Source organism: Eurosta solidaginis, chromosome 5 (assembly GCF_040869045.1).
Source record: "Eurosta solidaginis isolate ZX-2024a chromosome 5, ASM4086904v1, whole genome shotgun sequence".
NCBI lineage: Eukaryota > Metazoa > Arthropoda > Insecta > Diptera > Tephritidae > Eurosta > Eurosta solidaginis.
Window position 1 is genome coordinate 258,313,504 of NC_090323.1, and position 144,179 is coordinate 258,457,682.

The following is a 144,179-nucleotide window of genomic DNA, read 5'->3' on the forward strand; positions in this document are numbered from 1 at the left end:
CAACCCCTTGTGAGGGTTGCGCCACACAACCACTTAAATCCCAGTAGCCTCTTATATTATTCTTATAGGTAAGCGGAAAGTTTTTGAGGGAATATCGAGGAAAGGACTGATTCCCAACGTCCAAACAATTACCCAAGCTAACCCCCATCAAGTTTGATTATAATTATACTTCCCTTTTTCTTACGGGCTTCGTGCTCAAATCCGAGCAGACTAAAAAGGGTTATCATCCTTATTGGCGTCGTCTAAATACTGCTACCGGTGATACATTTAAACATATACAAATCTTTCTTCCACCTACATTTAATTTGGCACATTTACCTACCTATTCTCCCTTCAAACATTCAACAAGAACGGTTACTAAATCCTACCAACAATTAATTGTGGACAACAAACACAAATTGCAGTTAAACTCACTCAGTCATGCAGGACACGCAACAATGACACTTAGTCACTAATGTGTTAGTAGTGGCACGCGCAAACCAAGTAAATACGACGTATGTCCACAAAAAAAAAACAAAAAAACCGTTAAAATCACAAATACATTGCGGCAGGTGTGTAAGGTAAGTTAAAAAAAGCAACAAAAAAAGTACAGTGCCAACTAACACTTAAGTGCAATAAATAAGTAATAAGGTAGTTGACGGCTTTTTGACTCATTCACACTTTGTGCAGCAACCGATTTTGTTGGCAGATGTCAAACTAGTCCATGGCATGCGCTTAAGTTCTAGCGAACAATTAAAATGTTTGTCTCGATAACGGTAGAAATAAGGATATGACAGGAGAGTAGTGGGAATTGAAGGATATCTGCGGGCCTATTACAAGTAAATCAACACAGTTGCATGTTGAACAAAAATTATATTTTGCAAATAGAAGCGAAAACTTGTCTTTATAGAACACAAAAAAGAGATGAAAAATACAAAAAAAAAGATATAAAAAATTGTGCCACATTTGGTTGCAACTGTTGCGGTACAAGCGACAATGGTGCGGCAGGATATTGTTCGCTAATTTTTGTAGGACAATGCAATGTTGGTATTCGTGGTGTGCAAAAACCGAATAAGAGACAATGCAGGCAACATTTTTGGTGGAAATAAGAGAAAATCTAAAGATCTAAGTAGGGGGATTAAATCGTTTTTTGTGAACAAAGTGCATTTTTTATGTGTCTGTGAATTAGTTTTTACGAACATTATTTGGTAAATTTTTTCAGCAATCGTTATTTTCATATATTTTTATACCCGTTAGTGCTAGCACTTAAGCATTCTTTCATTGTTGTATGCCGTTATTGCCCTCAATCAATTGTATATAAGGTTAAAAACACTTCGTTAATATGGTTTTTGAGATTGTTTAGTGTGATTTATTGAATAAAGGTGTTTTTATAACTGTTATTTTTTGGCCAAAAAGGTTTCAAGAAACCTAAATTTCTCGTTAGAACTAACATAATGTAAACTTAACAATGTTTTTATTAGGGTGAGCAAATAATTTTTGTGGCGGCCACCGTGGCGTGATGGTAGCGTGCTCCGCCTAGCACACCGTATGCCCTAGGTTCGCACCCCGGGCAAAGCAACATCAAAATTTTAGAAATAAGGTTTTTAAATTAGAAGAAAATTTTTCTAAGCGGGGTCGCCCCTCGGCAGTGTTTGGCAAGCGCTCCGGGTGTACTTCTGCCATGAAAAGCTCTCAGTGAAAACTCATCTGCCTTGCAGATGCCGTTCGGAGTCGGCATAAAACATGTAGGTTCCGTCCGGCCAATTTTTAGGGAAAATCAAGAGGAGCACGACGCAAATTGGAAGAGAAGCTCGGCCTTAGATATCTTCGGAGATTATCGCGCCTTTCGTTTTTTTTTATTTATAAATAATTGTTATTCTTCAAAACTTAAACCAGAAAAATCTTACTACATTTCGATAGATGATGATACCTGCTTCCGGATCATTTCGGCAGTATTTTGGAATCATTTAGTAGGGCTCGGAAAAATTCATTTTTAAATATTTTAAATTATCGAGCTGTTATTATTATCGGATTGTTATCGGCATGTTATTGGTTTGTTAACGACAAAAGCTGTTATCGAAGAGTTATTGTTATATTTATGATGAATTATCGACGATTGTTGTCGAAAAGTTATCGAGTGGTTATCTAAAAAAATATCGAATTTTCATGGGTGTGTTATCGAAATTATATAGATTTCTTATTTTAAAATTATCGATTTGCTATCGAAAATTCCTCGATATGTTATAAAAATGTTATCGATTTTGTATCGAAAGAATACCGACTAGTTATCGAAAAGTTGTGACTTTTTTATCGAAAAAATATTCTCTTGTTATCGAAATTGTATCGGTTGGATCGAGCTCACCATTGCATATCGTCATCGGCATCACGGAAAGGACCATAAAACTTTCGTAGAACTCTTCAAAGGTCATCGCATCGATAACAAATCGGCAACACTCTGATAATAGCAAATAGAGCGTTCTTTGATAACAAATCTATATTTTTTGATAGCAAATCGAAAACTTTTCGATAAAAAATCGATATTCCTTCGATATAAAATCGATAGCATTTCGATAAGAAGTCAATAAAGTTTGCTTTTGATAGCGAATTTATAAACCTTCGATAACAATGTAATGTTTTTAAGAAGAGGCTCTTTCGTTGATATATGAGTTCACTCAGGATCAACTGAACTTCTTTTGGATTAATTGACTCATTGTGATTACATTGATCACAGTTTGCTTTTGGGATTATTAGGTACATTCAGTATTAAAAAGCGTAAAGAAAATATGTAGAGAGGGAGAGCTGAACAATGCCTAAGCATGAAGACTAGGGTCTAATGTCTGTTTCTTTCACCGGGTCGTAAAGATAAATGGATAATTTTGGCATCTTAAACTTTATTTTGAGTAAATATATGGGCTTTATGGCAAGCTTCTACTTCAATTTGTAAAGTATTTTCTAACTGTATTTTCATTGTCCAAATGACTACAGACGACAGCCGGAAGGCTGTTACTGCTGAAAACAACGTATTCAAATATTTTAATGGTGATAGGTTCCATTAAGCCCAACATCTTCGTAGTGTATGGCCAGCTTTCTACTGGGTATAGAGTACGTGGACTTACGTAAACCTAATCTGTCTTAATTGTTTTTTATCCCATTCCTTTTTCTCTGTTTCATTTAATGTCTCTGCTACTGGTGTGATAATCCTAGTTAAGCTTCCTTTTATTATAGCATCTAAATATGACAACTTGATTGCCATCGATTTTAGTTCAAAAAATATTAGTAAATGAAAAGTACTCAGAATATACGTTACTTTTTGGATTCAAACAAACTTTTCGAACACTCAATAACAATAATTCATTCATTACCAGATGCTTACAGCAAGTTTTTCATCATTTGCATTTGAATTTGCATTTTTATGCGACAAATCATAAAATCACAAACGCCACTAACAAGCCAACACCCCTTGAGGAGCGTGATACCCCAGAAATAAAAAATGTTAACTATTTACAGTAACAACTACACTACGAGATATCTAAATTGTTTACATTCGCCCTAACAAGGCATGAAACCGTTTGTTGGTTAAAAACAAGTTTGGCATTACAACAACATATCAAATATTCATCTCATCAGCTTCGTTCTCCCTGTGGAGGTTAAACTTATCCTTCAAACTAATTTGCAAGAATCAACCATAAATTAAGAATGTCACATTAATTATGTATTCACTCATAAGCAGCACCAATGAAAAAACAACAAAACGCATCTAAGCACATCTTCCACATTCTTTCGGTTTGCTCTCCAAGTGTTGATTATGCTCACGAGTTGGTAGGTATTGCAGTTTAATTAAAAATCATCAGGGTAATTTTGGTAGATAGATAACTCTGGTAGACATACATGGTTGCTCCCCCAGTTACTCATTGAAATGAAGTGCCGTGAATGTAAGGTTTCCGTCTGTGCCCACTCAATGCACCATGAAAAATTAAAATTTAAATATTTTTCTAACATTTTATTGTATGCAAAATAGTAATGCACTGGTGGCTCATATATCATTTGCAATAAAGGGGTCACAAGGACAGTGGGTGACTTTTAGGAAAAAAGTTGCGAGAAATCTTCTACAAACTCATGCTGTAGCCATTTCAGGGAACGCTCAAATGAGAGGAGCTCACGAAGGTACAAAATTAAGAGAGAGGAAGAAGGTAGGGTGAGGAAGATTCAAGGCATGGAGAGATGAAAATGAAGGACGAGAGGGAGGTGGAGAAGGAAAGGGAAACGGAAAGGGAAAGGTGAAGAAAGATGGATGGAGAGGGAGATAGAAAAAATTAGAAATTATTTTAAAATAATAAAGTAAACCAAAATTTTGGTCAAGAGATTGCCAGCCCGGCCTGTTATTCATTGTAAATATACTCACAAAGTCGCACATGCAGCCGCGAATATAATTCAAGCACTAAGTCTGAGAGACCGGTATCAAGCGTAAGAAAGGACTCACAGTCAAATGAACAAATGTGTATAATAAGGCCATGAATTCGGTGGCAGGGTTACATCTGTTGAATGTTACATACGACAGTCTCTTACACTTGAACATCTCAGAAAACACCTTTCTCCTCTCAAAAAGAGATCATCATCCTCAGAAAGTGAATGAGGCTCTGCGAATTGGCTCTGATTAAGGCATGGTTTGCGCAGAAATTATCCTGTTCATAACAAGAACCAATAGTAGGCATTAAATATGGAGCATATGCAGCCATTAAGCTGAGGAAACTGACCACATGGTCTCACTGCAAACATACCGAAATTCTCAACAGATTCTGCATACCAAAATGGAGAGATTTCTGCAAACCACATACCAACTTTAACAAGAGATACGAGATATTAATCCCTGAGAGGGAACAGTGGGTTAATGACCCTTATTGGCCCACTAACATCATTCAGATCTACACAGATGGATCTAAACTGGATAACAGGGTTGGAGGGGGTGTATATTCGGAACTATTTGAGATACATAGATCGTTTCGTCTTCCGGATCACTGTAGCGTATTTCAGACCGAGCTTGCGGCCATAAAAGACGCTCTAGACTGCCTTAGGGAGAAGGCAGTCTCTCAGAAACACATTTATAATTTCTCAGACAGTCAAGCAGCACTGAAAGCCCTTGACTCTGTCACAGCTAATTCTGTAACTGTAGTACGCTGTCGCAGATCACTTAACGTGATGGCTGAACAGTTTACTCTGCATCTGGTATGGGTTCCGGGACATAAGGGCATACCAGGTAATGAAATGGCGGATGAGCTTGCAAGAGATGGTACCCTCCTTCCACTTTCGCCATCCTGGAAGAGGTTGAGCATGCCGCTCTCCACCTGCAAGCTCAAGATAAAGGATGCTCTATTGATGAAAGCGGGAGCCAGGTGGAAGCATCATGATAGATGCCCCATGGCAAAACTCACATGGCCGGAATGGAATAAGAAGAGATCGCGAGAGCTTCTCACCCTCCGTAAGAGGGATCTTTCCTTAGTTGTACGTCTTCTCACGGGCCATGTTTGTATTGGACCGCATGCGGAAAGGATTGGCGCTCCATTTAATGATTAATGTAGAAGCTGCAGCAACGAAGAAAAGCCTGAAACTGTTAGGCATCTACTCTGTGAATGTTCGGCGCTCTGTAGAAGAAGGCAACGTTTTATGGGCAATATGTTTCTCGTAGATCTGACTGATATAGCTGAGGTCAATACACGACGCTTAGTTTGCTTCATAAACTCAACGAAGTAATTTGATTAGGAGAGTAGGAACAAATCCGTGTGGTTTCACAATGGGCCTATAAAGGCCCATGTGTGCCGCTCCGATGTGGACGGCAGCCACTTGAACCTAACCTAACCTAACCTAACGTAAAGAGAACCAAGCGATTTGGTCTCTTCGCTGAGAAAAGAAAAGTTGCATGCGTCGTCGAAGACGAATCGAGTAAACGTTGTTGTCATATAGGCACGAGGGAAAGCGATATGACAACGCTGACCTCAACGCTGCAGTGCTATAGGAAAACCGAAAGAATTTCGGAAAAAAGTAATTACTCTCAACATGCAAGGTAACACATCCGTCAACGACTATGTGTCACCAGTCGTGTTGCATTATTTTAATACTTACACGGGAAAGTTCAAAGATCCACATGTGGCACAATGTGCTACCAAATGATATCTCTAACAACGAAACGGCGTCTCAAGGGGTTATCGAGTTGAGCCTCTTTAAAGAGCACACTTAGAGGTAAGGTCGTATTCTGCTTCCTGGTAAAGACAACAAAAATGGGAGAAAATAACTCTCATGACAGTCTTCGATTCAAGCTATAGGATCTTCTTTCCTGGAAGACAGTATTGGAAAGATGGGACTTAAATCAGAAACTTGATACCATAGTTTTGACGGACCAATACAAAATGGCTCGTGGAGTGAGAATATGTGTCGATGAAATGACAACGAGCCTGGTAGTAGCGAGTGGGGCTCTAAACAAAGATGAGTGATGGCTAAGCACGACAGAGATGGGATTTTGATGTCGAAGGAGCAAACGAGGTATTTGCACAGCCAGAACTCATAAACGGCTCTATCACTTCACACTAGCTCAGCGAGAATAACGATAGTATGGAAGGGATTGCAATCCCGTGGAGTTTAAATCGTATAACCATCGTACACCGAAAAACACTCTTCAGCTTTTTTTAAGTTGAATGGGAAGGATATATTAAGATTAATTGCATAAATCCAATCACTAGAACACTGGGGGTCATGCTACACGAATATTAATAGAAAATTAGATCTGCTTTCGCAGTTACAATCTGAGTTTGAGGATAAGATATGACTTAACCAGACTTAATGTATTTAGACATCAAATATATTGTAACCAATTTTGGGAAATTCCTCTTATTTGCGACCTTCTGCTAACGTTCGAATCACTAAACTGTTGAATAAATAACTCCACTATTCAATAATGCAAAATGACCTTTATTACATCACTTCTACTTCTCGACAGATAGCGTGCTTAAATAAAACTCTAATTCGTCATGCCTTAGCTTGTGCTTTTATACTCTTTGGTTTCCCCGTTAACATATTTCTAGGCGTTTCTATTTCTAGAATTTGCTATTTGTTTACCAGCTATAAATTTCTCAGCTATAACTACAGATGTACGATTTTTATAGCTTCTCGCATAGCCCATGAGCGTGTATATGTAAGTGATACTTCCGCAGACGATTTCCTGCTTTTAGGAGTATCTCAGATAAGATATATGCATGTGTTTGTGCGTCTCTCTCAGCTGCGTGTACGTACATATGTGTAGACATAATGATTGTATTGTTTATGTAGGTACAAGTGACTGCCTGCTTTATTGTTGTTGTGGCTTCATTTACTTAGCATCAGAATGAGTATCACTTAGTGTCACTAATATTCGTCAAACTGCCCTCCACCTAAGTATGATCGTCCCGATCAGACAAATTTCTCGATCTAACCACTGCTAGCCTCTCCAAATTAACCACCCTTCTATTCCGTGGTTTCCCAATTGTTTGTATGCGGTAGATAACATCACTGATCCTCTTCACAACTCTGCACGGGCCTTCCCAATTGCACCAAGATTCGGATGGAACACCTTTCCGCCGATGAAGGTTGTATAGCAGTACCAAATCTCCCTCCCGTCCCGGAAACCTTCCGAATTATTTTTCTTGTCGTACATGTGTTTCATCTTACTACTCATTATCCTGGATCGTTCCTTCGCACTCTGTTGTTTGGCCAATGAACTACTTTGTAGAGCTTGCTCTTGACGGATTGGCTTCACATAATCAGTATCGTTCCGACGTTTCCCAACAGTAGTGCGCCCTGGCTTGAAACCACCCTTGCATTCTTTCTAGGAAATTCTTTCGTCCGTTTTAGTGCGTCCATTAAGGGGTTTCAATGTTAGTGTTTCTCTCGCAGGTACCTTCGGTTTTGATTTATTTTGGCCCATTCGTTCCATCAATCTTTGCCCAATCTACTTTCCTTGGCTTTTGTGGTCTCTGTCGAATCTCCACCACCAGCACTCGCTTACTGCTGAACCCTTTCTCCAAACTGATGTTAAGTGGAACATCCTGGTTCTCATAGCGTATAATCTTTCTCCGCATATCGATCCCGATGTCATGGTCAACTAAAAAGTCCACTCCCAATATGACTTCATCAACGATCTCCGCCTCAACGAATTTGTGTAGAACCATGACCTTCCCAATTAAGACTTCACATATCAATTCTCCCTGGACTTGGTTATACTCGCCTGTTACCGTACGCAACATTGCTCCAGGTAAAGGTTTTACTCTCCTGTTGACCAAATCAAATCGAATCAAGGAATGAGATGCGCCTGTATCTACAGTCAGTACACGTTCTTTGCCATCCACATTCCCTCTGACGGTAAGACTGCTTGATTTCCTTCCAATTTGCGACACAGATATCACAGGACATTCAATAGCTGGAGCTAGCTCTCAATCTCTATATTTTACTCGTTCTTGCTCATCCCCTCCAGCTTTGTTATTAAGACCACCCATGCTGTTGAAACCACTAGGATCAAGATCGCAATGTGACCGGGCTTCCCGTATTTGAAGCATTTGATAACTCTTGCACTCCGCTTTTGCGATCCTTTCAGCACCTCCAATATTGTGTTCACCCAGTCTGGCTTTTCTACCTCCACACGGCGTGCTTTGAACGCTGGCTTACACAGAAGCGATGCAGTTTCCTGAATCAGAGCATGTGATACCGTTTCTGTGAATGTAAGTTTTGGGTTTGCGTATGTCGCTCTCTTCGTTTCCACGTCCCGTATGCCATTTACAAAGCTCTGGATTTTTACCCTTTCGGTGTATTCCACGGGTCCGTCCGCATTCGCTATATGTGCCAGCCTTTCAACATCCGACGCAAACTCTTGCAATGTTTCACCAGGCCTCTGGAAACGGTTCAGTAACTCCATTTAGTCTCCTATGCTCTGTTCCGTATCGTCTCTCTAGAGCGCCGATCAATGCTTCATAACAGTTCCGTTCGCCCTCTGGAATGGTTTGTAAGATCTCATCTGTAGGCCCTTTCAATGCCATGAACAGTGCAGCTACTTTATCATCCGCATTCCAGTTGTTCACTGCTGACGTCTTCTCAAATTGTAGCTTAAACACCTGGAAAGGAACAGAGCCGTCAAAAGATGGAGTTTTTTTCTTCGGATTGCTTGCTGAAACAGTTGGGCGATTTAGTTGTAACTGCTCCATACGACCTTTTAAATCATCTACTTCTGCCCGAAATTGAGCCATTTTTTCATCATGCGCTTCCATTTTTGATGATACCTGTTCACAAATTTCTGCCGACATTTCAGATATACGTGCCTCTTGCGCTTCCAATTGAGATACCATATATGTCTTTTGGTCTTCCAGTTGAGATGACACTTGCGACGTCATTTCTGAAATATGTGCCTCCTGTGATGCTACATATGTCTTCTGTTATTCCAGTTGAGTTTCGATGTCGATACGGGTTTCTTGTGCTTCAATCTTCGATGTTATTTCTGACGACATTTGTGCAATATGTGTCCTCTGGTCTTCCAGTTGAGATGATATTTGCGACGACATTGATATTACTGTCGATGTTTGTGCAGATATTGCAGCCAATATTGTGTTCAAGTCTGTGCTGGTAACTGTCTGCGATGTTTCGTTTTTCTCTTCAATTTTTTTTGTTGATTCTTCCACATCAGGATAAAAGACATACTCGTCCACATTAATTCCTTCCAACTCCAATACCTCTCGTAGCAGTGCTTGAAGTTCGATCTTATTGCCGGTTGTATTCAGTCCACGGTTCTCCAACTCCTTTTTCAGTTGCTGGATCCTTAATTCACTCAACTTTGCCATGTCCAAGTTGTATTCGCAATCTTCGGAATTTATTCAACAATTCCTCTTCTGACACCAATTGTAACGAATTTTGGGAAATTCATCTTATTTACAACTTTCTGCTAACGTTCGAATCACTAAACTGTTGAATAAATAACTCCACTATTCAATAATGCAAAATGACCTTTATTACAACACTTCTACTTCTCGACAGATAGCGTGCTTAAATCAAACTCTAATTCGCATTGCCTCAGCTGCTGCTTTTATACTCTTTGGTTTCCTCGTTGACATATTTCTAGGCATTTCTATTTCAAGAATTTGCTATTTGCTTACCAGCTATAAATTTCTCAGCTATAATTACAGATGCACGATTTTTATAGCTTCTCGCATAGCCCATGCGCGTGTATATGTGAGTGATACTTCCACAGACGATTGCCTACTTTTCGGAGTATCTCAGATAAGATATATGCATGCGTTTGTGCGTCTCTCTCCACTGCGTGTACGTACATAGTGTAGACATAATGATTGATTCGTTTATGTAGATACAAGTGACTGCCTGATTTATTATTGTTGTGGCTTCATTTACTTAGCATCAGACTAGTGATGTGAGTATCACTTAGGGCCACTAATATTCGTCACAATATGTATGTACAGAATGTATAGTATTAACCGCACGATACGAACTATCTGACTGAGTACTTAACACCACACTTGATATTGATGAGTGACGTGTTAACTTAAGCTTCATTTACACGAGTTTATTTTCCGGCCGATTGTGTGACGATAAACGAAAACTGATAGTTAATAGATAGCTGCAATAAAGATCCGAGAGAAGGGAGCAGGTATTTCTCAAATATTTTATTTGCATTCCATCAGTTCAGCGCCCACTGTGCAGTACTACAATAAAAGCATGACAATAGTAACAATGTTGACTTTTTGGCTGGTCACCCAAAAAAAATTTTAGAAATGAATAGTCGGCGGAAACGAAAACATAAATGGAATAAAAATGAAATGCACCCTTTGTTTTTATTGCTACAGGACAACTACGCGCTGCATAAACACACAAGCATAAATACTTCCCCTTATGCAACTCTATGTAAGATAAACAAAGTGTCATTATAATAATTTCGCATTTTACTACGGACAAAGTCATATAACTACATTTGCATAATAATGAACTTCAACGTCAGCCGAATTTATCCTGTTGATGGTTATAAATGCGCGTTCGTTTTTGTTTTTGTGAAGGACTTATTTATATTAAAACTTTACGAGACAGATTACTAATACTAGAAGATGTACCCAAGAAAATAGAAAAATTGCGATTTTTTTGTCCCCTATTTCCAAAAAAATTTATGACTTTCGTGCCAATTTTTTGGAAAAACTTCAGAAGTAGCGTCCTCAGCTAAAATTATGAAAATTGCGTTAATTATTTTTTTATTATTAGTTTTTTTTTTTGTAAGTTTAAAGAATATACATATATGAAAATGGCTTGGATAACGAAAACTATGCAATTCGAAAATTCGATAAACACTTAAAAATTTTTTTGAAAATTTCAAAACAATTACTTAAATTTTTTTAGCGTGCTGTGCTGTTGTTCAATCAATTTAGTCTAACTTAAAATTTGCATTGTTTTTTGAAAACTACTTCGAAATATATTTTTATCAATTTTATTCTTCTTTGATTTATTTTAGTTAATAAAACAGGTAAATAATAATGAATTATAATGAAAACTATGCGATTCGAAAATTCGAGAAGGGCTCAAAAGTACTGGAAATTTAAAATGATTACTTCGATTTTTTTTTTTTGAGTACACAATTTTGGAGTACAATGAAGTTTGGTCTAACAAAAACAAATTTCAAGTCTTAGAAACTTGTATAGTTTTTGAAAAAATTGCAAATAATTTTATTTATATTTAATTAACAAATTTTATAATTTTTATTATTTTATTTATTTTTCTAAAAAAATTAAGAATAAAAATAAATTTTGTTTCGAGTTGCAACAGTTTAGAAAATTTCAAAATCAACTCGAATTTTTAGAGAAAACAGAATGTAGTAAAACCACGGTTTATGATGAGGATAATGGCCCTCCAGCGGGTTAGGGGGCTTAGAATATACCCGCGGCAGGTACCAAATTGATTCAAGGGGCTGTGTAGCGCAGCAATTTCAAGGGGTTGCCAGCGCAATATATAGCTTTTCCCACCCAATTTGTAACCTCACCTACCCGTGGCGAATCCTGTTTCTATAACAGCCGAATGTCTGTCGGCCTAAGCTCCACCTAGGGGGTAGGAGGGCGATACGGTTTAGAAAGATTCATGCGGTTATACCGAATTTTTCCCGAGAAGATGGTCGGGCTAGTAACCTAATGGCGTTTGTTACCGGAACGTATCGGATATGCATCCGACAAAGGATCATCAACATCGATAACGCTCCCCAAGGCCTTCGGGGAGTGTCATTATCGCTGCAACAACAACAAAACATGTGGATAAGGGTTCCAAGAATGCAGGATAGTACCAGTTTTATAAATTTAATAGGCAAGCCATCCACACTTTCAGTATTGGGACTTATTTTAAGAACACACCTGCCCTAATCATATATCGACACTACAGAAAACTCAAACTCCGGCCCTTATGCTTATTTGCTATTAAATTAGCTGAATTTAACTGCATAGTTTAAATTTCAAACATTTATAGACGTTTTTAAACACTTCTCGAATTTTCGAGCTTTTTCGAAAAATTCAATGAAAATTTTTGAGGAACTTCAAAACTTGTACTCTAAAATGCTAACGTTTATTGAACTACAAAACCGCTTGCTCAAAAAAATTCACAAAATTTTTAAACTTTCTTCAAGATTTTTAAACGCATTGAACTTTCGAAAATATTTATGAGATTGTTTCGCATAGTTTTTTTTTTATTAATAAAAATCTAAGCTTGGTAAACTTTACAAAATAACAAAAAAATCTTTCATATCGACAATCTTCTAACATTCAATACTAAAATAACCGCAATTAATAAAAATAACAATATTACAACAAAACCACTTTTAAAACAACATCAATGCTTCATATAAAAGCCCGTAAATATAAAATGTAGTTAAAATCATAACATGTAGTTTGTTTTAACTCCAGCATCCGTTATGAAGCGTATGTACTTAGTCTGTATGCCATAAAGGACGCAGCGGCGAGGGGATGTTAATTGCAAGATTTGAATGAAAAGGTGCAGCGTAAATCAACAGGGTTAAAACATAATGAAGCAGAATGCTAAATTAATTCAAAGGGTGCAATGAAAAGTGAATGAAGAAAAAGTTAGGAAAAATGTGAGGGGAAGTCCTTTATATAGAGCCACGAATGTATGTATAAAAGTACTTACGCATATATGAGCATTAGCCTGGGTTGATTGTCCTACGAAATAAAAAAAGCTTCAAGGAACTGCCACCAAATATGAAACTCATGCTGAGAGGGTCTCGGGATAAGAATTTTTTATTAATCCCTGTAAATTTCATCGAAATAGTTTTTAGTTTGCAACTTCGTTATTTATCAAAAAGTTTTAAAACTTACGTTTCATTATTTTGGTCTTAAGAAACTTCGTAATTCCCTTGAATGATCGTCGACGCTCTGCAGTTGCTTCATATAACTGTTTTTTTTTTTTCTTCAAAGCTTGCTAAAACAAAAAAGAAATATAGTTCTAGGGGCTACAACTAGTGTAGAAGACCAAAATTGTGGGAATTTGACCTCGAAACTCAGAAGAACATTAGAAGGTGTATAGAGCTCCTCGAGGTGAAGATAATGACTTTTTCGATATTTACAAGTTTCAAACAAGCAAACAACACTTTTTCCAAGACTTTCTTAAAGTGAGCTTCAAATTTCGTGGCAGTATTTTGCAAATTTTTTCGATCAGTCTAATTTGCATATACATAGGCAATGAAAATTATATCCTCTACCAGCAAAACAAACAATAGCAAATAGGAAGGATATTTTTGTAACTTTTTGAAAAGTAAAAATAACAAAGCAAAATTACAAAAAACACTTGCAATTGAGAATAATGAGAAATCGCACATTGTTTGCTTGCAAATACAGTGGCGTCTCTAGAAGTGGAGATACAGTCACTATCAGAGAAAATTACCCACAAATTTTTTCTCAGTTTTCATGACAATTCAAAAGTTGACTTTTATGTGTGAGTATTTCAATACCCTCGTTCTTGATAAGTGCGAAAACAGTCAATCTCAGCATTTCTTGAAAGAAAATCTTTATCAAGAAGTTTTAAAAAAACTCCTTATTTTACTATTTGCTTGAAGAATTACCTCACTGAAAATTAGTTTCTAAATCACCGTATCTCAGAATTCGGTTTAAAATTAAACTGCCTCAAATCCTATGTTGTGTTATACATGGAAATCTTAATTCAAAACGTTTTGGATTCATGATGGTGTAGGGCGTTTTTGAAACAACTGCCCAGTTGAAGTGTTGTTCAATGAAACTTTTGATATAAGGATTTTAGGCCAAAGTTCTGACATGAGACGTTTTCGAAGTAGCCACGACAACTCTTTGAAACACTACTTATAGCCATACTCAAGTAACGATTAGAATTTGTAAAACATACTTCTATTGAAATGAAAATTGGAGCCTTTTTTATTTGAAGAAAAAAAGTACAAATAAAAGCAAAAGTTTGCCATCCGATGATTCTTATAATTTTTTAAAATAAATTTACTTCATTCTGGACGGTATAAAAACAAATTTTCCGTAGTATGAATAGTCACATCTTTATCTTGACGCTGAAATTTCATATATGGTTGGTTCTCAGCTTACTTACCTGATGTTATCGCTCAAGAGGTTGCCACCTGTTAGAATTTAGCACAACAATATTGGCATGAGAGGCAACTGGGGGGCCATCAAATCGCCAATATTTCATTGAACATCACTTCGGAAGTGTTTTTTTTATTCATTTCTGGATTGTTTCCCAATTATTTCGATACAATTTTTGTATAATATCAGGATCCTTTCGATATTGTTTACACTTGGAAGCGGAACTATTTCAATACAGTTTAGAAAATGTTTTCGCCGATATTTAGGGATAGTTTTCCCGATCATCTCCGTATAATTTTCATTTTATATGTCCGCTTTTCTCCCAAAAAGTGCTAGAATTTTACAAGCTTGCCATCTTTATGCAATTGAAAATATTTACATGTCAAATAAGTTTCGATATGGAAATACCATGAAATGAAAAAAAATTCGTATTCTAATTAACCAGAAACAGGTGTAGATTTAATTAATTGCAAGACAATTTATTTTAAAAATTACCCGGTTATTTTCTTTAAAAAGCGTATGAGCTGTGCTTTTTAGACTATGCAAATCAACTTCGAAAACATTTTCGAAAAAATTTAATAACTGGAGAAGTATTAAAAATATATATGAAACTTTTTAAAATTTGCTTTAAAATTTCATGAAACTTTCTATGTTGCAGTCTCTTAGTACGATTTATGTTAGTCTGACAAACTAGAAGTTTGAATTCCCTCGAAAATCGGACCAGTTTTTAAAAATATTTTTTTTCGTTCGTTTAAGATTTTCCTCCATAAAAAGTGTGAAGATTTTCACACAGAAATACATTTTGGTGTATAACCCACGCTTCTTGGTGTTGTTCTATATTAAAAACCAAATAGTGTAAGTTTCATTCCCAATAAGCGCTGAAAAAGTTATCTTAAAGTTGAATTTAAATTATAATAATAATAATAATAATAATAATAAAAAAAAATAATAATGTGTTGTTGCTTTAGCAGAGACTTCAACTCGGTGAAAGGTGGATCACATTACCACCATATACCACACCAATGCTGTTCAGAGCTGCCATTACTCAATATAAAGAACAACAACATTGACTACTAAATTAGTAAAATTACACTTTTTCCCATTGCACTATTTTGCTGCTAAATTTGAAAGTGCACCAAAATATGTTTTCGAAAAGGATTTCGAACTTAGTGAAGAAAGTTTTCCAAATAGAATTCATACAATTTTCTTTAATTATCGAAAATAAAAAATGAACGAATAACTGAAAAAAAATTGCAAATATTTTCTGCTGCTATTTGTTACTCACAGGGTTTCTTCTAACTTCAAATTGATTTTTAAAATTTTTTTTTTAAGTTGAAATCGACTAGTTTGTGTCTAATTTAAGCGTATACCTTTTTTCCTATAAGTTTTATGATTTCTTTTCGCTGTCAGTTTTAGGACTTCTGCATTAAACACATTTTTAGTGTATGTCCCAATATTTAAGAACTTCACTGTAACCAACTCAAGTAAATATATATGCGTGGGTAGATTAAGTCCCCTGAATGCAGTGAATCAAATATAAATTAACTATTTACACTTTTATATTCATATTCATATATGTACAAACAGATTTGTATATAAAAGAATTATGAAAGTCGCATAATAGTGAAAAAGAAGAAAAGCCGATGTTCTAAAAAGCCACCCTACATCAACTTCATCAAATCAAATAACAAAATTCTGTTGCTCCAGCCTTGGAATAAGAATAATAAGCAATAATCTTATTGCAACTACAAACATACAAAATGAGGGTAAGTTATTAAAATGTATACATATATCCTTTTGCTCGTACATACATACAATCAGATACAATCCGCAAGTTTAAAATTTCTAAACCGAAAAGCCGCCATCAAGCCTCCAGGGTAAAAGGAAATATAATTGCAAAGCAAAATTTGCGGGTGGTAAATGATTACAACAAAAAAAAAATATTTAATTATAACTTTGATCAAAATTAGGTATGCAAAAAAAACGACAAAAGAAATTACTGTTACTCTCAACTGCTGCTAAAAATTAAAGAAAATGCGTACATCTATCGAAACACGGGTTATTTGGATGGCACTATTTTCACATATGTGAAGTTGCAATCTTTGCTCATCTCCCATCTTTTGTAGTTTATTTGCTTATCAAAGTGCTGCTCCTAAGTGTCCACTTTTTTTACTTATAGATTCCCCGAGCACTCGAGTTAATCCCTTTCGCTATCATAGCGTCAATAACAATCCCATATGCAGTATATTGCCGATGCATATGTGTGTGTAAGCGCATGTGACATATCCACTTTTGTCACTTGATTGATGATCGTCGCAACATCATAAATCACTTTCAAGTACCTACTCGTTTTCATATAATCATGCGCTCTCGCGCCACCACTGTAAAGTAGTGCGGTAATGCCGCTTGGCGTCCTTGCAGTTGGCGGCTAGGATTATTCGCTTGGTGCATGGATTTTCCACGCCTTAGTTGCTCTCTTTGATATATGGCGCTGTTTGCATGTGAATTAAATATACAATAAGTAAATACATACTTAGCTTTGTAAATTTAATTATTGCTCTTTTTTTACATATTTTTCAATTGATATTTAATCAGACCGTTTGACAAAAAGTGTTATTTGATATGAGGGAGTCAATAGGATATCACATGTGGCACTACGACTAGTTGGTGGGGGAAAACCTCAAATCCGAGAATGTTGCTAACGTTTTTGACTGACGGTAATCTTTTGCAGCCTTCGGGCTAAGAAAAATTATTTCCTTCGATGATCATCGCTAACCAGTTGATATGCAGGGCAGTATTGTCTATTAGCAGTTGCGTTCTGGCAAGGCTACATAGCATTAAATTGGGCGTGTCGGAGCATAGAAGGCAGCAGCCGTGGTCTAGTGGTGGTGTGCCACACCGAAAGTCCAGGGTTCGATTCCCGGGCAAAGCAACACCGAAAATGAAGAAAAAAGTTTTTTCAATTACAAAAAAGTTCTTCTATGCGCGGTCGCCCCTCGGCAGTGATTGGGGAAGCACTCCGAGTATATTTCTGCCATGAAAAGCTGTTCAGAGAAAATTTATTTGCCTACATCCTTCGAATTTGTAGGAAACATTAAAAAGAGCACGACGCAAATGGAAAGAGAAGCTCGGCATAAAATTCCTTCGGAGCGAAGTATTCATTCAGGGCGTAGTTACAATTTTGGAATTGATGCTAGTGATGAGCTAGCTTGGCTTAGATCGATTGCTGATGTCCTGGTTTAACGAAGATTATTAAAGGTGAAGCAAGAGCCTACAAAAAAAAAATTCTGTGGAATTCACTTTAAACAAATGCAAAATCGGTTTTTGATGTGTAAACATCTTTGCGAAAGGAAGCGTAAGGTAAGTGTAAGCGTAGTCCTTGAAAGTCAGTGCAGTCACTACACTCTAGCATAATGTGGGAACAATGTACGTGGATGAGTTGATATGAGCGAAACCAGACAGCAAATCAAAGTAAGGAAAGGAAGGGAATGGTTTGTTAGTGATGTAATATCGACCGGTTATAGGCGAGAGAGATGTCATTTGTTATCGGCGAGTTATCGGTTTGTTAACGGGTTGTTATCGATTTATTATCGAAAAGTTATCGATTTGTAAGAAAAATTAAAAAGGAGCATGACGCAAATTGAAAGAGAAGCTCGGCGTAAAATTTCTTAGGAGGTTATTGGGCCTTGCATTAATATTTTATTATTTATATGGTATCAAAAAATTTAACGGTTTATTATCAAAAATGTATCGATTATTTATTGATATGTTATCGAAAATTGACGATTTTCTGTCGCAAATTATCGTTTTTTTGTCGGCGTGTAATGATTGTTTATCGAAAAAAAATTTCATTTCAAAAAGTCGGTTATCAAAAATTTATCGATTTGCTATCAATTATTTTTCGAAGACTTCTCGATATTTCATCAAAATTGCAAAAGTTTGTTAGTAAGTATGATTGCAAGAATATAATGCTTAAAATACAGTACCAATCTACCCTTTAGTTGTGTATACTCATTTTAAGGAGTTAAGAAATGGACATCGTGTCCGAGTCGCCTCTGAGGATCTCTTTACAACGTTGCCACCTATTTAAAATTTGTTCAAAATAATACTATAGTTTTCAACACAAACACTCGAAAATTTTTGGATAAAATTTAGTACAAAAGTTGTTGCTTTACATTCTATGGTTTTCAGCTTTGATGTTCTGACAAAAGAATACTTTTCGAGGTTGCCACTTACTCAACATTTTTTAATTATACGATACACGCCAACGCGTATCAAACGCAAGGTATTATACACAGTATCTCAAAAGGAATATTTATAATCAGGGTTGCCATCTAAGCATTTAATACACATTCCTTTATATATATATTTCTATCTACTTGCATTTGGCACGCTTATTTTCAGGTGCAAGTAGAAAAAGAAATTTTACCCAGGCAGCCTTTAAATTTGTTCTTTTTAACATCGGTATTAGAGACATGAAGCTATCAGAAAATTAGGATTCATTGTTGAATCAAAAAGAGTTTCTTCCGCCCCTACTTAGGTTTCTTTGTAACAACTTAAGTTTATATTTTGGGCCCACCTTTGCACCATTTCCGGGCCAATTGCGGAATCATACGAAGACTGAACGCGAGATCAATCGAAACATTTTTAGCTTCTCCAATTTTAGCTAGTCCAAACAGAGCTCGGTTAGAGAAAACGAAATTTTTTTTACTTTTTTAAAGTTCTGGATAAATATTAATTGAAAAAAAAGCGCTATCGAAAAATGCTGATTTTCGACACTCCGTATCATCGATACACGTTCATATTTTACAACATTTTCACCAACTTTGATGGATTTTCGAGATGTCAAGTTTGTCAAGGGGAACCTTTAACCCCTATATTATTAATCCAAAAATATTTATTTAAAAGATGTGTTACAGTGAAAATAAATAGTAACAATAAGCAAGGTAACGTTTCAATCTTCGAAGGCCTAAAACGGTGTTCTGGAGGCTGACTTCGAAAAACGGATTAAATAATTTTTTGCTTATAGCTCGATCTTTAAAAAAAATCAGTTAATCTAATACTCAGCTGGGTGCTTTACAGTGTAATTATATTTTTCTATATTGTGGTGAATGTTAGCATCACTATGCTGTTAGTAAATAATCACAACAACAAAAACAGAAAGCAGCCACACTTATGTACATTTACACATTAAAGCAAGCAATCACACTTATGTACAAGGCAACGAAGAATATTCCATACACATAACCTGCAGTTGAAACAAAGGGATTATTTCACATACATATACGCAGCCGGCAGCTAAGAGCAGAAGTTGTTACTCACACATCCACATGCATATGTCTAGAAGAAAAGCATAAACTAGATATATACATGTATGCAGCTAATAACCAAGCATGAGATACAACTGTTCTAGAACACATGTTCGTGAAACGACTAGACCTTAGGAGAAATGGGCGAACGAGGTAAACGAGAGTATAAAAGCAGCGCAAGCTGAGGAATCAGTTAATCAGTTTTATTTAAACACGGTATTAGTTGTAAAGTGATGTGTAATTTTGAAGTACTACTACCAAATTAGTCTAATAAAGACCATTTTGCAATACTGAATATTGGAGTTATTTATTCAACAGTTCAGCGATTCGGACGTTAGCATAAGGTGTATAATTATTGGGAATTTCACAAAATTCGTTACAATGTTATATTTAATTTGTAACTTCTACTATTTTTCCCCACATCGACAACTAAATTTTTCATAACCCAAACTCTGCCCCCATCGACAAATCCATCATTTCGTGATACAAGTAAATATTTTGTTTGTATAATATTTTAGTATAAATATTTGTACATATGCTTCAAAATTTCGAGTGTAACATATGTAAGTGCACATTTAACAGGTGTTAATTTCAATTAAACACGCAAATTTTTATTTGATTTCTACTTTAGTTAAATAAATGAATGCAGCCGCATGCAAATGTACGCCCAATTGTGTCACAAATATATGGTAAATTGTTTGCAGTTATGAGTAAATATTTTACATTATTTATAATCCACTTGTTATGCATAAATTAAGTAAATGTAAGATAAGATAGATAAATAAAGGATATGATGGAACTATGACCGCATTAAATGAGAATTTCTACGGGGCAACATCGCGCAAAAATGCAAAATTTAATGGAAATGTCAGAAAGTGTGATGGATTGGCTGGAGAGAACTATGTAAATATAAAAAAAATTATAAATAAAAAAATAAATAAAAAAAAAATTTAAGCACTTCCTTTATATAAATGGACAAACATCAGCGAAAAATGTCTCCTTATATAAAGACATATTCTTGCTAAACTTTGATTTTTAAATTTTGACATAGAAATTGCAAAAATATTTATGAGAAGTAAAAATATAAAAGTGAAGCGCACATTACTTGTTTGGAAAGTTGGTAGGAAAGGAGATATTATTAGTCAATAAATTGCGTTCCACCTTTATATTTTTATTTCTCATAAATATTTTTGCAATTTCTATGTCAAAATTTAAAAATCAAAGTTTAGCAAGAATATGTCTTTATATAAGGAGACATTTTTCGCTATTTTTGTCCAGTTATATAAAGGAAGTGCTTAACATTTTTAAATGGTTTCATTTAGCTTGAATTGACAGGCAGGCCGCACGTCCGCATACACGGCCGCATGCACGGCCGTTGTGAACGAATTTTGTAATTGAAATTTAAGTAACTTCCCGATAAGCTACAAGCTTGAAACTATATGAAATATAGTTCAGAACCCGATGACAATGTAATAATAAGAAAAAATCGCCGCTAGGTGGCGCAAGGATCGAGATATTCGCGAAAATCGTATTTGTAGTCCGATTTGGCTTATATTTGGAACACATAATACATGCAAGAATAGAAATCGACCTATGAAAAAAATCATCGCTAGGTGGCGCAAGGATCGAGATATTTACAAAAAATCGCATTAGTGGTCCGATTTGGTCCATATTTGGAAAACATAACACATACATGAATAGAAAGCGAGCCATGATGCCCGATTTGGCTCATATTTGGAACAAATGTTGCATACAGTCCGGTAGAAGTGACATCAACATATTTTGGAGTTGGAGGAGGGACAAGCATACGTGGCGCAGAGTCGAGGTAAGTCTTTGGAAGGATTATGTATTGAGGACTTAGGTTGTAACAAATTGTCAGGAAAGAGTCCTTGTAATAATGAGTCACTAAATGAACTAAATAGAAAGAGAAATAATAGACAATTAAATAAATACTAAAAACTTGAAATAAAAATAATAAAAAAAAAATTTTTAAGTTAAACGGTTTTATTGAAAACAATATTTACATCAAGTACTAATAGTACGAAAAGCTAGAAAATAATTAGGTAGGTCCTAGGTACTAGTCATCACACTCCTTATCAATCTAGGGTGTTGATCAGACAATTAAATAAAAGCGTCGGAGGCGTAAAATTTCTATTGTCATAAGTAAGTAAGACTAACTGAACCTTAATCAAAATATAGATTTGTTTATTAAAACATTATTTATTTTTAATATCATTTGCATGATATTATTATGATTATTATTTTTCTTTTTTCAATTATTTACATATATTTTATTAGTTAAAGAAAAGCCCTTCCATTGGGGGGGGGCATTTGTTATTTACTACTATATATTGTGATTCATAGTTTTGTTATAATAAGGGCATTCACAAAGTATGATAACTCGTCCTATTGTATTATAAGAGTTCACTAAATCTAAATTTGTTCAGTATGACTTGTTATGGCGCTTTGTGAATCCCCTTATTTAACAGTTTCAAGAAGAGTCATAACGCGTCGTATTGACTAAATAGATATAATAGTACGAGTATGGCGGTCATATTTAATATAATAACGGAACGTCAATATAAAGTGTTATTAGACTGTTGGTTTTTCTTTTTCTAGCAAAAATGTTACCCTCATGTTTCACTCTTAAATTTTTACTTTTGACCTGCGGCACCAAACTCTCCACGTACCTGTTTCTTATTTGGTAAGGAATATATTTAGTAATCAATATTTTATGAAAGGAACACACAAACATGTAAGAGAGCTAAGAAGAATACAGGGCGGCATTATTTTCAGAAAAGAAAACGTCTTGTGTGAATTATCTCACTATTGCAATAACTTAAAAAAACCCCAACTTTTTGAAATATTTCCACAAACCACTTAAAGACTTAAGTTACGTTTACAAGGAGGAGAAACATCGCAAGTGCCTATTTTAAACTTCATCTTTTTTTCGCACAAAATAGAAAGACAAAACACCAAAATTGATATTACATCCATCACATCTCAGATAGGAAAAATCGGGTATGATGTAGTGACTTATACATGACTATACGCCTGTGGATATGCCCCGATCTTCAGTTGACGATGTGGTGGCATTATCGTTGGAAGAAGGTATTGTCTAGAACGCACTCTAGTGTTTCTTATCGTATCCATGTTGAAAATAGGATTAATAGTTCAACTCGGATACAGACGATTTATTCGGATGATCGAACAAGACCACATTCCAAGTACAATAAATGATGGCATAGTCGAACGATTGCATACGACAAAAAACTTGGTTCTCATAAATGAACTTCTTCATGTAACGAACATACCTGAATGCATTTCTATATGCAAATCCCTTCTAGAAAAACAAATTTCTTAGCCGGGTTTTCCTGCTTTATATTTGCAGTTTGCAGTGATGAAAGACGGAACCATTCTCGCCTATATAGATGAGTCCATCATTCACGCTAAAGACCTAGATGAGGCAGTTCAAAAGTGGAAGGAAACCTTTAAAAATAGTTTGAGAATTCAACCTCTGTTTTAAATAGAAGAAATCTTAGTTACTACATTCCACGGCTGAGTTTTGTAACAAGCAAGGGAAGTATTCGCCAAAACATGGGACATCAAGAGGCTTGAATTTAGTATTTTAGACGCTTCATAGGAGTATGCACAGTAGACACTAAACAATTTAAGATCTCCAATGACGTGATACGAAGTTCGAGATGAAGGAAGACCAGAATTCGGCATTCGAGCAGCTGAAGGCAGCACTAGTGAAGGACTGCCGTTCTCCCAAAGATTTTAAAACGAAAAGAGCGGAAAGCCAAACGAATGTGCCATGCGTATTGACGATGCGAGATATCTCACTGAGAGTATCTCGTTGGCCACTCTATTATTGCAAGACTTTTGGTATAACATTGAAGACCGGAGCGGGACTAAGATACATGCCTCATCTTAAGATCTAAGTATTGTCCTATGCGGAGGGTCGCATTAAGTATTAGGTGATTATTAAATAACAAAGCAGCTCAAAACAAAATTCTGAATTCTGGATCGCTAGCGGGTCGCATCCTGACTTGATTGAGGTAATGGTAATTATGCTCCTTGTAAACGTAAAATACATAAATAATTTGTTGTAAATAAAAAGCGCTACACTAAATATATTTACATATATCATTGCTTTTTTGCTTAATTATGTAAAACTAAATAAAATTAAACCAAATTGCTTCGATTATCAATGAAGGGATTTAAATTAAAATATTTAAATATTGAATCACAGGCATATTATTAATTTAAACAATTCGACTTAGTTCATTAATTAATTAATATGCGCAGTCTTGATCACTAACCATATAAATAGAGACTTGGAAAGATCTAAAGGCTGTGCGATTAATAGATTATTCAAAATTTTAATATATAAATCACTTTTCACGTTATTCAATTAATCAATGCATTCTATGTCTTGATTATACGCACAAGAAGTTTCGACAAATGAATAGGTTTTTCTCAAAAATGAAGTGAGTAATTGTGGATTAATCACTGCTCAAATAAAGTGATTAATCACATATCTCGGCTCTTTTTTTATTTTTTTTAATACGAGCGTCGTCACCATATGATAAATTTTTGATTTTTCGTATTTTTAAATAATCAAATAACGTTTGACAAAAAATAGTTTGCTTAATTAAGTAACCGACTAATTGTAGAATTGATTATCTAACATACTTGATAAATCATATAAAGGCACAGCCCTACAAATAACTTAAAATTAGCTTCTATAATAATTTTTTATAAATTAATATTTTCCTACACTAGTCCAAATTATTGGTTGCTATGATAATTGTCCATAGATGGGTTCCGAATAGTAGAGTGTGGGTACACTCATGCCTACCGAGTAGGGTTCGGTGGGTGCGCGTGAGGCCTGCAAACTGCGCTTCGAATGTTTTTTGTATCTTCGAGAAAATTTAAAAACAAACGTTGCATTAAAATAAACCAAAAATTAATATTATCAAGCATACTTTCTCTTCAAACAGCAAGCCGTACACGCCGCCACTAATGCCGCAAGTCCAATCAGAGCCGCCAATATGACTAGCCACGTGCCCGCTGACGTCATCACACTCGCCGCCACTTGCAGCTTACGCACTGAGCATAATTCCACTTCACTCACACCATATTCCACATACACATCGAACAACTCCTGTTTCATTTGTTCCGAATGCATTAGCTTTTGCATTTCTTGCAACGATATGGCAGCACCATTTTTAAACATTTGGAAGCATGAGCTTGTCGCTGTGAAGTCTAGTGTATAATCGGCGCGCGTCAACACTTGCGTATCGAGTATGTGTAACTCTAAGCCCAACGGTTTTAATTTCTGTTGCAATTTTTCTTGGAAAGGTCGTATGATGCCTTGTATTTCGGTTGGTGGGCGCGCAAATATGAATTTCAGCAGCGATTTACCACGTATCACAAAAACTTTCAAATTATCGTACGCATGACGTTTTGCGCGTTCCGAGTTGTTAGCGCGTATTTTGATTTGGAAATAACCATCCACATAATCAGCGAATGAGCCACCTGTGCGTAACTCACCAGTTCGATTATTAATTGTGAATAGTCTCTTCAAAGGTGTGGAATCAATTTTGCGCATACGCTTGTAGAATTGTGGCACGAACGTTACATTGTCTAGTGCATAGACGATGGCTGGCGCTTCGGCATCACGATCCACTGCATGTACCGTTCTTATAACTGTATCGATAGGCACATTTATGCGTATGCCAATTGATGCATCTTTGTGTATGAATTCTGGTAAATTATCATCGATATCGATAACTTTGATCAGAATTTGTATAAGTGATAAATCATTTGGTTCGTACTCATCGCCAAGGAATTGATAATTTATTTCTCCTCGCTTCAAGCATTTAACTGTCAAAGTATATGATTCTACACTCTCTCTATCAATTGGTTTTGTAGTTCTAATAATGGCAACATTTCCATCGGTGCGTTCTATGCTGAATACATTTTCGTTATTTCCGTCGATTATTGCGTAATCGATAAGTGCATTATCGCCTTTATCTTCATCGATAGCGCTTAGATTCCCTACAATAGTGCCCTCGGGCTCCTCTTCAAGTATGGCAAATGTTATGGGAACAGCATCCTGTGGGAAATGCAGAGAAGGGAAACTCTTGTTAAATACAAAATTCGATAAAAAGTTTTGATCTTTAATTTATAATTTAGGTTTAATAGAAATCACCGAAGAAAATAGTACAGTTTGCGTTTTTCAAAGGTTTTCTAATCTTAACCCCTTCTTCATGGAGAGGGGGTTTTTTACCCAGTATCTATATTAAGTCCAAAAATATAAATTTGGGCTTTAAGATAAATACTAACCATATCTTAAATTTTCAGATTAAGTTTATAGATTTTGATTATGATTTATGCCAGTTATATCAATCTTCAACAGTTTAAGGTGACTTCCTCAAATTACTTGCTCTGCCTCGAACGAGACGGAGCCTTGTCTGAGTAGGTAGAAGAGAAGTTCCTTAGAAAATATAATCTTCTGGTGCACAGGGAAGAAGGTAGGGGAAGATTTTAGTCAAAATGGCAGCCTTAATTGAGCGATCCGACTGTAATATTATAGATGTTTTTTCGTATATGTCCCATACTGATATAATAGAGACGCCATTTGATAATTTGTAAGAGCTGCAATGTCAACATGAGCTAGGAGCTTTTACTTACTTTTTTGGAAAGGGGACGAGGCTGTAAGGAAAAAAGACTCTGTACCTTACCTTGGTTAGGAGGGAACTGGTTGACCGGTATCCGATTCGAAGGTCTTCTAGGGGACTGCCTTCAAAGCAAACATCACTTCTGATATTGGCCACAGGGAGCGCTGAGGATAGACTGGACTAGTGTACTAGTTCACGGATGAGTCAAAGTAAAGATCGATGTATACGGAGAATTTATCTAGGTTTGAGATCGGACTTAATCTATCGTTGCTACGTTAAGATTTTCTTAGTTTCTTTGGGTTATGTCAGTATTGTCTTAATCCAACTTAATCTAGCTTAAGATCAAGTATTTGCGCCTTTATCATGGATTTCGCCTTCATAGAGTTTGAAACATAGAAGCGGATCTCGCCCAATGATAATCCAAGAAAAAGTTCTATAGTGCTGTGCATTGCCATTTCGTCCCACCCATGAGGCTCTCAGTTCAGAGCCTATTAATGAGCATACACCTTCAGGGGTTCCCCCTTATACCCCAGCGGGTTCGGGGAATTAGAATATACCCGCGGTAGGTATGCCTGCCGTAAGAGGCGACTAAAGTACCAAATTTATTAAAAGTACCAATTGTTGAAGTCACATACCCGTGGCGAATCCTGTTTCATTAACAGCGGGGGCTCTGGCGACACGAAGTTCCACATGGAAGCCTATTTCTTAAAAGTGGAAAAGACGCAGTCCCAAAGCTTGGAGACAGGCTACGCGATCTACAAGACATGGCACATGAGCTGCAGGGAGTTGGGAAATTATCAAACGGAATTATTGCAAACAATTTTGGGGACTACAATATTCTACAGGATCCTTATCCTATTACAACTAGAAAGTTTTCTAACAAACTGCAAAAATCATAAGATTTCAAAATAATTCAATCAAAACTTACTATTTCTCGCCCAAAATGTGGAGCATGATCATCCACATCCAATACCATAATCTGTAATATTCGTGTAACCGACTGCCGAGGCTGTCCATCATCCGAAACTTCCAATATAATATTATAGAGGTCTTTCGACTCGCGATCCAAAGGTTGTAGCGTTGTTATAAGACCACTTCTCTCATCTATAGCAAAAAACTCAGCGTCTGGAGTATCCTGCAAAATCGCATAGTAAAGCATACCCGATGGTGTGTCTGGATTATCCGGATCACTGGCAATGACTTGAAACACGGGAGAGCCGATTGGTGAGTTCTGAAAAAAATAAAAATACATTACGCTTTTTTGTATGAAGTATTTAGAAATAAAAAAAAGTCTAAGCTAACCTCAGTCACATTGGCCTTTTGCCCAACTTTGGGCTCTAAAAAGTATGGTATGCCATCATTTGCGCTCACATCACCTATATACACAATAACTGGCACCTCAGCTGCTAGCGATTCTTGCTTGGATATTTGATTACCGTTATCTTGCGCTCTTATAACCAATTCGTATGATTGCGAACGTCCTTTACCGGTCAGCTCACGTTTTGTACGTAGCTCTCCACTGGCTGCATTAATTTTAAATAAATCTTTAGCATCACCCTCATCGACCAACTCATAACGCACTTCACCACCAGGACCATCATCGGGATCGTTCGCATAAACTTTTAATACAAAAGAATCGATTGGCGCATTCTCTGGTATAACACCGGTGTAATTACGCTGACTAAATTCGGGTGCATTATCATTGACGTCCAACACATCGATCGTTAACTGCACGGTGCTTTGTTTGGCATCTGTCGGACTGCCTGGGGAATCCTCGGCTTTCACTTTCAGGTGTATGTGCGGTGTGCGCTCACGATCGATAGTTTGATTCGCTGCTACGACAATTTCACCAGTGGTGCTATTAATTCCAAAGAGTTCGGCATATTCACCTTGCAATGTGTAAACGATCTTATGATAGCCCAGACGTTGATCGCGCGCATTAAGTGCTGCATCTTTATCGTTTGCTTTGACTTGCACCACTTTTTCTGGATGCATTTTATTTTCTAAAATGGCAGCCTTGTAGGCGGGAGCCTCAAATATTGGACTGTTGTCATTCACATTCTCAACAGTTATATTAACTCTGGTGATCGTTGAGCGCTGGCCATCCACAGAAGTGGCTTTGACTTGAAAATCAAACTCGGTTTTTTCTTCCTCCAAAGCTTCATAGTCCAAACGTTTCTTCAATATAATTTCACCTGTGCGCTCATTTATTTGGAAGTACTCCATCTCAGCCGGCTCGACTAGTTGAAAATTGGTTATTACCGTCTGCGTCACTGGATCTTCAGCTTGTAATATGAAAAGCGCACTATCGATAGGCATTTCTTCTTTGAGCACAATATTCACTGCCGGTTTTGAACTCGTCCAACCTTTATTTTTAAACACCGGGTTTGTATCTTTGAATGATTGCACATAAATTGTTATTTCAGTGGTATCGATTTGCTCTTCAGGATCAACTTCAGCATTAAGATCACGCACTTGCACTGTGAATGTGATAACAGCGGCAACATCGTGCCGCAAGCTGCTGTTTACAAATATTTCACCGCTTCCACTATCGATGCGGAATGCCTCTTCCGGTTTGTAGCTGCTGCGATTTGCTATGCTTACACCCGCTTTTGTTGTTGCCTTTACCGTACCGGTGATGCTATATTCTAGTTTGGAGTAGAGATCCTTATCGATTGCGCGCACTTTGAGTATGCTTTCACCTACATCGGTGCGTTCCGAGACATAGCCAGCATAACTGGCGTACTCGAACTTCGGCTTCTCGTCATTTATGTCTTTGATATTCACATAGACTGTAGTGGTGGCTGTCTCGGCTATGGGCATGCCAGCATCCACGGCGTTTACAGTGATCTCAAAGCTATCCATGTTGGCGTCCCGATCGATGTGCGCGTGTGGAGAAACTGTTATGAGACCGGTGCTGGGAAAACAAGTTGCATTAGGAGTTCAATTATTACAACAAAATAGTTAAACAAACAATCTTCATGGGAATTTAATCATTTTTGTGAGTTCTAAGTGATACTAACAGTTGCGAGAAAGATGTGGACAAAAATTGTCCTCATCATTACCTAACTAAAATCAGCTTTAGGACTCGAAAAGTGTAAAGTAGCGTTATAATAATACGATCGCAACTGTGACCTCACCTGTGCCTAAAACCACACTGCACCTCATAACCACCGACAGCCAAACGCAATACACTGAGGTATCCAACAGGCGTTGTATTTCTCTGCCACTTCATAATGAGATACCTGTTGGCTATAATAAGGCTGCCCAACTGCAGCCCAACTGCAGCTCAACCAAACTCCATCATACTCCAAAGAATAAGCCACATTTCAACTTTCAAATAGACTTCAAACTATTCAGGCACAAAACTTCATTAGGATACGTATTACATGGGTCGCAAGAGCTCAGCAGCTTTAACGGTTACCGCAGGAAACCGAACTCGGCTTAATATGGAAATTCGGAGCTGCAGTCTACTTATGGAGAGATGACACCTTGACAAACGCTTAGGAGAAACTTAATCCGGCAAGATGGCGAAGTTTGGATGGTAGGCGGTCAGTAGCGATGGTCAAACTACTTTGTCGAGTGAAAGTTGCTAGACAAAAAAGCAGTCAAACGAAGGCTGAGAGACCCTAGTGAAATGGGCGGGGCTCCTTAGGAAGATTTAAACTAAACCTTACTTTGGGGGAATCGAAAATGACTTGATTATACTATATATAACTGGACTGTATAACTGCAGTTGTTGACTTTCAAATAAGCATCCTGGTGCTGTTTATTTGATGACTAGATGTAAAAGGGTTTACACAATGTTAAGGACATAACAGATTGCAAATACAGCGCAGAATTAGAAAAAGGAACTAGGACACGAAGCATCTCTTTCAGTACCTCCTGGTCAGAAACCTGTCTCATAGAGAGTGCAGCTAGACTACTCCAGGCCGAGATTAATGTAACATTTATTCTTTCAGGCAGCGTAGTCATTAGAATCCAATTTGATAAAATCGGATACCGTGCATAGGGCATCGTTCTCGACAATATGGCGAAGGTATGGAAGTAAGTGGTGTGTTGAGAATTAATAAGAAAGTATCTGGCTGAACGAGGGCCCCAATCGGTACTTACGGAGGGGATTCACAATGAGAAAAATGGAAGAAAATATATCTGAGTGGAAGTTTGTGGAAATCCCAATGGAAGCATGCTCAAACTAATTTTAACTAGCATGGGTTACTTTAAGGATATTTGACAGCCCCCACTGAAGATTCAAAAATAGACGCAGAGTTTGAGTGCCTCGGTGTGCCCAAGTCACTTCAGTTAAAAATAACGAAAATTGGAATCAAATGTGGATGGCTGTGGGAGTGTGGAGTTCTGCTGGCCACCTGTAATCTGCCCTTATTCAGACATGTATGTTATTGTTATAGCGATAAAGATAGTATCCGAAGGTTTACGGGAGTGTTAAGGATGTTTAACCCTAGTTCGTCCGACGAGTCACCGGGATGATTTTTTCATATTCTCCCCTTAAAAAAACACATCTATAATATAAAAATAATTCGGATTTTCCTTCCTGACGCTATAACTCCAGAACACACGAACCGATTTACACGGTTTTGCATTCATTGGAAAGGCCTCGGGCTCCGTGAGGTTTATAGCAAAGAAAGAGGTTCTCGAAATATAGGCCAAAACGTGGACCCGGATACCTCTAGAATGTGTGCGTATTATTGATATCAAACGAAAGCTGTTGCTGAGAGCTTTAAATTAATTTTCATTGTGATATTCGATTTAGTCGCATCAACCTGGCAAAACTGATAAATATGTATGCGAAGCCGAAATAAAGACATGAATTAATAATACTCACATACCTATTTACATACGTCTAATTCGATTTGCATGAAATTTGGTATATAAATTTGCCTATATTAGTATTTACGATGCTTTTTTCCGGGAAGTAGACCAGAGACGGACTCGGATTAGGACTAGGACTGGGACTGAGATTGAGACTGAGACTCCGAGTGGGACTGGGACTCGGAATGGGACTGGAACAAAATACATACCACCCTCTGGGACTGGCAATAAGATATGAAGAAGAATGAGAAAGGAGACTGAGAAAGAGATAGAATGGGACGAAGATGGGGATAGATGAAGCGAAAAATACGGAGGGAGGAGTGAATACAAAGATTAGGAAAAAGTGTAGAGGGGCGAGGTCAGAGTTAGACGGAAAAAGCTTATTAAAATGTATGCATATAGACCAAATTTAGTGCAGAACAGCGTCTGCCGGGTCTGCTAGTTTTTAATAAATTTTGTTAACTCATTTTCCGTAACATCCTAACTTTATGAATTTTAAGTAGAAAAAATACAAAATAAGGTTTTATAATTTTAGTCATAGACAACTGTAACGGCTTGAACACTTTTATTCTTTTTCTGGCAGTCACCGGGGTGGGTGCGTCTGCCAAAAATAGGTGTAAAAACGTCGGCCGAACTAGGGTTAAAATCGCTTGACGATAATAGGTCTGGTACGTTCCAATAACAAACACCATTAAGGCACTACCCTAACTATCTTGGGATCTTGGGAATGATTTAATGTGACCACATTAAATCTCATAGGTCATTCCTTCCCCCACCTTCTAGTTCCACGAGGTCTCCAAAGAAACAAGTTTCGAGTCAAACGCTGAGTAAACACTTCCCTTTTGGGGTAGCGAGATCTCTCTGGCCGGAAGTGATTGGGTTATCTTATACTTATCTATGCTTGATGGTTAGTGTTCTGAATGATCATTGTCCAAAGGCAGGACGTGCACTACGTCACAACATCCTATAAGACCTTAATGCTGCAGCTGCAAGCGGGACTAGAAGTCATAGCGTTATTTCATGCTCGAATGTACTGCTCCTGCCAGTACAGGGCGAAACTATTTCGATAATGGTTTGTAGTTTACAAAATGTTGTCAAACGGTGGTCAAATTAGGCTTCTACCGACAGATCAGAATCCTCGGCGTCATAGATTTATATTCGACCAAAATATATTGCTACCGTTTTGAAAACAATATCACCCACTCGTTGATCTTCTTGATAAATTGGAGTTTTTAAATCTTAAAGTATAAAACAATTTACTTACATTTCATCGATATCGAAGTTATCATTTGCACCAACAATACGATACCGAAGTAGCTCATCGAGTCCATCTGGATCGTTAGCAGTTACTTTGGTTACATTATACCCGGGCAGCGCATTCTCCGGTATTGAAACACGATAACTAGGCGGACCAAGCACTGGTACATTTTCGATATTCTGGAAATGACCTTTAAAAATAGGACGCTGATTGCCGCTTATGCCAACGCGCACTAAAACGTGCGTTGTATTGCTAAGTGGTGGAATACCTGTACGAAAAACATATAAAAAGGGAAAAGAGATTTGACAAAATTAAAAAAAAAAAAATACCGAAATCTGTCGCTGAGACCACCAGCTCGTATTCGCCACGCTCGGTATCCATTGAACGCGCCACTTTATGTAATGTGATTTCGCCAGTTGTCTCATCAATTTGAAAAACATTACCAGATATGCTATTCTCAGAGACCATGCCATATTTTATGCGCCCACCACCCTGCGTCGGACCATCATAATCGTGCGCGCGCACAAAAAATTGCGGCTCAAAGCTAGCGGTGCCTTCGCGTATGATGCGCGTATATTCATCACTTTCGAATGCGGGATAATTGTCATTGACATCTAAAACGTCAACATAAAGTATGGCATTAGACTCGCGGCCGCCACCATCTTTAGCCACCAATGTTAAACTATAACTATTTTGCTTTTCGTAATCCAATGGTTTTTGCACATAAAAACCGCCAGTGTCAGGGTGCACGTAAAAATTGTCCGAGCCAAAGCCTTTTAATAAATAAGTGATTTTCCCATACTCGCCTGAGTCCTTATCTGTAGCATTGAACTTGCCAAATTCCTCGTGCATTGTGGCATTTTCGGGCACAACAAGACGATAGCTGCTGCGTTCAAATATTGGCGCGTTATCATTGATGTCTTCCAGATTAATTTGTACGCGCGCTTTCGACTTCTCTTCACCCTTAGCTGTAGCAACGAGATCAAACTGGAAGTGACGTAGTTCTGGTTCTGCAACATCGTAATCAAGCTTTGTAGAGTTCAAAACGCGCACAACTACAGGCGTGCGTCCATGTGCGCTTTCTGGACTAACAGCGAATATATCTTTCGAGTTCTTGATATCGCGCAAACTGAGCGCATAGCGACTATTTTCGCCCAAATCACGATCATCCACAAATACTGATAAACCAGGCAATGCCATGCCCTTTTCCAAATTTTCAGGTATGGAAAGATTAAAGTAGTCTAAATTGAATTCAGGTATATGATCATCAACATCGGTCACCACGATCGTCACGCGCGTAGTAGCATAATCTGGTTGTAGCGCACCATCTACAATTTCCGTAGCGCGCACATTGAAAACATAAACGCCACCATTTTGTAAAATCTCAGGATTCTCGCGATCCAATGGCACATCTGTGGTTTTCAATATTGCTGTACCTGCTTTGGGTTCGCCAAATGGTTCCAGCACAAAATGTCCAAAAATCTCATCGCCCAATGTCAGTGCGATATCACGTGGTATGCCGACATCACCATCAACTCCTTTTATAGTTAAAACACTCACATCAGCAGCGGTATTCTCCGCTAGCGTGGCGGAGTATGGCGCATTTGTGAACACCGGCGGCTGATCTTGCACATCGATCACGTTGATCGAAACGCTGGCAAATGAAGACAAACGATTATCCAACGCGCCATCAGAAGCAGCTACAGTCATTATGTATGAAGGGCGGCTTTCGTAATCCAATGGCTTTTTCAATGTGACGCGCGCTGTGTAATTGCCGTCGGCAATGCGTATGGCGCGCACATCGAATGTATCGCAAATATCGTTCTCCTGGAAATAAAATGCAAAATGGGTGCTAAAAAATAAGTTTGCCTATCTACTTCACTTGAACTCAAACTCACCTGTACACATTTGATGGTCAACACAGCATTGATTCCCTCATCGCGATCGATCGCAATTATACGTGGTTTGATTTCCAATTCTTCACCCACTGCCAACGATTCGCTAACGCTGCCCGTATATGGACGTCCAATAAAGATCGGATGATTATCATTGTAATCTCGCACTGGTATTTCGCGTCGCAATGAAACGGTATTTGGTTCAGTGTCATAGATACCCTCATCTGTTATACTTATGATCACTTCAATTGTATCTTGCGTTTCACGATCAAGTTCTTGTCGCAGTCGCACAACACCTGTTTCACGGTCAACTGAAAAAACTGGCCCAGATATGCTGTACTTCAAACGGCTGCCCTCTGGGTCGATGCCTAGAAAAAGGTGGAAGTTACAAAAAAGAAAAAGACAATGAGTTCGCGAACATGAGAATTAGGGCAATTTGATTATGAGATAAATATACAATTCGCATGGGCTGACGTCTACGAAACATTTTTTACAATTGTTTTGTTGTTGCATTCATATTTTTGTTGTGCGCTTAGAACGTTTAGTATGTGACTGTTGCGCAAAAATTGAAATTAGGGTGGTCCAAAAATATGTTGGAAAATATAAAGGGATAGGAAAAGCGCTACTCCAGCTTACTAGGCTTAAGAGCTTGCGGAGGTGTGCAGCATCTTCATGTCATGAGGTGGGGATAAAAGCAAGGGTCCGTCTTGAATAAAATTTCAACTTAATAAATGTTTTATGACTGCTCAATCTCCTTTCCGTGTTGTGCGCTGTGCTTTGGATCCTCCGATTAAAAAACTACTTCCAGTCTAACAACAGATTAAAGAAAGGCACCACTGCTCGGCTGATTTATGTTCTAGTGAAAAAAGTTAATATGGCTGCCATACAGAAAATGCGATAGAGATGGGAAGGCAGAACAATGGGACCTTGCGACGTATACTGTAATGACCGCAAGGAGGGAAACGCAAGTTGAAGCTGCTCTATTGCTTTTAGTGCTGAAAAATATAGATCCTGGCTGTGAATGAGCATCTTGTTTCGATAAGTTTTCCTACTCTGCCTCCACAGATAGTACGGTCGATATGGGAAAGGACAATTTCTATAAGAAACTAGAAAATAAATGCGATGACTGCCCCCGCCAAGACATCAAAATCAAGCTTGGCAACTAAATATAGACTGCACGTTAGAAATATATCTTCTGATAGAAAAACGAAGCCAAACTGGTCACGTCTTGATTAATGGCGTCTTATCAGCTGTATTCTGGATATGCGCAGTGTAGGAAGATCAAGTATCCAATGTGGAAGTCAAGATACGCACCCGCCGCTGTGCAGCGAATAAAATAAGCGCAGTGTCACAAGGAAAGCTTGCCTTTCACGAAAAAGGACGCTCTCATACCTGCTCACTGAGAGAGAACTAAGACTTTGCGATGTAGCCGATCAGTCGTAGTACCTTCCTCCACTGTGGACATCAAAGGGTTCAAGCGCTTAAGGAAAAATAACTAGAACGATAAGGAATGTTGCACCACCACCACGGTACTTACGACGGCCCCACACGCTGTGTATGGGAGCGTTATTGTAACACGAATAGTAAAGAAACACGTACTTAAAAAAATAAAACATGTAAAAGCGGGGTTGTTGTTGTTTTTTTGTGTTGTAGCAATAACGATACTCCACGAAGGCCTTGGGCAATGTTATCGATGTTGATGCTCCTTTGTCGGATGCAGATCCGGTACGTTTCGGTAACAAGCACGATTAAGGTACTAGCCCGACCATCTCGGCACCGATTTGGTATGAACACATGAAACCTTCTAGGCCATACCGCCCTCCCACCCCTAGATCCATGAGGAACTTGGGTTCGCCAGAGCCTTGGCTGTTAAAGAAACAGTATTCGCCACCGTTAGGTGAGGTTGACAATTGGGTTGGAGAAGCAATATATTGCGCTGGCAATCAATTGAAAGGGTTGCGCTACACAACACCTCGCATCAATTTGGTATTTTATTCGCCTCTTATGACAGGCATACCTACTGCGGGTATATTCTAAGCCCCCTAATTCGCTGGGATAAGAAACTGATTGAAGAACGGAACTGTTTCGGTTGTGCTGAAGACCCAAACGTTTCATGAATGGAGCTCAACAATAATGTGTTGCAAGTTTAAAAATTCATAAAATCTGAAAAATCGGTTGTATGGGATATATATTATATATATGACCGATCTTGACGATATATCCGCCTTTGAGAGGCTTTTGAAAAATTTCAAGCTTCTAGCGGTTGAAAAGGGGAAGAAATTACATATTTTGTTTTGTTGATTTTCCGACAGGGCGGATAAATGATGTATATTGGAACGATCAGAAATGACATTAAACCCCTTATAATCGATTGTATGGGATATAATACATATTATGTATATATGACCTATTTTAACAATTTTTTCACACAACAATGTATGCCTTCTAAATACCCTGTGGGATTTCAGTCTTCTAGCTGTTAAAATGCCTAATAAATGACAAAACCCTCTTCTTTGAATCGGGCTGTATGGGTGATGTATGCTATGGTGGTCCGATCCGGTCGGTTCCGATGATCACTCAAATGATCAGTATACCCACTCACCAAATTTCATTAAAATATTTCGAAAATTGAGGGACTTCGCCTGCGGCGCTTTTTTTTTTTTAATTAATTTACGTATGGTTTTTGTTATTGATATTAGAGAAAAATTGTAAGTTTACAAACGGCGATGGTTACCAGGACATGTTTCTGAATTTCACTTTTTCATCAGCTAGCTTTTCGGGAGCTGAGCGTTGAACTCGAATCTCCAACATTCATATCAGTGCAAAAGGCCTTTAGCTGCTAAGCCATATCAACACTATTAGGAATAAACTACATACAGAGTGTATGTGCCTACATGGTGATTAAAAGGAATAGAAACAAAAAAGGCAACTCTTAGAGACCAATTGTACAGCGAACAACGGGGTATTCATATGGCTTAGCAGCTAAAGGCCTTTTGCACTGATATGAATGTTGGACATTCGAGTTCAACGCTCAGCTCCCGAAAAGCTAGCTGATGAAGAAGTGTAATTCAGAAACATATCCTAGTAACCATCGCCGTCTGTAAACTTACAATTTTTCTCTAATATCAATAACAAAAACCATTGTATAAAGCAATATGAGCACAGCTCGCTAATTAAATACATATGATCTTAATTTACGTATATTTTATAAAAAATTTTAAATTTGGAATTATAAATCGCGCGATTTTTTATTCCAAATTATCGCCTGCGGCGCTTTTTATTATTTTTTTTTTAATAAATTATGTTTATTTCATCAAAAAAAAAAAATAGAAAATATGTAATTAAAAAATGCGATTTTTTAAAATAAATTACTTTTATTTCATAAAAAAAAAATAGAAAATCTGGAATAAAAAAGGCGCAATTAGAGTAAATTGAGCCGTTTTTTATTAAAACATATTTTGAAGTATGGTAGCACCATTTTTGCTCAATTCACTGCGTTTTCTTGCATTTTTGGTAACTTTAATATTAAATTGTAATCAAACTATAAGCCTCCGGCGGGTGGGGGGAGTCGTCGCCCCCAACCCCACCCACCACACCAACCCCCTCCCCCTGGCCCCATAATGTATAGTCTACCCGAGTAATTTTCCTCACAGCTAAGCAGCGAGGTATATGGTGAAACTAATTCTTCAAACTCTGACGATGGCATAGTTGTTCCGCCTGCCGGCTTAGCAAAATTTAGAAAAGACTATCAATATCTTAATATTTTGTTTTAAGCACGAGCTACCTTAGTGCTCACCATAGAGGTATTCAGTGGCTCAATTAGTTATTCGTACCATCTCCACGTCATTTACCTAACGCTAGCAACTATTCCCTCAATCGTGTGAAAAATGTTAATTTATTTCCCACAACCTTGTTCACAGTTTCGTTTGGCTAGAAACTTGTTGGTCTGCTTAATATATTTTGGTTTGTTGACGTTCTCCGCTTTTGTCTATTATATTTATTACCGGCTTTTGTTTTGACAACATTTAGCGGAATTAGCATGGAAATTGTGTTATTAATTTACCCTGCAGCAGATAACAAAATTGTGACGGTCATTTGCTTTTGTTCTTCGATAAAGTGAGAGAATAGTTAACTAATTTTATAACATAAATAAATAAGGCCATTATGATTAAATTCATATGGTTGTGTATTTGTTGGTAGCTTACTTATCAGTTATGTTAATTAAAAACGACAAAGTTTTTAGGTGACAGGCAGTGAACTTAATTTTTTCCAAATATTTATACAATATTTTATATATTTAATTATTATATTTATGCTATTAATAGAAAACCAAGAAAGAGAGAGTACTCTCAGGTTACAGCGAATAAAATATACTCAGTTTTCTTTTACCAATTTTTTTTAATATGTATTCAAGTTTATTTTAAACCAAACCATGATCCATGAAATTATTGTTCAGCATGACTTCTGGGCACATTTTTGCTTTTCCTCTAACTACTCTTGTTGCTAGATCATCTTGCAGCTCAGACCCCATGGGTTCCCTTACTGCTTCAGCTCCCCCATCTCACATTGTTGTTCGACAGCTTCTATCACTATTGACTTGACTCATATGCGCGGCCATCGAATATATTCGCTTTTAGAGTAAAAGCCGCGGCACAATGAATCATATAGATGCGTTTAACACAAGCTTATGCATTCCAGTAACATCGCCACAATCAACCAAGATGTTGCGTTTATAACTCTGAAGGAACTTCAGACTTGGCAACTGAAGTTTATTTCATCTTGCCCATTCACATACAAAATTTCGCGAATCACTGTTATAAATATTCTCCCTATGCAACAAAAAACTTGCAAACATATTTTGTGTCGTATTCATTTGTTTTATTGCAGTTTTTAATTGCGAAAAATGTTAGAAAAATTGCCAACGTGTGGTAAAAATAATTTCTCTTGCAAAGAGTGTCAGCACCCTTAGCCAAAGCAAATGTCAAATTCTTCTTCTTATCGTTTGTTTGCAACAAAATTTGAATGTTTGCTACTATTTCATATCAGATGGCGCCAATGTCGCTCAATCTACCGTTCTTCATAAAAATACGCGCAATCTACTCATAATGCATAAGTTTGAGTTAAAAGCATATACGTATATGAAAAACTGCTTATGTGACGGAGCTTTAAGCGGTTCGCCTTGTCTCTGAATCTTCTCATTTCAAATAAAAACCAGTTCTTTTGCGCTGCTTATTTAACAGGATTAGCAAATCTTATTATTGACTTATTTGAAATAATGCACGTTGGCTTAAGCAAAGTCACTGACTGTCGTGTGGTGGGGTTGCCTTGCTTCGGTTCTTACTGTAGCTTACGATGAAACAGCCTTGTTAAAGCTGCCATGTGAACACGTGAATAAGAATGGGCGAATATCACTTCCGCTTGAACATTTGAAATTATTGAAAGTATATTCATGAAAAAATGTTCCTCTCGATATCCACTGTCCCGACGGTAAAAGCAGAGAATTTAAACACAATGAGAAGGCGGTTTTGCTAGATTCCAACTTTTTTGCATGTGAACACGTCTTGCACTTCACCACACACAATCCAATTTCAATGTTAACCAGTTAACAGCAGAAAATTCTCTGTCAACAGTTTCAGCTGGTGTATAAATTCTCTGGATTTTCTCTTAATATGATTTCTTTGTGGGAATATAGGTATTTAGTAGGATTAATTAAATTTAAATTTTATTACTTGTAGCAATATATTTGCTTGTTTTATGATTTAATATGAATTTGAACTTAATTAATATAATAATAGCAATATATTTGCTTCTTTTATTCATATACCCAAAATATGCCCTTTCATGAAATGTATGTAAATTAATCATACATTTATGAATTATCCTATCCCTTTTTGTTAATAAATTAAAATGTTAGGAAAATGTATGCAAATTGAAATATGCATGCAAATAGTGTTTTGCCGACGGCATTTGCACACTTGGAATTTCTGTGCACACGAAATCCATTGCATATTTATAAAACGTTAATTTGCATAAAATGTATGCATATTAACCATGAATTATGAATTATTAATAAATTGAAAAATTGAAATAAATAAAATATTTGATAACAATTGCATAAATAAAAAAATATTTAGTTATTATTTGGACTATGGGTGGGAGGGGAGGTACCTATAAAGAAATTTCCTAAAGCATTTTATATGTGTTATTCAGTACAATGATGTAAGTACCTATGTACTTGAATATTTTCAAAGGCAGGTTTGATAAGCCAAGTCAAACTTAAATACATTTGACCTGCCTCAAATCAACCCTTAAATATGTAAATAAGACCAACAATACACAAAATACATGTGCCTGTTGATCAGATGTTGAGCATTGTATCATTGAATATATATGTATGAAAATACAAACCAAAGCAAAAAAGTACAAATGTACATACATATATACATATTCAATAATACTCCAATTAAAGGCAGACATGTATAAAAAGCTTGGTCGCTTTGATGCTGTGGCAGTGGCTTAAGTTATTAATAAAACAACTTGTCGCTTTTCGCGTTATGAAGCGACCAAATCAATTATGGCAATCCGCGTATACGGCCATGGATATGTAAATATCAATGCTCGTAGCAATTAGCCGACGAAATACAATAGGCACGAGCCAAATTATGTGTCGTCGGTGGTTAAAAGTGTTGCCGTTTATACCTTTAATAACTCACAGCTAAAAGGGGAATTCATTATAAAATTAAAATAAACGAATTTATTGCTCTTTTGAGAAATAATGTTATATTTCTTCGCAAAATTACTTTAATTTATTTCGCCGCTCCCATATATTAATTTTTATCTATGAAAATAATGTAAAATTCTTACTTTGTACTGACATGTGATAAACAAGTCAGCATATACAGTATGACGTCACAGTGCGAATTCGGGCCAGAAACGGGTAAAACACCACTCTTATGTAGAAACTGCAACACAGTTGCTTCAAATTTGGCTGCGTGACTGCGCGAACAATTTTTCGGCAGAATATGATGGGGGGTTTCAAATAGCAAATAAAAATGTCCATAAGCTGTGACAACTCGGTAATTCAGGATATGAGAAAATTATTTGCAATAATTTATATGAACAATGGATGGAAATTTTTAGATTATATTGCTAATATGTTAGTGGACATTTACTAGGCAATATCTGTGCATGTTTATTTGCATTTTTTACTACCATATTAGTATTTTCATACAGGCTTATAAATAGTTTGGTATTATTTCAAAGGAAAAGTTCGGGGTTATGAAAGTAGTTATGCTCGTCATAATGAATACCCCCAATATGCATCGAAGTTGGAATTTATAAAATCGCAAAAATTTGTCAATTTGGACAACTTAAGAAGAAGAATTTATGAATGAAAAATCAAGAGGAAGCTAGTTTTCAGAATTTTGTGATTAACATACAAAACATGAGCATACATATGTAAATAGGTATGTGTGCTTGTGCGTATGGTTGGATGGTTGAAGTGAATTTTGTTTTCTTTGTCAACATGCGAATATAAAAATATTTCTTAGCTTACATATGAACATAGATTTGTACATATGCTCGTGCGTAAGAATAATTTTTGTTGGAAGTGGTTGATTGAAACAGTTTGTCTTTTATTTGAACATGTGAATGTACAAACATTTGTTAGCTTATGCATGGATATATTGGTATCAATGAAGTGGGTGGGAAATGGGGGTGTAGGCTGATCTTTAGTTTAGGAATATTTGTGTGTACATATATACCAATCTAGGTTTGTTTATACCCACTCACCATTTAGGTGATTAAATTTTCAATTTCCCTACATATCAATATAATTTGATTACTCTTTCTGACAAAATAATGAGTTACCATACAATTGAACAAAAGAAATAATCAAATATGAATACTTTAGATGATCAAACACTGAATATATTTTTTCAACCACATTTTGGAATCATATTTGAATCAAATGTGTTTACTTTAGGAGATCAAAAATTTATAATAATTTTTAATTCAGCTTTCTGAATCTTTTTTGACTATATTTGTTGACTGAATAATGGTATTTTATACTTGTCAAAATATTTCTTTACATCGGAGCTGCTCAACTCCTATACACTTGTAGCACTTTTGTTTTTGTTTTGCCCTGAATCATAGGCACAGATTCAAATTCACACTTTGAATATAAAAAAAAACAAGTAAGGACAGGACTGTCTTCGCCTGTGCCGAAGACTTCAACCTTCCAACCATCATAATTTATTTTAAAAAAATCAGAGAGTTAAATTTGCAATATACTTGCTCTGATCAGAGAATTTTTTGGTAACAGACGAACAGAGAAAATCGTTAAGAGAATTTTCTGTTACGTCTTGCACCCTGTTAAGTTAACATGAATTTGGGGAATAGTGGTGAAGTGCAAGACGTGACACATGCAAATGGATCGTAAGCAGTGGATGCCAAAATAACGCCTTCTCATTGTGTTTAAATTCTCTGGTAAAAGGCAGTGAAAGGAAAAACATATCATTCACTGTCCCGGGTTCACTTCTTATTATATCTTTCAAGGACCCCAAAAATAAAAATGTGCAACAGCAACAAGAATAAAAACAAAAACAACTGATTCAAGCCACGTCTCTGTAAATATGTATTATTTCAGGCTTTGAAAATATGTATGAATTTCGTATACAAGATCTTCATCTAATTGGTTTAAGATTTGTTCACAAGAACCGAAATTGATTAGAGAAATGAATAATATCCATATGAAAGCACCAACGTAACAGTAAATGTACATACATGCACATATGTATATGTATGTATATTAACCTGGGTCGATTTGTACGGACGAAAGTTAACCGATATCGCGCCATCGATTTGTCGACAGGATTTGGGCTCATGAAAAAAAGTTCCACTACGCATATCAAAAAAAATATTTCCCGAACCTGCGAAATTTTTTTTTTATGTTTGTTTGGTTCTTGATTTTTAAGGTTTTTTTTATGACCTACTAAAAAATGTTCATATGTATACCCTGTCCGACCTGAAAAAAATATTTTTTTTTTTTTTTTGAAAAAAAAACTGTTATCGACAACGTTTTAGCGAACATTTTTGGGTCGGACAGGGTATACATGAAAAAATGTTTAGTAGGTCATAAAAAAAAACCTTAAAAATCAAAAAAAAAAAATTTCGCAGGCTCGAGAAATATTTTTTTGGGTATGCGTAGTGGAACTTTTTTCCTGAGCTCAAATCCTATCGAAAAATCGATGGCAAGTTATCGGTTAATAAATCCACCCAGTCTAATGTATATATAAGGCACAACAATCAAGGTGCTAAACAATATCTCATCATGACTCATATTTCACCCAAGTAGGTAGATAACAAAAGAAAAAATTTAATCATGCTGTGTTTTTTTTATAATTTATGAACTATTTGGTGCAACACAAACAAAAGAAGCATCCAACAACACATACAAATAATGGTTGGTCACAACCAAAAACTGGTACAGCGATCAAGTCGAGCTGAGTCGTGGTTGAAGCTGAAAAACCATGAACCAAACCTTAAAAATTACCAATGCAAGTACTGACAAATTATCCATGATGAGTTAGGTCTCTATGTACATACTTTAGCAAATACATACTACATGCATGAGTATACAATATAAGTATGTATATAACTCCCTTTCGTTGGAGCATTTTTCTTGTTTTGTCAGATGGGAGCCGCGCGCATGCGCTCTAAACAAACAAAACAGCAAGGAAAGCAGAAAGGTGAATAATATTTTTTTTTTGCTGTGGAGTGTGCAAATGTGTGAGTGTAGGTGTAGTTGTTGGCAAACTTTCCAGCTATGCCACAAGCGCAGCATCAGTTAGACAAAAAACTCGTGCAATAGCCAGCTTGAGTTGTACTTGAGCCCCAAAAAACAACAAAAGAAATTATCAAACAAATAAGAAAATACAACAACCAAAGAAACGGCAAGAAATGTGAAAAAGGAAATTTACCGAAAAAGATGCGGAAAAAATAGAAGTTGCTACGCGTTTCACACAATTAGCTTTTTCTTTCTTCTTGTTTTCCTTATAAAGACTTTTCCCTTACGCAACCAATTGACCGTTTTTTATTAATTTAAAAAAAAATGTTTATCTTTTGTCGTGTACGCCAATTTCGGTATGAATGACCATTTTGGTGAGAAGTGAACAAGAAGTGCAATGGTTTATCAGTTATGTTGGCTGTCAATGTTGTTGAGCCGGCTATTTCGCTTAACTAATTATGGATATGAGCTCGTGTGTGTGTATATATGTATTTATGCGTTCATCAATTCGGGCAAACCCAAATGCCCGATATTACTGCTACGGTATTTCTGGAAATTTATTTTATTTGTTGAAATATTTTTCGTGAGCCAATAGATCGGCTTAACATTAACTCGGAATAGTATTCTCAATAAGCTTAAATTTTCGTTTTACTTACCAAGTCGAAGTTGAATTCCCTTATCAACCAGCATCAATTCATCGCAACCCTGATGATTACTACATCGACATAGAAAAGAGTGAAGTAACCAGAGTTTTTTGGTAGCTTGCAGTTAGCCTAGTCTATGGTAACTCCCTGTATAGTAAGAGTCCGATAAATTTTACTCTATAAGACAGTACCAATTATACCCCATTCAAGGGTAAACGAAGCTCCGTTTTTAGGTCAGTCGACATAGTATTGACTATTTTGTATCCAATATTTTTTATCTCATAGTAAAGATCAAAATTAGGAGCAAGTTTTTGATAGGAAAACCTTATATTCAAGGTCCAAGACTGGACTTATTACAGAGAAAATCCCGGAATGGGGTGAAAAATTACAATATGACATTACCCTTCTGTGAGTTGTGCACTGTCTCGACTTTGCAACGACAGTTCTGTAGATCTACAGACTATGAATAAATGAAGTGGGGCTTGACCTTTTTAACACCAACTTCTACTAGAGCTCTTCACATAGCTTCATGTGTCAAGAGAGTTAGATCGTGCTCGAAAGCCAACTCTATTAGATTGGCTCTTACAAGCCTCCTATGTTAAATTCCTGAACCCCTGGACAATCACAGGGTCTGTTGGTAGGGAGCAGCCTTGAATCTCTAGAGCTGGGAAACCAGTTTCCGATAGAGAATAGTACGCTACATTGCTGCACCATTGTCATCTTCAAATAAAGATACCAAACGCTTCTCTAAAGATGTTCGAATTGAATTTTAAAAGAGCTAAATGTATTTCAAAATCATTTCAGAATTGAGAGCCCTTACGTGAAAATGGAATCAGAATGAAACCGAATTCAGAACAGGCTCGAATCAAAACATATTTATGTTGTTATTTTTGTAGCAATAAAAAAATTTCCCGAAAGTTTTGGTGTGTGTTATCGATGTTGAGAGTTCTTTGCCGGATATAGATCCCGTATGTTCTGGTAACAAGCACCATTAAGTTTCAAGCCGCACTATTTGGAGAACGATTTAATATGATCATATTGAACCTTCTAGGTCACCCCGCGACCACACCCTTTACTTTCGTAAGGAACTTGGGATCGCCAGAACCTCGGCTGATAAAGGAACAGGGTTCGCCACTACTAGGTCAGGTTGACAATTGGACTGGAGAAGCCATAAATTGCGCTCACAGCCCCTTGAATAATTTGGGTATTGTAGTCGCCAGGCATACTTTTAGCGGGTATATTCTAAGCCCTAATCCGCCGGCGGCCACCGTGGACACCGTATCATGCTCCGCCTACCACACCGTATGCCCTGGGTTCACACCCCAGGCAAAGCAACATCAAAATTTTAGAAATAAGGTTTTTCAATTAGAAGATAATTTGTCTAAGCGGGGTCGCCCCTCGGCAGTGTTTGGCAAGCGGTCAGGGTGTATTTCTGCCATGAAAAGCTTTCAGTGAAAACTCATCTGCCTTGCAGATGCCGTTCAGAGTCGGCGTAAAACATGTAGGCCCCGTCCGGCCAATTTGTAGGGAAAATCAAGAGGAGCACGACTCAAATTGGAAGAGAAGCTCTGCCTTAGATCTCTTCGGAGGTTATCGTGCCTTACATATATATATATATAATCCGCCGGAGGCCGCTTTCAAATCTTTGGTGGCGTGAAGTTTTTTAGAGTTCCTTATGTTTTTGTAACGGTAACTCTTTGATTTTTGGAAAACGTGACTAATTTGGAACCGGTTATTGTTTGAAACTGGAGACTTTTGTGATACGGAGCCGCTGACTGAAATAGAACCCGTGACTGATATGAAACCAATAATTATATGGAATCAGTGACTGATTTGGCATTGCTGACTTTTTTGACTGGTAACTAATATGGATGCGGCTACTTCCTGGTTGGAGCCTATGGTTTTTTATAGCCGGTGAGTTTTTTTAACCCATCAGTTTTAAAAACCGACGACTGATATAGAACCGATGGCTGAAAAGAGATCCGGGGAGTTTTGGAGCGCTTCAATGATACGGTCTCGAAGGCTTTTTGAAATGCATAGTTTTTGGGACCGACTATGGAATAAGTGACTCTTTGGGAACCCGTGACTGATATCACTGTTTGGAACTGGTAACTGATTTGGGATTGGGTATCATTATCTTTTTGGATCCGGTGGCTTTTTAGAAAAAGTGACATTTGGAGTCCGGTGAATTTTTGCAACTATTGAGTTTTTCAAATCAGTAAACTTTTGGAACCGATTACAGATATGAAACCGGTTACTTTTTAGAACCGGTGACTGATATGAAAAAGGTGCCTTTTTGGGATCAATGATTTTTTTAGCCGGTTAGTTACTTCGACAGTACAAAAAGGAGCTGCCTATATGCCGCTATGTCAGAATTTGGTTTCCCCGCAAAACTTAGAGGGCTGTGCAAAATAACGTTGAGCAACACCATCAGCTCAGTCAGAATCGGGAAGTACCTCTTCGAGACGTTCTAAACTAAACGAGGTTTCAGACAGGGTGACCCCCTATCATGCGATTTCTTTAATTCCAAAATATTTAGGAATCACGAGCTTATGCTTTTTCAAATTCAGTTATCCCGAAATTCTAAAAAATATTATGGTATCGAATGCATCAATATTTTTGTTCTTCAGTACATTTTTTTTTTCTCATAGAAACACATTCCAGATGAGTGCGCGTAAGCTTGTCCGCACTCTTTTTTTTTTGCTTTTTGTTGTAAGAAAGCAAATCGAATTGGTTTCACTTAGTTTGTCCACTACAACGCCTAAGACCCACAAAAACCACTTTCTAATTATTTTCACTCTTCCGTGTCATAATCTTGTTAAAGTTTAATTTATTTTTAGATAAATGATATTTTAATGAATTATGTGCACATATTGTTCACTTTAAACTTTCTTGTTTTTTTTTTTTGGGCTAAAGTTTATTTATGTTGGTAGGAAAACCTTGGTGTAATTAATTTACAAAGAATAAGCGGTGTGAAAGCAGTTAACAGAGAACTGCTTAGTTAAAACTCGGTTTTAACTTAAAAATATTCAAGAAATTATATTTCGTGTGAAGGTCAATTAGAGTATTAAAATATTTAAATTTAAATTATGTTAGGTTTTTTATATGTATTTCGAATATGTTCTTTTAATCTAGGCATGATAAATGTAAATTTTGCTTTTAAAAAGCTTTTAATTTAAATAAAAACATCATAAATTCTTCGAGTATTATTGATTGCCGTCAGAAAATTCCAAATGCAACACAAAATTAATAACATATCTCCCTGATTATATTGAAATGCTACTTAGATATTCTTCCCTTACGGTTTTTAATAACACTTAAAATTAAGTTCGTTTCTTTGGTCTTTTGTTGTATTCTTACTCGTTGTGGCAGCTTATCCTCACACACATCTCTACACATTTTTATTACACTAGCCATGTTATAATTTGTTAACACTAGCAGCTAATATTCTCTATTAACTGTTTTAGCCACTTTCCTCTAGCGTTTCTAGTGAAAATATTTACTCATTCACACACACACGTAAAGATAAAGAAAGAATTTTGATTTCACGCTTAGCGAAGCACAATAATAAATTTACAATTTACTAGTTTTCCTCCTTTATTTTGAATACTTGTGCTTTATTACTTTTAACATGAGTATAATAACTGATATATGCTAAGTTTGTACAAATATACATAAGCACGTAAATTTGTTTGTATATAACCATAAACTATAGTAAATATTCACATACATATAAATTTGAATACCGAGAAAAAGTAACAACTTTGATTAACTTGGTGTTCGCTGTGCTATAGTGGTAGCGTGCTCCACGTGCCGCACCGTTAGTCCTGGGTTCAAGCCCCTGGCAAACAATTTTTTCATTTAGCGAAAGGGTTTTCTAAACGGCATCAACAATTTGCAGTGATTTGGCAAATACTACGAGTGTATTTCTGCCATTAAAACCTTCTCAGTGAAAACTCATCTGCCTTGCGGATGCTGTTCTCAATCGGCACAAGACATGTAGGTCCCATTGTTTGTATGAAAAATTAAAAGGAACGCGACACAAATTGGAAGAGAAGCCCGGCCTTCTCGAGGTTATCGCGGCCTGCATTTATTTATTTATCTTTTATTAACTTCATTTTAATCTCAGCTTTCTTTGTTTACATTTTACAACACAAGATGTGCTGGTACCAAAGACCTCGAAGAAAAACATTTATGCATATTAATGCAAGATTAATAAATCGCTAGCAAATATTATAAAGTTATGTCTTGATTAATTTGTTACTTATTTGGTTCGTATTTACTTCAAAAATTTCATTAATCCATTTTATGCCTTATCGGGTAGCCTTTTTATAATACTGGGCAAAAGAAATTTGACAGCAAAGTTGAATTTAGAGAGAAAGAAGAAAGATGGTTTTTCAAAGTATCGGCATAAAATTTCAAGGTACAATATCTACTAAGCTACAAATCTGTAAGTTTTTGTACATAAAGCCCCAGGCCCTTGTGATTTGCAAGGCTTCAGTGTATATGTATGCATATATTAAGTGTCTATGTGCGTAAGTTTCATATAGTCAAAATTTCTAAAGGCGACTTAGTTCAAATGACCACGATGAATTGAGAATGGTACCAGGATAATTTTAAGCATATATTCGAAAAGAAAGAAGAAAATTTTTCTAAGTGGGGTCGCCCCTCGGCAGTGTTTGGCAAGCGCTCCGGGTGTATTTCTGCCATGAAAAGCTCTCAGTGAAAACTCATCTGCCTTGCAGATGCCGTTCGGAGTCGGCATAAAATATGTAGGTCCCGTCCGGCCGATTTGTAGGGAAAATCAATAGGAGCACGACGCAAATTGGAAGAGAAGCTCGGCCTTAGATCTCTTCGGAGGTTATCGCTTCTTACATTTATTTATTTTTTTTTTATTCGAAAAGTTTTCAACCGGTATTGCTTTGCTCTGATTATTTTTTCATAAACACTAAATTTGTTAGATATACTCCTTATTCATATTTGCGTTTATGCGAGAGCTCTTAATCTATATTTATGAAATATGTCCCATCAAAGGCTATAAACTGGCTTGGTATAGAAAGCTTTGCTATGCCTGAAGGCAAAATCAGGAATAACCTCGAATATATTTAAATCAAATTCTGTCGGAAAATTCTTCTTTCTACCCCTACGGGAAGAAAATCCGTGCATATTTTATCCTTGTTTAAAATTCTAACTCAATATATTTAATTTTCTTTGTTTTGATATTGAAGAAAACCTAAAAAATAGCACGAAAATGGAACCTTAGGTATTAGCATTTTAGTCTAGAAATGGAGAACCCCATTTTTCTTAAATATTTTTCTTCAATTTCAGGCAATTTTTATTTATTTTACAGATTTCGTTGCATTTGTTTTATTGTTTCTTCAGATCGGCAACATAAATTTTAAACTGATGCTCTTAAAGATAATTAACAAAACTTGTTTAGGACTACCACTAATTTTAACAGCAGATGGCTGAGGTAATTGGCTGTACTTAGTCTGGAACTAATTTAATATGGACTTAATGTATATTGCAACGATTTTCCATCATCGCTTGTCAAATTTAGTTTCGAGGCTAACCGGTTTCAGCGTTGTGCCATCAGTGTCGATTTTCGTTCTGATTTGTTATTGTCGTTTGTCTTGTATTTATAGTTTATATATTGTCAAAATCGGTGATGCAATGCCGAAACGGGTTTGTCTCGAAACCAAATTTGACAAGAGATGGCGGAAAACCGTTCCAATATCCATCAATTACCCACCCTGTCGGAAAATCAACAAAACAAAATGAGTTATATGGACTCCGTAATCGGTCAGCTTATAAGACGAAAAAAATTAGTGCGGTTTTTTTAAATAAAATTTTTACACTTAGTACTCATTTATAGACGATCAATCGAAGAACTATTTGATAACTAAGCTTATAAGTCCAAAAGGAGCTCGAAAGGTTTAAAGTTTACTTTTGGCATGTTTTTGGTCATAATGAAAGGGAGCTTCTCGAGCCTTGTCGAGGAAGTGTCAAAAGCCCAAAATACGACAAGAAACAAGAATATATAAAGCATATTCTTTACAAATTGCCACTCTAAACAGGCACATTATTGGCTGTTTAATGATCAATTTTTTGGTAGCTAAAACGGAGAATGCCAAATGTTATATCACAGTCACTTGTGGGATACAGGAGAATGATATATACGTACATGCTAATACAATTTCAATCATCTGTTCTAACGTCTACAACAGGCACTCCGCCCTACCTATCCATAGGAAAGAAGTGACTTACTTTAACTGATCACAAATTCTTAACCAATATACACCACTTTTGGGAAAAAGTATACTTCCAGTCGTTAGCAACTACAGCTGCATTTTCCATCTTTTTTACACCGCTTTACACATTCCCTTCATTCGTTGTTCCTCACATCCTCTCTGTCCCCCGTTGTTTTTCTTTCCATCCATTCTTTTCCTATCGCTACTCGCCCACATTCTAGAGTATTGGCTAGTAATTTAAATTACAAGTGACTTCAAAATTAGACCCATTTTAACACCTCTTTTAAACACCTCATAAAGCAATTATATGCATTAAGAAAATGATAATTATATAGACAATATAATAAATGTAATATGACCACACACGTATGACTGTATCTGCTATATTTATCTATAAATCTTCAACAATAAATCAACACACTCATGTGGAGGCTTCCAACAATAATGAAAGCAAATAATAAAACAAATTTCTTTCAAACGCTAAATGCTACATATTTGTTTATGTTATGTTATGTTACGTAGTATGCTTTTCTTGATCTAAAAACGAGTAGCAGTTGCAGTCATATACATAAAACACACATACATATATGCATGACAAAAATGCGGTAGCAAAACAAATCTTAGCAACGTGACTTAATAATAAAAAGCTAAAAATGACATGTTGATGGAGTGATGAAATGATAAACTGTGGAACTACTGACACACCATCTAAGACAGCATGCCAGTGGCTGTAATATTTAACTGCTCTTGTTGTTTAATATAAACTACAAATAAATGCATTTCTCTATGTGTATGTGTATGCACGCACAACCGCATTTTAGATAACAAATTAAGGCTCCATCTAAAGTCAGCGCATGCGCAACGATTTTATGCTCCCTGTATACGAAATGGAAAGTGGAAAAACTAAAACCATAATATAAGTACAATAAAAAGATATACAGCAAAATAATTATTAACAACATAAACGCCACACAAAGATGTTGTGTGCGTTAACTGTCAGATAAAAGTGTGTGATGAAGTCACCGAGACACGGACAGAAACCGGCTAAAAAGGAAGTATGTTGATGAATTAATTTATGTCAGCAGGTTGTTTTGCTATTTCTTAAGTTGATGTTGTAACATAACGAGGAAAAATAATTAAATAAATAAGTCAGTAACTTACAAAAAAATTCACAGCAGCCAAATAATTGAAATATCGCATGCTTTGATTTTCCCATGCATTTTACTAATACACAAACGTAATGGAGGGACCAACAAAAGTTGTGTAAAGGAAACGAGATAGAGAATAATGTCGAAAAATTATTATATTTATAGATGCTTGCTTGACCGTCGGATTTTTCAGATAATTATACCTTGGGAAATTTGGGTACGACTATTGATAGACTGACTCAACTTAACCAAGGTATTGATACAGTTACGCGGGAAAAGTGGTGGAACCGCCTTCTATTATGGGAAAACCTACAGCAAAGACATGCTGTACGCCCCTTGCCCATAGAGCCACATGTGCAATCATCATCAGCGAATCCTTAATAGCAAGAACTAATTGGCATATGGGCAACACTGGCATTCCAACTGTTTTTCGGATGCTAACGCCAGTGTTGTTAACCGTTTTGGCGAACAAAGCTGCGTCTGAGTAATTGCTCTTAATGCCATACCAGTCGGCTACTACCTTTTGTGCAAATGTTACCGTTACAATGTTTTTGTTCAAGCTAGAACTTATTGAATCTTTTCTGTGCAAGCTAGCCTGAACATCGTAGGAGGCTTTAACACAAAAGCCTCCGATTGGAAAATGGCAAAAGACTAGCAGCCAGAGAAGCTTAGCCTTTTAGATGACAGCAAGTGTTCAATCATACTGAAAACTGGCATGACCACAATATATGAACTTTTAGTACTTGATTCCCAGCAAAACCTTGATTTCAGATCGCTTGCTTTGAAACGCTGGTGGTTAAAGATTCATTCGGAATTTGACACACACCGATTACAATTGTAACCATTTCTAGCTCAACGGTCCCGGTCAGACACAGACACTGAACTGGTCAAGCTACACACTAATAAAGCACGCATCCAAGGTTGACGCTGCCAATTTAATTTTCTACAGTACCATTGTAGGTGATACGACGAAGGGCAAAACACCGTCTGCGTTAATACAATGCCTCTATGCCAAGAAGAGGAATGTGGAGTGGAAAGAAGCAGATATAACAAAACCGTGGTAATATATAAAAAATCCCACACAACGCAAACACTTACAGTCAGCTAGCGCGCCACTAAAGCAAGGCTTTGAGAAGGTCCAAAGCATACAGCAGGGCAAAAAATCCAACAAAAAATTTACACTTACGATGGTCTTGCTGTCGTTTAAGTTTGCTTTTAATTCACCCCGTTGGGATAACTTCCTTCAAGCGTTGGACAGCTATTTCGTCGTACTGCAACATCTACTAGACATTACGGTAATTTACCTGTAAGGCTGATTAATATAGTAAGCGACTCACGGTCTAATAATTGTCAGTATAATAGGCAGAGCAGAACCTTTGTCACGAAATTCTTCCTCTCCTGGAAATATTGTCATAACCAGGGCTACAAACCGGTTTTTTTGTATTGACTGTAATGAATGCTTTTTTACGTTCTATGGGGAACATTCTTTTTTAAATATATATAATAATAACGTGAAAAAGCAAGAAAAATTACAAATTAGTAAAAATCCTTTGTGTTAATATTATATACTTCATTACAGTCAATACAAAAAAAGTCCCCCCCCTGGAACCGCGCATGGGGTGTATGGAAAAAAATGCGAACACCCTCTTGAAACTTGCACATTAATACACTACAGTTAGATGGGCTATAAAACTGCACACTCAGACATTTTTTGAAGGTTTTTATAAGTCTGGAAAACTGATGAAAATTTGATTAATTGTTGGGAGCAGTGGCGGATCGTGAGCTTGGCTGTGGGGGGGAAATGGTATCAAAAAGTTTCATAAATTTTTTTTATTTTTATAAAAGCGGCATTCATGTATAAATTGCAATGCATCGTGAAATGCCAAAATTTTGTGCCTACTGCTATTTTCATGCTCAAGAAAAATGCAAAATTTTTACTGACGGTTTGCTTTTGATCTGCGTGCCACGCTTAATAATACCAAAATGTAAGCTTTCGATTTCAAAGTATTTTCGAAAGTATGTATGTATTCTGTTTTTAAATACTTTTTGTATTTTTTATTTGGCACTTTTATCATCACTGGGTGTGTACGTTTCATACTTATATAATTTTAATAAAACAATGTAATAATAACAATGGAAATAAATGTTATGTTTAAAGACACAGAGTGAAAATTTCTGAAAGTGATCACCGAAAAACGTATTAAATTATTTTCGATATTATTTGATAGCTATCGATAATACAAACAAATGCTCGTCTTCGATTTTTCCAAAAAATACTGTATCCTTAATTATCGCCATTTGAATTTTCTTTGTCTTTTTCTTAAGATTTTTTAAGAACTAATGAGCTTAACACCGATAAATGATAATTGTTATTCAATTATAATTTCGGTTTTATTGGGAAAAACTGAAAAGAAGGAAACATTTACTCGCACTAAAACTAAAATAATAATTGAATAACAATTATCATTTATCGGTGTTGTTAAGCTCTTTAATTCTTAAAAAATCTTAAGTAAAATTGTCCAATTTAAATTCAGAAATGTATAATTCAAATTCAGAAAATTACAACTCACGTTCAGAAATTCCAATTTAAATCCAGAAATTTCCAATTCAAGTTCAGAAAATTACAATTTAACTCAGAAAATTGCAATTCAAGTTCAGAAAATTACAATTCAAATTCAGAAATTCAATAATAATTCATTAATTTCAGAAATTTACAACTCAATTTCCGAAAATTACAACTCAATTTCAGAAATTCCAATTTAAATTCAGAAATTTCCAATTCAAGTTCAGATAATTACAACTTAAATTCAGAAAATTGCAATTCAAGTTCAGAAAATTACAATTCAAGTTCAGAATTTTCAATTCAAGTTCAGAAAATTTGTCGGGTATTTTTTTTTCATCAAATGGAAATAAAGGTATGTAAGGTGGTATCTATGTGTTAAGGAAGCATTGGACATCTTAACTCGTTTAAATCAATTTCGCGAGATAGCGAAGAAAAAACTCTCGCTCATAAAAAGCAATTTCAATGCCATCCAGCTATATTCTTAGCATCACAACCATTGATCAGCACTGAGTATGACAGCAGTGATGACGAAGATATGACCACTTAAACAATCAACGGAGCGTCCACACTCCCGGAAGTAACGTATAGGTACTATCTGCATAGATCTTGGCGCCATATGTCAAAATATCTCAATTATCCGCCATCATCATATTCATCATGAATTTGCACTTAATCGCGATTTTGGCAGTTTCGTAACAAATCATGCCGGCTTTCCCTGTTTCGCGCTAACTGACGGCGATTGGTAGCACAATAAGAGGTCAAGTCTTCCTCCATCTTCGCAACTCTGTGGAAGTCTCTCCCTTCCACTGCTTCCAAACTGCTGTTTCGACTGTACTTTCTTGGCCGTAGCGTCATCATGCACTTGTTGGAAAGAATTGTCCTTCATTTGATTTCAAGATCCGGGATGTACACACCTTGAAGGAAATTTGGGGTACACTATACCCAAGCCACCATTTTGGTAACATGGTCAAGGAAGCATCAACACTTCCGAAAGTAACATATAAGTATAAAATTAATTAATTAAAATAACTTTTGAAAATTAACACCCTACTTATAAATTTCTGAATTCGAACTGTAATTTGCTAGTAAACTTGAAATGTAATTTTCTGAACTTGAATTGTAATTTTCTGAACTTGAATTGTATTTTTCTGAACTTGAAATGAAAATTCTGAACTTGAATTGTAATTTTCTGAAATTGAGTTGTAAATTTCTGAATTTAAATTGGAAATTCTGACCTTGAATTGTAATTTTCTGAACTTGAATTGCAATTTTCTGAACTTGAATTGTAAATTTCTGAACTTAAACTGGAAAAGCTGTAGTTGAGGGGTTAATTGCTAATACCCTACCAAAAATATCAAGAGAGGTGTCAAACGACGCGTAATGACCTCAGTATTAACAACCACTTATTTCGCCCCCCAGAGATCCGTGCCTGGTTGGGGGCTTTGTGCAAGCTTTGAAATATATATATATATATATAGTTAGAAAAATATTTTAAATTGGAATTATTAAAAACTAATAAATAAACATAATTTGGGAACAATACCATTTTAAATGGAGACCATATTATTTTTCACATAACCGTATATCAACATTTATAAGTTTATACCTAAGAAAAGCAAAGAAGACTTTCACATTTTCATGAATAACTTTTTAGTTTGTGTAGAAATCTCGCATATAAAACTTAGTAGGTATGTTTTTTATGTATATTAAAAGCAGCTAATTGAATAGTTTTTCTTCTCTTAAAAATACAACTACTTTCTTATGTGCAGAATATATGCGTTGTAAATACTCCCTATTCGTTCCTTACATTTTATAATAATCAACAAACCGTTTTGATAAGTTTTATACATAAATATATACATGGGTTTGATCTCAATAACTGTATTTTATTTGTATGCTTAGTAGGTATATATCGATGGTTGGTTGCACACAGATCCCAAGTGTCGAATTTCAAATTTTGTATACTATCAAAACTTAGTATTAAACGTTTGAACCACTTGAACCGAACCGGTTCGGGGGTTCAGAGGTATCCGTTAATCGGGTCACGAACCGGTTCCAATTTTGCCTGGTGGTTCGAACCGCTTCGATTTTCAAGGCGGTTTGCAGCCCTGGTCATAACAACACTAAATTATAATCTGGCACAATCTGAACTTCCTAAGGTCATACACTGTTGAAAAATGTGGATGACTTATCACGATCTTCAGCTGGAAACTGTAATAACGACTGCGCATACTATTACGAAATTGAGTCCAAAGGCTCATTAGATGAATAATTAAAATATTTGCATTAGGCTTGAATTCTATACTCTTAAGCGGTGAAGACATTTTGATGTATGTTATTCAAGACCAGAAGTGCCAGACCGATCTCTCGTCGGTCCAATGCAGAACGGTTCCCAGTACTTGTCAGGACCGTTGCGGTAATAAAACCGATATATCTCTAACTGAGGAAAGAAACGGAAAACTTTAAAATCGCGCAGATCCGAGTAGAGATGTTTTTGTCACACGGGTACGAGAAAAGTCTACTTAAGCGAATCGTTTTGGTTTTAGCCACGCCCCCTTGTTACAAAATAATATTCCTGTGCCCATCAACATCCTCCAAGTGGAAGCAATGAGTTGGCGAAGCTTTACTGAAATCGGAGAAATAGCGCAACCGAAAAATTTCACACCCCGAAATAAGAATAAATTTTTCTAATGGTACTTGGTACGCTGAATCTTAATCGGGCTGATACTTCTGGGTTGAATAGAAGTAGGCAATTTCGAACTTTTACACATTTTGTAGCAGATTTGTATGATGTACTTTAATATCGGAGGTTGCCAGTTTTGATGACTTTCAAAATAAAAGAAAAAACAAGTCAGCGAACTTTTTTCAGTTCATTCTGAAAAGCTGCAATCATATGACATATACATACATACATATGTATGTATATGAATATCTATGCCACATGCTTATTAAAATTCGCTTTGCAAACGCTGCGCTTGAATGTCATAATCACCTGTGCAACGAAAATGCAATTCACCAGTTCTCATGTTACAGGTTTTTTTTTAGTTTGGCAATAAAAATACAAAACAAAATATGAAATAACACATTCATATGAACAAAAGTATGGATACAAGCTTACACAAACAAAGGTATGCAATTTTATGCTGAAATGAAGTTTACGCAAAGATTTTGCATACCTCAGTGGCAATAAAAATAAAGTTGGACACAATTTGTACACAATTTGTTGGAGTATTTTAAAACACACAACACAGTTTTTTGTGCTGCGAATATTATTTGTTTAGATGTTTCTGAAAAATTGGAAATTTGATATGAAATTAATCTGCATGTTATAGTGGCACTTTGCTCTTGTCAATCTTCTGTATTGCGTACATTTTTACATTGGTTCTCTTGAAGTAATAAATAGAGCAAATAATGAAACCGAAGTCAATCTGCAAAAGACTTAAGAGTCAACTTAATATAAATATGGTATTACGTCTTATGAACTAAAGTTTACTACATAGTCTTTGCCATTGAAATTTACTTAATTTTTCAACCACCAGAAAGAGCTTAACCATAAGCAGTAAAGACGAGTCCCTAATGCACTTTAAGTAGATGTTAAGCAAAAAAAAAAAGCCCTTTGTATTTTACTAAGCTACTTGGATGTGATACACATTTTATTGTTATAAAGTTGATAACAATAGATGAGCAGTGCGCCGCGGGAAAGAATCTCACGTTACAATGACATACTCTTGTGAAAATGCGGACATAACAAAAAAAAAAAGAAAACATACATATAAATGTGAATTTCCTCATAAAATTTTACAATATTTTTATAAGCAAACTCTTTTTGTAGTAAAATCAACAACTTCAAAATAATCAAAACTATTGTAAAATAATTCCCTCTACCGATTTTTCTTCATCGGGCTGCTTCCCTTTTTTGTAGCTTCGCTCCTGTTCTTACTCTCACTGTTCCCTTTTGCTTTCTATTCTATTGTCCATTTGCTTTTCTTTTGTTTTCCTTTTATTTTACCTTTCTTTTGTCTGTCTGGTTTTTTTTTGTCTTCTGAATTTTGTCTTCTTCTTCTTCAGGTTTCTTTCCAGAGCGCTCAAAATTACCCTTTCCTATTGTTTCAACCCCTTCCGTCTCTCTTTTTCTTTATAACTGCCCCTTTAATTTTTCATTTCTCTTCTTTTCAATTTCACCTTTTCTTCTCATCTTATTTCCTTTCGTCTTTTTTCGCCATTTCCTCCCCTCCCTCTTGCTACCCGGCTTCATGCCCTGCTTTTATTTTCTCCATTTCCACTTCCTATCTTATTCCCTAGATCTCACTCGCCGCCTTTCCTTTATTTCTTCCCCTCCTTCATACTTGTCTTTTTCCATAACCGCTCTCTCTCTTATTTTTTTCTCCCTTCTGCAATATCCTCCTTTCTTCTTCTGCAAAAGTCAAATTTCTGCTACTTGCCCTCACTTTGCTTTTGTTATCCTAATCTTTCAGTCTTTTTCCTCGCACCCTTCCACTTCTTTTCCTTCTGATCCTTATTCGTCTTTCTCGGTCTATTCTTTTTGCTCTTCCACTCCGAATTCCTTTCTTACTGAACTCTCACCCAAATCCTCTTCTCAACCTTTCCCTTTCTCTCTATATTTTACAGCGCACCTTAACTTTCTTGCAGCTTCGCTCATTAGATCATATCTACAAACTTTTGAGCACTTTCCTTTTAGCCTCCAGCTCCAACTCCAAAACATACCCATAACTGCATACCATTTGCAAGACTTACATTCCATTTCCGACGCGATTCTTTCCCTTCTGCTCTCTTTTCCCTTTACCTTTATTTTCCTACCCTATCTGAGATTTTCCCTTTCCACGTATCTTCCTCAAAAATGGAGAGTTACTATGCTTAGGATTAGCGCAGCCATAGAAAACTTCTAGTATTTGCCAAAAAGATGGAGTGATTTAATAGCTTGGTTGGTCCTTGTTTTTAAAAGGCTTTTCAGTTTGGTTGTTCAACAAACCTCTGGTAACAATATGGACACACCTAGTCTATGGCAGGCCCTCACGGACTAACCAGTCTTACCCGTCACTCTTACTATTCGGATTCTCATTGAAATAGTTGCTAATATGCATAGTTGGGCACACTGCTCTAAATTACCTTTTCCGCTACCACTGAAATTGTTGTTCTAAGTGCACTTAAAATTAAGTACATTATGCCGAACTGTGTTTGTGTGTATGTATTGCAAAGATTGATTACCTGCCCATGCTCTACTCATCATACTGTGGGGTATTTCTTATATGAACATAACGACTATGAAACATATTTTTAAGACACTAACCAATATTCAGGGAATCATTTTTGGATAAAAACTATATTAAAATTTCAACATAAGGTTAAATGTTTAGGTGAACAAAAAACAGAAAAAGACAAAACCAAATAAATAAACAATGATGGAGTGCAAAATTTGCAATAAGAACAATGAAATCAGCAAAATTTCTGAAATCAAATTACGTGAGGCATGGGAATTTCGTACAAAAATAGTATAAATGCTGTATAAACTCAAATAGCATCACAAGATATGGTTTAAGACTTTGGTTATGCGATTAAATGTGCAGTTATGTTTAAACATACATATATGGCATTATTAATAAATAACAATTACAATGAAATAAGATTTAAAAAATCGTTTATCGGCATTAGGGCATTCGAATAAAAAGACATAAAGCAAAAGGCGCTGTCACACCATGCTCGCTTCTTCGTAACCTAGTTTTTAATGTGTATTTTTTATTACTAAAAAAATATATACATTATACACTGCCCAATCATCATAGTAAAAGCAAGTTATGCTCAAGAAAAATTTGAGCTCCAAAAGTGCTCAAATATTTTTTAAGAATTATTGAAAACTAATGGTCATTCACAAAAGTGTCGTATTTAAATAAAATTTTAATAATTGTGTTGTTTCCATTGTTTCCAATAAAATTTGAATGAAGCATAGGTACCACATACGGCGTATAGGGGACCTTCTGAATTGCCCAAAAGTATGTATGAATTTATTCATACAATCGATATTCGATTTCTATTCCACGACAAGAAAGAATTCTTTTTTTCGATAATTTATGAAACCTTTTCTATGAATATTGTTACAGAAACTGAGCAACGGAGACTCAAAACCCCTCCCCAAAAAAATATTCGAAGATTCGAGAAAACTTAGCGAAAATTTCAACTTTTTTCTTAGAACTTCCTCAATTTCAGTTAGCACTTTTGTAGCCCAATCAATTTTAATCTCACAAAGTATAATAGTGTGGCGAATATTGACATAACTAGGCTGTTAGTAAAAATCGCAACAACAAAACACAGCAAGCAGCGACACTTATGTACAAGGCAACGAAGAGATATCTCACAAACACACATGTAGTCATCAGCCGAAGTAGTTACTCACACATACATACGCATATGGCTAGTAGAAAAGCATAAACTACAAATATATATATATATAGCTGGTAACAAAGTATGAGATATAACTGTTCGCGATATTTCTAGGCCTTGGGAGAAATGGGTGAACAAGAAAACCGAGAGTATAAAAGCAGCGCAAGCTGACGAACCAGTAATCAGTTTGATTTAAACACGCTTTTGTGAAATACGTGATATCGAAGTATACTTGTACTACTCCCAAAGTAGACTAAATAAAAACCATATTGCAATACTGAATATTGGAGTTATTTATACGACAGCGATACGAATGTTAGCAGAAGGTGCATATAACCAGGATTTCCCAAAATTCGTTACAATAGGTAATATACATTCAAACTATATGATAAAAATGTGCCAAAAATATGTAAAAGTTGTATTCGTAAAAAAAATCGTGAGGACCAAGTAATTGTGAAACATGCAAATGTATGTATGTCTATGATAAGGACCATTTGCGAAACTATTTCGGGAAAATTAAGAGAATAGCATTTCACGAGTTTGCGGCCATTTTCAAAAGGGTTTCTACATTCATGTATTATCTTCTTCGGGATTCTCTTAAGGTGTTTTCAGAATTTCGTCTACTTTAAGGAGTCAGTGGAGGATCTGCTCGCTATAATTTCGTAGTCGTTGGTAATCTTTTCGGAATGACTTCGGTATTATTCTGTGTCGAACTTGAAATCTTTTAGTGTTGATGTTAAAACTAGTTCGGATATCTGGGAGATTGTTAACCGTCTATTTTGGCAACTTTTTGGGAAATGCTAAGGAGACTTTTATCGGAACTATGACGGCAATAGTTTACAACCCTTTCGGTATAACTTCAGGACTTTTTTAAAAGAGTTATATTAGTTCGTTATCGGTAATAACCGGTATCGTACAGTTAGACATTTGTTATCTATACTGACACTATTATCGAGTTATTGGACTATTATTGTCTAGTCATTGTTTTGTTATTGGTTTCTCTATGGCTTCTTGTCATGTGGTTAACGATGTATTATTGACTTGATAAGATGTTTTCATCATCTTTTTAATAACAATCCTTTGAATCGTCGATAACGTTGCTATACATAACAACCCGGCATATCTTCTGCAAACAAACTTATAAAATGCTGATTACAAGCCGATAACTCATCAATAACAAATTTCATTAATACATCACTACTCACAACACACTTAAATATTCACAACTAAAAATCGTATAAAACTTTTGAACGAAAACAAAAAACCAAGTTAACAGTAGTAATGTTAAAAGTTTGTAACTTGGTTTGATGACTCTACGACCTCAAATATACGAATCCGACCTCTGGTATAAGTTTTTCAAACTTTTTTTCAGGGAAGTGCTTCAAATTTTCCTTTATATAAAAAAAATATGCGCCTTTCGTATGACTCAAGATAGATACACCTTTTTGGAAGAAAATTATCAAATTTCAGTACGAATTTTGAAAGGCTTATAACAGTACATTTTTAGACTAATAAAAAAATTATTGAGCTACAAAACTGCATACTCATAAAAACTCAGAAAATTCTGAATAGAAAGTGCAAAATTTATTGTGGAGCATGACGTCAAGGACCTGGTATCCTTTGTCAGGTCCTCAAAATGGTTCGAAAAGGAAATTTAATCGTGTCTGTTCATGGTATAACAACGGGTCTAATATTACTGGTCTAAGTGTGCGCTCGAGCATCCGCTCCAACCTAATCTAACCTAATAGGTGGGCACGTTCCCACCACCCCATTAATTCAGAAATGGTCCACATATCTTCCAGATTTAATAATGAAATTGAAAGTGGACCATCAAGGCTTATCGTATTCTGTTTGGCTTGAAGTTTGAATGCTAAACTGTGTTAAGATATATAAAAACCTGATCCCTGGTATATATATTACGTAAAAATTAAAAAAGTTAGGAGCTCATAAAAAGTTTATTTTCAACTTTATTTATATCTACAGCATTTAAAAAATTAACAAAATAATAAAAAAGGAGGCACAAAAACTAAAACAAGGGTACATTTTCTTTGTAAAATCATCTATTCACACATACTATTATATGCACACTAATATAAAATGCCATTGGCGTCAGTAGGCCAAACCACTTCCTAACCCAATTTCTAGCACAATACCACAAATATTTTGTTGTTACATCTTTTATGTTTTGTTCTCTTAGTTTTCATGTTCTTTCCAATATGTTACAATATAAGCTGTCATAAACACCGACAGCCATTAAAAAGTGTGTTAAGCTAAGCCATTTTCATGGTGCCTGTGACCTTTGAAAAATTTCTTTAGGTGCATTTTCTTCTTAGACGCAATGAAGATGATTTTTGTTGAGTGAAAGCTGACGGAAGCTAACAAATTATTTCAAAACAATTTATTATTTTGCTTCTTCGATATTCTTTTAGGTATGCCGATGTAATGAACAGAAAATACCAACGAATGTGGAAAAATTCATAACATACAAATAAAAGAATGCAGTGGCGTAGTGAGGAGGGGGAGGGGGATCTTGCCCCGGGTGCTACTCACATGGTTCGCAAAGCAGAACTTCCTGTTTATTATAACTGATTTCTGAAAAAAATTTTCTATAATAAAAATGCATCCATATATCCGGAACACTTGCGGCAGGTTGTGGAAATATTTAAAGCATATATCTTTTTCCTCACGTTCAATGTTACGACGGGAATTATTAAAAAACGCTTTAACAAAAACTGTTAAACGTGAACCTCAAATACGATTGAGCGCCAGAATACAAGCGGTTAGCGTTATCTTCGATGGGCTAGCGAATGTAGTAATACACTTAGAAGAATTAGCAGAGGACACTAAAACCAGAAGCGAAGCTAAAATTTTGTAGCAAAATATACTAAATTTTAGTTTCATAACATTCGTTCATTTCTGATATGAAAGCTTAAGGAGGATTGATCGTGTGCAGCTCTGATTACAAGATCCAGGGATAAATTTTAGAGAAGCGTATCATGATCTTAAATCTTTAGCGACTGAACTATCCGAAATTCGAGGCATTATCTGCGAAGAAGCAATAGAAAAAGCGTAGTCTCCTTGTGAAAAATGGGATTTTGTTATAGTGAAACGTGTAAGAAGGCTCCGCGAAATGCCCGGAGAATCGGCTAGAGATGTTGGTCTTTCCACAGAATGTGAAATTTCTCGCGTTATGAAAATTGTTCTTGATCGTCTCCAACAAGAAATACATACAAGATTCACACGACTAAATGACCCTAATTTTAAAATATTTAGCCCCGGGCGCAAGAAAAACTCACTATGTCACTGAATGAATGTGAAGCTTTTACCTATGTAGGTACACACATTTTGGAATTTACAAGCGTTGCAAATATGTAAATATGTAATATGTATCTGCTGTTGTTTGTAAATAAGTTGTAAACTGAAGGTTTTGCTGAAAGAAATTTGATGAGTGTGAATTTTTGGTAAAACGTATTTTATGCACATTTTCTGTTTTGTTGTTTATAGGTTTGAATTCTTAAATCTCATCAATGACCTACTCATATTAAAGTATTTTTAACATTCCACTTCCGCTGCAACTCGCAAAAAAGAATAATATTTTCTCACCATATTTCACTGTACTTCACCGCACTGCACTTACAAGAGTATTGAAATCTAACGAAAACTCATCCCTTGTGTGAGTACCACCTTTTATAGCTCAGAAGAACACCCACGTCACATTTGTTAGTTTCTACAATCATCTGGATTATTCGCGCGGCACATTTTTGAAAACTTATGTGCTGTAAAGAAAACTCCTTTTTTAACTGGTATTAATGGATCTTCGTTCCTGTGTGATTTATAAGCTTGCAGCTTTTGTTATCCTGTGTTACGTCGTCTGAAGTCAACGAATTTGAAGCTGCGAGATGATACCTTAAAACTCATCTTTTGCTGCTTTTCTCATTTTAAAGTTATTATATCGAGGGACAGTGTCAGATCACATGATAACTAAAACGCTTCAATTAAACGACTAAATGTTTTTCAGGGATGTGCAAGCGACAGTCAGAAACTTCGTGAAGATTTCTCTCTGTAAACAGTGAATCAAGTGAATTTAGTTGGGCTAAACTCATGATGTTCTTTATAAAAGAAAGTCTACCTCGGTGTTCTTCTGAAGAACACACAAAATTCATATTTTGAGATTTCTGAAGATCTGTAATCAGCAGTGCTGCTTGTCGGCGGTGTTGTTAAGCTTCGACAAAACAAGTCCTATGTAAGCTTGGTTCTTAATGAGAATATTCATATATATATAATGAACGGTTGTTGTTGTTGTTGTAGCGATAAGGGCACTCCCCGAAGGCCTTGGGGAGTATTATCGATGTTGATGGTCCTTTGCCGTATGCAGATCCGTTACGCTTCGGCACCAAGCCCGATCATCTCGGGAAAGATTTGTTATGACCACATGTGACCTTCTAGGCCATCCCTCCCTCCCATCACCAGATCCATGAGGAGTTCGCTTGTATCCCGCTGGGGATATAATGAAAGTTTTAAAAGATCATCGCGATCATCGCATATACAATCTCACTGTTATCCGCGCATAGCCAAATTGTATAAATATGCATACATATTGACTTCTTAGTGGAACAGCACCCCACCTCAGCTGTCGATTAGAAACCGCCCTATCACAAAAAATACTCCAAAAGCGACTATTTCAGAATTTGTTTCAAAACGACCAATCTCAGAGTTCCGTTATAGAACGCCCTTTCTGAACTAAATTTCAATACATTTTGACATTAGCTGGGGCGTTTATGAATCAAATTCTGAAATAGAGCAATTCTCAAACGTTTTCTGAAACGGGGTCTATGACAGGGTGATATTCTCAGCATGTCTTGCACTGGCGAGTAAAAATTCTTTACGAAGGAGGAGGTGTGGTGAGAAATTATATTAGTCGAAGGTACGAGAATCTGCGCTCGCTGGAAGCACTCTATAAAATCTGAAGAAAGCTCAGCTCAGTAAGTAAGTAAAAGAACTTGCTAGATCAGCAAAATATACCTCAACTGGCTGAGCCTTGATCACCTTTCGTGAATTAAAACCTTGGTTTTAAGCCCTTGACACGAACTTGCCTCTTCTGTTTTGAAAATTATGACATGGCTGAAAACTCTTTTAATCATCTTCACAAAAATGTGGGTTTAATTCTAGATATGAAACTCTGAAGCCATAATATCGCAGAAAGAGTTAAGAAGGCAACAACCAACCCCAGCATGTCAGGGGGCTTAGACTATAACCACGGCAGGTATAAATGTTGTAAGGGGCGACTAAAATACCCAAATTGTTTAAGGGATTGTATAGCGCATCTTCCTTTAGGGGTTGCCAGCGCATTTATAGCTTCTCCAACCCAACTTCCAAACTCATCTACTCTTGGCGAATTCTGTTTCTTTAGCAGACGAGTCCCTGGCGACCTCAAATTCTATAGAGCTAGGGGATAGAAAGAGGGATGGCGTAGAAGGTTCTATGTGGTGAAATTAAGTCCTTCCCGAGATGGTCGGGCTTGTACCTTAATGGTGATTGCTACGGGAACGTACCGGATCTATATCCGGCAAAGGACCATCAACATCAATAACACTCCCCAAAACCTTCGGAAAGTGTCTTCTTCGCAATAACAATTACAAGGCAACATCAGTTTTCTCAAGAAAGCGAGCAATCGGTATTTTGTGGGATTTTTCTAGATCTATGCCAGGCGTCTGCATTCCATAGCACAACGCTGGTCTTATTTTGTATGCAAAAGGGTAATCATTTTATACCACCATTGCATGCCCCATTCTACTGATTTGTTTTCTTTTTTTTTGTGGAATAAACTTAAAAAAACTACGAACCATGCTACCATTTTGAGCACCAATTCCTCAGCTCAATGCACAAACTTGCTGATTATTGCACGTCTAGCCACATGTTCGTTAGGAACTACATACTGTCCATCCCCACATGACAAGCCAGGGCCAATGCAGAACACACCTTATCCCAAATGATTTAGTATGAATATCTATTCCCTATTTTAAGTTCCATGAGAGAAGAAATCCTTTAAAACAGGGCAAATGTGTTCGGTCAAGGAGAATCAAGAATTGCTTAGCTTTCTTATGATAAAATACTCACAAGCACACTTTTTACCTTAATAAATAAGTTGGGAATATTGTTCTCGGCAAAGATTTAATTCTGACTTATTGCCCCAGCTGCATATTTACCAAGGAAGAGGAGAGAGTACTGCATCTGTTTTATGTTTATGCCATTATTTGCCACTAAGAAGGAGGCGCTATCGGCCTTAATAATTTGACGAACGTATTCAAATTTGAGATTATTCCATAGCTTAGTTTAGTGGCTCCTTGAAAGGGTTAGACCTACGGAAGCTAGTACAGCAAGACGTTCAGGTCATCACAATTAGCCCATTAATTGCCCAAGGGTGGGGATGGAAAAGTCATTATTCTGTTTACTGCTTTGAACCTAACCTTACCTAGCCTAGTAAATCCTGAGATTTATATATATGGTTTTCATTAATTACTCTTAAAATATTTAACAACTTCTTCAACATATTTAAAAAATCTATAAACAGCTAAATAGCTGTCATACCATAAATAGACAAAAAATGCGTTTAGCACAAATGAAATTATTCTCCAAGCAAATACCAAATAGAAATTCATTACAAATAAAATTAACATGAAAAACTATAAAAATTCACGGAAAACTGGTTAGAATGGCGAAACTTGATGCAAGAACTTGCCCGCGACAGTTAACAAAAACTACATAGAAACAAGTAAGGACGGGACTGTCTTCGGCTGTGCCGAAGACTTCATACCTTTCATGAATGGGGCTGAACAATAATTTTATCCCGTTCATAATCTCCCAATATTCGGATGTATAAGATAAGAAATATATAGTGAACAGATGCACATACCTAAACGATTTTTAAAATAAATATAAAATAAAAAATGGCAAAAAACCCCCTTATCTGAACGATCGGTTATATGGGATATATATTATATAGCTCCGATCGAAATGATTTTGACAGGAAATCTTCTATGATATATTAGAATAAATATCAACAAGTTTAACGCTTTTATATTGGAAATTAAGGGAACGATCGGTTGTATGGGATATATATTATATATAGATCCGATAGAAATGATTCTTTCAGGATATCTTCTTTGATATATTAGAATGTATATCACCGAGTTTCACGTTTATACTTTCTAAATTGCGGCCGGAATGACCAAAATCGTCTTATCTGAACGATCGGTTGTATGGGATATATATGTTATAGAGGTCCGATCCTACCGAATCCCACAAATGTCTAATATAATACAAAAAATACATTCTTGTGCCAAATTTCATTGAGATATCTCAAAATTTGAGGAACTAGTTTGCGTTCAAACAGACAGACGGACGGAAAGACGGACATGGCTATATCAACTCAGTTCGTCGCTCCGATCAATTCGGTATACTTAATGATGAGTCTATCTTCTATATTTCTCAACGCTACAAACATCGGACCAAAGTTAATATACCATTTCATGTTCATGAAAGGTATAAAAAAAAACACCAGACAACTTCAACGGACAGTCAACTAAAGCGCGGACAATAGTGCCGACAGGTGCTTGCAGCATATGCTACGTTAGTGCTAATATCTGCGGTCACAAGCGATAACAGGCTAAGTCGATTTAGGAAACAGGCAGAGCGCAAAGGTTAACTGCCGATTTTTAATAATAAAATCCAATATATTTATGAAACTTTTTTGTCCTTACAATACTTTTTCTATGAGCTTTTTCAAAAAAGGTTTTCAACTGGATTTGTCAATCACCTTTGCTATGAAGTTCGCCAGCGAACTTGATATTTATTATGTAGATTTAGGTTATTTCGCTTGTGACCACAGATATATACACACATACAAAGTATTTCTGCAAATTCTTTGAAACCCGTCATTAAAAAGCTCTCAACGTACATCCATATGTACATACTTTAACACTCACTTATGCGAATGACATTAAATGTAAGTAAATATGGCCAAATCATAAATAAATTAACAACAACTAACAGGAATTAAACTTACCGCGCAACTGATAGACCGGACTGCCGACTGGCGTGTTCTCGAGTAGGCTGAAGCGTGACATATCACCACTGCTGGGCACAAAATGTGGCGGTTGATTTTGTTGTGTTTGACCGTGCGCATTGCGCATGCTCAGCAAGTGCAGCAACAGCAGAAGGTGTTGTAGAAGGACACAAGGTAGCCGCGCGCTCCACTTGGAGTAATGGCGCCAATGTAACGTAGGCGCGGAATTTGGCATTTTAATATACCGCTGCTGCGTAAAAGAAGTTAATTAATGTGTTTGCGATTAATTTGGAATTGGTTTATTGATTTGTACTTTTAGTTATTTATAGAGAAGACAAAGTTTTGACTTATCATGGCGCTTAATAACTTAAGATTTTTGAATTTTGACCATTATTATATCAAGTGATGTTAAAATGTGTTATTGTATGCTAGATTAATACGTGTTTTTATGCTATGTTGTGCTATTTTATGTCATATTAAACTATGTTATAGCTATGTTGTAATTTTAAACCTCATTCTTCCTTATTTTGTATTATATTATATAATGATATGTTACGTTATGTTCTGATCGAGTATATTATGTAATTCCATATGATTTTGGGCAGTTTTTTGTTATAATCATGTGTTTTACGTGTTCTTCTGTAATACTATGTTATATTATGAAAGCTTTGTTTTTTTTTATATACGATTTTCATTCTTTATGATGTGCTATGATATTTTTCCTCACATTACTTACTCTCTGTTATATTATATTAAGCTATGCTAAAATTAGAAATAACACGTTATGCTTAAATATTTTATATTCTGAAATATCAGATTATGTCTTTTCATTCAATATTTTTTCATGTAATGCTATGCTATGTTAATAAATCTCACATTCCGTCAGCCCTGGTTTTTTTTTCATGTGCTGTTATGTTATAGGAAGTTGAGTTTAGCATTTTATGTCATACGCACATGTTATGTTGCTTAGGCTCGGTTTTTCAGTACAAGTTCCACTCAGTTTGTCAATTAAACTACGCTCATACTTATTCTGCAGTTTTACAGTCTACTTTAAGTGAAGTTTGAGCTGTGCTTAAGCGATCGATCCGGCAGGGTTACACTCTAGCTAACCTATCATTTATTTGCGTTGGTTCGCAGTGGCGGCAAATGTACCGAACAAACATTTGGGCTTGAGTACAATTAGAGCTCACGTTGATAACAAACATAATTCTAAAATCTCAAGAGTTATTTGGAAACAGTGGCTTAGTAGCGTTCTCAGCAAAAAAATGGAAGTTTTTATAAATCAAAAAATGCTGTTACTTATGTTGAAAAAAAAATTGTACCCAACTTGATCTCAATTGTGGTTCTCAGTGATTTCACGAAAATAAAATAAAACGTGTATTATTTTTTATCAATTGTTGTTCGCAGTGTTTTCACGAAAATAAAATAGAACGTGTATTATTATTTTTTTTTTTTTCTAATTTATAAGGTCAGCCGGGTGTATGTTTCTCATAATAAATAACTTTTGGTTTTGGCAATGCCATCTTGGCGAAGATTTTTTTCAACGCCAACTCAACTCTATATACAACGTAAGGCATCAACTGGATAAATGTCCTGGATATTCATTTAAGAGCTACACATTTCCCACAATCTCTCAAAGATTGGAGAATAATTTGGGAATGGCGTTGGAGATCAACTCGAGAACTATAAATTCCACAAAATGTCTCAAAAGCTGGATAGTGATTGAAGAGTGACGTTCGATACCACCTTAAGAAACATTAGGTTTAGGAATAATTAGAGAATGATGTTGGATGTCAACTACAGAGTTACGTACATATTTCCCTAAGAGCGTTTGTTGGGTAAACAAAGTCCAGCTGTTGCCGTATCTACAAATTATCTAAATGATAAAAAACCAATGTTGCCGTACAAAAAACCTACCCGCAAAAGAGACCTTAAAGTGTGGCTGAAAAATTGCTCTGTAGCTTAACTGGAGTTTAAATTTGACTGGAGTTTAAGGGCCACTTTCCGAACGATAAGTTAACTTTTTAACGCAGAGTTAACCTGACATGAGGGGTTAAACTCACACATTTTTGACAGATTTTTTCAAATAGCTCTGGGTTAAAAAGTTAATTTGCCGTTCTGCAAGTGGCCATGCAAACTTTGTTTAAGCTTAGCTTAACCAACTACTGAAAACCCTGGCCTAGTGTTCATATTGCTGCTTTATGTTAAGTGACTTTATTCAAAATTGTTTTGCATTTTGCTTGATTATGTTGAATCATAAGCTTGTTTGTTATGTATACCTTGTTGTTTTATGATTTGCATGTTATTTTCCTATCTGTAAATTCACCTTATTTAAATTATATTATATTATGCTTTGTAATGTTATGTTATGTTAGGTAATTTTATGTTATTTTATTTCATAAGAAGTTGAATTTGAAATGTTAATGAGAATTTTATATGTTACTAGAAGACCCGGCAGACGTTGTCCTGCCCTAAATTTGGCCTATCTGCATTCATTTTAATAAGCTTTTTCCGTCTGACTCAGCCCTCCCCCCCCCCCCCCCCCTCTTCACTTTTTCCTAATCCTTTTATTCACTCCTCCCTCCGTCTTTTTCGCTTCATCTATCTCCATCTTCGTTTCATTCTATCCCTGTCTCAGTATCCTTTTTCTCTTGTCTCAATTTCTTCTCATTCTTCTGCATCCCTTATTGCCTGTCCCAGAGGGTGGTATGTATTTTATTCCAGTCCCACTCCGAGACTCAGTCCCAGTCCTTGTTCTAATACCAGTCCAAGTCCTTCTCTGGATAATGTATTACTCTGTACTAAAGCACTCATCAACAGCTTTCATTTGATATCCATATTGTGTAAACACTGTCTAGGCATTCACTGGCCCACGTTTTGGTCTATATCTCGAGACCCTAGTCACACAGGGGTATAAAAATTTCCCTTTACACAACTAAAGACTCTCCTGAATTAAAAAAAATGTCATAGTACCTCTAAATCGCAGGCCCCCTCAGAAACACTGCGTATACATAACATTTTATTATTACGTACAAACAAATAAAACAAATTGCAATAAAATAATATTGCGGTTATAAACTGAGATATAACCTATCCTATCTCACAAGTTAGATCAAACTACACACTGGGTGCAAAACAAATTCAAAATCAGTTCAGTAGTTTAGGAGTCCATCGCGCCCGAAAATGTTGTGACACGTGTTTTTTATATATTAAAATGTTATGTTAAATTGTAGAAAGTTGAATTTGACATGTTATCCTATGCATCCATGTGTATCACTAAGTATCACATTTAGTTTGCTTTGTTATGTTACACATATATGCTATGTGATATCATTTAATTTTCTGTCATGGTTTGTTACATTATTTTTTGTTATGCGATTTTAAGTTACAGTTCATTATCTTGTTTGTTAGGTATAACGTATAGTGTAATAATATGCATATTAATTTACTCTACCTTAAGTCGTCTTATGTAAGTTATGTTCTCTTGGATCAAGTTTATTTTATATAATGTTTGACATGTTGTATTGTTATAAACATTTTATTTCACAATTTTTATATGTTTTTCATATTATGCTAAGTTGTGTCAAGTTATGTTGTATTACGTTATCTTATGTAACTCTATATTCTTTTATTTAGTTTATATTCCACTTTATTGTTTTTTCATTGTAGTATTATAATTTGCTTCTATCTTAATCTCTCCCCTTTGCTTATTCATTTATTTTCTTCAATAATCAGCTTATTCAACGCGTTCAATATTCTTGTCTTAGTTGATATTAACCTTGAGTTTAAATCTGATTTTATTGTCCAATAAACCACTATATTAACAAACAACTGTAATTTATTTTATTGTTTTTTTTTTTTCATTTTCTTCTCACTTTTTCTTATTCTTTTCATAGCAGTTTTACATATCACCACATAGTTTTGTTTTAATACTCGCGTTGCCGTCAAACACTAAAGCCACAGTTAAGTTGTTTTTTTTTTAGTTTGTGTGGTGTTGCATATTGCTTGTTTCTATTTATTTCATATCTTTAGCATTTCGTGTGACTGAGTAATTACTGTTTATTTAAATTACTTTGTCTAACTTGAACGCATAAGTATTATAAATCATTTGAAAAAGACATTGTTCGAGTTGCGACCTCACACAATTCTTTAGCAATATGCTCAGAACTAGGCGTGGTCTAAACTTTGTGATAACTCATGTTTACGTTGTATCCATTTCAATTTAAATGAATTATGCCATTTAAAATATGTAGCTATATACAATGTATGAAATACTAATAGCATATTCTCAACAGCATTAAGCTTAAACACATATATTTGATCCGAGAACTTTTAATCCCAGCGGGTTAGGGAGCTAAGAATATACCCGCTAGTCGTAATAGGCGACCAAAATACCAAACTGATTCAAGGGGTTATGTCTATAGCTCTTCCAAGTCAATTATCAACCTCACCTATCCGTGGCGAATCCTGCTTCTTTAGCAGTCTAGGCTCTATCGACCCCAAGTTATGACCTAGAAGGTTCATGTTGTGGCCATACTAAATCGTTCCCGAGATAGTCGGGCTAGTACCTTAATGGTGCTTGTGAGAAACGTACCGGATCTATATTCGACAAAGGATCATAAACATCGATAACAATCTCCAAAATCTGCGGGGAGTTCCCTTATCAATACAATGATAAAAAAATGAGAGAACTTTTAGTCCAGTTTAGGCCATGTCAGGTGGCCATTTTGATATTCTCTTGCACATTGATGCTCCTTGATATTAAACAAAAAGAAGTGGCCTTTAACTTTTTCATTTTTTTTCAATATAAGTTTAATTAGATAATTGAGCTATCCACTTTGATTGAAATTTTTTAACAATAATTTAAGTAAATGAGATAACTATTTGACTTAAATTAGCATCATTTTAAAAATAGTTGCCAATTCGTGAGAACTAATTCAAAAAAAATGTCTCTAAGAGCCTTAATCTTTATATCCGAACAATCAGTTATTTCAAAGAGCACTTGTGTTAATCTTAGCTGTATTAGATTAGGTTATACTGGCCGGATTCTGAGAAAATCACACATTTTGGATGAATGCACAGTGTAGCCAGAGACGCGCTAAAAATAATCCTCTTCTTATCTGGTGCGCGCACTACAATGACTTGTATAGCTGCATCAGTCTTGAATGTACTTTTGCCACTATACGTAATGCAATACTTGCCTATCTAATTTAAGAGATACAAGATAATTTAATTTGCCGGCATTTTATTCCTTCCATAAAAGACAGGAACTATCTCGCTTAAGGATGGAGGAACATTTATCAACATGTATCATTAAGAAGGAACAAGACAGTACTGTGTTGATTGGAATCTGGTGCATTCCAACAACGTAAAAAACATGCTTTTTCATGAGCCACTGACCGGAATCGTATGCATTCCGGCAGTATAATCTTATGGGTCAGGCATCGAGCTGATTGGAATCCGGTGCATTCCAACAACACAGGTCATGTTACTTTTTTATGCCTTGTGATGGCGTATCCTCATTACACTACTCTTAGCACTGCCGGATTCCCATGACATGCTGATTGAAATCTTGTTGCATTCCAACAGGAAGATTGGAATCCACTGCATTCCGAAATCATGCTGAGCGGAATCTGATGCATTCCGCCAGTATAAGATTTCGGCATAAGTTCTTATTTATGCTCATATTTCTCATTATTATTATATTCTGAAATTAAAGAGTAATGTGCATTAACATTTCATTGTTTGTAATATAACATTGTTGAAATCTCGATATATCTTAAATTTTATCTTTTGAGTTGTATATTTATATATCTTTTATATTATGCAGTCGACCATAGTTTGTCGTCGACTTTAAATAATAAATAAATAAATAAATAAATATAAGTGTAGATATTCATCCGCCATTTGAACGCCCTTTCGCCGACCTTTCACTTCCATTGTGGCTCTAAGAGACCTAGCGAAGCGTAGGTGGGCATTGAGGTAGTATGTTCGTCCAGTCGGGCCAAACTTCATGCCAATAGCATTTTAAATAACATTTTCCCGTAAATTCTAGCTTGAAAAAAACACTTATTTTTAACCTATCTTTGATTCACCTACATAAATAAAACAAATTTTAAGAAGCTTCATACATAGCTCACTCGTCCTTAACTCTTTTTCCACTTCTGCTTCTCAAAAATTTAGGAACTGAATTGCAAAGATGTCTGCCTAGTTGCAGTCAGTTAAACGGACGTAGCGGTAGGTACCGGTCACAGTTGAGGATAAGCATGTGAAAAAAGGGTCATAATGATGGCTGCAGAAGCTGTAAAGACGTGACTACTATTCAAACCGTTGCGTGTGTACATTCCCGGAACTAAATAGAACACGTATAAGATCTTTCGGGAGTCCCTTTCTTCTGGGCAAGCTACTTTATTTAAACAAACGGGCTTTTTGTAGTATTTAGTACTTATAGATGAATTTTATGGAGTTAAAAAGTGTTTTAAGTGGCAACTTAAGCGAGTTATGTCTAGGTTATGAGGGCACTTACGAAATTATTCAACAAAAAAATTAATATGATGCCACATAAAGATATACTTGGGAGACAATGTGCTCGTGGTTGATCCTCATATAGTACTAGCGAGACCCGTGCCAGCTTCGCATGGCAACAAAAATTAAGAAATTAAACACTCTCTTTTTCAAATTTAAAAAAGTTGAATTTACTTCTACTTATTGGACTCTTATTTTAACCGTTTAAAATCTAAATATACTGTGGCGAATGTTAGCGCTTTCGATGCGTTACTATGCTAGTAACTAGTAAATAAATGCACAAAACATCAAAGCAAGCAGCCACAAATACATGCAAAGAGAGAAGCTAGGAACGAAGAGATTATTTCACATACACAAATGTAGTCATCATCTAAGAGCCGAATTTACTACTCACACAACACACGCATATAAAATAGTCAGTCGGTTTGATTTTATCACGGTCTTAGTGAAGTACGCGAGTATTGTAATTGTGAAATGTACTACTGCCACAGTAGAGTTGTAAATAATAAAGAAGATTTTGCCATACTGAATATTTGAAATATTTATTCGACAGTTCAGCGATTCGAACGTTAACAGGAGCTGAAAAGTGGTCAGGAATATCCCAAAATTCGCAACAATACCTAGTTTTTTTTGCTTCGCTTTGACGCGGCAAAGCTTCAAATCCACGAGCGTTCTTTCAGACTTTGCGGCATAGGCGACTTTCACCTCGTTGTTCAGCTGTGCAAGTAAGATAGTTGTCAAAGGAGGTGAAATTCTAGTTATGGATTTCTGCCTTAGCTTGTTGGAAAAAGTGAGCAAAAAAGGCACTTATGTCAGTAGCGGTTATACCTTGTTGGTATTATTATCAGGCTATAATGCAATATTCGTTATTGTTAACTTTCTCCAATATATGGTTGAATATTTTTTTTTGCCACCTAAAAAATTATTCAATTTTTCATTTTGATAGTGCATAACTAACTTAAACATCTTAACAGCAAAATGTCTATTTAAAAAACTTTTTATGCAAAAATTTTAAAACTCAAATATAGGCAGACAACACTCAGCATCCATTGAAGAAATTAACTCTATGTCAGTGATTGAATGTAGACTTTTTCATTTCGCTTTCTCGCCAAATTTGCGCTTCTACACTCATAGGATTTGTTTTTTTGACATTGACTACACACCTAAATACTTTTATGGATGGTATTTGTTGTAATTAAATTTTGTTTATATTTTTCTTGTTATTTACCTTTGCAATTTCGCGAATTTTTTTTTTTAATATTTTTTTGGTTTTTACTTGATCAAAACTGGATTTCTACTGCAAGGTTAGTAAATGCATGATTCTTTCTATTTTTGCTTTGACCTAAAACCTTGAAGGAAGGAAGGTAAATGTAATGATCATCTCAAAAATTGGGAGTTAGTGCGTGGCGTTTTAAGTGTAAAATTTATAAGTAAGCGAAGTTTATTAGTTAACTGCTTTGTAGATCCAAATTGAAATGATTACTGATTGACTATTCAGCCGATGGCTAACAATATTATATCTGTGCTTTTTCGTATTACGATGGGTAGAGATGATCGCTGTTCGTTAAGATTTACGCCGATGGTCAGACATTTTTAACAATCGCTGTTGGCGTTATTTAAAGTTCATATGCATTTTGAGATGAATGTATGTACATATATGAGACGAAATGTTGACTAAGAATAAACATATTTTTTTGTTTCATTCATAGGAGTACATAAGCAATAGCTTATCTATATGCACACAGCCTTCAAAAAATTAGCCTAGCCCAGTACTAAAAGCCGCAGCACAATGAAATTTGTCATAAAGATGCGTTCAACTCAAGCTTATGCATTCCAGTACGCCACAATCAACCAAGATGTTGCGTTTATGAATATGAAGGAACTTTAGACTTGGCAATTCAAGTTTATTTCGCCCTGCCCATTCACATACGAAGCACTGTTATAAACATTCTCCCTATACAACAAAAATACTTGTTAACATATTTTGTGTCGTATTCATTTGTTTTATTGCAGTTTTTATTTGCGAAAAATGTTAGAAAAGTTACCAACTAGTGGAAGCAATAATTTCACTAGCAAAGGTTGCCAGCACCTTTAGCCAAAGCCAATGTTAAATTCTTCTTCTTATGCTTTAAGTTGAAGCTAGACTATTTGGAGAAAGCAACAGTTATAGCACAATATCACAAATAAACACTACAGTCTGCCATGGCTATGTTATTGGCTTGGCTATTGACGGAAACTAGTTCTCGACTAGTTCCATTGTGGCAGTTCTACGATGCCACCACTTTGGCCAGTGTTCAGCCGATTTAACTTCGGAGAGCTGCTGAAAATGCGTCATTATCGACAACCGATTCACGGGAGTGCTTTTAAGCGGTTACTTTCTTAAACGGTGTATTTAGAACGAGGAGAGAAAAATCTACCGATGCAACTGCATAATTTTGAACTGTTTGGCTTCTTTGTTATAGATATATAATGAAAAATCTTATCAGTTATTGTCCATTACTATGCCGCTCTAAAGTTACCGCTGCTAATAAACAAACGTCGCTTTAACGATACCAGAAACAATGCACCAGATAAAGAAATTTACACTATGGTTGCATGAAGCAAGCCAAGCCATCAGGGATGTTTCCAGAGACTGAGAGATATGAGCGAAGAGTCAGTAATTCAATACGCGAACAGCCCCGACCAGAGTAGAGGCATCAATGTCACCCTACCGGTATATAAAAGGCGGTGGAATGGAAGGCATGGGAATATCCCTGCAAAAATCGCGAGTACTCCATGCATGCATGTATGAAGTACTCGCTATGGACAACCCGAGTGCTCCAAAATTAACCACAATTCATACAAAAAATACGGTCCAATTAACATTGCGATGTCCTAGGACGGGACCATATGCTCCAACTCCGCATTACATCAGAGTAATCCATGGAGTACCCACATTCTAAAAAACATCGTGTAGTGATTACAATCGTTAAAAACGAGCAATGCTCGGCTTACAATATATTCGTGTAGAAATATGAGTTGGTCCATTGCTGCATTACAGTGGAGTACAATGGTAAGTACTCCAGTGGACCATATGATCCAACGATTTTTGCAGGGCAGATCTTCTAATATTGAAATTATTTTGGAACGATTTTCATTCATCCTTTGCCAATTTTCGTTTCGAGGCAAGGCGGTTTAGGCATTCTGAGAACAAAATTAAGATGGCACAACGCCAAAATTGGTTTGTCTTGAACCCAAAATTGACAAGAAAAAATAAAAGTCTTCTTATATATTTTATAACGTTGTTCGCCGCTTTTGAAATACATATTTTCTAAAACTACCTTACGATGATAAGGTGAAGTCCTGCAGTTCTACAACTAAGCAGTCGTGTCCAAATCATAACACTGATTTTTTATGAGGTTATATGGAAAATAGTCTTGCAATGAGCTTCTCTTCAGAAGGTTTATTTAGTTTGAGAAATATGTTACCTCTATGTTAACGTTTTTAATGTTTTGAGGCCACGTAATCATCTCGGTTGGCTCAAAAGAAGTCCATGTCCCCAAACAGTGTATTCCTACGAAATCATTCACTGAGAGTTTTCCGAGTTTCCTGACTACCGTCTATCGATTTTGCAACATCCGTTGATCATCTTCTCAAAGCATCTTCCATTTGTTATTACCTCAATATAGCTTTGGTGAAGTGGAGAGTGTGCAACGCAAAAATATATGGAAAAGAAAAACAACACAAAAAGCATAGGTACAACAAATTTACGGTAAAATCGCCGTCATGCCCAATGTTGGCTGTAAAAAAGAAAGCAACAGCACCAATGCGCGCACAGCCTCATCAACAACATCTTACACATCTTACGCTAAAGCACTGGCCAGACAAGAACGAGAATTAAAAACAAAAACTAGTTTTGCAAATGTATAAATTTCGCGGACTCTATAGCAGAATTTCTACTTGAAGAAATGAAATGCGGATATATATTGATGTGTGCATTAAAAAAACATATATATATTAGGGTGGGCCAGAAAAATCTAAAATCTAAAAAAATTGTCGGAAGTCGAAATATTGATTACTATCTACCTCCAGAAACATATTTTTTGTAAAACATAAAATCTTTGATTTTTATTTAAACGTGGCCCAGAGTTCGGAAATTAAACAATTTTGTCATGCAGAAGATTCTTAAAAAAACAAATGCAACCTGAAGATGGCTTCAGATTGAAGTCGAAATATCGGTTACTCGAAACTATCGGACTAAGCTGAAGATGACTTCGAAATATTGGTTTTTTACTACAGCAAATACGTTAATTGGAAAGCATAAAATATTTGATTTTTATTTAAACGTGGCCTTGAGTAAAACAACAAATATAACAGATTAATTTCGAAATATGGATTACTACAAAAAAAAATATTTTGTATTAAAAAAAAAAACAATAATAAATTTGTATTTAGGCGAGGCCTGCGCACCAAATTTCACCATTTTTATCGTATTGAAGTAAACCTAAAGATAACTTCAGACGTAGCCTTGCGTTCACAAATTTAATATTATCAATTTAATATATTTCTCATGCTGAGACTACTACAAAAGTACGATCATCTTCATTAGTTGGCGCTTAACCGCCGAAACGACTTTGACCATTTTGTAACAAGTCACGCCAGCTATCCCTTTTCCGCGATAACTAACACCGATTGGGAGCACCAAGGGAGGTTAATTCTTCCTCCACCTACCTCCCCTAACTCAGTGAAGTTCAATTGCTTCCTCTGTTTCCAACCTGCGTTGTCGAATAAAATACTTTCTACGCCGGAGCGACTTCGTCCATTCGCATATCAACAAAAAAGGTCATACAGGTCATCATAATACCTCCTTTGATATTTGGCATCAGCATCATGGACATGACAATACATCTTCCGGAGAACATTTATCTCGAACAGTCCAAGAGACGTGTCATCTTCTCCCAACAGTGTCCCTGATTCCGAGCCATATATCAGCGGCCAATTAGCGTTCTGTTAAGTGATAAAATGAAAAAAAAAATCATACAAAAATTTTATTCAATTTTATGAAAATTAATTTTGTGACTTCACAGAATGTGAATTGGCCTCCAGGATAGGTATGATGAGCGACTTGAAGAGCGTGATTATTGTTCTTCGAAAGAAGACTTTACTTTTAATTGTCCAATGTAGCACTTTTTGGCAAGAAATATTCTCTGTTTGAGTTCTTAGCTGATATTTTTTTCGCTGTTAATACTGGTTCCCAGATTGACAAAGTCTTACAGCTTCGAATTTATCTCCATCAACAGTTACGTAGCTGTCTGGGCATGAAAGCGGTGTTCCTTTCTAACAGTGTTCCTTTCTGACAGCAAGTACTTCGTCTTATCTGCAATTACCACAAGACCTACCAACCAAGCTATCCAATCCAGGCAAAACAAAACTCCCGGACCGTTTGGTAGGCCTTATATCAACAGCATAAGCCAGTAATTAACCAGAAACTAATTTTCACGTTGTCAAAGTCTGTTTTGAAGTCGACAAAAAGATGGTGAGTGTTGATTTTCTTATTGTGGGTATTCTTCACGAATTGGCGCATTGCGAAAATCTGGTTGCTAGTAGATACAACATGTATTAAGCAGCACCGATAAGGTCTAATCAATTCGTCGACGATATGCTTCAGTCTTTCGCACGATACGCTAAATAGAAACTTATACGCGAAATTAAGCACGCTGTTTCCGCGGTAATTGGCGCGGTTTGCGGTGTTACAATTGCTTTGGAAATACATTTCCCGAAGATCATTCAATTTTGAACACATTTTAAAATCTGAAATTCATTATGTGTAAATGTGTTGTAGCAACAAGTATTTCTGCGACCCAATGAAGCAAACCATAGTTCGGGTTTTTAGTCCACCCTAATATTAATACATAATTCCTAAGTAAATTAATATGAAATTTGCGAGCCAAGTCAATGTTTGTTTAGCTAAATTTTTCATTTGTAGTTTTGTCAAAAAGTTTATAATTTATTATTTCAACTTCTTGACACATGTTTTTTTAAGAAATATCACTTCACTTATATATATTGTTTTATTATTGATTTTTTATATTTTTCGAAATTTTTTTATGTACGTTGAGCACATTAATTATCATCTTTCACATGTGTTTAAATTTACATATCACAATTTTTTAAATGAAAACGTTTCGCGCATGCGTCACTCCAGCTTCTAGCTACTTAACATGTCATAGAGTTGCCGAAATTAGCAAACTTGTTTAGAGACACCCTTCATTAATTTTACATTTTATTACTATTCTCTACTCTTAGTAGCACATTCTACTCGTTTTTGTTCACAATACTACGTACAAATATTTAAATATATTTTTAATTTTTCCATAAAATTTGCAGAATCACGTTTCACATCTTTTTTTGCAAAAAACTTGATTTTATCTGACCGCTGCGGTTTTTTTTTTTTTTGTTTACATTTATTTTTTTCAAGATTTTTACCTGCTTCTTCAAATAGTACACTTGGATGTTTTTTGTTTTTGTGCACTTTTTTTTAATTCTATCTTGCTTTGTTCACGTAAAACACGTCTGCACGCCACGACTCATTCTCAACGAATGTTGGTAAGTCGCTCCATGCTCTTGGTCTTAAAAATGACTTAACTGCTAATTCACTTCCAAGGTGCTCTTGAGTATGGTGAGTTTATCTGGAAATAAATATGTTTTTAAATCTGAGAAATACTGGTTTTAGTACATTGTATGGTGCTCTTTCTTATGATCAACAAAGAATAAGCAAAGAAATTTTTGGCGGCAGTTTGAAATTTGTTAATATGTTAACTATTAAGAAGACTTTATTTATGTTTGCAAATTTGTATTTTATGTTCTTCATTCATCATCTTCCAGAAAAATTATTACTCCCTTCTATCAAAAATAATTAATTTGTTTGCTGCTTTTAGTTTTAAAGTAATATATTTGCATAACCCTTTAAATAAAAAATTAGTTAATTAAAACAAAAAAATTTTAGTTCCTAGTATACATTTAAGCAATCAATTAAATTAATAAATTGGTCAATTAGTTTGAAGCAGCAATCATTTTAATTGAGAGCGCTGTTTAATTTTTCAACCCTTTTTGTCTGTTACACTTTATATCGACTGCTGAGTGAAATATCACCATGTCTCGGCTGCCTTTCCGAAAACATTCTATCTCAGAGAACTTTTTAGTTTATTTCAAAAAAGGAACATCTCAGAATTTGTTTCAAAAATGCCCGATCTGAACTTGAATTCAATATATTTTGACATTAGCTGGAACGTTGATGAAAAACATTCTGAGAAAGAGCATTCGGTTAGGTTAGGTGGTAGCTGCCCTGGTAGGGGAAGCTCACTCGAACAGCATGAAGGTCCGTTGTGATATTACTTCAAATAACAGTAACGTAGCTTTATCCACTTATAGAAACGATATAATTTTTAATGAGACCGATATAAACCTTGGATGAACTACCGTGCAACAGGTGGTGTCCCCCAACGCTTGCTGGACTGACTAGAGGATAATCTATGCAGGAGAAGACCGCATTTGGCCAGCGTAAATCCGAAGTCCTTACAGCTATCTTCATCACGTTCAATTGAACCGATGCGAGCTAAGATATCAGCGCTACAGTTGGCCGGGATATCACTATCACCCGGGACCTAGATAATACTTATGAATCATAAAATAGTTCGATGAAATCGCAAGCGAAGTCAGGCACTCCCAGACCATCCTTGATCGTACTATAGTTGAACTCAAGGCCTTGATATCCTCTTGGCTAGCAGAGTAAGTATTAAGCTTTCTAAACGTAGGAGCACTGGATCACATATCATCCACCGCATCCTGCCTCGCAGCATTTTCCGCTAAGAAGACGCGGCAGTGAACAGCCAACTTTAATTTTCGGCTTACATTTAGCTCTTGACCCCCACCAACCTTTCCGTCCAACTTCGATCCATCTGTGAATAAGTTAACTGACCATTTCCGCCATGAGTACTTGTTCCCATTCTTCTCTTGGGGAATGACCGGGGTGAACAGGGGCATTCTTCAACCAAATTCTTAGATAATGCATTTCTTAAATACTTTTTCCAATATGATGTTTTTGAAATATATTTTCAGATAGGGTATTTCCAAGGTGGGAACAGAAATTGGGTGATATTCCTTTGATTGTTATCTTTAAGATTAAGATATTGTCCAGTTAAGTTTAAAATTCAAGTATACTTTTAGCCAAGCTGGTATTATTGACAGAGACACATGTCTTTAAAAAAATGTGTATGTTCGAAATAAAATAAAATAACATTATTGAAACAAAACATTCAAGTTAAATCTTATCAGCCAATCCTTCCGCTACATAAGACTAAACTTCATAAATAAAAGCCTGCCTAAAAGTATGCTATAAATATTCTATTTGCTCCCATCGCATCCTTAGCCAAAGATAGTAACAACTCAAACTCAAAAGAACAATAATAACGGGAGTTTTTTAAAAACAGGCTTTAGGATTAATATGACAAAATACATGTGAGCTATTTTGTGATGATTTTAAATTTAATGGGTTTTTTTGGTTTAGGTTGCGATATTTGGCCATGAATGCAGCAAAAAAAAATTGGCATTGTTGGCCTCAACTTAGTAAATATAAGACATTTTGATTGAACTGGAAACGATGATAAAGGTGCTTTAAAATGAGGCTTCCGTTTTCCTTGATGTTACTTACGGTATATAGCGCCCATTTTTATTTGCGCTTCCTTCTAAGACTTGTTCATCATTAGCTTCGCCAGAAAAGAGTTTCACGCTTTCAATTACTATGAACTATGAATATCAATATTATATTCACCATTCTTATCAGTCAGTCGCGAATTTGTTAAAACCAGTATTATTATACAACCTGAGTTGGTTTTATTTATTTTTTTACCGGTTAGCAATTTGTATAGAATGAGCATGTGAAACGAATAAGAGAAAGATATAAGCAGATTATGAGCGAGTTATCGCTTCGTTTGCCTTTACATCAATTTACGTTAAATAAAGTAATAGACTAGAGGCACTAAATGTACTAATAAACATATTTTTAGGCGCACATTTGAAAAGAAAAACTGTGCGAGGTTTGCTTAGTTTGTGGATTTAGTCGTATGCTCAATTTTCAAGTATCCGCAATAGAACACGGCAACAAAATTCAGGACTCTAAGGTCGTCGTTATTTAGTGCAGTGAGATATCGATGGGCATTACACTTTATTTTCAAAGTCAAGTCGTCGGCCTTACGTAAGTGATAATACAACCGCGGTACTAAGATGTTTCAACATAAGCAGCAAAGAATCGCCTTCAAAACAAATCTGTTTGGGGCTCTTGGCACATTCAATGACTAGCCGCGGTTGGAATGGAAAGGGGGTGCCTTTTTTCCTTCGAAAAACCAAAACGTAGTGTAATTTTTGAATACCTTTTATACATTATTAAAAGGTAAGCTTTTGTTTGTTTTCTATGCTTGTAAATCGTGCTACCAGAGAGGCAAATCGAGCAATTTCTGCATTAATGCCCGGATCGAGCGAAAACACATCTAAGATGTTTTGAAAGCCTCGTTCCGGAAAATCCTAGTGGGCTATCCGAAAGACGAGGTACGAAATATCTTTGAAGTAGGCTTAAACGAGTCTTATTGCATCAAAATACCCCCAGCGGGTTAGGGGGTTAGAATATATCCGCGGTAGGTATGCCTGTCGTAAGAGGCGTCTAAAATACCAGATTCAAGGGGTTGTGCAGCGCAACCTTTTCAGGTTGCCAGCGCAATATATATCTCCTCCAAACCCAATTGTCAACGTCACCTTCGAGCGGTGAATCCCGTTTCACTAACAGACGAGGCTATGGCGACCCCAAGCTCCTCATGAAACTTGGGGGTGGGGAGGGAGGGACAGCCTGATGGTTTATAAAGGCCATATAAATCGTTCCCGCGATGGTCGTGCTAGCACCTTAATGGAGCTGTGTTACCGGAGCGTACCGGATCTGTATCCGGCAAAGGACCATCACATCGATAACACTCCCCAAAGCCTTCGGGGAGTAAGCTTATCGCTACAACAACAACATTACATCAAAATTTTTTCTAGATAACTACTTGGGTGATCTGGGCGCTGCGTTATACCTACCTATCTTCCTAAAAAAGGTTATCATATAATTTTAAATATGAAAAATTCGTCTGAGGGTTAACCCGAAACAAGCATAATTCGCTTCCTTATTCGCCTGCAAATTCCTTATAAATTTTGCATGAAAATTTGTCAAAAAATTCGAATAAAAATTCGTTAGTGAATTTTCATAACCCTGCCATGCGATACTCGCCAAGGAATTTTCATTTGCCTAAATTACTTCCTGAAATTCAGCCCTGAGCTCATATCTGTCGAAATGCAACATTCTGTTGGCGTTCACCCGCTAACTCTGTGTCTCTGACTTCACTTACTTCATCATCATCGTTATAAAAGTAAACGATATTATCTTTGCTTTTTTCTACTTTTGTCTTTTCCAATTCGCCATCTTTATAATTCCGAATCAGTTTATGTACACTCACTCAGTTGTCCTCTTGCCTGATTGTGCTCATAGCAACTAAACCATGCACTTTTACAACTTGCAATGTACACTTATGATTTACGCTTACAGTACCGAAGATAAAGGAGATATATTAACAGCCTAGTTCTGCAAACACACGTTCAGTAGATATAGCGGGAAAGGGGACTAATCTGAGGTAGGGAACCAGTTAACTTTTTCACGGATGAGATCTAAATGCAAGCCGCAGTTTAAGCTGATTGATCACTGCAGCGTCTTCCAAGCGCAAGTTGCTACGATTAAGGATGCGGTGGATGAAATGCTTTTCAGTGCTACAACGGTTAGGGAATTTAATATCTGCTCTAATATCCAAGCGGCTATCAAGGCCTTAAGTGTACGATCAAGGGTGGTCTGGGAGCGCATGACCTCGCTTGCGATTTCATCGAACTATTTTATGAGTAAGATTATCAGGGTCCCGTGCCATAGTGATATCCCCGGCAACTGACAAGCGGATCTCTTAGCCCGCATCGGTACAAGTGAATCGCATGGAGGTGGCCGTAAGGACTTTGGTGGTCTGCTCGTAGACAGATGGGCCTGGATTTAGCTCAGCAAGCGTTGGGCCTGCGACACCTCTTGCAGAGTAGCAAAAAGTTCTGGCCGGACGTCGACTTCAGGTGGTCTGCCGAAATGATTGGGTTCACTAAGGCTCATCTTTCAATGGTTATTGGGTTTTGACAGGGTACTGTTCAATGGGAATCCATTCGGTACGTCCCAATATACTGCAAACCCCATCCTGCTGCAGCTGCATGCAGGATGATGGGGAGGATTCATAGAGTCAATTTATGCTTGATTGCTCAGATTTCAGAACTAGGCGAAAGTATTTCGCTCGCGACTCATTTGGATCTCCTTAGGATTTCTCAAGATGGAGATCGGCCTCATTAGAAACTATATAGTTGCTACACAATGATTCTCTAAGAAACTATATCTTACTTACTTACTTAATTGGCGCTTAACCGTCTAAACGGTTATGGCCGTCCAACAAGGCGCGCCAGTCGCTCCTTCGCTCCGCTAACCGGCGCCAATTGGTCACACCAAGGGAGTTTAAATCGTTTTCCACCTGGTCCTTCCAACGGAGTGGGGGCCGCCCTCTACCTCTGCTTCCATAGGCGGGTTCCGATAGAAACACTTTCTTGGCCGGAGCATCATCTTTCATTCGCATAACATGGCCTAGCCAGCGCAGCCGCTGCGTTTTAATTCGCTGGACTATGTTGATGTCTGCGTATAGCTCGTACAGCTCATCATTAAATCTTTTTCGGTACTCGCCATCGCCAACGCGTAGAGGTCCATAAATCTTTCGAATAACTTTTCTCTCGAACACTCCCAAAGCCGCTTCATCTGCTGTTGTCATGGTCCATGCTTCTGCCCCATATAGCAGGACGGGTACGATAAGTGACTTGTAGAGTATGATTTTCGTTCGCCGAGAGAGGGCTTTACTTTGCAATTGCCTTCCTAGTCCAAAGTAGCATTTATTGGCAAGATTCATACTTCGTTGGATTTCAGTGCTGATTTTGTAGCTGTGTTGATGCTGGTTCCCAAATAAACGAAGTCTTTTACTATTTCGAAATTATAGCTGCCAACAGTAGCGTGGTTGCCACTGTACAGTTATTTGTTTTAGTACCACAACGGACCTTCATGTTGTCCGAATGTGTTTCCCCTAGAGGGCAGCTACCACCTAGCCGAACCTAGTTCTGTGAACGGTATTCTTCGCGAAAATCTAATTTAGATTGTTGCGGTCACCCTGTGCGACGGATCGGGACATAAGTCTGGCAACCTCATGTCCGTGTCATGTCAGCAAATGACAAACGTCAGTTGCACGCTTATCGGCGCAATTTCCGCGGCCAACTTCCCTTTTAATCGACAGCAGCGGAGGCGAACACACACGCTCAATACAAGAACGAACAAAACCAGGAAAATTTCTTCCCACCAAAGTTTATCGGGTCACCACTTACGGCTTGGAAGCGACCTAGTTATCGCAAAATAAGTATCATATCGCCCGACTGGCCACTGAGTTTGGCAATTGCTTGGGGGCAGAATCCACCGTCTTCAGCACGGCCTATACGTGTCGGCACTGCAATTTTTTTTTTGTGCCATCCTGCATAAACACTTACATTTTTGTAGAGTGTGCGACATTCGTCAGCGTCGTTGGAAAGAGGTAAGGTAGTGTAACTAATACGGGGGTAGTGAATTAATATCTTGTCCCCATAGCTGCAGTCTGTCCCAGCCGCGCGAAATAGCCGCCGTGTCGCCAGGACGATCGGGCCACGCGGTTGGTGAATCAACCACGGCACCTACGAGTACATTGTTGGGCGAAAAGGCGGGAGGCAAAGGGTCGCCTATTCGGACCGAAATAAGAGCGTAACACCACCGGGCATCTAGGGCCATACACAAAAGTGGCACAACCACTTAAGGAAGCCTCAGTAGCATTCGTCTGAGCACAATATAGATGCAGGACTACATCCAATTAATGAAGCAGTACTCTGGTCGGACGGGCTACAGGTTTTCCTAGTTTAAGCATATATTTAGTAACGGGTAGAAACACATATACGTTTGTACATAGCCATATATTTGGTGGTGAATTTCGGGGAGTGTTTGGTAGCACCGCAAATAACGTAGGTTTGTCCTCGAAATACCCATTCATAATTCAAGTCTGAGTGAATAACCATTATAGGAAGGGGTCCGAGAGAGAGTAATAATTCGCCACCGCGGGGTTATCCAATTACCCTGAGAGTATTCCCTGATACAAGACGTCTTGTAGGACTGGGTGGGAATTTGATCTATTCGTCGGATGTTCTTCTAGAGGAACCTAACTCGTTCCGGTTTCTTTTGCGTTGTGTTTTTTTTCTTGGGGAGGGCGAACCGACGTTCGCATGTATTCCTGACAATGTGTGGATATAGCAGTGACTACACTCAGCAGAAAATACCGATAACGCCAAATGTTGGTATCACATATATACGTTTGTAAGTTTGTGGATAACCCATATAACCAAAAATGAAGATTGAATTGAATCAAATATAAACAATCGAGAATAAGTACAGGAGCTAGGAATCAAACGTTTATATACTCTTAGGTCAAAGTAGTTGATAGGTTAAGCATTTATGTACACCTAAGCTAAACCCGGTTGAACCGGTCGAAGATTTATATAAGCCGAGTAGCTCATAGAATATAACAACAGACTGAACTGAATTAGACCTCAGATTAAATTTATATTGTAGAACGTAAGATTCCGACGAAATAGAGGTGGAGCCTGATGGTAAGGCACCCAAGTGCATGACATAGGTATAAGGTGGAGGGCGTGGGGAATATGTGTCGGTTGCACCAGTTAAGGTGCGTATCAAGACTCGTATAAAGAGCGGCTAGTATTGCCATAGATCCCACACCATACATACCCCAAGTATATATATATATGCACGCATGCATGGTCATGGGCAAGGGATGGGATATTTAGGTACCTAATTTTTAAGGTTAATTAGTTGTGAATTTTTGTCTCGCAATCATGGCTACATATGATTGCATACGTATTTATATAACATATTAATATAATAAACATGAATTGTTAATTTTGCAGATTTGGTGACGATATTCTTTTAGATGTGGGGGAGACGGACGGACATGTGGACGGTAAGGGGGGGTGAATTTTAAGGGGGCAGATACGGGCATTCATATTGGGGTCGGCAGCAATATCATTAGCCATTGCCGACCATGGAAGGGCGGGTTGTGAATGGCTGGCCAATCGCCATCTCTGGCCAAGAGGGGTTTTCCCGGGCAGCGTGGTATCCCTAGAGTGAACATGGAGAGTATCAGGTATGTATTTTTTTTTCCTTGTATGGTGCGGTTGGTATGGCTCAGAGTCGCAAGAACCACCCCGTAGTCCGGCGAGCTAGCTCGAGCTTAAAGCAAGCATACCTGCGCGACGACTGGGGCATGCAACATGATGGTGAGGCAATCGGGAGAGCATGCGTCCGCCTGGAAAAAATACCGCACGTAACAAGATCCATATAGCTGCTGAGTTACAAATATTCGTATAAACTTACCTATTAAAACTCAACACATTTTATAATAAGGCAAGCCACTCAAACTCGCAAATACCTCGTTAGCACGCATCTGCGAGTTTTCGTGGGTCGGTCTGCTACATTTCTATTTTTTATTCGTTTATTTTAAATAAATTAACATCAAAAGAAAAATAAATAAACTTAAAAGCTAAAGTCAACAGTGTTATAAATAATAATAAAAAAAATGTACCATTGTAAGTTGGATTTCGATTCAAGCTAATAGAATTCATATATATTTTTTTCAAACTTTTAATATATATTTGAAGCACCACTCCTTTTCGCTCCTACTCCCCTCATAAACTCACCTACAATGCATCATCTACCTGAAATCGTATCAAATCTTCAACGGGGAAACGAAAAAGCGAAGCAGTTTGCGCCTCAGTAGCCATGCGACCTACAGCTTGATCTGCTGCCGAATCATTGTAACGCTGAAAAGTGCTGTGACCCTCATTACGATCATAAAATGTTGCATTCGCCGAAGTTTCCTGCTTATTGCCGACCAAAGCAGCAGGCTCTGGTAGATCGGTAACATCAGCAGCAACAATAGGATGTTCAAAATCTACTAAACCTTCCGGATCAGAATTATCACTACGAGAAACTTGCTGTTCGGGTGAATTAGTAGAATTCGAGTTGCTACGCTGTTGACGTGGTTCCACGGGCGACATAGACTCACGTTCTTCCATAATTATATTACGATTCGTATTTGGTACATTACTATAAAAAGGATTATTCGACGTTGGCGCTGATAAAGCATTCTGTTGGTTTTTGGGGAAAAGATTTAAATGCACCAAAATTTCATTGCGATTCGCATTACTGCCGGTTGGACCGCTAGCACTAAAACTACGTGCATCATTCAAGTGTTGTGTGGGATCAAACGGCATAAAAGGGGCTTGAAATTGTGAGTGCTGCGACAACTGGCCGGGGAAATTCATACGCATATTGCTTGGTTGTGCGAAATGCATTTGCAATGGCGGCTGTGCGGATGATGGGAATCTGAAGGGCGCAAAGCTCGGTTGCTCGTATGCATGGTGGCTGAAGCCGTAAGCGGCTGTAGAAGGTATCACTGACATGGGATGGTAATCGAGAAACGGATTGCGTACAACATGTGGACGTCGTGTAGAGGAAACCAATTTAGATGCATCATAAGCAAGCCCAGATGGTTTGAAATCTTTCGCAGGTGGCATCACCGGATAAATATCTAAATTGACTTTGAGTGGTACGCGCGTCATTTTTGACTTTTGCGCTTCATTAAACTCGAGCAGAGGTTGATAATTTGCTAAGAATGGATCGGCGTGTGTGGCGTAGGGATGTTGATTGCTAAATTGCTGAAGCATCATGTTTGCTGGTGGGTTTGTTTGCTTCTGTTTGTTTTTCTTCTTATTCTTGGAACGATTTCCTTGCATTTGTTGTTGCAGCGCTAACAAATTAATATCATTTGGTGAGCGCGGTTTGAAGGGATATATCTGATCCATAGCGATGCGCTGCTGATAGGGCACTTGTGGCATCATACTCACCATTGGCGCTGGATAAGGCTTTAGCATTTGCATATTCATATTCATTGGCAGCGGCATTGGTATGGCGAATTGCATTTGTTTCTTATTTCGTTTGCTGCGAAAGAAGTTCGCTATACCGCTAGACTTGAAATTCTTGAGCGTTCCAGCGATATGCAAACCTGTCGGCATCATTACCATTTGCGGCACTTTGGTCGGGCCACCACCCAACTGCAACTGGTGTAGAATTTCTTGTATATTATTTACTTCACCGCGTTCGCCCTCAGGCTTTTTGAATGAATGCGGTAATGGTCCCTCGTGTGGAAAGTGAAAGGGTTTCGGTTTGTCCTCATTCCGATACGAACCATTAATCGGTATATCGGGGTATTGACGTCTATTAAGCAACATTGATGGTTGACGAGAAGTGAGTCGGGGAGGCCGTGGTATTTGATCACGCAAATCACTTCGCACCGGCGTAATTGTTGACGCGTGTTTTGGCAACTGCTCATACAAATGCAATGATTGCCTTTGTTGCTGTTGTTGTTCACCATTTAGTGCTACACTTGGTTGATATTCGTTGTCTATAACGCTGGACTTTCCATCGCCTATAGAAAATGCACCGCCTTTAGCGCCAACGAACGGTGGCGGTGGAGGTCGTCTCGCTTTCGTGCGCCATGTGTCATAAATGGGTTGCTCATAGACCCGATTACTGCTACCAGCAGTTTCGCCATTGCCTCCTCCACCGCCACTACTACCTCCTGCAACTGCTCCAATATCCGCACGCTCTAGTAAATATGCTGCTTCGGCGCGTTCTTTTGCATGCAACTTTTCCTCTTGCCCATGTTGTTGTAGCTGATTCTGCTGATTGGCTTGCTGGTAATATTGTTTTTGCTGCTGATTTTGCTGCAATTGTTGTTGTTGCTGCAGCTGCAGTTGTTGCTGATGTTGTTGTTGCACCTGCTGTTGTTGCTGTTGCTGCTCTTGCTGTTGCTGCACCTGCTGTTGTTGCTCTTGCTGTTGCTGCTGATACTGTTGCAGTTGCTGTTGTTGTTGTTGCTGTAGCTGTGCACGCATTTCCTCTAAGCCATCAATTGTTATATGATTTGGTGTTCTTAATGGACGCGTGCGCGGACGTACTGAATGCACGGCTGGCAACTCTGTGCGCAACTGTACTTCTTGGCCGTCAATTTGTAATATTGTTGGTAGCGTTGTATCTGTATTCGTCGGATTGTAGCTTTGTATATTTCGCGTACGTAACGCTGCAGTTTGGTTTTGATAATACTCCGCTGTGGATGCGACCTTCACTATCATCAGTGACATCTGCAGAGGATATGTGAAAAAAATTGTGTTATTAAATTTTATACATAAATGGACCATAATAAAGGTATCACTACGACATAATGGACCTCGAGATGATCTTTTTATCTGTTATCAATACCTAATAACGACTGGATACACCCAAAAAATGTATAAACGCTTGATTCGTATCGAGGTAATAATGGATTTTACATGGAAATCAATAAACTTAATTAAAGGTACTAAATTTAATTAACTTAGCTTCTTTCAACCTTAAGCAGCTTATTGGCTGTACAAGAAAGTGAAACATCATGTAAAGTAAAGCATGCAGTTTCACTTTACCCACCACTCCAGGATGAGGAGTTCCAACAGAAACAATATTTAAAATGGACCAAATTTTACGTTAATTATTTCCTCAGTTGGAGCTCTTTCAACATTCTCAGGGAAAGCTTAGAAACGCGCAAGAACAAAAAATTAAACAACTTTTGTGTGATTCTTTCTTAGTTAGATATATGACGTTAGAAACGTCTTTAACCCAGCAAAAATAATACAGGAGTTTCATATTTCCAAATGACTTAAAAACAAATTCACCACAACAGATTTTGAACGACTCTACTTCCTTACTGTACCAATAAATGTTTTCATCTAGTCAGCTTTCCGCTGCTTCTCTATAACTGGACTTGTGTCATACACGGATAATGCGGTTACTCTACAGATCATATAAGTGATCACGTGCCGCCCAACCTTTCTTTCCCAACAGTGTTCAATATCTAGAAATCAATTTGATACCCAAGCCGAACTCGTAGCTAAATATAGAGAAAAGTGGCAAGCGGATCTATATAGGCTCGAACTCGCTGCTTGAATGTAAAAATCAATTTGGCCGATCTTATCCTACGCAACGTTGAATGACATGCGCCGTAAAGTTAAAAGAACTTTCTATGCTGCTATTACAGGCGGATTTGATAGCGTCTTACATTTGCTTCAAACAAGTATTCAAGATGACGACGATTGATCTTATTTAAGCGAAACGGCAATTTAATTTAGGACTAAGCGGCATCACGTTGACCATGCAGAAGGTATGCAAGCCATTACTGGCTAATGTGCTGTTGAAAGAGTATTCATCTTCACGGAGTCACTCGGTTGCTTGTGTTCTTGGGTCGTCAACGATAACATCGAGCACTTCATGTACTGCAGGGATTGAGCCAAGTCGGGAAACATGGCATTTTTTGTTAATTTGACCGCCGAAAGTCATAAGATGCGGCTATAGTATTTCATCAAGGCCATTGATGCTTACGGTTGACGGAAATGAAATCGAAGGTGTAGAGTCCGTTGTTTATCTTGGCAGTATTGTCTCAAATAAGAGCGGTGCAGATGAGGACGTTCAGTCTCGCATAAACAAAGCAAGAATGGTTTTTGGGCAACTGGCAAACGTGTGGAGGTCCAGCCAAATATCTTTAAAAACGCAGCTTCGACTGTTTAATTCGAATGTTAAATCAGTACTGTTTTATGCTTGCGAGACGTGGAAAAGCTCAACTTCAATTCAGAAACGTCTACAAGTTTTTATTAATAAATGTCTGCGCCGAATCCTGAAAATTCAATGGCCGGAAAGAATTTCAAATGACGACTTATGGTCTAGAACAAATCAACCTAAGGCTGCCACAGAAATAACCAAGCGTAAATGGTCGTGGATTGGTCACACTCTCAGAAGACCTCCAGTAAATATAGCCAGACAAGCATTGCGATGGAACCCACAAGGAAGCCGACGACCTGGTGCACCTGCGAAAACTTGGCGCAGAACTGTGGATAAAGAACTCGAAGACGCAGGATATACGTGGAATAACATCACAAGAACTGCACCTAACAGAATAAGATTTAAGTCGGTGATCGAGGCCCTATGCTCCAATAGGAGTTGAGGAGGATGATGATGATGATGACTTGCGAACCTAGTATTGGACCGATTTCATAATGAAAATATTCACATATTTAGATGTGTTGGGGCACTTGCCGAGTTTTGGATAGGAATACGGAATTTGATTTCAAAGCTGCAGTCTTTTGGGACTGAGTAGGAAATTCCCTTTCGTGGTCTATTTCTTTTCGCCGCTGACACTACCGAACTAGAAACCAAGGCTCGATTCGAGCACCCCTAATAGACATCTTCATGACGTTCAATGCCTCCCAATTATATAACAAGGGATCTACATATACATTATGAGCAGATATTTAGATTAATAATAAATAATTTCTTTAGAATTTAAGATAGTAAGTAAAAAGCGTCAAACTTAATAACTCGATATCAACAAGAGCCTTGTTTTTAGTATCAATTAATGACCACTTAGTTACAATTTTTATCTTTTATTCTTGGGTTTACTTTTAGGTAGTTTTAAAGATTATTCTTTTAACACCATGAAGCTTTAGTATTGATTTTGTGGCTGTGTAGTAATTATTTCAAGATCATCCTTTACTTGAATATATGCCCTCTATAGAAAATAAAGCCTTAAAACCCGGAGACGATCACGGACAAAGCCAAATAAACAAAAAAAAGAGTCACTGAGCCAAAATAATTTAGAAATTGCCCGGAAATAGTTCCGACAGCATCCTAAAGCAATTTAGAGGGAAATCCTGTTACAAATATGAATGTATCATACATATTTAGCTGGCGAGGTTCTGGCGACCCCAAGTTCCTCATGGAGTTAGAGGGTGAGGGCCGGGATGGCCTAGAAGGCTTAAAGTGATCACATTGATCGACATGGTCGGGCTAGACCCTCAATGGTGCTTGCTACCGGAACCTACCTGATCTATATCCGGCAAAGGACCATCAACATCCATAATGCTCGCCAAAACCATTGGAGAGTGCCTTTATCGTTAATCCATTAACAACATGATACCGAAAATATTTGCGACAGAAAACCGAAAATAAGCTCCAAATAATCTTGAAATTGTCCGGGAATGAGCAAAACACGATTTGGAAATAAAAACAAAATATTTCTGAAACAATCGGATATTCGCACCAGTTTTTTCACTTCTAGACAAAAAACAATGAAGAACTAATGGTCGGGTGTTTTAATGCTGGGATGTTATGTTAAGCTTTGTACATGAAGACATTTCTTCTTAGGCACCAAAGCTGTAGCTTCCTCCGATATGTGGCAACTTAACCCAAAGGTGCTTAAGTGAAAATCAAACAAGTAAGGGGCGCTAAGTTCGGTTGTAACCGAACATTACATACTAAGCTGAGAGCTTTGGGGACAAAATTGTCTTTTTCATGGATACATACGAAGGGTAATTCTAAAAAGTGGAGCAACTTGCCTTTGATATCTTTCTTCAGCTATCAATTCGTTTTATTTGAATATTTTTTTTTTTTAAATATGAAAATTTAGTTAAATTTCAACGCATTTATTTATCAATCCAATCACCATGTTTCATCCCTTTATTCGTATTTGGTATAGAATTATGGCATTTTTTTCATTTTTCGCAATTTTTGATATCGAAAAAGTGGGCGTAGTCATAGTCGGATTTCGTCCATTTTTAATACCAAGATAAAGTGAGTACGTGAACTAAGTTTAGTAAAGATATATCGATTTTTGCTCAAGTTTTCGTGTTAACGGCCGAGCGGAAGGACAGACGGTCGACTGTGTATAAAAACTGGGCGTGGCTTCAACCGAAAAAGGTTATCGTCAGAGAAGCTATGCCCTTACCCAAGGATTGGTAAAAAAAAGGTATTCTAGACAAATTAAATGAAAAAGTGCGGAGCCACGCCCATTTTAAAATTTTCTTTTATTTTTTTATTTTGTTGCATTGCATGTTGACATAATTTATTTATATACTGTAAAGATATTCAATTCTTTTTAAAATTTGACTTTAAAAATTTTGTTTTTAAAAAGAGGGCGTGTTCGTCTACCGATTTTGCTAATTATACTCAGCTGAGCAGAGCTCACAGAGTATATTAACTTTGTTCGCATAACGGTAATCCGTAACGGCACAAACTAATCGAGGTAGATATAGACTTCTATATAACAAAATGATCTGGGCGAAAAAAGAAATTCATTTAGCCATGTCCATCCGTCCGCCCGTCCGTCTGCCCGTTAACACGATAACTTAAGTAAATTGTAAGGTATATTGATGAAATTTGGTATGTAGGTTCCTGGGCACTCATCTCAGATCGCTATTTAAAATGAACGATATCGGACTATAACCACGCCCACTTTTTAGATATCGAAAATTTCGAAAAACCGAAAAAGTGCGATAATTCATTACCAAAGACGGATAAAGCGATGCAACTTGGTAGGTGAGTTGAGCTTATGACGCAGAATAGAAAATTTGTACAATTTTGGACAATGGGCGTGGCACCGGCCACTTTTAAAAGAAGCTAGTTTAAAAGTTTTGCAAGCTGTAATTTCGCAGTCGTTGAAGATATCATGATGAAATTTTGCATATATATGTGTGCTAAATAAAACTTAACAAAATCGGATGCCGAAAACGCCCACTTTTACAATTTTTTTTTTTTTTTTTTAAGTCAAATTAAACAAAAAATTTAATATCTTTACAGTATATAAGTAAATTATGTCAAAATTCCACTCCAGTAATGATATGGTGCAGCAAAATGCAAAAATAAAAGAAAAATTCAAAATTGGCATGGCTCCGCCCCTTTTCATTTAATTCGTCTAGAATACTTTTAAGGCCATAAGCCGAACAACAATTTACCAATCCTTGTGAAATTTGGTAGGTGCATAATTTCTATGACGATAACTGTTTTCTGTGAAAATGGGCAAAATCGGTTGAAGCCACGCCCAGTTTTTATACACAGTCGACCGTCTCTCCTTCCGCTCGGCCGTTAGCACTAAACTTAGTTCACGTACTTATCCGAACTCACTTTATCTTGGTGTAAAATATGGCCGAAATCCGACTATGACCAAGCCCACTTTTCGATATCGAAAATTACGAAAAATGAAAAAAATGCCATAATTCTGTACCAAATATGAAAAAAGAGATGAAACATGGTAATTGGATTGGTTTATTGACGCAAAATATAACTTTAGAAAAAATTACCTGCTTTTAAAGTTGGGCGGTGCCACACCCATTGTCCAAATTGTACAAATTTTCTATTCTTCGTCATAAGGTCAACCTACCTACCAAGTTCCATCGCTTTATCCGTCTTTGATAATGAATTATCGCACTTTTTCGGTTTTACGAAATTTTCGATATCGAAAAAGTGAGCGTGGTTATAATCCGATTTCGTTCATTTTAAATACCGATCTGAGATGAGTACCCAGGAACTTACATACCAAATTTCATTAAGATACCTCAAAAGTTACTCAATTTATCGTGTTTATGGACGGACGGTCGGAAGGATGGACGGACATGGCTAAATGAATTTCTTTTTTTCGCCCAGATAATTTTGATATATAGAAGTCTATATCTATCTCGATTAGCTTATGCCCTTACGGGGTACCGTTATGCGAACAAACGTACTCTGTGAGCTCTGCTCAGCTGAGTATAAAAATAATATTAATGATTTGAACGAAGCCTGTTTTATGAAAATGATCATGATTACTCCGTTGCAAGAAATAGTTCTAATTTTGTTATACTGTGTTATCCTCCAAAAATAAAAATAAAATCTACACTCAAAAGTGAGTTGTTTAGGCACTTATAATAAAACGCTTTTGTAATTTGTTTCCAATATAATTATTTAGTTTTCTGATATGGATCCCTTCCATGAAGATTTTTAATCACAACTTTTTTGCTGACATTTAAAATGTGTATGCCTTTGGAATAATTTACTTTTTTCAATAAATACCATTAAGACGACTTACAAATATTATACACATGAGCAACATTCCGATAATCCACGTGAATACGCCCACGTTTATAAATGTGCGCTGTTTGAGCAATTCCTCTTTAAAAGTATCCAATTTAGCATATGGAATTAGATCCTTCAAAAACATTTTTCTCATACGATCCAAATATCCTTCAATGGCGCAACACCACTACAACTCCTTTACTATAAAAAATTTAATCCGACCGTTTCCGATTCACAGTCCAAGATCTTACAACATCCAACACATAGCGAATACAAAAGACGACTGTGTGGAAAATTGCACCAAAAAAGCATTGAAAGCAAGAAACTCTTAAAAGGAAAGTTCCTCTAAATTAGTGTAATGCTCGCGTTTTGTTCGCTACTTGCACGCATCTAAAAAACAAAACCAAAAAAAAAATTTAATAAATTCATATAGAGTTAAAAATGTTTGAGTGTGGTTTTCTAGTTTTTAAAAGTGAAAGAAAAAAAATTTCAAAATAATTGCAGCAAAGATATTAGCTTTTCGTAGGTGTTTGTTGTGTTGTGCCATGGTTAAGTACACACTCACTTGGAAACAGTAATTTTTCTTTTCTTTTACAATTTTTTAGTATCTTTGTGTGTATGTAAGTGTGTACACATCCACATTCATAACATGATTTCATGACTAAAATCTAAATCAACGAATGCAATAATTACTCGCAGTGGTAAATACTTAATCAAAAGAAATGTTACACGAAAAAAGCACTGCGGCTACTGTTTTGCAGATATTTACCCATTTCTTAGTGCTACATAAAAGCTAACCAAAAATTAGAAACCGTAAAATTGCAGCAAACCTTTTTATTCGCACCAGCTACGTTGGTGATAGCAATGACGACTCAAATAAATACAATCATTTACTCACATTGAACATTGAAAATTTGACACTGAAAAGGCAACACAAAATTTTTGCGTACACGAGGGTATTCCAGTGTATGAACGCATTTTTATTTATTTATTTATCAGTCTACAAATTTTGCAATTAATCAGATTAAATATAATTACGGATTACAGAATAAATTACAGAAGCATACATAGTGAGCAAAATTATATTATAAAATATGTATATATATTATTAAATCAGTTGTCGGGATGGACTGTGATGCCGAGCAATGGAATTTGTTAGTGCTGTTGGAAAGGACGTGATTCCAAGCCACGCGCCCAATGTAACTGGAGCTGGTAACAGATTTAGTTTAACATGTTAATTTTGAAACAGTTGTGAGTTCAAGGTAGTGAGTATATATTTTTTTATACTGTAAAGTGTGTCACAAATATCAATATTATTGCATTGATTATTGAAATCTTGACACAGACAACGAAGAGGTTCATGCATTTGAAAATTCGATCTACATGTAATTAGGGGTTGAAAATACCGAGAGGGTTTAAAAGGGACATCAAGCATCACCTCGCCAAGCATTAAGCATCACCTCCGCAAGGGTCTGTCCTGGCACCTATATTGTTTAATATCTATATTAATGATATAACCAATTCTCTAAAGTACTGTGATATTAAACTTTTTGCTGACGATGCATTGTTGATGCTTAGTGGAGATAATATCACTGAAATATATATAAAATTACAAGAAGACTTAAATAGGGTATATGGTTGGTTATGCTCGAATAGATTCAGACTCAATATAAGCAAAACAAAATTTATGGTTATATCAAGAAGGAATTTTCAAAATAATTAGTTACCACTTCTAAATATAAACAGCGAAGCTATTGACAAAGTCAATACTATCAAATATTTAGGAATTAAAATCGATGATAAACTCAGCTTTAGTGAGCACATCGATTACACGGTTGGAAAAATAGCCAAAAAGATATATTTCATGCAAAGCACCTGCAAGTACTTAAGGAGACAGTACAAGGTAATGGTTTACAGATCGATAAGCGAACCTCACTTCATATATTGTCCAACATTATTCTTCATTATGAGAGATAACCAAATTTACAAATAGCAAAAGCAACAGAACCGAGCTATGCGATTTATTCTTAGGAAACACTATGACACACCTATCAGAGACACCCCAGCGGGTTAGGGGGTCAGAATATTCCCGCGGTAGGTATGCCTGTCGTAAGACGCGACTAAAATACCAGATTCAAGGGACTGTGTAGCGCAACCCTTTAGGTTTCCAGCGTAATATATAGCTTCTCCAAACCCAATTGTCAACCTCACCTATCCGCGGTGAATCCTGTATCACTAACAGACGAGCCTCTGGCGACCCCAAGCTCCTCATGGAAGTTGGTGGTGGGGAGGGAGGGGATGGCCTGAAGGTTTAATGTGGCCACATAAATCGTTCCCGAGATGGTCGGGCTAGCACCTTAATGTTGCTGTGGTACCGGAACGTACCGGATCTTTATCCGACAAAGCACCATTACATCGATAACACTCCCCAAAGCCTTCAGGGAGCAACCCTATCGCTACAACAACAACAAAATATGTTTGCCACTCTAAATTGGCTAAGCATTAAACAAGTACTGTTTTATCATACGATGGAATTTATTAGAAACATAATAGAAGGCTACTTGCCTGATTATTTGAAAAGTAACATAAAATATGTAAGAAATGTTCATCCGTAAATTCAAGAAGAAGAAATGATTTTACTCTACCTGCTTATAGAACAGAAGCATACAAATGTAATTTGTATTAAAATGGATTAAAATTCTACAATGAATTACCAAATGATGTTAAATCTAGTAACACAAGGGAATTTAAACACAAATTGTACAATTACTGTAGAACACTGCCATTCTAGTGCAAGGTGGGCAAACATTCGAATCATCAATAGCACTGATTACATCCCGGTTACTCTATGCTGGCACTAGGAAGCTTTCCCACGTACGCAAAAAGTATCCGAAGCTCATACTGTAACGCATCACTCAACCTAATAAGTGCATCGCCGTTCAGATGTTGCCTTCGCACTTTAAATTCGTTAACAGCGTCAGATACAACTGGCAAAATCCTTGGATTGGTGTCATTCGTCTGCTACCCATCTCTTACTCTATTTGGGCAGTCAATAGATGCATATAAATTACTTTAATTAGATCATATATTAATTACTATTTATAGGTATAAGCTAGGCTTAGTATAAGCTGTAAGAAATAAATAAATAAAAATAAAAGAAATGGACTGGTATTTACATAAGGCTTCATTCTGTATTGCGAACGTTAGCTCAGACGCACGATTCGCCTCCATACGACTTCCTCTAACAATGGTATTCTCTATAATTTTCGCCTTTAATATGAAAATAACTGGTGAGTACCAATACCTAACCAGAACCATAACCCTCACTGCATCTGTAAAGCCTTGGTTTCATCGAAAAACGGTACCGCTTTATTACGACCGCTAAAGAACGGTCGCTATACTCACCGTCATTAGAGTTACCGCTCTTCTTGTAAAGCTGGAAGCGGAAGCGTTATTGTGACGGTAACCGGAAGCATAACCATAGCCGTAATTGCAGCCGTAAGGGACTCAAAGGGTTGCTAAGCGCAATTCACAGCTTCCGCAACCCAATTATTAACCTCACCTACGTGAGTCGAGTCCTGCTACACATTTGGATGAAACATTTTTAAAAGGCGAGGCTCTGTCGACCTCATTTCGTCATAAAAATAGAGGGTGGGAGAAGAGGGGCCTAAAAGCTTCAACGTGGTCATTTTAAATCGTTCTGGAGATAGTCGGGCTAATATCTTAATGGTGCTTGTTACCAAAACGTACCGGATATATATCTGACATCGGACAATCAACATCAATAACACTCCCCAAAATCTTCGGAGAGTATCTTAATCGCTACAACAAGAGCAACCGTAAGCATAGGCGTAACTCAAACCATAGCTGAAAACGTCATCATAACGGTAGCTGTTAATGTAGCCGCAACCGTAACCGTAGCTCAAATGACAAGCGTAACTCTAACCACAATTTTAGACGTAAACGTTACCAAAACATTCCCAAAAATCGTATTGGTGACACTAACGAACGGCTCAAGCGTCCCTATGAAAATAATTGTACGGTCAGCGTACCCGTTTTCACAACTACCTATAACCATAAGTGAAGTTGTAAGCATAATCATAGCCATAGAAGCCATCTCAGCTGCCACCTTAACCATAATCATCAACACAGCAATGTCGGCCCGTTATCACCACCGACAACGTAAAAGTAACAACAACCGCAACCCTAGCTTTGAATAACAGCAAACGTATGCTAAGGTCTTATTGTGGCCATAACTGAAACTGTAATGTTGAATGTTTCTTAAATGTGACTTAAATTGATATTTTTAGACTATGACTTTCATCTTCGTCTTTGCCATCACTTTAATCATCACCATATTCATAAACTTTGAAACCGCTAACAACAAAAAGTGTAGCATTGACACTTTGGGATGTGTTAACAACAACTAAGGCATGGCGTGGATGAATGTGTTTGTAACAGTTCAACCAACGGTTTCGAATCCCAATTCCGGGAGAAAAGACTTTGAAGAGAATTGCAAGGCATAATCGATACTGCTCTCGCCTTATCCGCCCTGTTGACACGTTGTTTTGTTTCTTTTTTCCTTCTCTCTTTTCTATTTTCCTCTCCCCTCTTTCCCTTTCTCCTATCTCCGCTCCTTTTTCTTCTTTTGTTGTCCACTCTGTGTTTTTTTGTGCTTTATTGCTCTTTTATCAACTCAAACTTATGACAGCTTCCAGCAAACCTTCACCCTGTGAGGCAGCACCAGCGGCTGTTCCCCAACTGAGGGTGGCCTGAATTAACGGTTTCTGTGGCGCCTCATACACAGAGCTGGCTTTGTTTTACTGGGCTTGACAGCACCTTCGCATGAACCAGAAAAAAATCTAAACCATTCTTTGAACTGTTATAACTATAGGTCCGGAGTTTCTAAAAGACCTGTTGAAATTCATTCAACAGTTATGTCACGATCTTCCTTTGCATTCGGAATTGTCTCTAGTTTTTAATCAAATCCTAAATAAAACATAGGTTGTTACAATTTTTTTTTAATGAGCTACCCTAATGTAATGCACATAAATGCATATTATGAATGCCTGCCAGTGAAACATTGGAAATATGGTAATAAGCACATTTTTAGTTGTTAAGGAAGTTCCTTTCTTCTTGCGTCTTCCATTGTTGTTTTGTTTGTTCAATTGTTTTCATTTTTTAGAAATATTATTGTATTTTATTTAAATTTCGTATTTCATATTTGCATTGGAATGCTAAAATAAAATAGGTATGTCTTACCACTACATACCGGAACTTATCATAAAATTTTGCATTTTTAATAAGAAAATTGATTAATTAGAGGACGTAAATGGTGAAATGAAATTGATGAATTAGAGGACGTAAATGGTAAGTCCAACGCCATGAGCGCGCTTCGCTGTCTGAGAATATGCATAACTCTCGAGAGTTTACAGGGTTCTTCTACAAGAAGTAAAAGACCTTCTCTATTCCTAGTAGCTCTTCTTGAAAGATACTAGTTTGGAAGACGGATTTCGCCGTACTAGTTTTTACTTTTCCGAAGGGCAACCACGCTTATAAAAACTTTTCAAAAAGTATTTTGGTGTTGCTTTTCATGGGCTTTCACTTAAGGACCTTCGTATGTTAGGCTAGCATAAAACCGACGCACTGCAGAGGCCGCCGTTTCTTGATACTTATCAAAATCTGCAAAAAAGCTCAACATGGAAACAATTTCAGAGCTTTATTTTGAAAGCTTCTGTCGGGGTTTACGAGTGTGTTAGAATGGATTTTCTCATGAAATTGTTCTCCTTATGCTTTATGTATAGCAAACATTGAAGGTAGCCAATATTTGTATGTCAGATGGCGCTGTAGTCGCGCGATATGCAGTTCTCCATGCAATTACATGCAATTTACTCAACTGTTAATATACGATGTTGCGTCAAAAGTCTTATCTAACGGGGCTATTATTCTGGCTTTGTTGATGCTCTTTTGTAAACATACACACAAAGTCGCTGCTAAAAACATTGTGCTGTATCACAGTGACAAGCTTAATTCTGGCTGCATAAATGTAAAGGGAGAAGGGGCTGTAAGTTCTATCTTCAATCCATCTTTAAATCAACTGCTGAGTGGAATATCGCTCTATTTCGGCTGCCATGGTGATGGTAATCAACTAAATAAAAACTCACTTTTTTACATTTTTTTATTGGTTATGTATGATTCTTCTGTAATTTTCAAATCCAAATTTTTTAATTGACACAAAATATGCAAACAAAAACAAATATATATTAAGGTACATTTATAATTTATTATAAAATTAAACTCTTTCATACAACGCCATTTTGTCTCACTAAAATAAGAAAAATTACATTCGAAACACAAAAACAAAATCGTGGATAATTAAATCTTTTTTTTTATAAAATAAGTATTTCTAGTTTTAAGAGTATTTTTTTAAGTATAAAATAAAAAGAAATTAAAAAAAAAAAGAATCGAAAAATTCCAAATTCTTGCTAGAGCTCTTTTGGAATCGAAAGCAAACATAAACTTCACATATTATTTTGACTAGATGAATCTAGCCCTAGTTAGAATGTTGGCATCACTTCGCTACATTTTAAGCTTTCGGCACTAGCGAGCTTTACCACTTTAATTTTCCTTTTATATAACTTTTACAGATCGCAGGCTATCTCTCTTAACTTAACTGTTACAGTTGACATCTAAAAATCAAAAGGAATGCTTGGTCTAGGATATTTGTAGCCATTTTCCTGAGGAGTTGGTTTTGGTTGTGGTGGTGGAGGACGCGTCACTGGTGGTGGTGGACGTGTTGTTGGTTTGGGTGCTGGTGGTTGTGGTTTATTTGTAGGTGGCAAGTATGTCGGTGGTGGGTATGTCACTGGAAGTGGTGGGCGTGTCACCGGTGGTGGTCGCGTTGTAGGTCTAGGCGCTGGAGGTTGTGGTTTGTTGGTAGGTGGCAAGTATGTAGGTGGTGGACGTGTCACTGGTGGTGGTGGAGGGCGAGTAGTTCTTGGTGGAGTTGGTCGTGTCACTGGCGGAGGTGGACGTGTGGTTGGTTTGGGTGCTGGCGGCTGCGGTTTATTAGTAGGAGGCAGATAAGTCGGTGGTGGCCTTGTAACTGGAGGAGGTGGAGGACGAGTAGTTCTTGGTGGAGTTGGACGTGTCACAGGCGGAGGTGGACGTGTTGTTGGCTTAGGTGCTGGTGGCTGTGGTTTATTTGTTGGCGGTAAGTAAGTTGGACCGGGTGTAGTACGTGGTGGAGTTGGACGAGTTGTTTTAGGTGGTGGAGGTCGAGTCACTGGCGGAGGTGGTGGACGCGTCACTGGTGGTGGTGGTGGGCGTGTACTCGGTTTTGGTGCTGGAGGCTGTGGTTTACTTGTGGGTGGTAAATATGTTGGTGGTGGCCTAGTAACTGGTGGTGGTGGTGGTCTGGTTACTGGAGGTGGACGCGTTGTTGGCTTCGGTGCAGGAGGCTGCGGTTTGTTTGTAGGTGGCAAATATGTTGATGGTGGCCTAGTAACTGGCGGTGGTGGACGCGTTGTTGGCTTAGGTGGTGGAGGACGAGTTACGGGTGGTGGCGGGCGTGTAGTAGGCTTTGGAGCAGGTGGTTGTGGTTTATTGGTTGGTGGCAAGTACGTGGGACCAGGTGTTGTTGGTCGAGTTGTCTGTGGTGGTGGGGGACGTGTTACTGGTGGTGGTGGTCTTGTCGTTGGTTTCGGTGCTGGCGGTAGAGGTTTATTAGTGGGTGGCAAATAGGTTGGTGCAGGTGGACGTGTTACTGGTGGTGGTGGGCGTGTTGTTGGCTTAGGTGCTGGTGGCTGAGGTTTATTTGTAGGCGGCAAATAAGTTGGTGGTGGCCTCGTTACCGGTGGTGGTGGTGGACGAGTAACGGGTGGAGGTGGTGGACGTGTCACTGGTGGTGGTGGTGGGCGGGTAGTTGGTTTTGGTGATGGTGGCTGAGGCTTGTTAGTAGGCGGTAAGTATGTTGGGCCTGGAGTAGTAGGCCGTGGTGGTGGAGGACGTGTGACAGGTGGTGGCGGCCTTGTTGTTGGCTTAGGTGCTGGTGGTTGAGGTTTATTAGTTGGTGGCAAATAGGTCGGTACAGGTGGACGTGTCACTGGTGGTGGTGGCCTTGTTGTTGGCTTAGGTGCTGGTGGTTGAGGTTTATTAGTTGGTGGCAAATATGTCGGTACAGGTGGACGTGTCACTGGTGATGGTGGACGTGTTGTTGGCCTTGGAGCTGGTGGTTGTGGCTTGTTGGTAGGTGGAGGATATGTTAATGGTTTTTGCGGAACTGTGTAGACGTAGGTTGTACGTTCAATAGGTGCACGGGTGACTGGTGGTGGAGGTGGACGAGTCACTGGTGGTGGTGGTGGACGCGTTGTTGGCTTTGGTGCAGGTGGCTGTGGTTTATTTGTAGGTGGCAAATAAGTTGGTGGAGGTCTTGTCACTGGTGGTCTAGTTACCGGCGGTGTTGGTGGACGTGTTGTTGGCTTTGGTGCTGGCGGTTGTGGCTTGTTGGTAGGTGGAGGATATGTTAATGGCTTTTGCGGAACTGTGTAGACGTAGGTTGTACGTTCAATAGGTGGACGAGTCACTGGTGGTGGTGGTGGACGCGTCACTGGCGGTGGTGGTGGACGTGTTGTTGGCTTTGGTGCTGGTGGTTGTGGCTTATTTGTGGGTGGCAAATAAGTTGGAGGAGGTCTAGTCACCGGTGGAGGCGGCGGACGAGTCACTGGTGGTGCTGGTGGTCGCGTCACTGGCGGTGGTGGTGGACGTGTTGTTGGCTTTGGTGCTGGTGGTTGTGGCTTATTTGTTGGTGGCAAATAAGTTGGTGGCGGTCTCGTCGGTGGAGGTGGTGGACGAGTCACGGGTGGTGCTGGCGGTCGCGTCACCGGTGGTGGTGGCGGACGTGTTGTCGGCTTAGGTTTGTTAGTGGGCGGCAAATATGTTGGCGGAGGTGTAGGCCTCGGTGGTGTTGGTTCAGGGAATGGAATACTAGGCGGTGGATAATCATATCCTCCAGCTGCGCGCGCTACTCTCTGCAAAACAAAATTAAAGTGCATTAGTAAATTTGAAATTTTATGGTAGAGTGATACACTGGACCTGCAATACGTTTTACGATCAGTGACTGAAAACCATTTGCACGCAAATGCTAAACATGCAACTGTCAAACTATTTCTTAAAGTTAGATAAAGTCATGGATCTAACTAGTACTATGTAAATTCACATATGTCATTAATCCGATTAATCATTTCAGAGCTATTGTGTTTTAAGAAATGAGTTTCGATCACGTACTGTAAGACATAATACAGGCCCAGGTTTCTCTGGTTAGATTTCATACCGAATTAAGATAACAGCATTTCACCAAATTTTTATTTTATTTTATTTTTTCTAATACTTACTAAAAATGTATCCCTGTTGGCGTCAGCGCAAATTCCAGCGACGCATAGCGCCAGAATAATAAAAGCGCTCCTCTGTAAGTAAAATAAAATATATTGTTAAAAATATAAATATATTAAAAAGTTTTTATTTATATTGTTTCTTGTCTTAATTGTATTTCATTTTATTAATTTATTTTCTAATATCACATTTTTTGCGCTTCGATTTCCATAATTTTATTTATAATTTTTTTTTATAATTAAAAATTTTAATTTTTTATTTTTTTTTGAATTTTGTTATTGTTATTAAATATTTGGGAAAAAAATTCAACAACCCGACATCAGGACGGAAAAGTTGACAGCTCTTTCATAAAAAATGTATGCTCTATATGAAAGTATCAACAAATACAAATGAAGCAAAGGTATTTGGGAAAAAGTTGTATAACAAAGACGATATGATGGTCGAATGGATTGGCAAATAGTCCGATCATCACAGGGGTGCGGGTTCAAATTCCACTATCGTGAGGAAAGGCTTTTAAGAGACTCATAATCGAAACAGCCGTTTCCTTGTCCGTCCTGGTATTGAGAGTTTAGTATACCAAACATTTAATAAAATAAAATTAAAAAATTGCTTGCGCAAAATGCGTGAATGCATTTAAAAGCAAATGGGCAATCCCCGCTGTGCAATTGCAATCAATTATAATGGTTAGTTGTTGTTGTTCTCCATTGTTATTTTCTTTTATTTTATTTCTTTTTGTTTTATTTTATTTTATTTTATTTTACTTTATTTCATTACATTTTATTTCATTTGTTTTTTTTTTATTTTTATTTTTTTTATGTTATTTTAGTTTATTTTAATTTATTTCATTTTATTTCTTAATATTTTATTTTATTTTATCTTATTTTATTTTATTTAATTTTATTTATTTTATTTTATTTTTATTTTTTTCTCTTATTTTATTTTATTTTAATTTATTTTATTTTATTTTATATTATTTTATTTTATTTTATTGTATGTTTATTGTATAGGCTTTATTTTATATTATTTTGTTTTATATTTATTTAATTAAATTTTTTTATTTTCCTTTAGTTTATTTTATTTTGTTTTATTTTATTTTATTTTACTTTATTTCATTATATTTTATTTTATTTGTTTCTTTTATTTTTTATGTCAGTTTATTTTATTTTATTTCGTTTTATTTTATATTATTTTATTTTAATTTATTTTATTTTATATGAATTAATCGGGGATTGACCGTATTGCTTTAAATGTATGAACACTTATTTCAAGCAATTTTTAATTTTGTAATTTATTTAATAATTTGGGAAAAATTTGAACAACGTGACATCAGGACGGACAAGGCGACAGCTGTTTCGACTATATCTTGTAAATCTCTTCAAAGCCTTTTCTCCCGGGAGTGGGAGTCGAACCCGAACTCCTACGATAGTTGAAATGGTTACAAACGCATTTAGCTACGTCATGCCTTAGTTGTTGTAAAGTTTTTCCCAATTGCCTTCTTTCGCATATATTATCTTCTACACATCACATACTTCGTATGGAGTTATGTGCTGAAGTTATGCATGTTTGTCAGGCACTTCCGCTTAAATTTCGTACCCTTTTTTAATTGGTTTACTGTATTTCAGCCCAAACCTATTGGTTTATTATTACGCTTTTTGCAACAGTGGTGACTTACTTTGTTCTTAATGATAAGAATGAAAATAGAGAGCTCCCATTTTCTACCGTTCTAAGGGGGCATCCCTCCGCAATGATCTTGCAAGCACTCGGAGTGTATTTCTACCATGAAAAGCTTCTCAGTTAAAACTTATCTGCCTTGCAGATGCCGTTCGGAGTCGGCATTAAATATGTAGGTCCGGTCCCGCCAATTTTTAGGAAAAATTCAAAGGAGCACGACGCAAATTGGAAGAGAAGCTCAACCCAAAATCTCTTCGAAGGCTATCAAGCCTTGCAAAAAACACAAAAAAATAATACCAAGAAAGTACTAAATCTTCATAATCAGTGGAACTTGCAAATTAATCCACACTCCGCCTTCCCACTTGTTTAAAGTTCGCTTTAATCAAACAAGCTCAACCAATTTTCATATGTATTTTAAAACATGAAATAATGAATAAATTTTTTTTTGAGAATGAGTCACTTTGAATACAACATTTAGTTTTATACTTGCTTTACCTTAATTGTACATATATCATATTGTGTCTAAAAAGCAACGCTTAAATTAATCCATGGGCGGCCTTGCAAGTCACACTTTTTTTAACGATGAAGATTTCTATTTAATGTATACTTAAATGTTTTTCACAGCAGCTGAAATGTGGATAGGTGTGTTCTCATACTACTTGTTGGAGTATGTGTATGTGTGTGTTTGTATGTGTATTCTTATAACATAAATAATTTGTCAGTTTGAGTATAATCACTCAACCGAAAGTGAAAGGATTTGTATAATTAATTAAACATAAATTATGGCAATAACATTGGTTTAATGTTAATTATGCCATTTTTAATTATGTAAGACTGGTTTTAACTTAGTTATGTGTATTTTGGGTGGTTCTAACTTGTTTCAAAATTTCTGAATTTTTTTTTAATTATATTCAAGTCATAAAACTCGAATACGTTGGTAACTGTGCACAAAAACTATCAAAACGATTTGTCAAGTCCTGCTGGACAATAGTGAAAGAGTTTATTAAAACCAACAAATACAACTACAACTCAACCAGCTGCTATTTTTTATTTTTTAATATTTTTCTTAAAAAGTTCTTGCAGATTTTGCTTAAAAATTTATGCTCTTATTGTTATCTTAATAATTATCATTACGTGTTTTTAACGCCTTTACTCTTTTGTTTTATTATAAAGGCAGTAACGAATTATCTTTTATAGGGAGTGTTCTTCGAAGAAAATAAATTAATTTGTATTGTCAAATCTGTAGCTAGATTTTGTTGCTGTTTTAATTGCTTTGACAATACGTTTGCGCTATAAACCTGACGAAAATATGAGTGTGCTCACTTTTTAACCCTTTCTTTACTATTATCAAAAACACAAACTTTTATTTTCAACTTAGAAAAGAGTATAATTAAAACTAATAAATGATCTAACCAAAATAAACGGCAAAACGATTGATTAGGTAGGTCAGAACAAAAATGGTACTGAAGATGGCACAATGCCCTAAGTCGGTTCGCCCCAAACCAAACTTTTACAAGGTAAAACGTAAAGACAATCCAATCTAAATTTATTAGTCAAAACAATTTATTTTACATAGCTTTTCGCTGAAATTTAAATAATGAGGCTTGAAAAATGCACATCGCCTTAAGCTTCTGATACTTGCATTCATCTACAGCAGCCAGTCTAATATTTACGAAACTTTATTTACTTACTTTTTACAAATTACCATTTAGATGAAAAAAAATTTATTTAAGTCATGGCTTGAAAATTTAATTTTATCACTATTTTTTGGGGTGAAGTGACATTAGACCAACAACGGTCATGAGGTAAATAAGACTTTTGAACTCTTTAAATGGTCGTATACTCAATTGGCATTATGACCACTTCAAATTGCAGTAGTGTCTACTAACATCATGAACTTTTTGAATATAACTTTGTGACCATTTAGGAAATTTCCGTTCGATCTTCTGATCATTTAAAGGAAAATTTCATAGCCCTATTTTTACTGTAAGTAAAAAAGCTTCGCAAAATGAAGGTGCGAAACAACTTAATTGACCTTATAGCCGTTTGAGAAAATACTATGTAGTTCACTTTATGACCGTTTTGCAAAAGTAGAATGGTTATAATGCCAATATAATAGTATAATATTACAACTTCCATTGACGTTATGGCCATTTGCCTATATGGCCACTGACCTTACGTCACCCCTACGTTTTTGGGTTGCTATTTTTATTATTATAAGCTTCGAAAAAAAATGGCGTGAGTATAAAAATTCGATGTGTAAGCATACTAGAGCCAACTACAACAAGTTAAATAAAACTCGCCCACGAGTTAAAAATACACCAAAACCGAGGATAACCTTACAAGTACTAAATAATTTCGGGCTTTTTGAGAAGAATCTTGTCGGCCTACCACACCGACAACTTACTATTAATCGTCTTATTATTAATAGCGAATTATAATCACGAAATATCGAATTGGTATCAATATGTTATTGGCCTATTATCGACGGTTTACTGGTGTTTTATCGGCATATGTTTCCAATTATGAGGCATCGTTAGCAAATGAATAACGCGGCGATAACAAATTCATAGCACTTCAATACGAAATCTAAGACTTTTCGATAAAATTCGATTGCTTTTTGATATTAAAACGGTAATTTTTCGATAACTTTAGATAGCATTTCGAAAACGCTTCATTTAAAAATCAATAACTCTTCTTTATTAAATCGATATCTTTGGGATAGCGCATTGTTAACTTTTCGATAAATTATCTAAAACTTTTAAATCGATAATCGATAAGTTTTCGGCAGAACATCGGTTTATTTTTGATAACAAAACGATAAATTGTTGGTAAAATATCGATAACCTTGCGATAAATAATCGATTCTCAAATTCAAGACTAACAACTGGATTACTCGTCTATATCGCGTCGATCATACACAAATAACAATTCAAACGATAGCAAAACGTTGATAACAAAATGCCGGTTTCCGTTTCTGTCCAAACTTTGATTTTGATTCGCACATAATTTTAGAAGTTTTGCAACCCTGCGCTTGTATCCACGTCAGTCGTGTTTGATGGATCCTGTCTCGTTTTTTCTTCTTCCTGACGAATTCTACCTTCGATTCATCGAGTGTCCTCGTTAGGTGAATAAACACGAACACACACACACACTAACGTTTTCAAAATTAAAAAAAAAAATCCTTTTAATGCAGATCCTTTCTAATTACTGATTACTAACGAGGTTTGGATTCGAGGAGCGAAAAAAGAGCCCATGCCTAAGCTACGTCAATTTTGAAGGCAGCAGCTTTTAATTACGGGTCGATGATATATTTTTTATACGATTTTGCACCTGCACCGACGTTTTTTATTTTCAAGGTTAAATCCAAAACATTGAACATCTTTTTTGTTGTAGTTATTTACCTTCGCAGGTGAATATTCATTAAATCTATTATGGACGACCTTCCTTTTGTCTTCTCTGTTCATTTCATTTGCATAAAAAATTAAAATTATTTTATAAAATCAATTATTTTTTTCTTCAGAAATGTCTTTGAACTTGCTATGGAAACATTTTAGTAAATATGTGCATTAGACTGGGTCGATTTATTAACCGATATCGTGCCATCGATTTTTCGATAGTATTTGGTCTCAGGAAAATAAAAGTTCCACTACTCATACCCCAACAAATAATTTTCGAGCCTGCGAAAAAAAATGGCGAAAGGGTCAAGTTTTCGACCAAAACACTCCCCAAAACCCAAAAAATATTTTTTGTTTTTCAAAAAACTGTTGTAAAAACGTTGGCGATAACAATTAACTTAACGATATTGGTTAACTTTTGTCCATACAAATCGACCCAGGTTAATGTGCATACTTTTAAATATGCAGTGTTTATGTTGGAATCAGTGGTTTACATCAATCATAACCACAACTAATTCAAAGCCGTCATCAATTGTCTCTCACGCATATTTAAAAAATAACTTTGTTTGCATTGATAATCCAAATCATGCATATGGAAGCTTCGAAATAAATTAATTAGCCAATTAACGAGGTAAAATGTTTTCTTCTCATTTTATTTGTTTACTTTCAGCTCAGGAGCTCTTATGAATGAAAACATATCAATTAGATAACTTATTGACATTTAGTAAGTTGGGTATCATTAAAATTTTGAGTGTTAAACTGACTTTTGGGTGGTACTTTTTGATTGATGATTTGATGCGCCATTAATGGTTCAGTGTTGTTAGCAATATTCAGTCAACTAAGCAAATGCGTTAATGAAAAACATTTAAGTAGTTCAAGGACACGCTTCGGTTAATTGAATTAACCTTTGAGAGTGAAGAGTAGATGAGAAAAGAAAAAGACGATGATAATAAATTTAAGCAGAAATTTTTCAGTACATTGCAGAGACTTCGGAACTACAGCTGAAAGTTTTAATAAAAATTGCTCTATAGAACACCCCCGCAACAAAAATGACAGACAGTTACGAAAAGCACCAGTTTCGCACTACAGTTTTAATGACTTCCTCTGAACTGGTGCTCATTGTATGTAGAACGGGACAGTCATACTTGCACCAACAGCACTGATCTATGCATATAAATTTAAATTAATTACACAAAGGCAGCGACTATTTCAGAACACCATACGAATGAATCAGTTTAGAACATGTTCAAAAGGTTGGCAAAGGGGGACAGTTGCCATTTCGTATGACATCAAAATGTTAAAATAGTAAGCTGAAAGCATTGCGAAGATATAGAATTAGAACTAATATTCCTTTAAAGGAGAAAGTTCTGTGCTAGTTCGAAGCTAGTGCGATTAGCTGCAGGGATATTTAAATAAATGGGCAAAAAGCACAAATGGCTTATTTAAAAATGTACTAAAATAATTTTAGCGCAGACCCTTATTGATGTTTTAAATAATTCGCTCTATGATTAATAATTTTACTTGTCCATAATATGCTTTTTTGCTTTCCTCTTATGTTTTGTATTTCTCCTCTCTACTTGTTTTTGCATTGATCTTCATTTTTTTTTTTTTTTTTTTTTTTGTATGTATCGGCACATAGTTGGGCTCATTTTTATCTTGGGAGTAGATATAAAGATTGTTTTGAAATTTTTCAAATAACTGCAAACTGTGAAAATCGATCTATTACATTTTCCTCCCCTGTTATTTTTTCAAGTCCTTTATATTTCCCATTACCTTGCAAGAGGGAATCTTGCTCTCTTACTCTCTACCTTTCCTTTTACTTTTACATCTACTCTTTATCTCTCTCATTATCTCTCCTAGCTTATTTTCACCTCATCCTATATTCCCCCTTTCCTTTCTCTTCTCGTTTTTATCGCTATTTTCTTCAAACATTCCTTCTCTTTGTGCTCTTCCGTTCCCTTTGCTTATAGCATCCTTGTCCACAATTATCCCGGTATCTTTCTTTGTTTTTCTTTCCCTCTCTCACATTCACGTCTCCTATTTCTTTTCCTGTTTTCTTTTTTTTTGTTCTCTGATCATCCTGGCTTTCATGTCATTCTTCTCTCTCCTTTTCCTTCCCTCTCCATTTGTTTCTCAACCTCACTTTCTGCGGTTCTCTCCATTTATCTCTCACCCCCCATTTCCTTCTCCCTCATTCACATTTTCCTTTCTTACAGTCAGTCTCAGTCGCACTGCCTCTCTTTGCTCCATTTTTGATTTCTCCCTTCTCTTCTCGGCTCTCTCTCCTCATATCTTTCCTTCCCTTATTCCTGTTCCACTCCCTGTCGCTAAATCTTCCCCAATCCTTCCTTCCGCCAACCTTCAACTCCTCATTGTTTATTTTTAATCTTTCTCTTGTCCTGTTAATATTTGTGTTATCAGTATTTTCCTTTTTTCCTCTTGTTTCCCAACTTCCTATAGCGCGGTCTATTTCTCCTTTGGTTATTCAAGTTTATCTCTTTTCTATTTCTCTCCAACTTCTCCCTGTTTATTTTCTTTCTGGGGTCCCATTCTCTCTACATGTTTCTTCTTATTTCTCTCTTCCTCTGCCTACCCTGTTAGTAGCTTCATTTCCTTTTCGGCACCTTCTGATTTTCCATACACTCCCCCATTTTCCTTTCACATCCCCAACTCCCCTTTCTCAACTTCTAATATCTTTCCCCCTTTCACTTCATATATCCCGTTTGCTTCTTCTTTATCTCCATCTTCCTATCGCCATGTTTAACAGCCCCTCACAACCAAGTCTCTGCTTCTGCCCCTCCCACTCTTTTGCGCTCTATTTTCCTTCTCTCCTTTCTATTTCCATTTCACTTTTTCATTCTCTTCTCTTCACTCCGTTTTCCCTCCCCGCTAAACCAAGCCAAACCCCCCCCCCCCCCCTCTGCCTTTCTCTATCATTATTACTAAAAATTAACTTTTTATGCAACCCCAATATTTCTGTTTAGGAAAGACGTGTTCTCGCTGGTTTTTGGTTTAGTCAAATTTTTACAGTTTCTTTTGAAATTTCTCTTTCTTATGTTTTCTTCTAGTATCGGAATATTTTGATCTCAAGGTGAAGAAGCCGTAACTTCTGTAATTTTTACTTCTGTTGTTTTTATTGGTAATATGTTGTATATTTCATTTAGGCGAAACTTTTTGGAACCAAATCGCATTTATTATACCAGCGCACTACATTTTTCGACGTCGTCGCCACCTATAGGCGATTTTTACACATAAAGTAATTTGAACTATGGTTTGAAGCCCTGCAAACTTGCCATAGTCTTAAGGCCAAAGTCTTAACCATATTTTTACTTAACCATAAATATTGGCATCGGTTATTGGTCGTGAAAAACCAAATACCAGTTGTTAAGGCGTAATGGTATGCCAAGATTGTGCAACTTAATTGATTTCCATTAAGGTTTGTAGGATCAGCTGTCGTATATGAATATGGAAATTTTTTATGGGCCTTTACTTACATGTCAGTATTTGTTTTTATTTATTTTATTTTGAATCTTGCAAATACAGCCGAACTAATTTTCTTATTGTTTCTTATGCGAAATCCAATTTTCAAAACATTAGTATGCAATTATTTTGAATTTTAGTAGCTTTTTGTTACCTAATAATATCATTTATATCTCTGAAGTCGGTTTCTATCAATTTTTTTTCTCTCCCCTTGAAGCATGCTTCTTATTTTATGCGATTAAGAAAATTAGCTTCGTAATGATGGAGTCAAAAGCATAGCATGCATATGATTTCAATATAAGATGGGTTATATAATATATGCTTATGTAATTTAAGAAATAATATTGCAAAAGAAAAATAGCGACTTTATGGCTTAGCACAATAAAAGAACGTGTTATCGTGATAATCAAGCAATTTTTATGAAAAGTTTTCAAATTAGATTAAATTTTATCGCCAAAACCTAAACTTGCATATAATTAAAGTAGTCAAGCTCTTTGCATTGTAAGTAGTAGTAATTATCTTTATTGGCTTTAAATGAATATGCTTTTATGCAGCGCTAAAACAAATTAACGCAAGCTAACAAAGATTTTAAAATACAGTTTGTACCAAAGAAAATGCATAAAAGATATATAAAAAAAAAGAATAGCAGCTGCATATATTTATATGTGTGTCATTTCACATCATCCATCCATATCATCCATATTCAAAACTTGCCCTCTTAAAATAGAAATGACTGCGACATCAATAGCGGCAAGCGGCATAAATTATATACATACATACAAACATTTTTGTAAAATTAGCTACTGTGCAACATACGCCCACAAGATAGTACAAAAAAAATAGAAATATTAAACAAAACAAAAATGCCACATCATTTACCAATTTAATGTTGCAATATTAATGAAATTCAACTCATCTCAATTTACAACAAAAGACTTAAGCAACGAACTTGATGCGCTAAAAAAAATGTGCATTACGTTTAGGGGCTCACATGTTTTTGTTGTATGTACATATCTATTGTATGTGTACTTAAATATATATGCAATAATACTTTATTTATTCATTGACTAGCTCACCATTGCAATATCTAAATATTAAGCGCACATAAAATTCAATTTCAATTGCCCACACAAAAGCGATGAGCGCTGCTGCGAAACGCTAATAAGCATTAAAACAATGAGCCACTAAGTTGACGTGGAGGATGCTTGCTTTTTAGCTGCTGGTCAATACCAATCAAAGTAGCCAGTGTTTGTGTTGTTGTTTCTTTTTTTAAGCTATTTATGTATATTTTCAACATGAAGGCAAACGTGACTCTGGCTATTACGAGTGATATTTAATCGTTTAATGCAAAAGGTGGCTGCGTATGACATGTGATATTGGCTGTGTTAAAGTGATGCATTACTGAATCAAAAGCGAGTTTTATTCTTGTAATTTTTATTGCATTAAAGTGGCACTAGACAACAAAACTAAATAACTTATATGTCTATGTATGTATATATTATAGATATACATACAATCAAAGCATTAATATAAGCTATAGAATATCAATTAGATGATATGATATTTATGACTATGGCATCAAAATATTCAAGCAATGTTGCTAACAGCAGCAAGCGCTAGCGAAAAAAAAGTATGATTGCCACTAGCTTGCTGTAGCGACAAAATCATCTGTAAAGCTCAAACCAAATCATCAGCCAACACCATTAGTAGGATCAGCACACATTCAGCGCGCGCATCAGGTTCATCACTTGAGTGTATATATATATATATATATGAATGTTTGCACGTTGTAAGTGCGTTCATCTGTATATACGAATATGTGTCTAAATATGCAAATATTCATAAGTTTTGCGCGATTTAAAACATAATTTGATAAACTTTGTTTTATTTGTAAGTGAGCTTTAGCAAATGTTAAAATGTATTGATAAATTTCTTGTTTATTTATTTTCTTTGCATTTAATAAAAGTCACAAGCTCATCCCTTGATGGGCCGCATTTTTCAATAAATGCATTGCATTTAGTAAATATTTAAATTTTACTAAATTTTCCACTCTGTCCCAATGTTTGCACTGCGTTTGGCAACTGCTTTTGGGCGTTTTATTTGTACAACTCCAATAAAAGCTAACGTAAATAATTTCACAAGAGCTTTTGGTTTATAATGTTTGTTGGGCACATTTCGACTTTCTGAATTTATTTTTTTTTTTTTGTCAAAAACGGCGAAAATTATAAAAAAAAAAACAATTTTAAATGAGTTTATGAAATTTGACAACTTATACAAATCTATTTTATTTTATTAATTAAATAAAATTTTTTTGAATTTTTTTTCTTAGGTTTTTTATTTGATTTTTTTTTATATTTATATCAAATATCTTGTTATATTCTTTTAATAAATTTTTTTTTTAATTTAATTCAGGTTGTATCATAGTAATTTAAAAAATATTTTTCAAACTTTAAATTAGTATTTTAAATTCTTTTATTTATTTTTTTAATTGCTGTTTGAATATTTTATCCTTTTATTTTTTTTTTCTTCATATTTATTTTATTGCTTAATTTTTTTTACTTAAATTTCACTTATTTTTCATTTCAATCTGAAATTCATAGCATAAAAATATTTATATTCAGCATAGCTATTGTTTCCTTGTTTATTTAATTTTAATTTATTTTTAATTACTATTTTCTAATATTACTAAGTATGACTCATTGCATTATTTTTTAGTAGTTTTTTATTTCTATAATTCGAAATAAAAATTTAAAATTAAAAATAAGTATTTAAATTTCTTAATTTTGTTTTCAATTGCGGCTTTTACATTTTGTAACTTTATTTTTTTATTTGCTGTAGTTTTACTATCAATTATTTATTTTTTTATTTTGTTTTATTTGATTATAAGTTTTTTTATCTCATTATGTCAATAAATAGAAAAAAAAAATATTTATATTCATTTTTCATATATATACATATATATTTTTTTTTATATTATAATTTTTATATTATTACCTTTCTTTTCATTTGGTAAAAAAAATATAATAAAATAAAATTTGATATTTTTAAACATTTATTTTTTAGTGCTCCTAAAATTTTGTATTTGACTTATTTAAACTATTTCTTAAAATTAATAATTTTTACATTTATTAAACTTTTTTTCGAAAGGTGCCGTACCATATTTAAATTTTTTTTTTTTATATACCTGAATTTTTCATTAGTATATAAAATTTTTTTTTTTTTATTTTACTTTATTAAACTATTATTATTATTATTTTTTTTTTTCAATATATTTTGTGGTCTTTTTTGTTTACTTTAATTTTTGATATTTTTCATTATACATTCCTGCCTAAAGCTAAGCTTTTTACTCACTTAAAACATTTCTTTAAGGTTTTTGTAATTATTGCTTTAGTTTTATTGTATTGCTTTTTACTTCAATCGTTTTCTTGAGTTTTTTTCGATAGTCTTTTTCTCGTTTTTAAAGTTTTCCCAATTTTTTTGGTATTTAATTTAGTTTTCTAATAATTTTCGTAATTTTCAGTGTCTTGTTTTATTTAAGGTCTATTTGAAAAGTAAAACAATAATCTCTCTTAAAGTTGTCATTTCCTTTCTTTTTTTTTAAATTTTTTTTTTGCTTAAAATAACGAGTTTATAATGTAATCTTTGTTGTTTTTTACTGTACTTTTGTTTTTTAGAATTTTCTATTTTGCTGTCGAAAAATAAGTTTAAATAAAGACTTTTTGGCTTACATAATTGCAATTTTTTTCCCTTTTCCCAATGCGTTCATATTTTTTTATTTTCTCTTAAAATTTTTTACTTAATTTTTTATTTAATTTGAATAACGTTTTTGAGTTTATATATTTTCATTTATAATTTTTTAATTATTATTATTATGTTTTTTTTTTTGTGTTAAACAAAATTTGTTATATATTAAAATTTTTTACATTATTGTTTTTTTTGTTTTCCAAAATTTTCAATTGCTTTACTTAATTTAATATTTTTATATATTTTTAAATTTTATTTACCAAGTATCTTTATTATTATTTTTTTATTATTTAAAAAAAGTTATTTTTATTTCTTCCTGTTCTTGAAAGATTCTTTTTAATAATTTGAAAAAAATCAATAATTTTTTGTTTTCAAATTTTTTAGTTCAATTATTCAGTTTTGTTTTTTTTTTTCAATTTTTATAAATAGTTTGCACACAGTTCATTTTACAATTAAGTAAATTTTTTTAATTTCATTCAATTCTGATTGAGTTTTTTATTGAAATAATTTCTATAAATTTGTTTGATTTTTTTCTCATTTTATTTGAAACATTTTTTGTTTTATGTTTTTAATTTTTATATTTAAAAAAAATTTTTAGTTATAGTTATTGAAATTTTTCTTTTAATTTTTTAGTTTTCTTTTTTTATATTTTTATATCTCAGTTGTTTTATTTTGCTTCAATCTTCCAATTCACTTAATTTCCAAAAATTCTTTTTACCATTTTGAGCACAATTCAATCACAACTCTCGATCGTGAGCGCGCGTAATCCTTTGCTTGCTTTAGTCTTTGTCTCAAAAAATAATCCTTTTTTTCCGTTATTTATCCAAACTTTCCCTTTTATCGATACAAAATTCAACAATTCTATTGAATTCGTTCGATCGTTCTTACACGACCAATGCTACGCTGCAGGAAATAGCTGAACGGACAACCACAATGCCGTTAAAAGAAACTAACTAAACTAAGCAATATCTGTTGGTTTACTTCTAGGTTGAGTGCGGGTTACCAACTAAACCATCAAAACCTTTAGATTTTCTATATATACTCAGAGCAGATGTCTCGGCAAGTCAACGCATGGGCGATAACTGGTAGTACACTCTGACCGACTGATCATCGGAATGCTCGAGAGCTTCATTCAATGTTGTGGATGCTGCCTGTCTGGCTGACTGACTGGCTGGTTGGCTAGTTGGCTTGTGAATTGGCCATCGCTGTTGTTTGTTAGTATTGTTGCTGAGCAAGTTAATGGTTTTTGTCGTTGATTAGCATTGTAATCGGTGTTGGTGGTAAACATAAGAAAAGAAGATGCTATAATCTGCAAAAATGAGAAAAAAGTATGCACACACATACATGCAAACACTCATACGAAAGTGAAGACATATCGCTACGTCAAAAAAAAGTTTGCGCTCAGCGACTAGGACGGCATTTATGGTTGTTGTTGCTTTTGGTGACGCTGCTGCTGCAATTTTGTGGCGCTGACATCAACGTTCTGCTCAGAAAACAAGAAATTATTATAAATTGATTTTTTATCAAGTATTATCAATGGGGTTTTTTGGTTGCCAAATGCTTCTTATGACGTCTTTTCGGAGATTTCTTAAAATAAAAAAAATTTAATCAAAGGCCAACACAAGCACTACAATGCACATATAAATTTAATTATTTATGTATACATACATATTTTATAGTTTTATGATTGTGAATATTAAATCGCACATAAAATATGAAATTGAAATTTTTTGAAATGCTTAAGCGCCCAAAAATGAATACAAACATACAAATTATTTTTGTTTTTTATTTATTTACTTGTTAAACAACATCGAGTCTTTGTCAACTTCTTTTACAACTAGATTGCAATGAAGATCTGTTACTGACGTCTTCACTTTGCTAACGTCAGTCACATCAACTAATTTGGTTCATTTTTGGTTGTTGTTTAGCTCATCTGTCGACGTCGTTCAGTGGTTCGTGTACGCATGCGCAATCAACGCTTCTTCTTTGGCTCAATGTCTGTTTTTCGCTTGGTGCTAAATATTTTGTCAAGCTCGCAGAATTTTCGAAATACTCATGTAAGTACATGTATTTGGGTGTGTATCTTTTTTATGACTGCATGCAACGTCATTGAATGGACTTCTGTTGAGACGCAATACGTTGTAGCACGCTCCCTCATTGGCAGTAATTTGTCGTATTGACTTGCGTTTAGATTTTATGACAAATTGCAGTTTTTCCAATATAAACATGCATATAGCAGTGGCTTCTCACCTCAATAGATCGGAAGTGGTTTGTCTGCTAGATTTCATATATAAATATGTACATTAAATGTCGAGGTGTGACTGATTGATCACCATATTCCAGCTTTAGTATGAAAAAATAGTTTGGGGTTTATTGTGAATACTTTCTCAAAATTTAGTTGACCAACATCCAGCACCTACATATTCTACTTCAAGGAATAAAACACAAAGTTTTTGGAATCTTTCTTGCGGAAAATATCATTATAAGCTAGTAACGGAGCGGACTTTTAACTTAAGCCTGAGTTCAACGATCACAGAAGAGGACTTGTGGACCCAGCTGAGGTGTTTCGAAGAAATATTTTCTGTAACGAATTGACAAAATTACATCAGCACACATCACATCATCTCTATCGGAACCCATTCAAATGAAACAAATTGAAAGCATCGAGTCTTAACTCAGTCGTTTATCTATACCTTCAGCATACAAAACCTAACCCTCTCGAGGAAATCCATCAAAATAAAAAATACTTTTATTATTTTCTTTTCTAAAATTCGCTGTCTAAATCGAATGGAACATCAGCTAACGTTGTTATGTAAGCCTATAGCCAACTATTTCTAAGAGCCAGAAATTGTTTGTTCACGCAGAGTTTCTAATTTCCGGCTTTCCCTACACTGCTTCTAAACTTTTGCACGTTAAAAAGTGTCTAGTGCTCTCCTGTGGACTGGAATGCCCTAGAAGAAAATCGGGTTGACCACCATGATGTACATCTATACCATATACCATCCTTTGAGAAAACTCCCAGCGTTTGCCTATTGCCCCTTGATAGAAGGTGGTATAAATTCAGGAATCTTGTATCTAAGTTAAACGACCTCCGTTTTGCAATGGTTACGACAAACAGTTATCCCTGCAAAACCTCCCCAGGGTATTGAGAAATTTACCCCGAACCAGAACTGCCAGGTCATCGGCCTCAGCTACCACTTGGCAGTCTCTACCATTAAGGATCTGAAGGCGATCGCTTAATACCACAATCCCAAGCAGGGGAGAAATAAAATCACTCCGTAATTTCCCCTTCTCACGTTCTTTGAGCCGTCGCTCAACTTTGCTCGTTATCTTCAGCCGCCGCCGACGATCGGATACATGCAAAATGCCTAATGAACACATAGTTCGTAGCTCAGAAAACGAAATGGTTTACAACATTTTGTATCGGCCCAAAGACTAAATTGGCTTCACAAATCATTCTACCAATTGAAATTGTCACTTAGAAATGCTCATATTTCATATAGGCCGTTCACCTGTTGTACAATATGGAGTACTATTGAGTGCTGTGGAGCACATTGACTTTCACTAGGATATCTCAACCAATTTCGGAGATATCTTCTAATATGTTCTCCAGATTATCCCAAAATATATTCCAGTCCATCTAGCAAATTTTTCACCGGGGCATCCCAACTACTTTTGAAGGTACCGCAAAAAATTTGGACCTAGGTAGGTGTGAAAGCTGGTTTTGCTATTTTGAATTAAAATTTTTTACTTCGATATATGAGGATAGGCCCTAAATCTGTCAAAAAAGGCGCGAGTAAAAATATATATACCTAACAGGTTAAGAATATCGACTCATGGTTATACCATAGTAAGCTCAAGGTCTGTGTTAAATATTTGCAGTATAAACCTCTTTGATATAAAAACCAAATTTGAAAATATGAACTTAATTATGGATCAGTATAGACCCAAAACCTATCAGCACAGTGAAGTTTTCTATTGAAAAGCACTAATAAAGGTTTCTGTAATTACTTACTTACTTAATTGGCGATTAACCGTTTAAACGGTCATGGCTGTCCAACAAGGCGCGCCAGTCGCTTCTTCTCTCTGCCAACAGGCGCAAAGGGAGTTAAAATCATTTTCCACCTGATCCTTTCAGTGGAGTGGGACCTCCCTCTTCCACTGCTTCCATAGGCGGGTTCCGATAGAAACAATTTCTTGGTCAAACCGTCACCGTTCATTCGCATAACATGGCCTAGCCAGCGCAGCCGCTGCATTTTAATTCGCTGGACAGCTCATCCTTAAATCTTCTTCGGTACTCGCCCTCGACAACGCGTAGAGGTCCATAATTCTTTCGAAGAACTTTTTTCTCGAACACTCCCAGAGCCGCTTCATCTGATGTTGGCATGGTCCATGCTTCTGCATCATATAGCAGGATGGGTACGACAGTAAACGGGGTTTCAGTAAAGGAAACATATATTTTGGTTGGCCAAAAATTTGGCTGAATATGTGATGTTTTTACGAAGACATAATTAGCTTTAAACAGTTGAGTTGTAGTGAAAATCTTAGTTTATTTGCGTTTTTTGCAATCGCATTCTGCATGGCACAAGTTCGTGTCTTAAGTCTTTTAATTTACAGATGGCTTTATCTCCAGCTGTTTTCTGCACATATGCTTTGTTTTTTTTTTTTTTTTTGGTTAAAATAATAGATTAAGTTATTAAATGTCTTTTCTCTTTAAATTTTCATGCGTTTAAATATATACAAATACTATAATTAAAATATTTGTCAAAGTGTGCGATTAGCATCAACCAAGCTGACAGTACTAATATGTAAAATGCACAAAGAACAAGTTTATGGTACACTTGTCACTGTTATTTTTTTGCCATAAATGACTGCAGATGAGTATTTACTACCCACATAAGGAATTTGCATTAATTTTATTTTATATTTTTCTATACAAATTTTCGCACTGAAAACACTTTTGCTTTTTTGCTGAGCATTTTTGTAGTGCCGTTTGGTAAGTTCGTTTTTTGGTCAGTTGGTTAGTTTAAAAACGCCTTATTTTGCGCTCGAAAAAATTGCATCTTCTTTGGTTGTAGACAACAACTACGCTTTGTTACTTGCCGTGCTACAAAGTTGTTTTAACAGCGTTTAGTTGCGTCCTAGCGGACACTCGTCACACAACAATTAGCATTTAAAGGTCACTTGAACGAGTTGTTGCTGAACTTCGTTAAATTTTGTACACATTATCTTAACCGTTTACTGCAAGCACCTCTTTTTTTTGCGATAATGTGATTTTGATAGTTAATTTTTTTTATTTTGGTTTTATGTTTTTTTCCACCGGCTACTACTCATCCGACGCTAAATCGCATACTCTTATGTTCCCACCTTAACATTCAACTCGCCACAGCATTGCAGTCATCATCGCCATCGCAATGATACCCGTATGGCTAAGCACATGTAACTGGTAGTTGTTGCGCGTAAGCCTAGCTGATGCTACGCCTTCATTGTTTTTTTAGTTTGTTGTTACAGTGGCGCATGCGCAGTGCGTGTATTTGCACACAAACGCAAATTTTAAATTAACAAAAACAATATAAATATGCCAAACAAGAATCACAAAGTCACATACTAACATGCAAATTTAATTTGAAATCTTATTATTTGTAGTCGTTCAAATTTACTTAGCTTGTCCATCCTGAGCTTTTCAAGTTAACTTGTTTTTGGTTTCTGCTATATGCGGCTCAGATTTTTGACCGACTTCGCTTGAACGTCGCGTCTCATCAACGGATTATCCACAAAATCAATGGCATCGAGCAAAAAAAAAAAATCTTTTTTCATACCACTTGCTGTGTACAGAGCTTGCAATTTTTTTTTTTTTTTTCATTTTTTTATGCAGTGTGCTTGATGCGCCTGCGCGCATGTAATTTCTGTTTAAATACAACATATTTTGATTTATTTGCTTCGTTCTAATATTTTGAAACTGGTTTCGTGTTTTTATAAAATGAAATCTTTGGATGTTGCTTTTTGGTGATGAAGGCTAATTTGCATTTCATTTATTATTGACTTTTTTAACGGTTTTATAAAAAAAAAAAAAATCATTTAAAATTTGTAAGATTTTGTATGGCTTTTCGAAGTACATATCCAATTTAAATTGCTCAAAGAGCCCTGGTTTTTTCTTCGTTTGCTCCTAATTTCTTCACTAGCCGCTAAGAGGCGGAAATAAACGAAAATTGACACTGATGATAGCACAACGCCGAAACCGGCTTCTTTCGAAAGCAAATTTGACAAAGGATGATCGAAAATCGTTCCAATATACATCATTTATCCACTCTGTCGGAAAGTCAACAAAAAAAAAAATAAGAAATATAGACAAATTATTTTTGGTGTTTCCTTGAGTATTAAATAACGCAAAATTTCAAGCTATTTTGGTAACTAGAGGCCATACTCTTAAGAAACCTTGGTACACAATATTATATAGAATATATCCTATGTTTTTGATATTTGTACGCAAAGAAGCTAAAAAATTCTGAATTTTTGTTAAATTTATTTATTATTTCACGCTAACGGCATAGTTCCGCTTTATAAGTCGCCTGCAGTACTAATTAAATTACACGTGCAATATAGAAACTCCGTTCTTTTAATGGGTGTGTGTATGTATGTAAACTACTTATTTTTAGTGATCATACATTTTTTTTTTATATTAAACTGGTATCGGAAGTAAAACATCATATAACCAAAGCGGATATCTCTTTCCATTACTAAATTACAGCTTAAGCAGGGTCGGATTCAGCAGCTCTTCTTGAAGGAAGTAGGGGTGCACATTTGTTGGACTGCAAAATAAACTACCAGAACTGAATTACTGCGTTCGCCCAAGCTTTTGTCTGTCTGTTGTAGAAGTGTTGTCGATTCGTTACAATAGCACGACGACAGCAGACTATTATTTCGTCGATAACAAACCAATAGCACAAATATAGCGATCGATAATACACAAGTAACAAGCGAATAACCCGTCGGTTGCAAACATATAACAAACCAATGACAAGCCGGACATCTAATAACATACGAAAACACCCCGAAAGCAAACCAGCTACAGGAAAACGACAATCCGATAGCCCATCAATACCTCCTCAATAACAAAATAACGACTCGTTCATAAGAAACCAATAACACACCAGTAACTCGTCGATAACAAACCAGTGAATGCGACAACTCATAAATATTTTTTTTTTTTTTCGTTTACTAACAAATCAATAAAACTTAAATAGAATATCCGCAAAAACAAACATCACATACTTTAGACAGTATTCTTGTTCAACGGAATCGCTCTTCAGCATAATTTTAGGCAAACCCGTCGAGTGTATTTCTGCGTGAAAATTTCGTGCGGAGTCGGGGTCCTGTTCCGCCAAATTTTTATAATAGATTTAAATGAACTCAACGTAAGACGGAAGAGAAGCTGTGCTCTTATCTCGTCGGAGGTATATCGCGCCAAGTATTTATTTGCTTTTGTTTAACATACTGATTATCACAACGGGGCTAACCTCACTGGCCTAAGTATGCCCTCGGGCAACCACGTCCACTAAACAAGCCTATAACTCATCAATATAAGTTGTTGCCGATATCAAGGCGATGAAACTTTTCTAAATAATCCCGAAATTATAACGAAATACCTCCATAGTATTCCCGCCATGGTTGGCAAAATTCCCAAAATAGTTTCAAAATGCTCACCATCATTGCAGAAAGACTACGAATTTCTTACAGAATGGTATCAAAGTCAATCCCAAAAACAAAAAATTCTTTAGGAATCATTAAGCTAAATGATTTTATGTCGAAAAAGTTTTGGGGCAGGAATGAAAGTTAATTGAAAACAGCCAGCTATAATTTTGAAATATACTTTGCCAGGCTTTTATTGGCTTCACTTATTCATACATACACTGAAAGAAATAGTGCTAGTAAGATCAACAAATCGGTTCTGTTGTTCTTGATTTAACGGAGATTCGGTGAAATTGATCGAATTATGGTTAACTCGACTGAGTTCTTTGTCAAGCGCACAAATTAGTTTAGTCATTTCAACAGAAGAGAAATTGTCGCTCTTAAGTTAACAAAATTCTGTAAAATTGGCAGATTCCTAATCAATCTGACTGATTCTTTTGTTAACACAACTGATCTCACTGGTCAGTTCAACAGCGATCAACAGTCAATACATGAGCAAATTTCAAAGAGAATTTTACGCTCACTGCGCTCTCTACTTTGTACTTATGTAAGCTTTGTACTATATGTATACACATATTTACGTATGTATATGGCGGCCGCCGTGGTATGATGGTAGCGTGCTCCGCCTAACACACCGAAGACAATGGGTTCACACCTCGGGCAAAGCAATATAAAAATTTTAGAAATATGTTTTTTCAATTAGAAGAACATTTTCCTAAGCGGGCCGCCCCTCGGCACTGTTCGGCAAGAACTCCGAGTGTATTTCTGCCATGAAAAGATCTCAGTGAAAACTCATCTGCCTTGCAAATACCGCAAGATAGTTACTTTCGTACAAGGCTGTCGCAACAACTTTTTTTGTTCATTTGACTACAAAAACGGTCATTTTGGTTGATTTTACCAGTCTTTTTCTTTCAGTGTATGTATATGACACTCCGCGAGAAAAGGCCGTGGTATAATGGGTCGTGTGAGCTAGCTTTCGCCTGATGCCCCGTATACGGCACATTTACTGTTGACTTTAACTTCTCATAACTCAAATAGTAATAAATGTGTCGATTTACGGTTTTTAACAGTTTCTTGAACGAACTTTCACTTTTTTTGTAATTGGACTTAAACAATTTTTATTGTTTTCAAGTTAGGGGTATTTTCTCGCGGAGCGTCAGCATCTACTACAATTTTAATGCTAATCCTTAAATAGCTCCCGATACAAAAAAGGACCCGGTTCTAAAAAAATTACTTGGTTCAAAAAAAAGACCAAGTTCTCATAAAGTATCCAGTTCAAAAAAGTACCTGCTACTAAAACACCGGGTTGAAAAGTACACGGTTTTAAAAAGTATTCACTTCAAAAAAAAATACTCTGTTCTAAATAAATATTCTGTTCTAATAACGTACCCGATTCTGAAGCACCATATTCTGGAAAAGTACACGGATCTAATAAAATCTCCGGATCCGAATAAGTACCCAGTTCTGAAAGAGAGCTAGATATAAAAAAAAGGTTAAGTTCTAATTAAGTAGATACGTCGTTTATTTTCTTTATAACACAAAAGCACGATTTCCTATTGTAAAATAAATCCCAAGCGTGCTCTCTGCAATAAATGTCCCGTCTTTAGCATACAGTATGTAGATTTTTACATCTGTATAGAAGTTATTCACAGATTTAAAAGCGACTTTTATTTGAGGTCTGTACTTTATTTTAAAAAGAAATGTGTTGCGATTTAAACCCAGTTGTTACACGGTTGAACGCAGATTTTTGTTGAGAGCATCCTAACACTTTGGCAGATCTATTGTATAAATAACATACAGACAGCCATCAACGGTTGCCCCGATCCCTTCTTATATAGATCTACCTTCGCGTTATACTGAAGGATTTGAATAGTTTTCTTAGAGGTATGCCTCTTGATTTGTATTGCTATGTTCAGTTGAATTTTCATTAAGTTAAAAAAATGTAAGGCGCGATAATCTCCGAAAAATCTTAAGACCGAGCTTCCTTCCAATTTTCGGCGTGCTTCTTTTAATTTTTCCTACAAATTGGTGGGACGGGACCTACATGTTTTTATGCCGACTCCGAACGGTATTTGCAAGGCAGATGAGTTTTCACTGAGAAGCTTGTCATGGTGGCTCATATATACTCGGAGGTTTGCCAAATCACTGGCGAGGGGCGACCCCGCTTAGAAAGACTTCTGATTGAAAAAACTTGTTTCTAAGTGTTTGGTGTTGCTTTTCCCGTGAATCGAACCAATGAGTTTTGGTGTGGTAGGCGAAGCACGCTACCACCATACCACAGCGGCTGCCATTCATGAGGTATTTAGTGAATAACACTGTGTTACAAAAACGAGCTTTAGTTCTATCCTATGAAAGAAATATACTTTTTCGGAAAGGGGAGACAAAATAAAAATACACGTGTTTCGGCGATTTTCATGTACATGTCAGACATTTTTTTTTATGTATAAAGTATAAAGCTGGTAGTGTACGTCTGTCAGCCATAAACAGTTTAGTGTTAGAAAGTTACTATTTATAAACTACAAATATATCGAGTAGGATGGGTGGAAAAACATTTTTTTTTTCGAATGTGAAGTCCCTTCAAGTTATGCCGAAAAAAGTGAAAAAAAATTTTAAATTCAGGAAAATCTGAGAATTGATAAAAATCTATTTTTTTATTAGACGAGTCTGCCTGCAAGAATTCAGCTCGATTGGATCACGGAAAAAGGGTTAAAAATCGATCCAAAGTCTTTTACACAGGCGGGCAGACGAACACTACGACGTGTACATGAAAATCGCCGATACACGTGTATTTTTATTTTGTCTCCCCTTTCCGAAAAAGTATATTTCTTTCATAGGACAGAATGTGTATAACGCGGTGTAATCAAACATTTTATCATTTTTATAGGAGAAACCTAAACCTAAATTCACAGCCACTGTCGGTGCATGATGAATGCTATTGTATTTGTAACCCAATTTTATTAGATGGCTACTAGACGTTTACACCGATCACTTTGCCGGCGGCGGCGTGGGCGGCGCGCCGGTGTACGCCGGTGTTCTTACTTTAAAGAGCTTGATTTTTCCATTTAAAAAAATAATATTTAGGAAAAGTTATGTTTGTATGTATCCGGGGTTTTGCCTTAAAATATCGCAGATCGTTCAAAAATTTTCATGAGTAGCTCCTTGAGGATGTATTGTCGTATCGTTCACTTACTCCAGAGATGCATCGAACCTAACTCCGGTCTTTAGAATTGGTACTGCTGTGGCTGAAAAGAAATAGAGATACATAAAATGGTCACACTTTTGTCTGTATATCTCGTGCAAAGTGTAGTTTCACCTGAGGTTAACTCCTAATAAGCGTCGCGCACACACAATTTCTTTAAATCATTTGTGTCTGTTTGGCGGTCCCGCACAAATTCGACTTACGGTTGCTATTAATGGTCTATTAATACTCATGACTCTCGTCGTACAGGGCTCATTAAGAGCTACAATTCCCGATGTGCGAACAGTAGCAATCCCAACCACAAGTCGCTACCACGCAAGACTTTCTAACGGATGTTTTTGTCGCGCTATGCTGCCGAACTACACCAGAGAAACACCTTGAAACGTTAGGGAGTGACTATTTGGCCAAGGATGCCGCCCTCAAAATCATAAGCAGTCTAAGTGGATGTCAATGCGTAACTCATGTGTGAAAATCGTATAATCCTCGGCGCATCTACATAACTAAATTTTACAAGGACTCGGGATAAAATTTTTAAAATGTAGACTAAAATTTGCCGACGTTTGTGTTCACAACATTGATTTCAATAATCTTCCTTAAATCAATGATATTTTAAAATGAAAGTCTACCGATCTTAAGTTGAGAGATGTTACCTTCTGTTTTCCGGCCTTATGATATAAGAGCTCATTATGGATGACCGCGTTGCTTCAGTTTTCAAACTAGTTCGACTGTCCACTACGTTTGGGTAGTAGCACACACGGCCATTAGTTCGACTGTCTTGGGAAAGCTATTGCTTCACCACTTTGAGTGTTCTTGCGAAAGACAAAGCCTCACCTGGTATATATGTGTGCTTTCGTATTCACATTTGTAAAAAGAGCCGTAACGTGTAGGTGATATTTAAACTTGGTTGATAGGCTATAATCAATGTGATTCACTCCAAAGGACTAGTTTTGGATAGCGCCGCCAACTTTAGGAAATGTCAAAACGGGAGATTTGGGTGTTGAAGGATGAAGTGTGAAAATCAGAATTAACATTACAGATGCTATTATATATAGTTTCGCAAATAAACAACAGATACGAACATATATCCTCAACTTAAGTATGAGGTAAGAATAATTTCGAAGGAGTACTTATGCCCCTAGAACCTACTAAAGGATTTTGCAACACTGATTTCGCTTATTCTTTCAGCCAATCGTAATTTAAATTTTTTTTGAAAATCGGCACCTTTTTTGGGTAATTTGCTTTTTTTTACAACTTGGGCACAATTTAAAAGCATGTTCGCCTTGGGTCATTTTATTTGAATTAATTCTGCATTATTAATTTTTTGAAAAAAAAATTTGCAAAGTGAGCATATAAATTTATTGCATAACTTTTCTTTTAGTGTTTTGTTTTAATAACTTGGTGAACTGGGTGATGCTAAGTCCGTGTTAAGCTGATATCGAAAGCGCCTTTTTTAAATAACTTCTGAACAGTCAGAAAGAGTTAAATTTCGCAATTAGCTTCTTATAACTGACAGTGATGCGCATCCGCTGATGCCACTTTTGAACATATGCCACCAATTTTCGAAGTGAACAATAAATGGCCTAAACAGTCTTAAACGAGTAGAAAATACAGTAACGCGCCGAATGCCGGCACCGCTGCCGCTGAATGTCAAAAATATCGGCGCGGCGGCGGCGTTTATCGGCGGCGTATATCTCTAATGGCTACTATATAAAACAACAAGTAAGGGTGTCTAAGTTCGGGTGTAAGCGAACATTATATACTCAGCGTGAGCTTCAATTGTACATTTCATTTCAGATAAATTACTATTCTAAATAACACGTGGCACCCCCCTTTTTAAAAAAGTGTCTCCCCATTTCCTTTTACAATAAAACATGATAAGTGAAACACCATTGATTCAAAACTATTTTTCGCTAAGTTATAGCTTATTTTCTTCGTTCACGAACCTTTAAAAAATCTTTTATATAAAAGTGGGCGTGGTCCTTAACCGATTTCGTTAATTTTTCTTCCAAGCATTCCTTATAGTAAAGGTAAACTCTCTGCCGAATTTTGTTACGATAGGTATAACGATTTATGATTAATAATATTTGTAAAATTTATTTTATCAAAAGTGGGTGGTGCCACGCCCATTAAAATTTTTTTTTATCAAGAGTCCCAATATCAGTACATATATCAAATTTCAACATTCTATGTGTATTATTTACTAAATAATCAGGTTTTTTGTGTTTTCCAAAATGTTATATATATAAAAAGTGGGCGTCATTATCATCCGATTTCACTCATTTTCAATACCAATCTATTCTGGATCGGGATAAACTCGTGTTCCAAATTTTGTGAAGATATCTTAAAAGTTACGCAAGTTATCGTGCTAACGGACGGACGGACATGGCTCAATCAAATTTTTTTTCGATACTGATGATTTTGATATATGGAAGTCTATATCTATCTTGATTCCTTTATACCTGTACAACTAACCGTTATCCAATCAAAGTTAATATACTCTGTATGCAAAGCACGCTGAGTATAAAAACAAAAAATACAACATTTAGCAGCAAATTAGCACCCACAAATTGCTAGTCAGTAAAGCTATTACAATAACTAAAACAGTTGGCTACTAAAAACTTGCCAAATTTACATAAAATTTAAACTTCAAATAACAGTTTATTTTTTAATATTTTATGTGGACGCAGATTAATATTAACAACACTGTATTCGTATATACTTATGTATGTAAGTATTCTGCATTTAGCCAAAAAGATGCTAATCTCCTGCAACGCTAAACAACTACAGATTCGTAAATCTAACTGTATATGTATATATGTCTGTACGAGATCTCTTGTTTAGGCATTTGAATTTCCAATTTTATAGGCTTAACACACTTTACGTTTACGCACGTACACACATACATTCATACACATATGACTGCTTGCATTTGGTTTGTTTTGAATGAAATGATGGCTTTGAACCTCCTTGGTCTAAGTTGTAAAGTTGTTGTTGTTTGCCTGCAGTAATTAATGCCCAATTCATAAAATACGCAAGGCTACAATTTTTCGGCATTTGTGATTTAATTTTGGGATGGCACACCGTCGTTTTACGTATCTATATATGGAGATATGTATTTGTTTGATGTGCTAAATAAAGTTAAGTTGCATATTTTTTCAAGAAAAAATTTTTATATAATTTCATTTAACTTGGCTTCGAATGATTTTTCTTTTTTTCAATTATTGAATATATCTGCTTGGTATGTCTCTAGAAAGATTTAAGGGTGCTTAGGAGTGAGTGCAGTTCAAGATCTTTTCAATATAATTTCATTCAATATTCTGATCACTTTGGAGTCTCTCCAGGAAGATTTGTGATCTTTTCAGGAATTTCATGATTTCTTCTGGTATGGTTTCACACTTCTTAGAGATTATTTGGCTTGTGTTTCGGTATTATTTTTAGGATAATTTTTGAAACCTTTAGTATTATTTTTTACCTAAAATAAAAATTGGTACAGAAAAGTACAGCGAACCGAAAAAATTGCCTCAGCCTTAAAGTTACCCAAAACGAATATGAAGAAACTACAGAAACATAACCAGAACATAAGAAGTACCTAATACTCAAAAAAGGATCCATTGCCTGGAAACAAAAATTACTGAATTTTTCGCGGTTATGGGCCAGATTTGTACAAAATTTACCAAATTTACCAAAAGGAGCTTTGCTGCCGATGAATCAAAGGCAAAAACCAAAGTTTTTGTGCTTCCTTACGAGTCTCAAATAGTAACCGGTTCTAGTTTTCTGGAGGTTTCAAAAAAGGAAGCGGTTTCAAAATAAGTTATCAGGCTAAAAATAGTTTCCCGTTTAAAATATGTAATCGGTTAAAAATAAAAACTTAAAAATAAACAAACGGTTTCAAAAAAATAACGGGTTTAAAAAAACCGGTTTTAGAATTGTAACGGGCTGAAAAAGACAACAGGTACGAAGCCAAGGCAACTAAAGGAAAGGAAAATATGAAGTAGGGAGCGGAAGGGGAAGGAAATATGAGGAGTAAAAACCGAAATCGAAACCGGACGACGTGATTTACTATCGAAAAGTTATCGATTATTATTTTGTATTTTTGAAGACTTACTTACATTATATTTTTTTTGGCTGGCTTGGTGTCAGGAAATATGACAGTAAAACTAATATATTTAACAATATATTTCGATTGCACACGATTATCGTCTTCATAGTAACTTTAACAAATGTAAACAAACAGAATTCAATAAAAACTTATATAAAACCAATTATTTATATTCAAACCTGCTATGATATAGTTTTTTAGGAATTCAGTGTGTTTATGTTTGTGATTGGTATCACTGAATTCTTATTATTTTTTTTCAAAGTTATCAGTATGTTACCAAAAAATTTGCGACAGGTTATAGATTTGTTACAATATAGTTATCGATGTGTTATAAAAAAGTTTTTATCAAAAAAATATCGATGTGATATCAAAAAGTAATTGACTTGTTATCAGAGTGTTACCGATATGTGTTATTGGCGTGTAATCGGTTTGTTATCGACGATTCCTCGGTTTGCTATGATACATATACCCATCAAACTTTAATTAAAAAACTAATGGCACATGGTAACCCCAATATAACAAACCAATAAGAATCCAAAAAGAAGCCGATGATAATGATTTGTTGTCAATAATAAGCCAATAATAAACCAATAATGAACAATAACTTGTCGGTATTGGTTGTTGCAGATATGACGTGACGAAGCTCTTCTTAGAATTGTCTCTGTAGTGGTTTAACTTTAACTTCTGGGTGAAACTAGTTAACTTAAAACCATCAGTTTTCTAGACTTATTCGTGTATGTTTTCACATTGAACTTCACAAGTGTTTAGTGCTCAGCAAGTCATGAAAAAAATCTGATTTTTTCGATAGCTACTATCGACTTCATCGCTGGTCTATCCGTCACTCTATTTTTCCGTGGGGTCATCATTTAGTTTCAAGCCCGCGTAAAATTTCTCTCAGAACGAAAAGGGCGACCTGGTAACCATTGTTCAGAGAGAGTTTAGATTCTAGAGGGGAGTCCTTAACGTCATCTTAAATGGAGACAGCTTAGAAGCACCCTGCGAAAGTCATAATGTTCCACCTGTTCTTCAAAATAATTTTTTCATTTCATTTTTAGACTTTAAATGAAGAAAAACTATAATAGCTTTTTGAGAAAAAGTATTAAATGCATTAGTACTGTGTGGTAAAAAAAAGGCGCTTTCGATGTCAGCTTAACACGGACTTCGCATCACCCAATTCACCAAGTTATTAAAACAAAACACTGAAGGAAAAGTTATATAATAAATTTATATCCTTACTTTGCATATTTTTTTCAAAAATTTAATAATGAACAATGAATTCAACTAAAATGACCGAAGGCGAACATGCTTTTAAATTGTCCTCAAGTTGTTAAAAAAAAGCAAATTACCCAAAAAAGATTTTTTGAAAAATTGTATATTGCTGTTGGCTGAAAGAATAAGCGAAATCAGTCATGCAAAATCCTTTAGTAGGATTCAGGGGTTTAAACACTCCTTTGAAGATTCCCACCTTATACTTACGTTGAAGATTTATGTACGTATGAGAAGGGTTTGAAAAATCACTTTGTTTTACATTCAAGCATCTGTTGTTTATTTGCGAAACTATATATAATAGCGTCTGTAATGTTAATTCTGATTTTCACACTTCATCCTTCAACACCCAAATCTCCCGTTTTGACATTTCCTAAAGTTGGCGGCGCTATCCAAAACTACTCCCTTGGAGTGAATCACATTGATTATAGCCTGTCAACCAAGTTTAAATATCACCTACACGTTACGGCTCCTTTTATAAATGTGAATACGTAGGAGCATATAATTACCAGGTGAGACTTTGTCCCTCGCAAGAACACTCAAAGTGGTGAAGCAAAAGCTTTCCCAAGATAGTCGTACTAATGGCCGTGTGTGCTGCTTCCCAAACGTAGTGGACAGTCGAACTAGTCTAAAAACTTAAGCTAGGCGGCCATCCACAATGAGCTCTTATATCATAAAGCCGGAAAACAGCAGTTAACATCTCTCAACTTAAAATCGGTAGACTTTCATTTTAAAATATCATTGATTTAAGGAAGATTATTGAAATCAATGTTGTGAACACAAACGTTGGCAAATTTTAGTCTACATTTTAAAAATTTTATCCAGAGTCCTTGTAAAATTTTAAATATGTAGATGCGCCGAGGATTATACGATTTTCACCCATGAGTTACGCATTGACATCCACTTAGACTGCTTATGATTTCGAGGGCGGCTTCCTTGGCCAAACAGTCACTCCCTAACGTTTCAAGGTGTTTCTCTGGTGTAAATCGGTAGCATAGTCGACGAGGCTTCATATGATTTCGAAGTCGCAGTCCTATAGCTTCTGCGCTGGCATATGGTGTGAGGGTCAATAGGCGTGGGAGCGAATGGTGGTCGGGATTTCTACTGTTCGCACATCGGGAATTGTAGCTCTTAATCATCGGGGATTGTATCTCGAAAAATCTGGATTCGTCCTGTGCCACGAGAGTCATGAGTATTAATAGACCATTAATAGCAACCATATGTCACCTTTGTGGGTGACCGCCAAACAGACACAAATGATTTAAGGAAATTGTGTTCGCGACGATTATTAGGAGTTAACCCCAGGTGAAACTACGCTTTGCACGAGATATACAGACAAAAGTGTGACCATTTTATGTATCTCTATTTCTTTTCAGCAGACGCAGCAGTACCAATTCCAAAGGCCGGTGTTTGATTCGAAGTCTCTCTGGAGTAGGTGAAGGGGGGACAATCCTTCCGCAATGAGCTACTCCTGAAATGTTTGAACAGTGTGCGAGATCTTGAGGCAAAACCCCCGGATCTTTCCGAAATGGCCAACACGTTGATTTCCTTAAATACATACAAACAAAACCTTTCTTAAATAATATTTTTTTAAATAGAAAAAATCAAGCTCTTTAAAGTAAGAACACTGGCGTATGCCGGCGCGCCACCCACGCCGCCGCCGCCGATAAAGTGATCGGCGTAAACCTCTAGTACATATCCAATCACAAATAGAAACCTAGGCCCGTATTACGTGTTACGATCAGTGACTGAAAACCGTTTTCACTTAGGCGATAACTAGGCAACTGTCAGACTATTTCAACAAATTTTAATAAGTTATTGATCTAACGAGTAAATAGTCCCAATTCGCATATGCCATTAATCCTACCCACAATTTTAGAGTTATTCTGATTTAAAAAATGAGTTTCGATCACGGAGCGTAACACGTAATACGTGCCCTGGTCTTGAAATATTTGAATAAGTGTGTGAAAATTTGCAAAATTGTACAAGTAACCAGCCAATTAGATGAAACTTCTGCGAAACTATTAATATTTAAAAAAAAAATACCGCCGTACTTGTATCAAGGTTTGTGGAAATAACAAAAACAAATTAAATACGTTTATTCCAACAGAAAATTTTGGTTAAAAATAAATTGTTTTTACTGGACACATGTGAAATTCAGTTTCCGAACTTTCTCCCGGGAGAGCCAGGGTAGGGGGCGGGGGCCTCCCGTGGATCCGCCACTGATGCAAATACACCTAAGTAAGTAACCGTTGAATGCTGCAAATAGCTCTTCTACCTCCCACTGCGTTATGAGTAGCAGCAGCCTCTAAAGATCCATCATTTTCACGATGCCATAATCACTACTCGTGCTTTTTTAAAACCATTTGCCAAATCATGCGCTATGAGTATTGCCGCAGCAAACTTGCTGATCGATGTCCGCCGTCTTTTGAAGTTTTAATTTCGACAACGCTTCGAAGGTGAGTTAAAGTATTTGCAAATCATTTGCTTTGAAGCACAGTTTTTTGTGAAAACTTGGCAACAATGCATTAAAAAAGCTCACATACTTGTGTAAAAACTACATATATGTATGTGTAATAGGAAGAAAATTGCATCAAGAAGAATAAGTTTTCGGCTTTGGTAGCTGCAAAGTTTAACAAAAGGTTATACAAACTTTAATTGAAAAAAGCTTCAATACATTGATTGATTGACGTATTATTGAGTGCAAAATGGAATAGGGCGTTAAGGCGATATGCGAATGTATGTATATAATTTATGTAGCGGCCATGTAGCGGTACAATCATATAGTGTATAAGTAATAGAAGACAATATATTTTGGTGCTTATTTGTTATTAATAATGGCATAGTAAAGTTATTTACTAAAAAGCTATCATCAATTATTTCTGTATTTATGTACGCAAAGCTGTTGTTTTTGTAACAACCGAAATTGTGTACAAAATATTATCATCTAGACTTCCAACAAAATAACATCATCATTACTTTGTGTGGTTAACCGCATAGCCAATGCAAGCATTTATCCCTGTTTCGCGAGGTTAGGTCTTAGGGAGGTCAGGATCAAGTCTTCGTCCACCTGTTTCTGCCAACTCAGTGGAAGTCTCCTGCTTCTTTCGCTTCTAAATGCGTTAATCGATAGGAATACTTTTTGGACCGGAGCGTTATCAGTCGTTTCCAATATTTGTGCATTATTTTTATATCTGAACAAACCTTCAATTTTACCGCACTTCGCGACACGCAGAGGACTATAAATTTTACGCTAAAGTTTTATTTCGGTTACAGAACGCATAATATTCGGACTATGCCGGAGCCGTTTTCAGATTGGTTGCCGTGACTATTTCGATGACTTCAAATCCTTTACGTTATTATATTTAAGATTATTTCAGATCAGTTTCAGTATCAGTTCGGAACCATTTCATCACTTCGTAAGTAATTGTGGATCTTTATCACACTCATTAATTGGCGTTGAATCGTTTAGGCGATTTGGGTATGCCTTTCGTAAAAGGCAACTAAATCCAAATACTTTTCATTGTGCATATGCTGGGCTTGGAACCATCGACGTAAGAGCGCCTTCCTATGAAAAATACATTTAAAAATTCTTACCTGTCATTACCGGAACCAGTATTCCGGTGCCGAAAGGTTACCTGTAGGAAAAAGTATGTAAATTATTGTGTATAAAACGATAAGTGCCCAGGTGCGAAAAATAAACTTGTTTTGAATTAAAATTTTACAAAAAATAATTACCAGTGCCGCGCAAAGGGAGAGTTTTGTGCCACAGGTTTTATACCTACCTCCGAACAGGTGCTAATCGAAAGCAGAGAGGGACAGTTGGTAACCACTTTTCTACCAGCAGCGCGGAAGTGTTATCTGTATGTATGCGTTCTTAATTCAAAAGGTCTGCAAAAGGATATGCCATTTAATCACACAACATCACAATGTCAGAAGTTCCGTTGAAAACACAGCGAGGGAACCGAATTAAAACAAGTACCGTCTCGTAAGGCAACAACTCTTCGTTTGTTCGGAACTATTGCGATTCGCTGCAGGGAAGTAACCAGTTTCGAACAAGAGATAAGTAATCGGCTGCAAAAAACCATTAATTTTAAATGTAACTCGTTTTGAAAACTTACCAATATCAGAATAAGGACCCAATTAGACAATAGAAAGTTCGTGGAAAGTATATATTAGGCCGGGTCGATTTGTGGGGAGGCAAAAAATTCGCCCATTGCTCTGTGAAAATCATATTCTAGGGATCAAAATAAGAAACTTTGCCGAAGGAACCATACCTCTAAAACGAATTCTGATGTCCCTTCCTTTGGGTGGTAGGGGCAAATTTTGAAAAATCCCACTTTGAAATGCCTATGTTTTTTCTTTTTGGAGTTCATTTTTCTCTTTAGAAATTTAGTTAGTCAGAACATATGTAAATGAAAAAATGAATTTAACTTAGTAATAGAAAAGAAATTAAAAAAAAAATTATTAGAAATTAGCATTTTTACAACCCCCTTTTAAAACCAAGGCATCACTGTGATGCATTTGCATGTCGTAAACATAGTTGTGTGGGTTTTTTATTCAACCGTTTTAAAAAAAAAGGTATCACTGTGACACAATTTCACATCGTAAAATTGCTTGTGTTGTTTTTTTTAAGCCACCACAAGACACAGCAGGTAGAATTGAAATTGCCCCTACCCAAAAGTTCAACCCAAAGGGGGGGGGGGGGGGGGGGGGGACATCAGAATTCGTTTTAGAGGTATGGTTCTTTCGGCAAAGTTTCTTATTTTGATCCTTAGAATATGATTTTCACAGAGCAATGAGCGATTTTTAAATCGACCCGCCCTAATCTATATATATACAAGGCGCGATATACCTCCGAAGAGATTGAGGCCGAGCTTCTCTGTGAATTCGCGTCGTGCTCCTTTTCATTTGTCCTACGGACGGGACCTACATTTTTTACGGCATCTGCAAAGCAGATGGGTCGGAGTGTTTGCAAAATCACTGCCGAGGGGCAATTGAAAAAATTGATTTCTAAATTTTTGATGATGCTTAGTAATTGGTTTAAAAAAAAGTAAATAGTTCCAAAAAGAATCCAGTTCAAAACGAGTATCGAACTTCAACAAATTTAAAACTACAAACAAAATTTTAGAAGAAGAAAAATAATAAAAAATTATAATTATATAATAGTAAAATTCGTCCGCTCTTAATTCTGCCGAAGTGTCTCATAAGAAGAATATGTAACGCGAACCGCCAATCGCATACTATGAACCTTTTTAAATGGTTAAATATTCTGCCTGTGAGGCACTTGTATTTCAATAAAGTTTTAAAAATATTTTTTAGGAGGTGTGGTTACCTACGTAGTCCAATATACCCCCCACAAAGGCTAAGAAGCAGCTCACATTCAAATGTTGTAGTTCCTGCTTCTCGTACCACCCTGTTTCGTAACTTCTACACAATATTGTCCTGCATGATTTTCAATAAGCTTCCTGAAGCTATACAAATCATTAGGAGGCTATCCATTTTCTTGAAGGAGGTGAAATTATGGCTCCTTTTGTTTGAATCATGATGATATAGAAGTTCTGTTGCGGCCTGCAAAGCGTTTCCCATTTAAAAATTTAAAAAAATTAATAATTAATTAATGTAATTACTAGTATTTTCATAATATTTTTTGTCTTTCACTACCACTGTATAATTCTTTCGTAGTAAGCACACTTGTAAATTGGAATTTGTTTAATTCTTCAACTTCTGTAACTATTTTTACTTCATTACATAGATTTTGTATTGCACCCCACAATGTTCAACATAGAAATATAGTTATTTAAGGAAATGGTGCTACCTCTGTCCTGTTATTTGGACACTAAACACCATTAACTGTTATCTTTTGCAAATTTCATATACATAAGTATACTTCTGTTTTATGAAATGTAAAAATTTAAGATTGCACAAGACAATAATGAATAAAAATGAATGAATGAATGAATACTAAGCAGTAACTTGTATGCACATCAATAAATCAATCATTATGTCTATATATATGTCAATACAAGCAGCAGAGAGCAACGCACAAACACATGCATATATCTGAGATACTTCCAAAAGTAGGCAATAATTTGTGCAAGTATCACTCACATATACACGCGCATATGAGAAGCTATAAACGTAGTTATAGCTGGTAATTTTATAACTGATAACTAACTAGTAAATTCTAGAAATAGAAGCGCCTAGAAATATTTCAACGAGGAAACGAAACAGTATAAAAGCAGCAACAATTGAGGCACGACAATCAGTTTGATTTAAGCAAGCTATCAGTTATGAAGTATAAGTGTTATTGTCAAGTAGTCTAATAAAGACCATTTTTGCATTATTCAACAGTTTAGTGATTCGAATGTTAGCAGAAGATTTGGAATAAGCGGAATTTCTGTAAATTCGTTCCAATATATTTGTTAGCAATTTGTCAAATTGATTTATAAGATTAATCGACTACATAATGTGAATTCTTTCAGATATAGAATTATTTTATATATACAAGTTTAAGGATACATATCTACATGTGTAGCATAGATAAAGATGGGTCAATATATGAGAACAAAACAAAACTTGATTTGTTCATTTAACGCACTTGACGTCTATGGCTTCTGAAAACAATAGGCACCGTTCTCAATGCTACATAATTAATTCTTTACACTTGTTAACAAACGCTTCAAAAATCAATAAAATTCATGCACAAATCAAAGTAGTCAATAAAACCCTCTTTTGAGAAAACTAATGGCGTTGTAGCAAAACTTAATTCAATATCGTCACTAGTAGGGTTTAAGGTTTTACATCACTTTACTTATCGAGCCGGTTTATATAAAATAGACCCAAGTATTCTGTACAGAAACTGGTGCTTATAAGAAAGTTTTATTTTACAGTCACTTTCTTCATTTCAAAACTTATACGCAACGAGTCTTTTAAAAATCAACGCTAAAACTATAACCTCCTGATAATGAAGACTCACAGTTGGTTCATGTACTCGTATATACTCCATCTAGTTTTTGATTTGAATGCGGAGAAATCGAAATCATGACCAACTGACAAATATATAAAACAAAAGAACTTGAAGCCTAATTGATT

At 36.1% G+C, this 144,179-nt stretch overlaps 3 protein-coding genes across 13 annotated transcripts; all 3 read right to left on the reverse strand.

The window, feature by feature from the left end:
• Window positions 1-21,894: 21,894 nt before the first annotated feature.
• On the reverse strand, window positions 21,895-82,534 carry Cad74A (cadherin-74A). 11 transcript variants are annotated; one of them, XM_067790028.1, is made up of 10 exons: window positions 82,429-82,534; window positions 72,893-73,515; window positions 69,439-69,688; window positions 34,588-34,952; window positions 33,019-34,516; window positions 32,696-32,957; window positions 27,904-29,518; window positions 27,530-27,832; window positions 24,904-26,036; window positions 21,895-24,837 (listed from the first exon to the last, which is right to left on the reverse strand). In XM_067790028.1, exons 3-10 carry the CDS (start codon window positions 69,671-69,673, stop codon window positions 24,717-24,719), a joined length of 5,532 nt encoding a protein of 1,843 aa, XP_067646129.1. In that variant the 5' UTR covers window positions 69,674-69,688; window positions 72,893-73,515; window positions 82,429-82,534; the 3' UTR covers window positions 21,895-24,716. The 11 variants fall into 11 exon arrangements, with proteins under 11 accessions (XP_067646129.1, XP_067646136.1, XP_067646134.1 ...); XM_067790035.1 differs by having other exon boundaries at window positions 72,893-73,253; window positions 82,429-82,529; XM_067790033.1 differs by having other exon boundaries at window positions 72,893-73,389; window positions 82,429-82,529.
• Window positions 82,535-90,873: 8,339 nt separating this feature from the next.
• On the reverse strand, window positions 90,874-99,293 carry LOC137252194 (uncharacterized). The gene is made up of 3 exons (XM_067787577.1): window positions 99,162-99,293; window positions 93,055-93,378; window positions 90,874-92,889 (listed from the first exon to the last, which is right to left on the reverse strand). The coding sequence occupies exons 1-3, from the start codon at window positions 99,291-99,293 to the stop codon at window positions 90,874-90,876; spliced, it is 2,472 nt and encodes an 823-aa protein (XP_067643678.1).
• A 6,118-nt stretch (window positions 99,294-105,411) lies between these two features.
• LOC137253318 (uncharacterized) lies at window positions 105,412-121,920 on the reverse strand. The gene is made up of 3 exons (XM_067790037.1): window positions 121,550-121,920; window positions 108,541-108,612; window positions 105,412-108,177 (listed from the first exon to the last, which is right to left on the reverse strand). The coding sequence occupies exons 1-3, from the start codon at window positions 121,550-121,552 to the stop codon at window positions 105,838-105,840; spliced, it is 2,415 nt and encodes an 804-aa protein (XP_067646138.1). The 5' UTR covers window positions 121,553-121,920; the 3' UTR covers window positions 105,412-105,837.
• Window positions 121,921-144,179: the final 22,259 nt, after the last annotated feature.

Excerpts from the sequence above, each read along its gene's own strand:
- Cad74A (XM_067790028.1), bottom strand. The coding sequence starts at position 69,673 with ATGCCAAATTCCGCGCCTACGTTACATTGGCGCCATTACTCCAAGTGG. Across the intron at positions 34,517-34,587 it reads TGACCATCAAATGTGTACAG|GAGAACGATATTTGCGATAC; the intron begins GTGAGTTTGAGT and ends TTTTATTTCCAG. Across the intron at positions 26,037-27,529 it reads CACATTTTGGGCGAGAAATA|GATGCTGTTCCCATAACATT; the intron begins GTAAGTTTTGAT and ends CATTTCCCACAG.
- LOC137252194 (XM_067787577.1), bottom strand. The coding sequence starts at position 99,293 with ATGTTTTTGAAGGATCTAATTCCATATGCTAAATTGGATACTTTTAAA. Across the intron at positions 93,379-99,161 it reads TGCTCATGTGTATAATATTT|ATGTCACTGATGATAGTGAA; the intron begins GTAAGTCGTCTT and ends TATCCTCTGCAG. Across the intron at positions 92,890-93,054 it reads AGCAAGAGCAACAACAGCAG|GAAAAGTTGCATGCAAAAGA; the intron begins GTGCAGCAACAG and ends CATGGGCAAGAG.
- LOC137253318 (XM_067790037.1), bottom strand. Across the intron at positions 108,178-108,540 it reads CCAACAGGGATACATTTTTA|AGAGTAGCGCGCGCAGCTGG; the intron begins GTAAGTATTAGA and ends TTTGTTTTGCAG.